At 46.8% G+C, this 144,179-nt stretch overlaps 1 protein-coding gene and 2 long non-coding RNA genes across 4 annotated transcripts; all 3 read right to left on the bottom strand.

The window, feature by feature from the left end:
- Positions 1-33,482: 33,482 nt before the first annotated feature.
- LOC142912124 (uncharacterized) lies at positions 33,483-56,694 on the bottom strand. The gene is made up of 10 exons (XM_076060442.1): positions 56,686-56,694; positions 55,468-55,699; positions 50,984-51,072; positions 50,091-50,433; positions 47,458-47,508; positions 39,847-39,997; positions 39,553-39,674; positions 36,455-38,988; positions 35,845-35,958; positions 33,483-34,979 (listed from the first exon to the last, which is right to left on the bottom strand). Exons 1-10 carry the CDS (start codon positions 56,692-56,694, stop codon positions 34,266-34,268), a joined length of 4,359 nt encoding a protein of 1,452 aa, XP_075916557.1. The 3' UTR covers positions 33,483-34,265.
- Positions 56,695-60,490: 3,796 nt separating this feature from the next.
- LOC142912150 (uncharacterized) lies at positions 60,491-74,433 on the bottom strand. Its single transcript, XR_012933931.1, has 3 exons — positions 74,033-74,433; positions 65,824-65,998; positions 60,491-60,992 (listed from the first exon to the last, which is right to left on the bottom strand). It is a non-coding gene; the product is annotated as an uncharacterized LOC142912150 (long non-coding RNA).
- Positions 74,434-81,946: 7,513 nt separating this feature from the next.
- On the bottom strand, positions 81,947-87,696 carry LOC142912095 (uncharacterized). Of its 2 annotated transcripts, none has more exons than XR_012933917.1 (6): positions 87,473-87,696; positions 87,052-87,098; positions 85,120-85,259; positions 84,899-84,976; positions 84,421-84,513; positions 81,947-83,393 (listed from the first exon to the last, which is right to left on the bottom strand). It is a non-coding gene; the product is annotated as an uncharacterized LOC142912095 (long non-coding RNA). The 2 variants fall into 2 exon arrangements; XR_012933918.1 differs by lacking the exon at positions 81,947-83,393 and adding an exon at positions 83,712-83,742.
- Between the last annotated feature and the right edge of the window lie 56,483 nt (positions 87,697-144,179).

The following is a 144,179-nucleotide window of genomic DNA, read 5'->3' as shown; positions in this document are numbered from 1 at the left end:
CTTCATATGTCACCTCGATACCTTTAAAAGTGTCCAAGCTGGGATTTTCCTCCGGTTTGTGTTTCATGAGGGATGGGCTCATTGCGGCACTTTGACTTTCACAAGCTGATTTCAGACTGCACTCCTTGTGGATCTTCTGATGCTTCTGTGTTCTCTGGTGTACGTGAAGATTTGATGAATTTGCAAATGCCTTCCCACACACACTGCACTTGAAGGGTTTCTCTCCCATGTGTGTTCTCTGGTGTTTTTTAAGAGCAGATGACCGTGAAAATGCCTTCCCACACACACTGCACTTGAAGGGTTTCTCTCCCGTGTGTGTTCTCTGGTGTCTTTGAAGATGAGATGAATCTGAAAATGCCTTCCCACAGACACTGCACTTGAAGGGTTTCTCTCCCGTGTGTGTTCTCTGGTGTGTTTTAAGAGCAGATGAATCTGAAAATGTATTCCCACACACACTGCACTTGAAGGGTTTCTCTCCCGTGTGTGTTCTCTGGTGTCTTTGAAGATGAGATGAATCTGAAAATGCCTTCCCACACACACTGCACTTGAAGGGTTTCTCTCCCGTGTGTGTTCTCTGGTGTGTTTTAAGAGCAAATGAACCTGAAAATGTCTTCCGACACGCACTGCACCTGAAGGGTTTCTCTCCCGTGTGTGTTCTCTGGTGTTTTTTAAGAGCAGATGGCTGTGTAAATGCCTTCCCACACACAGTGCACTTGAAGGGTTTCTCTCCCGTGTGTGTTCTCTGGTGTTTTTTAAGAGTAGATGAATCTGAAAATGTCCTCCCACACACACTGCACTTGAAGGGTTTCTCTCCCGTGTGTGTTCTCTGGTGTTTTTTAAGAGCAGATGACTGTGTAAATGCCTTCCCACACACAGTGCACTTGAAGGGTTTCTCTCCCGTGTGTGTTCTCTGGTGTGTTTTAAGAGTAGATGAATCTGAAAAAGTCTTCCCACACACAGTGCACTTGAAGGGTTTCTCTCCCGTGCGTGTTCTCTGGTGTCTTTGAAGATGAGATGAATCTGAAAATGCCTTTCCACACACACTGCACTTGAAGGGTTTCTCTCCTGTGTGTGTTCTCCGGTGTGTTTTAAGAGTAGATGAATCTGAAAATGTCTTCCCACACACACTGCACCTCAAGGGTTTCTCTCCCGTGTGTGTTCTCTGGTGTGTTTTAAGAGTAGATGAATCTGAAAATGTCTTCCCACACACAGTGCACTTGAAGGGTTTCTCTCCCGTGTGTGTTCTCTGGTGTATTTTAAGAGCAGATGACTGTGCAAATGCCGTCCCACACACAGTGCACTTGAAGGGTTTCTCTCCCGTGTGTGTTCTCTGGTGTGTTTTAAGAGCAGATGAATCTGAAAATGTCTTCCCACACACAGTGCACTTGAAGGGTTTCTCTCCCGTGTGTGTTCTCTGGTGTATTTTAAGAGCAGATGACTGTGCAAATGCCTTCCCACACACAGTGCACTTGAAGGGTTTCTCTCCCGTGTGTGTTCTCTGGTGTTTTAAGAGCAGATGAATCTGAAAATGTCTTCCCACACACAGTGCACTTGAAGGGTTTCTCTCCCGTGTGTGTTCTCTGGTGTTTTTTTAAGAGCAGATGAATCTGAAAATGCCTTCCCACACACAGTGCACTTGAAGGGTTTCTCTCCTGTGTGTGTTCTCTGGTGGGTCTCAAGAACTGATGGCCATGCAAATGCCTTGTCACACACAGTGCACTTGAAGGGTTTCTCTCCTGTGCGAGTTCTCTGGTGCTGTGTCAAATTTCCAGTCCGATCCGTGCTGTATGCACGCTGGTCGCATTGTTGGCTTGTTGTACCAAGCTGCTGTGCTGAGGGCCTTTGCTCCATCAGACCAGCATCAGCTGCAGACAGAAAAAAAGAATATCCACACCATCTACACGTCAGTATCGAGCCATGGAGCAATTAATATATACAGTCACACGTGACTTAGACGTCTATATTCATTCATGTATTCACGACTAGCTGTACTACCCGGCTTCGCCCGGGACTTTCATCCACCACGTCCGGCCGCCTTTGTTTCCCCAGTGGCGATGTTCACACCTCAACAGTTACTCGTTTTAGGCTGAGTCGACCTAGGGGAGGCCCAGAAGCGGTTTAAATAATCGTCGCCGGTGGTGGCCGTGAGCGGGAATCGAACTCGGGTCGCCGGGTTCGTAGCGTAGCGCTAACCACTACACTACAATGCGTTACGCTTCCACACACACACAGACACAAAAACACAAACACACACACAGACACACACACAGACACACAGACACAAAAACACAGACACACACACAGACAACGCTAACGGCTACACTACAATGCGTGACGCTTCCACATGCGAGGGTCACGTGACAGATTTGACGTCACAGCTCACTTGCTGTGCAAAAAATCTATACATTATTGAGCTCCCCCCCCCTAAAAAAACCAAAAGTGTATTTGTATAATGTTTGTACGGTGTACAGTCTGGAAAGTACCCACATGGCAAACTTCCAGTTTGTTGCATGTCGGGAAGTACGCTAAACATTTTGAACAGACGCACACAATCACAACTTTGCCTTTTATATATATTTGGAGATGCAGTGAAAAACTTTCCCAAAATTCATCACGCAGTTTCAGTTTTTTTTTTATTTTCAGTTTGATTTATTTTGGTTATAGTCCCGTGAGCCATTCGGCTCTTGAATTGGGTGCAACCACAACAAGCAACAAAACAAAACCACGACCAAGAAAAACATCTTACAGTGACTATGTGTGACTGTGCAAACAGCACTGTCATGGCACGCAATGAGAGGGCAAATGTCAAATATTCCTGTAAGCCCTCGCATCTTCAACATTAATGTTGCCATAGAAACGTTGTGGGGTGTTTTGCTTCATTGTAAAAAAATATATATCTGTTATTTTTATTTTATTTTCTATCTACGTGACTTTACCGAAAGAACCAAGAATATTAATTCCTGCAGTCACCAACGTTTTAAGTCAAAACATTCACACACGTTGACAAAGCCCCACCTTGTGTTGTTGTGGGCAGGTCGCTTCTGATAACAAGAGCGGTAGAGCAGCTCAAGCGGGCTTGGCCTTGTGAAAAAAATCAAAACTGCGTGAATATTGACAATAAAACAAAGTTACAAAGTGGCGAGCCGGGTGAAGACAAATTAAACTTAAGCGAGATAATTAAAGTGAATGCAATCAGGCGAGGGCAGGAGGCAAGGCCCCGCGTGGCTAGGCCCCGCGTTGTAAAGTTCCAACCTGGACATCGATTCCCATGCTCGCTGCTACTCAACTGACATCCCTGAGAGAGAGAGCGAGGCTCTACCTTGGTAAACAACAACAACCACCACCACAACAACCACCACAACGACCACCACCACCACTACCACCATGAGAATTTCTCACCTCGGATTTCAGTGCAAGGGCGGATCGGCAGCCTCCTGTTACCTCGCGACGTCACGCGTGTAAGGAGGTAACATGACGTCACTTCCGGGGTAAGAGACACGCCCCTCCCACAAAGAGCGGCTCTGTAACTGAATTATGTTAATGAGCCCAGGCTATACGTCGAGGGATGGGGCGTGGCTGCTGAACCCGTCGCAATAAACTCTCGACGGCTTCAACAAATACATTATGTTAATGAACCGCCAGTCACTGGGCGTAGCTTTGCCCAAATAAGGATTTCCACTGGAACGATATCGGCAGTGACCCAAGCGGAGGTGACGTCATGCTCAAGAGCGCTGTGGACGGGGTTGGGGGAGTGTGAATACCTTGGTGACCTGACGTCACTAGCGAGGTACACCTCCCGCTGGCACTTCATGCCGATGAAGTCATGGGGATGGAGTTTAAGTTGATTTAGATTCATTTTCCATTGCCCCCTCCCTTGAGTGCGTGAACTCAGCAACAACAACGTGGACATTATTGTGTATACGTACACACTGTGTACACTTTGAGGCCACGTGAAGCGTCAAAGGCTCGCTGGAAGGAGGAAGTCGCGTGACAGACTCAGCAGTTGCGATGGGTTAACTGACAGATGGCTATCGATTAGAAATCACATATCCCCGAGTCTCACCTGTGAGTGGCACCGCCTCACGCTGTTGTGGATCCCCACGTGGCTCGGAGCCTCAAAAGCTCCGTGACTCCTGGGTGGTGATACAAAGACAAAGATCCCCCGTGTAGCCTTAACAGACTGTTGGGGAAAGTGTTGATAGCAAGTAGCAGCACCACCTATGAAGGCCGGAACGGAACACGAGGGGGTGGGTGGCCAGCACCGCGCCTGACCGCCTTTGTCTCCCCAGTAATGATGTTTGCACATCACACCGGGTACTCACTTGAGGCTGAGTCGACCTAGGGGAGGCCCAGAACCGGTTCAAATAATCGTCACTGGGTGTTGGCTGTGAGTGGGAATCAAACTCGGGTCGTTATGTCCGTAGAGCAGCGCACTAACCGCTAGACTACCGCCACACACGTTACACACACACACGGTACACACACACACAGTACACACACACACAGTACACACACACAGCACGCACACACACAGTACACACACACGGTGCACACACACGCACGACACACACGCACAGTACACGCACAGTACACACGCACAGCACGCACACACACACGCACAGTACACACACACGCACGGTACACACACACACATGCACAGTACAAACACACATGCACAGTACAAACACACACGCACAGTACACACACACGCACAGTACACACACACGCACACACACTCACAGTACACACACATTTACGGTACACACACACGCACGGTACACAAACACGCACGGTACACACACACGCACGGTACACACGGTACACACACACACGCACGGTACACACACGCACAGTACGCGCTCACACGGTACACACACGCACGGTACACACACACGCACAGTACACACACACGCACAGTACACACACACGGTACACACACACACAGTACACACACACGTACGCACGGCACGCCCACACTCCTTCAGTCACGTGACTAAGGTTGACGCGCCGCCCCGTCTCCCGAGGTGACCTCTTGGCTCTCTCGTCTCTCCTCGACACGTAGATTCATTTCTTACTCTAACCTAGAAACCTCATTGTCTGTCTGTGTGGACGCAACTTGCGAGGAATTGTACTCACAAACTGTGGGGTTTACGTTTCAAATAAAGTGCCCAGATACCACGCGATAAGCCCCGTGGTGAGCCAGTGCTATTCCTATTTCCAATCCGTCAACATGAAAGTAGTTAAATTAACAATTTATTACTAATCTCCATATATATCAAAGGCAAAGTTGTGAATGTGTGTGTCTGTTCAAAATGTTTAGCGTACTTCCTGAACTTGAAATTTGCCATGTGGGTAATTTACAGACTGTACACCGTGCAAACATTATACAAATACACTTTTGTATATTTTTGGGGGGGGGGCGCGCAATAATGTATAAGCATGAAAACACCACGATACATAGGACTTACTTTGATTAGAATCTTGGAATTGATTGTGTACATGTTGAAATTGTTAAATGAGCATTTTGAGCACACTGCTGTTTTAATAAATGTTCATGATTCTGAGAATATAAGTGTAATTCTGAGCATCATAATGACCATATTGGAATTGTCATCATGAATGGGGGTACAATGATTTTCATAACAATAGGAATGCGGTTGTGAGCATGACTATTGATATTTCGGACTCATTTATGACAATAGATTCACGATTAAATTGCGATACTGTTAATGATGCGCATGCCCATAAATTGTTGAAATTACTAGAACTGCAAGTTGTGTATACTCTCCAACCCCATTCCTCTACCTACCCATTCCCTTGACGGGCTCCGTGCCCACTTAAACCCATGACGATGGCGGTGATGATTCCACCTCTCGCTGTAACAATCAAAGCACCTCCAACTTCTGAATGCAAAGGTGCTGCTTGGTGTAACGCCAAAACACATCGTCAACGCCGCTCCCAAGCCCGCCCTATGTTAGTTCAATCGTTAGGATCAACAAAATAAAAAGTTCCACAGAGGAAACTAAAATGGCATTACGCAATCCCCAAAGCTGCACGCGGTAGGCTACACGACTCGGAGAACAGCGTCAGACTTCAAGACTTGCATCGCCATCATCATCATCATTCTTCCTCTCCACAAGTCATCGCACGTCAATATTCAACAAGCTGCACACACGTGCAAGTCACCTCTCGACCCGCCACCTGCACAGTTAACGCGATCAGACCCGGGGGTCAAATTAAAATTGTGTCGTCTTTGGTGACGTATTGCAATCTTTTAATGATGTACGTACAGCAACTGCTGTACAGCAACTGCTGTACAGCAACTGCTGTACGTACATCGAATTATATCATTGACAACGGGGTCCGCTTTTGCGACATCTGCGTGCGGCCTTTTAATTATATAAATACGTATTCAGTTCATTAGTATGGGGTTCCTCTATGAGGAATTGTAATTGTAAAATGTATTATTTAATAATACGATTCCAGGGCGCACTTAGCTTGTAGCAGTCAGAGCAGTTAAAATGACTGTACATGTGTAGGTATGAAATAAAATAAATTTAATTTAAATAAAATAAATGTAATTTATTAAAAAATTAAATTAAACGTAGGTATAAAATAAATTAAATTTATTTAAAAAAATCAATTTAATTTAACGTATGTATGAAATAAAATTTAATTCATTACAAATTTAAATTAAATTTAACGTAGGTATAAAATAAAATTAATTTAAATATAAAAAAATATTCATTTATAAAAAATTACGTATGTATAAAATGAATTTTAATTAAATTAATGAAAATGTTAAATTTAATTTAACGTAGGTATAAAATAAATTTTAATTAAATTAATTAAAAATTTTAATTAAATTTAACGTAGGTATAAAATGTAATTAAATTAAATAATAAATAACATTTATTTTCTACCTCCGTGACTTTTACCGAAAGACACAAAGAGTGTGGACCCACGTGACATCAAGGCTGTCCTAGTCTAGGCAAGGCGTCAGGGTGTACCGGGCCTTTGAACAACAACAGCAGCAGCAACAACAACGGTTCTCTTGAGAAAATGATTTTTTTAAAAAGTCAACGTAGCTTACCTTGAGACTCGCGAACTTTAATGATTAAAATAATTAAAACAAAACTAAACACTCATACGCACATGGGCGCGCGGCGTTCAGCGTGTAGGGCATTAAAAATGGTAGCGTCCTCCCGCGATCTGATTGGTCGCCGCGTGCCAAAGTGGGGGGGCGGGGGGGGGGGGGAGGGCCAGCGATCCGATTGGTCGAGAGGCAAACCTGGGCGCGTCTCCGGCGATGGTGCGCAGCGATTGGTCAACGGTTGTCCTATGCTAATTTTGGTATGCTAATTAGTTTTAATCTATATGCTAATGCAGTATATTTATCCATACTCATTAAGTTTAATGCTTATCCTAAATTAGTTAAAAATGTATTCTCGTTTAGTTAACATTCTATGATAGTATCGTTATATTTTTTATGCTATGATTACAGCAGTGCATACTGGCTGTGGTGGTACCTGCTATGATTACAGCAGTGCATACTGACTGTGGTGGTACCTGCTATGATTACAGCAGGTATACTGTGGTGGTACCTGCTATGATTACAGCAGTGCATACTGTGGTGGTACCTGCTTTCACTACATCAGTGCATACTAATGTGGTGGTACCTGCTATGATTACAGCAGGTATACTGACTAGTGGTACCTGCTATGATTACATCAGGTATACTGACTAGTGGTACCTGCTATAATTATATAAGGACATACTGTGGTGGTACCTGCTATAATTACATCAGGGCATACTGTGGTGGTACCTGCTTTCACTACAGCAGTGCATACTGACTGTGGTGGTACCTGCTAAGGTTACAGCAGTGCATACTGCTTATATGCTTTATCACGTGTCGTGAATGTGATAGTTTCATCCCAGAAATGGTGTCCTTGACTGGCCCAGAGCAGACATTTCACTTTGCCTTAGAACCTGAGGTGGCACAGCATTAGCAATTCCAAGATCTTTATGTGACCAATAGCAACGAATAATGTGGCAAGCATTTGAAATGAGTTGGTTATGACGTACTGTACTTCACTCTTATCGACCATTAACATGAGTCTGTGTTACTGGCGTTGTGCTGCCTTGGCTGGTACCAACTTCTTCTTTGACCACGTGGACCACGCAGATGAACGGTCTACGCGAGTCGAGCGACCGATGGAGAAGATCTATGGGGGCACGCGGCGGGAGACTTTCAGGCGAAATCATGGAAGTCGCGTGACAGAAGCCACGCGTGGAGGATAGATGCATGCTGGCGAGACGTCGTCTTCAGTTTAATTTAAGTTTCATGTGTCAGGTGTAGAGCCCTGTGAGCCGTGCGGCCCTTGACTCGGGTGCAACCGCAACAAACAAAAACGTGAACATATTCATGTTGTGGGTCACTGTTGACGATGTGGGTCCCTGATGACGATTTGGGTCCGTGTTAACGATGTTAGCACTGAATTGGTCCTCGTCTAATAGCCTATATGTTCTACCATATGTAAACCCATAAGACAATGCATGTTACAATACATAGCATGTATAAGAATTCAAATTCATGTCAACCACCACTCACCCTCCCCTCGACTCACTCCCACGCTCAGCCCTCCACCAGGGTACCCCCCCACCCCCGCCCACACCGGTGGCAGAGGGCCTTGTTTGACCCAAGACACCTCTCCATCTTTCCACAGAGCTACAAGACAATCAGAGTCTAGTCGTCCTACACATCGTCAGCAAGACGGATGAGGTGAGCTACGTCTGGCTGTGTGTGGCGCCGAGCGTGAAGATTTTCTTCTCTTCCGCAGCGTGCGTCCACGTCAACTTTCACCATCAAGCGCGCCCAGACTCCTCCACGGCTCCGCTGCCTCTCCTGCCCTCGTCCTCCTGCTTCCGCTCTGTCCGATCGCCCCCCTCTCCTCCCGCCCCTTGCCGTCTCTCTTCACACGCGCACTCCGACCTCCCTCGCCTTCCACGTCAGGAGGTACGCCCGAGATCATTCGTCCTGCCCGCACCAACGGCTAACCCATCGTCTGACCGCGTCTCCGTTCATGCAGGTAAGGGCACCATCACGGCGTAGCGGTTAGCGGCGCTGCGCCATTCTCGCTCACGGCCAATACCAGCGACAATTAGGGGCCGTCCGTGAATGACGTCACGCACCTAGAGGGGGGGGGGGGCGGGGTCAGAGGTTTGTGACGATGTGACGAGGGGGGGGGTTTGAGAAAAGTGACGTCACATCAAATTGCGCAACTATAAATAAATATAAACACGTTCTACTTAATTAGACTTTGTAATAAATGTTTTTTACCTACATCAGAGTGCAGCGCCACATTAACTACGCACTACAATGACAACAATAGTTTAAAGCAATTTGAAGCATGTTTTATTTTTTGGGGGGGGGGGGCGGAGGGGGGCAGAGCTTTGTGACGTCATATTTGAGGCGAGGGGTCTGACTTTGTGACGTCGTGTGACGATGGGGGCGGGGGGGGTCAAAAAATCCTCTAAAATCACGTGACGTCATTTAAGGTCGGCCCCTTACCTGAAGCAGTCCTGAGCGTCACTTAGGTGGACTCAGCCATAATTAAGGAGGTGGTGAGGTGGGTGGGGGTGCTAACATCAGAATTTGAGAGACGAGCGGCCAGCCGTGGTTCTGTCCACACCAGCCCCTGGTGTTGTTCCATCGCGACCCTCACCGGTGCTCGCTAACAGCGCACGCCCAGTGGGAGTCGATGAGCCCGTGGGTTTCTGTGCGAGTCCGTGGGTCCACGTGTGGGTCTGTGGATGCGTCAGTCTACATTGGGGAGCCTTTGTCTTTGCAGTTTGGGGACTAGTGCAGCACTAGTGTATGTAGTGTATAGTAGTGTATAGTAGTGTAGTGTATAGTGTAGTGTATAGTAGTGTAGTGTATAGTAGTGTATAGTAGTGTAGTGTATAGTGTAGTGTATAGTGTAGTGTATAGTAGTGTAGTATATAGTGTAGTGTCTAGTGTAGTGTAAAGTGTAGTGTATAGTGTAGTGTATAGTAGTGTAGTGTATAGTGTATAGTAGTGTAGTGTATAGTAGTGTAGTGTATAGTGTAGTGTATAGTAGTGTAGTGTATAGTAGTGTAGTGTATAGTAGTGTATAGTGTAGTGTATAATAGTGTATTGTATAGTGTATAGTAGTGTATATTGTAGTGTATAGTGTAGTGTATAGTAGTGTAGTGTATAGTAGTGTTTAGTGTAGTGTATAATAGTGTATTGTATAGTGTATAGTAGTGTATATTGTAGTGTATAGTGTAGTGTATAGTAGCGTAGTATATAGTGCAGTGTATAGTGTTGTGTATAGTAGTGTATAGTGTAGTGTATATTGTAGTGTATAGTAGTGTATATTGTAGTGTATAAGTGTATAGTGTAGTGTAAAGTAGTGCATATTGTAGTGTATAGTGTAGTGTATAATAGTGTATTGTATAGTAGTGTTTAGTGTAGTGCATAGTGTATAATAGTGTTTAGTATAGTGTAGTGTATTGTAGTGTATAGTTTAGTATACTAGTTATCACGTGACTAGTGTAGCTAGCCAGGTGGTGACCACACCCGTGCGTGCATCTCCACTCGTCCGTGTCTGCAAGTAAGCGCTCGTGTGTGTATGTGCACCCGCGTGTTTGTTCGTGTTTGTATGTACGCACACTGTTGCACATGGTTCGCTCATGTGGGTGTGTAGTGGAACGCATTGCTCATGAAAACGTTGCCTCGTTATGCGGTAAATGCTGCGGGAGAACAGGAGGGAACTGCAGGGATGAGGCTCTCCGCTCTTGGTGCTGTGAATTAAAACAGCGTCAGGGTGGAGCGTCCCGTCCCTACAGCTCGTAGCTGTGACGGAGCGGGAGTGATCAGCGGACAGCCACCATGGTTGCCAGGTAAGGGGAGACTTGAACATTGTTGCAATAAACGTACGATCAGTAATCTTTAAAATATCCGACCTTTGTTGTTCCGCAAGAATATTAACGCTCAAACTCGTATCGAACTCTTCGTGAATTCACTTGGTCAAACAGTTCAGGTACTCGGCAAAGCATTTCACCACCCGGTATGCAACAGTTAAACAATCTACTCCAAATCAATACCGAAATGTCAAATTATCATCCACCATTGACTTCCACATCGATGGAAGCCATTTGCCATGACGTCCAAGCCATTAAACACCGGAACAACGAACGTGCCATTCAAGTACATCTTGAAACCCATTATCTGAAGTAGTTTGTATTAAACAATAACTAAATAATAGAAACACGTTGAGCGAAGTTATAGTCACGGACTTTTTCCAACTTTAGCTCAACAGGACCACAAAAGCTCAGATATGTGGTTCATAATAAATGAATCAATATGATTGAAATCATCAACTGGCCAAACACTTTCCAATTTCAACATCACCTTATAAAAGAATAACATTTAAAATATAAGCGCACAACTTTATCTATCTGTGATGAGCGCTGCACTTTCCGTTGTTTTCATGCAGGGGGCGCTGCAAACCTACGCACCCCCTGCATGGACGACGGAGGCGCAGGGACAGACGTTCGATTACGTTGGAATCGATCTGCAGACGGTGGTCTTCTCGCACGGCCAGCTCCGTGTCGCCTTATCTCGATCCCGCAATCCCAACCAGGTGAAGGGCCGCATCGAACCGAACCCCCGGCAAGACCGTCTACTTAACGACGAGAGAAAATTCACATGAAATGTCCTTTTCAATGAAGTCTTCCAGATGTAAATTGAGACAAGCTTTTAATGAAGAAATAAAATTATCTAATTCAAAACACAACACAATTCAAAGATGCTTCATTTTAAAACTTCAAAACGGGGCATGGGGTACTTGCGTGAATGCGTCCTTCGTGTGCCGTAAATGTTGTGACTTTCCTGGCCTGAAGGCCGTCAACGTGTTGGACCATTATTGGTGCACAGCGTTTCAACAACAGCAGTGGGGTTTGCTTCAAACAATAGGTACGAACATCCAGACGTGAATCAGCAAGGTGCATTTCTAGTCCTAGTTAGACAAAATCTACGTCAACACGTAAGACAAAACTACAATTCGTGTTGTAGAGAATGTACCTCCTCCTATACGTGTAACTTTTAAGTGGTATGCCTTGTAACTGATGAATGATCCGAGCGTGCTACCTATTTCAAAGACAATGAGTTGCTCCAGATGCTTCGTGGAACACAAAAGTACCCTTTGACCTGTATCACAAGAACAACGGGTCTCACCTGAGTAATCTGTACAGGTTACTTTCAAACACACACACACACACTTTGTCCTAACATCACTTAATCAATGTTTGACCCTTATAGATCAAATGTTACAAGTATGCACAAAACCAGACAAGTATACATTCTAAATTATTGACAGGCATATTAACAAAATTGGATTACTGCAGTGAAATATACTGCATCACGTTACATCGTATTGACAAGAAGCTTTTTAAAAAAGTTGCACAGTCTGCTTCACCGTGTATGTAAAACATACTATTGTGTCATTCAAAACGAGTAGGCCATTGCATGCTGGCAGCTGAGTGAAAATGTAGCAAATTCTAAACATTACCTACAAACCACACAACTGAGATAACACATCAATCATCGCCCCCTACTGACAGGCTCTTGTCCACATGCAGGCCGGTGCAGGGCCACCACATTGTGCCACACAGGGGCAGCTGCTACTTGGGGATGCTCTTTGAGTGTTTCAGGCGAGGTACGACACAAAACTCCGAGTTGCTGAGGCGATTAAGCAAGCACCGTGTAAAAGCAATTATTATAACATAGTGAATGCTTGGGAGCTTAATGGCTCTTGCTCCTGGTTAGAGATCTACCCAACCCACGGGCCCACAAAGTGTTCAACTTCACATTGTCATTAAAGGCTTGTGACAAAGGTGCATCTATTGTAGCGACATCGTCTCTGGCTTACACATCTACCGGGTCTCCACTTGACTTTGGATTGTCTCGGAGGAAGTCCACCCACACCTCCACTTCCACAAACTGCTGGGAGTTGCCTCGCTCTGCCTCACAGTCAGAATTCTCCTCCTGCTTTACGTTGCCTCCATCGATGTGAAGGTCCCATTTTGGAGTTGAATCTTCATCTTCACATTTCACCTTCACTTCTTCCCTCTTCACCATCACTTCTTCCCTCTTCACCATCACCTCTTCATATTTCACCTCGATACCTTTAAAAGTGTCCAAGCTGCGATTTTCGTCCGGTTCTTGTTTCATGAGGGATGGGCTTATTGTGGCACTTTGACTTTCACAAGCTGATTTCAGATTCCACTCCTTGCAGATCTTCTGATGCTTCCGTGTTCTCTGGTGTACTTGAAGATTTTATGACTGTGCAAACGCCTTCCCGCAGAGTGCACCTGAAGGGTCTCTCTCCCGTGTGTGTTCTCTGGTGTACTTTAAGATGTGATGACTGTGCAAACATCATCCCACACAGAATGTACCTCAAGGGTTTCTCTCCTGTCTGTGTTCTCTGGTGTACCTGAAGATTTGATGAATGTGCAAATGCCTTTCCGCACACACTGCACTTGAAGGGTTTCTCTCCCGTGTGTACTCTGGTGTTTTTTAAGAGCAGATGACTGTGAAAATGCCTTCCCACACACAGTGCACTTGAAGGGTTTCTCTCCCGTGTTTTCTGGTGTGATTTAAGACCAGATGACTGTGAAAATGCCTTCCCACACACACTGTACTTGAAGGGTTTCTCTCCCGTGTGTGTTTTCTGGTGTGTTTTAAGAGCAGATGACTGTGAAAATGCCTTCACACACACAGTGCACTTGAAGGGTTTCTCTCCCGTGTGTGTTCTCTGGTGTTTTTTAAGAGCAGATGACCGTGAAAATGTCTTCGTACAAACACTGCACTTGAAGGGTTTCTCTCCCGTGTGTGTTCTCTGGTGTTTTTTAAGAGCAGATGACTCAGAAAATGTCTTCCCACACACACTGCACAAGAAGGGTTTCTCTCCCGTGTGTGTTCTCTGGTGTGTTTTAAGAGCAGATGACCGTGAAAATGCCTTCACACACACACTGCACTTGAAGGGTTTCTCTCCCGTGTGTGTTCTCTGGTGTGTTATAAGAGTAGATGAATCTGAAAATGTCCTCCCACACACACTGCACTTGAAGGGTTTCTCTCCCGTGTGTGTTCTCTGGTGTGTTTTAAGAGTAGATGAATCTGAAAAAGTCTTCCCACACACACTGCACTTGAAGGGTTTCTCTCCCGTGTGTGTTCTCTGGTGTCTTTGAAGATGAGATGAATCTGAAAATGCCTTCCCACACACACTGCACTTGAAGGGTTTCTCTCCCGTGTGTGTTCTCTGGTGTGTTTTAAGATTAAATGAATCTGAAAATGCCTTCCCCCACATACTGTACTCGAAGGGTTTCTCTCCCGTGTGTGTTCTCTGGTGTTTTTTAAGAGTCGATGAATCTGAAAATGCCTTGTCACACACAGTGCACTTGAAGGGTTTCTCTCCTGTGCGAGTTCTCTGGTGCTGTGTCAAATTTCCAGTCGGATCCGTGCTGTATGCACGCTGGTCGCATTGTTGACTTGTCGTACTGAGCTGCTGTGCTGACTGCATTTGCTCCATCAGACCAGCGTCAGCTGCAGACAGAAAATAAGAATATCCACACCATTGACACGTCAGTATCGAGCCATGGAGGAATTAATATATACAGTCACACGTGACTTACACGTCTATATTCATTCATGTATTCATGACTAGCTGTACTACCCGGCTTCGCCCGGGACTTGGATCCACCACGTCCGGCCGCCTTTGTCTCCCCAGTGGCGATGTTTACACCACAACAGTTACTCGTTTAAGGCTGAGTCGACCTAGGGGAGGCCCAGAAGCGGTTCAAATAATCGTCGCCGGTGGTGGCCGTGAGCGGGAATTGAACTCGGGTCGCCGGGTTCGTAGCGCGGCGTAGCGCTAACCGCTACACTGCAATGCGTTACGCTTACACACACACACAGACACACACACAACGCTAACCGCTACACTACAATGCGTTACTCTTCCACACACACAGACACACACAGACATACACACACAGACACACACACACAGACACACACACACAGACAAGGCTAACCGCTACACTACAATGCGTGACGCTTCCACGTGCGCGGGTCACGTGACAGATTTGACGTCACAGCTCACTTGCCGTGCAAACAATTCAATACATTATTGAGCTCCCCCCCCCCAACAAAAACACAAAAGTGTATTGGTATAATGTTCGCACGGTGTACAGTCTGGAAAGTACCCACATGGCAAATTTCCAGTTTGTTGCATGTCGGGAAGTACGCTAAACATTTTGAACAGACAACACACACAATCACAACTTTGCCTTTTATATATATTTGGAGATGCAGTGAAAAACTTTCCCAAATTCATCACGCGGTTTCAGTTTTTTTATTTTCAGTTAGATTTATTTTGGTTATAGTCCCGTGAGCCATTCGGCTTTTGAATCGGGTGCAACCACAACAAGCAACAAAACAAAAACACGACCGAGAAAAACATCTTACAGTGACTATGTGACTGCAAACAGCACTGTCATGGCACGCAATGAGAGGGCAAATGTCAAATATTCCTGTAAGCCCTCGCATCTTCAACATTAATGTTGCCATAGAAACGTCGTGGGGTGTTTTGCTTCATTGTAAAAAAGAAAATTTTGTATCTGTTATTTTTATTTTATTTTCTATCTACGTGACTTTACCGAAAGAACCAAGAATATTAATTCCTGCAGTCACCAAAGTTTTAAGTCAAAACATTCACACACGTTGACAAAGCCTCACCTTGTGTTGTTGTGGGCAGGTCGCTTCTGATAACAAGAGCGGTATAGCAGCTCAAGCGGGCTTGGCCTGGTAACAAAAGAAAATAAAAACTGCGTGAATATTGACAATAAAACAAAGTTACAAAGTGGCGAGCCGGGTGAAGACAAATTAAACTTAAGCGAGATAATTAAAGTGAATGCAATCAGGCGAGGGCAGGAGGCAAGGCCCCGCGTGGCTAGGCCCCGCGCTGTAAAGTTCCAACCTGGACATCGATTCCCATGCTTGCTGCTACTCAACTGACATCCCTGAGAGAGAGAGGCTCTACCTTGGTAAACAACAACAACAACAACCACCACCACCACAACGACGAGAATTTCTCACCTCGGATTTCAGTGCAAGCGCGCACACGGCAGCTTCCTGTTGTGTCGCGACAGCAGGAAGTAGTATGACGTCACTTCCCTCCCACGAGCGGCTCTGTGACTGAATAAATTATGTTAATGAGGCCGGCCCATATGTCGAGCGATGGGGGCGTGGGCGCTGAACCCGTCGCAATAAACTTGCCACGGCTTTAACAGAAACATTATGTTAATGAGCTACCAGTCACTGGGCGTAGCTTTGCCCAAATAAGGATTGCCACTGGAACGATATCGGCAGTGACACAAACGGAGGTGACGTCACGCTCAACAGCGCGGTGGACGGAGGGGTGAATACCGTGGTGACATGACGTCACTAGCGAGGTACACCTCCCCCTGTGGTTTCACGCCGATGAAGTAATGCAGAGTGGTGATGTCACAGAGTTGGAGTTTAAGTTGATTTAGATTCATTTTACATTGCTCCCTCCCTTGGGTGTGTGAGCTCAGCAACAACGTGGACATTATTGTGTATACACTGTGTGTGTGTACACTGTGTGTGTGTCACTATGTCACTGTGTGTGTCACTGTGTGTGTGTACACTGCGTGTGCACACTGTGTCACTGTGTGTGTGTACAGTGTGTGTGTATATATACACTGTGTGTACCCTGTGTGTGTACACTGGGTGTATACACTGTATGTACACCGTGTGTACACTGTGTGTGTGTGTACACTGTGTATATCCTGTGTGTGTACACTGCGTGTGTGTACACTGTGTGTATAAACTGTGTGTGTACACTGTGTGTGTACACTGTGTGTGTGTGTGTACATTGTGTGTGTACACTATGTGTGTGTGTACATTGTGTGTGTGTACACTGTGTGTGTACATTGTGTGTACACTGTGTGTGTGTACACTGTGTGTGTGTGTACATTGTGTGTGTACACTGTGTGTGTGTGTCACTGTGTGCGTCACTGTGTCACTGTGTGTACACTGTGTGTGTACACTGTGTGTGTCACTGTGTCACTGTGTGTGTGTACACTGTGTGTGTACACTATGTGTATACACTGTGTGTGTGTACACTGTGTGTGTACATTGTGTGTACACTGCGTGTGTGTACATTGTGTGTGTGTACACTGTGTGTGTACACTGTGTGTATACACTGTGTGTGTACACTGTGTGTGTACACTATGTGTGTGTGTACATTGTGTGTGTGTACACTGCGTGTGTGTACATTGTGTGTGTGTACACTGTGTGTGTACACTGTGTGTATACACTGTGTGTGTACACTGTGTGTGTACACTATGTGTGTGTGTACATTGTGTGTGTGTACACTGTGTGTGTGTACATTGTGTGTGTACACTGTGTGTGTGTACACTGTGTGTGTGTGTGTCACTGTGTGCGTCACTGTGTCACTGTGTGTACACTGTGTGTGTACACTGTGTGTGTCACTGTGTCACTGTGTGTGTGTACACTGTGTGTGTGTGTACACTATGTGTATACACTGTGTGTGTACACTGTGTGTGTGTACACTGTGTGTGTACATTGTGTGTGTGTGTACTGTGTGTGTACATTGTGTGTACACTGCGTGTGTGTGTACATTGTGTGTGTGTGTGTACACTGTGTGTATACACTGTGTGTGTGTACACTATACTCTTTGGTTCTATTGGGTAAAGTCACGTAGGTGAAAATAAAATAAAAATCACGACGTTTCGGCCACAACACAAGCGGCCTTCATCAGGTGAAGGGACGAGACTGCCTGGAGGACAGCGCTGGAGTGAGAAGCCACGCTTAGATCACGACCTTTAAGCTTGTGATCGCGGCATCTTTTGAGGAAGGTCAGCGTCTCGATGAGTTGCGACTTATTGTCCCGTTGTCTGTTAATAGAATAGAACCAAAGAGTATGGATCCTAGCAGTCACGAAAGCTTTAAATCTAGAATTGTGTGTACACTGTTTGTACACAGTGTGTGTGTACACCGTTTGTATACACTGTGTGTGTACACTGTGTGTATACACTGTGTCACTGTGTGTCGCTGTGTGTGTCACTGTGTGTGTCACTGTGTCACTGTGTGTCACTATGTGTGCGTCACTGTGTCAGTGTGTATATACTGCGTGTGTATATATACTGCGTGTGCACACAGTGTGTGTACACTATGTATATACACTGTGTGTACACTGTGTCACTGTGTGTGTGTACACTGTGTGTGTGTACACTGTGTACCTTGTGTGTACACTGTGTGTACACTGTATGTGTGTACAGTGTGTACAGTATGTGTACACTGTGTGTACACTGTGTACACTGTGTGTGTGTACACTGTGTGTGTGTACACTGTGTATACAGTGTGTGTGTACACTGTGTGTGTACCCTGTGTGTGTACACTGTGTGCACTGTGTGTGTGTACACTGTGTGTACACTGTGTATACAGTGTGTGTACACTACGTGTGTTTACACTGTGTACATACACTGTGTGTGTGTACACTGTATGTGTTCACTGTGTGTACACTGTGTATACACTGTGTGTGTAAACTGTGTGTGTACACTGTGTGTGTACACTGTGTGTGTGTGTGTACACTGTGTGTACACTGTGTGTGTGTGTACACTATGTGTGTGTACACTGTGTGTATACACTGTGTGTGTACACTATGTGTGTGTACACTGAGTGTGTGTACACTGTTTGTGTCCGCATTGAACCGAACCCCCGGAAAGGCCATCTACTTAATGACGAGAGAAAATTCACACGAAATCTCCTTTTCAATGAAGTCTTCCATATGTAAATTGATACAAGCTTTTAATGAAAAAATAAAATCATCTAATTCAAAACACAACACAATTCAAAGATGTTTCATTTTAAAACTTCAAAACGGAGCATGGGGTACTTGCGTGAATGCGTCCTTCGTGTTCAAATGTTGTGACTTTCCTGGCCTGAAGGCCGTCAATGTGTTGGACCATTATTGGTGCACAGCGTCTCAACAACAGCAGTGGGGTTTGCTTCAACCGATGGTTGCGAACATCCAGACGTCAATCAGCAAGGACCATTTCTAGTCCCAGTTAGACAAAATCTACGTCAACACGTAAGACAAAACTACAATTCGTGTTGTAGAGAATGTACCTCCTCCTATACGTGTAACTTTCAAGTGGTATGCCTTGTAACTGATGAATGATCCGAGCGTGCTTCCTACTTCAAAGACAATGAGTTGCTCCAGAGGCAGACGCTTCGTGAAACACAAAAGTACCCTTTGACCTGTATCACAAGAACAACGGATCTCACCTGAGTTCTCTGTACAGGTTACTTCCAAAACACACACACTTTGTCCTAACATCACTTATTCAATGTTTGTTCCTCATACAAAATGTTACACGTACGCACACAATCAGACAAGTATTCATTCTAAATCATTGACGGGCATATTAACATTGAATTACTGCAGCGAAATTGACTGCATCACGTTACATCGGATTAACAAGAAGTTATTTAACAAACACGCACCGTCTGCTTAACAGTGTATGTACAACGTACTATTGTTGCGTCATTCCAAACGAGTAGGCCGTTGCATGCTGGCGTCTGGGTCAAAATGTAGCAAATTTAAAACATTACGCTACAAATAATAGATCACGGCGTTTCGATGGCAACACAAGCAATCGTCATCAGGTGGGACAAGCACAGCAGCTAGAAGAAGAAACTACTGGAGTAGGCGCCTACTACTTCAGCAGTTTCTCTTGCTGTGGTTGTCCCACCTGATGACGATTGTTCCTGCTGTGATCTAAACGCCGTGATCTGTTATGTTTCTACCCACGTGGTGACTTTACCGAAAGAACTCAAGAGTGTGGATTCCTGCAGTCACGAAAGCTTCGAATCAAGATTGCCTACAAACTACACAACTGAGATGACGCATCAATCATCGCCCCCTACTGACAGGCTCTTGTCCACATGCAAGCTGGTGCAGGGCCACCACCTGGTGCCACACAGGGGCAGCTGCTACTTAGGGATGCTCTTTGAGTGTTTCAGACGAGGTACGACACAAAACTCCGAGTTGCTGAGGCGGTTAAGCAAGCACCGTGTAAATGCAATTATTATAACATAGTGAATGCTTGGGGGCTTATTGTCTCTCGCTCCTGGTTAAAGATCTACCCAACCCACAGGTCCACAAAGACTGGCCGCTCTTACCCTGCAGGTTGAACCAAGGAACTGAGTGTCCAACTTCACGTTCTTGTCATTAAATGCCTGTGACAAAGATGCATCTATTGTAGCGACATCATCTCTGGCTTACACATCTACCGGGTCTCCACTTGACTTTGTATTATCTAGGAGCAAGTCCACCCACACCTCCACTTCCACAAACTGCTGGGAGTTGCCTCGCTCTGCCTCAGTCAGAATTCACCTTCTGCTTCACGTTGCCTCCATCGATATGAAGGTCCCATTTTGGAGTTGAATCTTCATTTTCACATTTTACCTTCACTTCTTCGCTATTCACCATCACTTCTTCACATTTCACCATCACCTCTTCATATTTAACCTCGGTTCCTTTACAGTGTCAAAGCTGGGATTTTCTTCTGGTTCGTGTTTCATGAGGGATGGGCTCATTGCGGCACTTTGACTTTCACAAGCTGATTTCAGACTCCGACTCCTTGAGGATCTTCTGATGCTTCTGTGTTCTCTGGTGTACTTGAAGATTTTATGAATGTGCAAATGTCTTCCCGCACACACTGCACTTGAAGGGTTTCTCTCCCGTGTGTGTTCTCTGGTGTGTTTTAAGAGCAGACGACCATGAAAATGCCGTCCCACACACACTGCACTTGAAGGGTTTCTCTCCCGTGTGTGTTCTCTGGTGTGTTTTAATATTAGATGAATCTGGAAATGCCTTCCCACACACACTGCACATGAAGGGTTTCTCTCCCGTGTGTGTTCTCTGGTGTTTTTTAATATTAGATGAATCTGGAAATGCCTTCCCACACACACTGCACATGAAGGGTTTCTCTCCTGTGTGTGTTATCTGGTGGGTCTCAAGAACTGATGGCCATGCAAATGCCTTGTCACACACAGTGCACTTGAAGGGTTTCTCTCCTGTGCGAGTTCTCTGGTGCTGTGTCAAATTTCCAGTCCGATCCGTGCTGTATGCACGCCGGTCGCATTGTTGAATTGTCGTACCGCGCTGGTGTGCTGAGGGCCTTTGCTCCATCAGACCAGCGTCAGCTGCAGACAGAAAATAAGAATATCCACACCATCTACACGTCAGTATCGAGCCATGGAGGAATGAATATATACAGTCACACGTGACTTACATGTCTATATTCATTCATATATTCACGACTAGCTGTACTACCCGGCTTCGCCTGGGACTTGGATTCACCACGTTCGGCCGCCTTTGTCTCCCCAGTGGCGATGTTCACACCACAACAGTTACTCGTTTGAGGCTGAGTCGACCAGGGGAGGCCCAGAAGCGGTTGAAATAATCGTCACCGGTGGTGGCCGTGAGCGGGAATCCAACTCGGGTCGCCGGGTTCGTAGCGTAGCGCTAACCACTACACTACAATGCGTTACGCTTCCACACACACACAGACACACACAGATACACACACAGACACACAGACGCAAACACAGACACACACAGACACACACACACAGACACACACACACAGACAACGCTAACCGCTACACTACAATGAGTGACGCTTCCACATGCGAGGGTCACGTGACAGATTTGACGTCACAGCTCACTTGCCGTGTAAAAAATAAATGCATTATTGAGCTTCCCTCCCCCCCCCCTTAACAAAACACAAAAGTGTATTTGTATGTTTGCACGGTGTACAGTCTGGAAAGTACCCACATTGCAAATTTCCAGTTTGTTGCATGTCGGGAAGTACGCTAAACATTTTGAACAGACACACACAATCACAACTTTGCCTTTTATATATATTTGGAGATGCAGTGAAAAACTTTCCCAAAATTCATCACGCGGTTTTGATTTTCAGTTTGATTTATTTTGGTTATAGTCCCGTGAGCCATTCGGCTCTTGAATCGGGTGCAACCACAACAAGCAACAAAACAAAAACACGACCAAGAAAAACATCTTACAGTGACTATGTGTGACTGTGCAAACAGCACTTTCATGGCACGCAATGAGAGGGCAAATGTCAAACATTCCTGTAAGCCCTCGCATCTTCAACATTAATGTTGCCGTAGAAACGTTGTGGGGTGTTTTGCTTCATTTAAAAAAAAGATAAATTATTATCTGTTATTTTAATTTTATTTTCTATCTACGTGACTTTACCGAAAGAACCAAGAATATTAATTCCTGCAGTCACCAAAGTTTTAAGTCAAAACATTCACACACGTTGACAAAGCCTCACCTTGTGTTGTTGTGGGCAGGTCGCTTCTGATAACAAGAGCGGTATAGCAGCTCAAGCGGGCTTGGCCTGGTGAAAAAAATGAAAATGAAAACTGCGTGAATATTTACAATAAAACAAAGTTACAAAGTGGCGAGCCGGGTGAAGACAAATTAAACTTAAGCGAGATAATTAAAGTAAACGCAATCAGGCGAGGGCAGGAGGCAAGGCCCCGCTTGGCTAGGCCCCGCGTTGTAAAGTTCCAACCTGGACATCGATTCCCATGCTCGCTGCTACTCAACTGACATCCCTACAAGAGAGAGAGGCTCTACCTTGGTAAACAACAACAACAACCACCACCACAACGATGAGAATTTCTCACCTCGGATTTCAGTGCGAGCGCGCCACGGCAGCTTCCTGTTGCCTCGCGACAGCAGGAAGTAGTATGACGTCACTTCCCTCCCACGAGCGGCTCTGTAACTAAATAAATTATATTTTTGATTTAAAGCTTTCGTGACTGCAGTAATTCATATTCTTAGTTTTTTCGGTAAAGTCACGTTGAAGAGAAACAACCGAAAAACTAAGAATATAAATAAATTATGTTAATGAGGCCGGCCCATATGTCGAGCGATGGGGGCGTGGGCGCTGAACCCGTCGCAATAAACTCGCGACGGCTTTAACGAACACATTATGTTAATGAGCCACCAGTCACTGGGCGTAGCTTTGCCCAAATAAGGATTGCCACTGGAACGATATCGGCAGTGACCCGAGCGGAGGTGACGTCACGCTCAAGAGCGCGGTGGACGGGGGAGGGGTGAATACCTTGGTGACATGACGTCACTAGCGAGGTAGACCTCCCCCTGGCGTTTCACGCCGATGAGGTAATGCAAAGTGGTGACGTCACAGAGTTGAAGTTTATTTAGATTCATTTTCCATTGCTCCCTTGGGTGTGTGAGCTCAGCAACAACATGGACATTATTGTGTATACACTGTGTGTGTGTACACTGTGTGTATACACAGTGTGTACCCTATATGTACACTGTATGTGTGCACTCTATGTACACTGTATGTGTGTACACTGTGTGTACACTGTGTTTGTGTATACTGTTTGTACACTGTGTATACACTGGGTGTGTACACTGTTTGTACACCATGTGTATACAGTGTGTACACTGTGTGTGTACACTCTGTGTACATTGTGTGTGTACACTGTCTGTGTACACTGTGTGTACATTGTGTGTACACTGTGTGTGTGTGTGTACACTGTGTATACACTGTGTGTGTACACTGTGTGTGTACACTCTGTGTATACACTTTGTGTGTACACTGTGTGTGTGTACACTGTGTGTGTGTGTACACCGTGTGTGTGTACACTGTGTATGTACACTGTGTGTGTACACCGTGTGTGTGTACACTGTGTATGTGTAGTGATGGTAGCATCACTACTGTGTACACACGCACAAGCGTGACGTCACTATGCGGGGAAGCGTCATGACCACGCGGGTCTACACACATGCATGACGTCATCCCGGCTGGAGGCGGGAATGACGTCAGGGCCGGTTCTGGGCTCGGGAGGCCACGAGGGTGGTGTGAGGCCGTGGCATGCTCTGTGACCCCGGCTGGACACATGACTGGACCCCAGTGGGGGCCGGGGGGGCCTAGGGGGCACCTCGGAGGGCACGTGGACAGCAGGGGGGCTTCGAGAGGGTTCTCGAAGGGAGGCGTGGCCGGGGCGGGGCCCGGGCACGCCGAGGCCCATATAAGCAGCCTCCTCACGAGGTTCGAGGCTGCCCGTATCAAGAGCGAAGATGCATCGTGAAGACCCCAAGAAGAGTCAAGTCTCCAGTCAGCGGACCTGGCAGTAGCCCACCTGGCTGGGTCACGCTAGAGTATTTGAGAAGTATGTGTTAAATTTCGATTTAAATCTTTCGTGACTGCAATGATTCATCTTCTTTGGTTCTTTCGGTAAAGTCACGTAGAATGAGAATAAAATAATAAATTGATAAAATAAAATAACATAACACAATAATATTCTCACGACGTTTCGGCCACAACACAAGCGGCCTTCATCAGGTGAAGGGACGAGACTGTCTGGTAGGACAGCGCTGGAGTGAAAGAGCCACGTTCAGATCACGACCTTTAAGCTGTGTGAGAGGAAACAAAGCGCCTTGACAAAGGAATTAGCATAGAATTTAGCATTGAAATTGCTGAATGATTAGCTTGTGACTGGTCACAGAAATAGCTATGTTAAAAGTTAAAGCATACACATCCGCAGAGGCACCCCTTGATAAAGGAATTAGCATAGAATTTAGCATTGAAATAGCTAAGTTAAAGCATACACATCCGCAGAGATACCCCTTGACAAAGGAATTAGCATAGAATTTAGCATTGAAATAGCTGAGTGATTAGCTTGTAACTGGTCACAGAAATAGCTACATTAAAGTAAGAGCATACACATTCACCGAGGCACTTAGTACAAATCAAACAGGAGAATTGAGCATTGAAATAACTAGGCGAATTTAGCATTGAAATAACTGCGTGATTAGCTAGTGACTGGTCACAGAAATGACTATGTTGAAGTCAAGGCCTACACATCTGAGCTATTCACAGTACTATATAGTGAACCAATAAAAAACTAAAATATAAATTACCTTAATGTTATTAATAAACTCTATATTCTCCAATCAGCTAAGCTACCAACAATAAGTCGTTATATATCACAATGCTATATGGCGAAAAAATGGGTGGATTCTTACCCTCAACTTTAGCACCACGGATAGCTACGGGCCCCGTTCAGACGGACGAGTTCATCCATGGTCGGAACAGAGGAGGGGGAGAGAGACAGCTGCGAGGCGCTATTATACTTATGTTGTAAACCATACCATTAACCGTGGTGTGAGAAGTATTAAGAGTCAATGCTGGCGAAAGAGCTGCGGTCTGAAGGTCATCGTAAAAATACAATTAATTAAGAACAGAAATGATTTAAAACATCTTTCCTGTGGTTACTAAGCCAGAATCCATCTTCTCGGTTGAAATTGTCTCTGTGCTTGTATATGTGAATGGCCTCATGAACGAATCTCTCATGGTAGCCGGTTGGTTTGCAAAGAACCTCCGTCTTGGAGAAGTCAATGTCATGTGAGCCCACTGAATTATAACAGTGGTCTGCCACGGCAGAGGAGTTCGTCCTACCTTGTTTCAAGTCTGCTTTATGTTCGCGGATGCGGTCCGAGATATGTCGTTTGGTTTCTCCAATGTAGCTACTACCACAGAGGCACTTTAGTTTGTAAACGCCCGGGTACTGTATGTCTGGAACAGCATCTTTTACAGATGGAACTAAATCACGGATTTTATGTACTGTGTTGAATCGGACCTGGATCTTGTGTTTATTCAGGATTTTGGAGATCTTTTTAGTGACCCCTGCAATGTAGGGTAAGGTGATGGTTTTGAGTGGCTCCACAAGAGGATCCTTCTTCATGACTGGAGTGATGGCTTTGCGGATTGTGTAGTCGGAGTAACCATTAGCCCTGAGAGCCTGGTGTACGTGCTTGAGTTCACTGGTAATGTGTTCCTGGTCGTAAATGCATTGGGCTCTATGGTATAGAGCAGGGGTCGGGAACCTATGGCTCGCGAGCCAGATGTGGCTCTTTTGATGATTGCATATGGCTCGCAGATAAAACAAAATATTCTCACTTGTTTTAATCCATCCATCGATTTTTCACTGCGCATGTCCTGTTCAGGGCTGCAGGAGCAATTGTCCATTATTTTAATTGGATGATACTGGCCTACGTTTGCCGTTGCTGGGTAAAACAGGTAAACGCCCCCTTTTGAATCAGTCTGAGACTGCGTCTGCTCGGTCATTAGCTCAAAGCTAACCCTTCGACGAAGAAGATGGCGAAAAGAAAAAAAGACGACGAGTATCGTACATTTCAGGACGAATGGACCGAAGAATTCGCCTTTGTGGAGAGAGCGGGTTCTGCGGTGTGTCTAATTTGCAATGACAAAATTACATCGTTGAAACGGTCGTATGTAATGCGGCACTTCGACACGCGCCACGCTACCTTTGCATCAAAATACCCTGCGGGAGACAGCAGAAAGAAAGCGTGCCAAGAGCTTCTGAGCAGGGTGCAAGCTAGCCAGCAGCAACTCCGCGTATGGACCCGGCAAGGTGACTATAATTCGGCTAGCTTTGCTGGTTCTTTAGCAATAGTGAGGAACGGAAAACCATTCACAGATGGCGAGTATGCTAAAACGTTCATGCTGGATGTAGCCAATGAACTTTTTGATGATCTTCCGAACAAAGACAAGATAATCAAACGGATACAAGACATGCCTCTGTCGGCAAGAACTGTTCATGATCGTACCATCGTGATGGCAAACAAAGTGGAGGAAACGCAAGTGAAGGACATAAATGCAGCGCCGTTCTTTTCTCTGGCTTTGGATGAGTCAACAGACGTGAGCCATTTGTCGCAGTTCAGCGTGATTGCAAGATATGCTGTTGGTGACACACTGCGCGAAGAAAGTCTTGCTGTTCTGCCATTAAAAGGGTCCACAAGAGGTGAGGATTTATTCAAGTCTTTCATGGAGTTTGCTCAATAAAAAAGTCTACCTATGGATAAACTTCTCTCAGTGTGTACTGATGGTGCTCCGTGTATGGTGGGGAAAAACAAAGGATTTGTGGCGCTTCTCCGTGAACATGAAAATAGACCCATCCTAAGTTTCCATTGCATTATACACCAGGAGGCACTTTGTGCTCAGATGTGTGACAGGCAGTTTGGCGAAGTGATGTCGCTGGTCATTCGTGTGATCAACTTTATTGTTGCCCGAGCCTTAAATGATCGCCAGTTTAAAACACTGCTGGATGAAGTTGTAAATAACTATCCTGGTCTGCTTTTGCACAGCAATGTGCGTTGGTTGTCAAGAGGGAAGGTGCTTAGCCATTTTGCGGCTTGCCTGAACGAAATCCGGACTTTCCTTGAAATGAAAGGCGTCGAGCATCCTGAGCTAGCCGACACCGAGTGGCTCCTCAAGTTTTACTATCTCGTAGATCTGACTGAACATCTGAACCAGCTCAACGTGAAAATGCAAGGCATTGGAAATACAGTGTTATCCCTTCAACAAGCTGTATTTGCTTTTGAAAACAAGCTAGAGCTTTTCATCACGGATCTTGAAACAGGTCGTTTACTACATTTTGAAAAACTGAGCCAATTTAAAGATGCATGCACAGCAAGTGAGCCCATTCAAAACCTTGATCTCCACCAGCTAGCTGGCTGCACATCCAGTCTCCTACAGTCCTTCAACGCACGCTTTGGAGAATTTCGTGAGCACACTCGTCTTTTTAAGTTCATCACCCATCCAAACGAGTGTTCACTGAACACAGCCGACCTGAATTACATCCCTGGTGTCTCCGTCAGAGATTTTGAAGCAGAAGTGGCTGACCTGAAGGCCTCAGACATGTGGGTGAATAAGTTCAAGTCACTGAATGAAGATTTGGAAAGAATCACACGACAGAAAGCGGAGTTGGCGAGCAAGCACATGTGGACAGAAATGAAAAAACTCCAACCCGAAGACCAGCTGATTCTCAAAACTTGGAACGCGCTTCCTGTCACATACCACACACTGCAGCGTGTGAGTATTGCTGTATTGACCATGTTTGGATCTACGTATGCATGTGAGCAGTCATTCTCACATCTTAAAAACATCAAGTCCAACCTACGATCACGTTTAACGGATGAAAGCCTCAACGCTTGCATGAAGCTTAACCTCACCAAGTACCAACCCGACTACAAAGACATCAGCAAATCCATGCAGCACCAGAAGTCGCATTAATGGTGAGTGTTATAACAACATTATTTAAAAGAATAAATTCAGAGGCTTATTATACTGACATTTAGTTGAATTCACTTTTAAAATATATTATATGGCTCTCACTGAAATAAATTTCCAAATTTTTTGCTTTCATGGCTCTCTTAGTCAAAAAGTTCCCGACCCCTGGTATAGAGTCTTGATGAGGGAGTTCTTCTGGGATGGATGGTGGTGGGAATCCGGTTTCAAGTAAGCATCTGTATGGGTAGGTTTCCTGTAGACAGAGTGGCTCATTGAACCATCATGTATCCTTTTAATTAAGACATCCAAAAAGGGTAGTTTGCCATCTTTTTCGACCTCCATGGTAAATCTGATGGCTGGGTGTATGGAATTGATGTGGTCGCGGAATTGGTCTAGAGCAGGCTGGCCATGTGGCCAGATGACAAAGGTGTCATCAACGTACCTCTTCCATAAGGTCGGGCGTAGAGTGGCAGTCTGGATGGCGTCAGTTTCAAATTTTTCCATGAATACGTTGGCTACAACCGGAGATAGGGGGGAGCCCATTGCGGTGCCCTCAGTTTGTTTGTAGAAAGTTCCATTCCAGGTGAAGTATGTGTTGGTTAAGCAGTGTCTCACCAGGGGGGGTACATCAGTATGCAGTCCTTGATGAACCAGGTCTTCAATGATAGCGATGGTGTCAGGTACCGGGACTTTGGTGAACAAGGACACCACATCAAAACTGACAAGCAGGTCGTCTGGGGACAGGGAAATGCCTTTGATTGTCCCGGTACCTGACACCATCGCTATCATTGAAGATCTGGTTCATCAAGGACTGCATACTGATGTACCCCCCCTGGTGAGACACTGCTTAACCAACACATACTTCACCTGGAATGGAACTTTCTACAAACAAACTGAGGGCACCCCAATGGGCTCCCCCCTATCTCCGGTTGTAGCCAACGTATTCATGGAAAAATTTGAAACTGACGCCATCCAGACTGCCACTCTACGCCCGACCTTATGGAAGAGGTACGTTGATGACACCTTTGTCATCTGGCCACATGGCCAGCCTGCTCTAGACCAATTCCGCGACCACATCAATTCCATACACCCAGCCATCAGATTTACCATGGAGGTCGAAAAAGATGGCAAACTACCCTTTTTGGATGTCTTAATTAAAAGGAGACATGATGGTTCAATGAGCCACTCTGTCTACAGGAAAGCTACCCATACACATGCTTACTTGAAACCGGATTCCCACCACCATCCATCCCAGAAGAACTCCCTCATCAAGACTCTATACCATAGAGCCCAATGCATTTCCGACCAGGAACACATTACCAGTGAACTCAAGCACGTACACCAGGCTCTCAGGGCTAATGGTTACTCCGACTACACAATCCGCAAAGCCATCACTCCAGTCATGAAGAAGGATCCTCTTGTGGAGCCACTCAAAACCATCACCTTACCCTACATTGCAGGGGTCACTAAAAAGATCTCCAAAATCCTGAATAAACACAAGATCCAGGTCCGATTCAACATAGTACATAAAATCCGTGATTTAGTTCCATCTGTAAAAGATGCTGTTCCAGACATACAGTACCCGGGCGTTTACAAACTAAAGTGCCTCTGTGGTAGTAGCTACATTGGAGAAACCAAACGACATATCTCGGACCGCATCCGCGAACATAAAGCAGACTTGAAACACGGTAGGACGAACTTCTCTGCCGTGGCAGATCACTGTTATAATTCAGTGGGCTCACATGACATTGACTTCTCCAAGACGGAGGTTCTTTGCAAACCAACCGGCTACCATGAGAGATTCGTTCATGAGGCCATTCACATATACAAGCACAGAGACAATTTCAACCGAGAAGATGGATTCTGGCTTAGTAACCACTGGAAAGATGTTTTAAATCATTTCTGGTCTTAATTAATTGTATTTTTACGATGACCTTCAGACCGCAGCTCTTTCACCAGCATTGACTCTTAATACTTCTCACACCACGGTTAATGGTATGGTTTACAACATGGAGTATAATAGCACCTCGCAGCTGTCTCTCACCCCTCCTCTGTTCCGACCATGGATGAACTCGTCCGTCTGAACGGGGCCCGTAGCTATCCGTGGTGCTAAAGTTGAGGGTAAGAATCCACCCATTTTTTCGCCATATAGCATTGTGATATATAACGACTTATTGTTGGTAGCTTAGCTGATTGGAGAATATAGAGTTTATTGATAACATTAAGGTAATTTATATTTTAGTTTTTTATTGGTTCACTATATAGTACTGTGAATAGCTCGGATGTGTAGGCCTTGACTTCAACATAGTCATTTCTGTGACCAGTCACTAGCTAATCACTCAGTTATTTCAATGCTAAATTCGCCTAGTTATTTCAATGCTAAATTCTCCTGTTTGATTTGTACTAAGTGCCTCGGTGAATGTGTATGCTCTGACTTTAACGTAGCTATTTCTGTGACCAGTTACAAGCTAATCACTCAGCTATTTCAATGCTAAATTCTATGCTAATTCCTTTGTCAAGGGGTGCCTCTGCGGATGTGTATGCTTTAACTTTTAACATAGCTATTTCTGTGACCAGTCACAAGCTAATCATTCAGCCATTTCAATGCTAAATTCTATGCTAATTCCTTTGTCAAGGCGCTTTGTTTCCTCTCACACAGCTTAAAGGTCGTGATCTGAACGTGGCTCTTTCACTCCAGCGCTGTCCTACCAGACAGTCTCGTCCCTTCACCTGATGAAGGCCGCTTGTGTTGTGGCCGAAACGTCGTGAGAATATTATTATTTTATTTTATCAATTTATTATTTTATTCTCATTCTACGTGACTTTACCGAAAGAACCAAAGAAGAAGTATGTGTTAGCTAGAGTAGGTCGGTGGTCACCACCTTATGTGCAGTGTTATATTACTTACCGTTCTAATAAATCAGCGTTGCCTCCCAAGGAGTCGTGTGTGCACCTAATTCGAACCCACTACAAATGCAATACTACTGTAGAATTCAGTGGTAAATGCAATACTACTGTAGAATTCAGTGGTAAATGCAATACTACTGTAGAATTCAGTGGTAAATGCAATACTACTGTAGAATTCAGTGGTAAATGCAATGCAACTGTAGAATTCAGTGGTAAATGCAATAATACTGTAGAATTCAGTGGTAAATGCAATACTATTGTAGAATTAAGTGGTAAATGCAATAATACTGTAGAATTCAGTGGTAAATGCAATAAAACTGTAGAATTCAGTGGTAAATGCAATACTACTGTAGAATTCAGTGGTAAATGCAATACTACTGTAGAATTCAGTGGTAAATGCGATACTACTGTAGAATTCAGTGGTAAATGCAATACTACTGTAGAATTCAGTGGTAAATGCAATACTAATGTAGATTTCAGTGGTAAATGCAATACAACTGTAGAATTCAGTGGTAAATACAATAAAACTGTAGAATTCAGTGGTAAATACAATACTACTGTAGAATTCAGTGGTAAATACAATAAAACTGTAGAATTCAGCGGTAAATGTAATAAAACTGTAGAATTCAGTGGTAAATGTAATACTACTGTAGAATTCAGTGGTAAATACAATAAAACTGTAGAATTCAGTGGTAAATACAATACTACTGTAGAATTCAGTGGTAAATACAATAAAACTGTAGAATTCAGTGGTAAATGCAATAAAACTGTAGAATTCAGTGGTAAATGTAATACTACTGTAGAATTCAGTGGTAAATGCAATACCACTGTAGAATTCAGTGGTAAATGTAATACTACTGTAGAATTCAGTGGTAAATACAATAAAACTGTAGAATTCAGTGGTAAATACAATACTACTGTAGAATTCAGTGGTAAATACAATAAAACTGTAGAATTCAGTGGTAAATGCAATACTACTGTAGAATTCAGTGGTAAATACAATAAAACTGTAGAATTCAGTGGTAAATGCAATAAAACTGTAGAATTCAGTGGTAAATGTAATACTACTGTAGAATTCAGTGGTAAATGCAATACCACTGTAGAATTCAGTGGTAAATGTAATACTACTGTAGAATTCAGTGGTAAATGCAATAAAACTGTAGAATTCAGTGGTAAATGCAATACTATTGTAGATTTCAGTGGTAAATGCAATACCACTGTAGAATTCAGTGGTAAATGCAATACTATTGTAGAATTCAGTGGTAAATGCAATAATACTGTAGAATTCAGTGGTAAATGCAATACTACTGTAGAATTCAGTGGTAAATGCAATACTACTGTAGAATTCAGTGGTAAATACAATAATACTGTAGAATTCAGTGGTAAATGCAATACTACTGTAGAATTCAGTGGTAAATGCAATACTACTGTACAATTCAGTGGTAAATGCAATACTACTGTAGAATTCAGTGGTAAATGCAATACAACTGTAGAATTCAGTGGTAAATGCAATAAAACTGTAGAATTCAGTGGTGAATGTAATACCACTTTAGAATTCAGTGGTAAATGTAATACTACTGTAGAATTCAGTGGTAAATGCAATACAACTGTAGAATTCAGTGGTAAATACAATAAAACTGTAGAATTCAGTGGTAAATGCAATACTACTGTAGAATTCAGTGGTAAATGCAATACTACTGTAGAATTCAGTGGTAAATGCAATAATACTGTATAATTCAGTGGTAAATGCAATAATACTGTATAATTCAGTGGTAAATGCAATAATACTGTAGAATTCAGTGGTAAATGCAATACTACTGTAGAATTCAGTGGTAAATGCAATAATACTGTATAATTCAGTGGTAAATGCAATAATACTGTATAATTCAGTGGTAAATGCAATAATACTGTATAATTCAGTGGTAAATGCAATAATACTGTAGAATTCAGTGGTAAATGCAATACTACTGTAGAATTCAGTGGTAAATGCAATAAAACTGTATAATTCAGTGGTAAATACAATACTACTGTAGAATTCAGTGGTAAATACAATAAACCTGTAGAACTGCACACGCTCTTGTGTGCCGGTTACCTAACATTTACAAACGGATGCACAGAAAAATAAACATCCCCAATATCTGCATTACCGTATATGTTCAACAGTATGAACATGCAACTCTTTGTCGCTTAATGCAGATACTCTGCAATGGGTATACGGCACAGCGCTCGTACGTGCTGGTTTCTGTATGCACCGACACACAGGGCATAAAACGAAACAGGCTGCATCAAGTGTTTATTCGTATATCAACACGAAACGCATCATTAAACCTCCAAAATGTAAAAAGGGACAAACGCTCCCAACATTTTCTATTGAACACATGAGTACAGTATAACGTAATGGACACATCTTCCATTTTCTTTGGTTCTTTCGGTAAAGTCACCACCACGTAGAATGAGAATAATAAAATAATAAAATAACACGATAAAATTCTCACGACGTTTCGGCCACAACGCAAGCGGCCGTCTTCAGGTGAAAGGAACAGACCCGTCGGGACGACAGAGCTTCAATGAACGTTGTTAAGATTCGTAGCGACTTTTTAGCTGGTTGGGAGAAGTGAGGCACCTTGACAAAGGGGTTTACATATCAAACAGGAGAATTTAGCATTGATATGTAAACCCCTTTGTCAAGGTGCCTCTCTTCTCTAAACCAGCTTAAAAGACGCCTCGAATCTTAACAACGTTCGTTGAAGCTCTGTCGTCCCGACAGGTCTGTTCCTTTCACCTGAAGGCCACTTGTGTTGTGGCCGAAACGTCGTGAGAATTTGTTATTTTATTTTGTTAATTTATTATTTTATTCTCATTCTACGTGGTGGTGACTTTACCGAAATAACCAAAGAAGATGAATCCTTGCAGTCACGAAAGCTTTAAATAGAAACATCTTCCATTCTTTCTTAGCTTTCTTCTTTTATATACGCGAGGGATTTGCCTCTCGAACGGTGGGGTTCACGTCGAAAAATATTTGACGCCTGGCACGCCCTAAGCCCCGCGGTGGGAATAGGCTATTCCTTTTTCACGTCCGTCACATTAAACTTTGGTTTTTGCACCACAGGTTTTGACTTCAGCATCGGTCCAAACGGACCGCTGTCTTCACCTGATGGTTTCCTCTGCTCGTGAATGAGACTGGGACTTCCCGGTGCAGTTCCAGTGGTATTTGAAACTGTGGGAGGCTGATGGAAAGGACTTGCGACCGCGGATTTTGGAGAACTGAGAACGGACTGAATTTGAGACGAGTTAGACGCTGATTTTACATTAAAAGGGTTTCCACTACTTGGTTTAGGACTCACCGGAGGTGGTGACTTGACAGGAAAAACGGCGTTCTTAGTCTCTGAATGACTCGACGCCACACTCACGCTAGATGGCTCGTCATCTTTGAACAAGACGCTTGGGAAACTGACTGGTCTGAATGGTTTCGGCTTCCACTGGTGAACTCGTGGTGGCTCAGTTACAATCACCTTCTTAGGCATGCCAGCACAACTGCCGGATCGGATGGCATCAAGCATGGCCAGACGTGCATCCTCGGGCCTACGCTCTGTACCTGTGGCCCCGTTACCCACAAGGATGACAGGAGGTGGTGGGGCTATGGGGACTGGAGGAGAATGCACAGGTGCAAGCCGTGGCCGCACTGTGGCTGAGTCGCCCGAGTCGGCTTCTCTCAACTGCTGAGACACCAGTTCTTCGTCTTCTGCTGCTGCCGCTGCTGCTGCAGATGGGGTCTATGGAAACCAGAAGACAGTAGAACACAGCAGTCAACGAGACACCAAGACTTGTGCTACCTGGGGTAACAACACTTCAAGTTCAGACAAATCACGCCATTGTTCGATGCCGTGCAAACGTACATCCTCAAGCTCAAAGAAAATTATGTTGAAGGACGTTTTTGTTAATGTATTAATGGGAGCAAGACAAATAGGCCCTAATATGCGTGATTCGTGTAATTTGCAACAGCTGTCAGGTTCACAAAAGTTCCATTATCCACGGCCCTATTCTTCCTATTATCCTCGATTATCCCCGACTTTCTCATTAGTCATTGCGGAATGGCTTCCTATGATCTGAGATTTTTGAAGGTAAGTGTCCCACGCGGGCACATACATCCCTATCGTACAGAAACTTTTAATTAAAAAAATCACTTTGGCCAAAGCAAATGAACGGATGGCACTTGCTTTGTTTATACACTGCATGGGAAATCAAAGACACAAAGACGAGACACACACACACGAGACACAAATATCCCCACCCTCCCCCACCCTGTACAGCTGTCACTGACTCTTGGAGCAAGTGATGTTAGCACGTGCTAATGTTTACACACCGCACCGGGTACTCATTTGAGGCCGAGTCACGTAGAAGGGAAACAATAAAATAATAAAAAACAAAACAATAAAATTCTCACGACGTGAAAACCACACCTGATGATGATTGCTTGTGTTGCAGTCGAAACGTCGTGAGAATTTTATTGTTATTATTCATTGTTTCCCTTCTACGTGGTGGTGACTTTACCGAAAGAACCACGAATGTGAATCCCTGCAGTCACGAAAGCTTTAAATCAAAATTAAATACACAGCTGTCACTTGCATTCCCACTTACTTTTCTCAGTCGTTTCCCTCCTGCGCCTGATGGAACAGCGGCAGAAATGCGAGCATCTCTCTCTGCCTCACTGTCTACAGCTGCCAGCATTGCCTGCAGATGTTCACCCGAAACCTAGAATATAACGGAACAGCGACCAGAACATTTACGGAAATGTTGTACAACGTTTCACGTTAGCAAGGTAAATGTTTAATATAATATTGTTAGCTCTTTCGGTAAAGTCACGTTGAAGGGAAACAATAAAATAATAAAAAAATATATAAAACAATAAAAATTCTCACGACGTTTCGACCATAACACGACCGTTTGTGTTATGGTCGAAACGTCGTGAGAATTTTTATTGTTTTATATATATTTTATTATTTTATTGTTTCCCTTCAACGTGACTTTACCGAAAGAGCTAAGAATATGAATTACTGCAGTCACGAAAGCTTTAAATCAAAATGTTTAAGATAACTTTAATTATACATGTGCAATCATGGTTAACAATGCAGGTTCTACAAATACTTTTTTTTAAATAAACGAATCACATTTAATTTAGGCTAAACACAACATTTTCCATATTTATTACAATATTTTAAATGTGACGATGTAGACAAAGCAGGCTGACCTTTCTCAATGTGCCCACGTTGTCTGTAGACTGAAGCGCTTCCATTAGGGAACCATGTGCATTGTTATCCTTCACAATTGGTGTTTGCACCACAGGTTTTAACTTCAGCATCGGTCCAAACGGACCGCTGTCTTCACCTGATGGTTTCCTCTGCCCGTGAATAAGACTGAGACTTTCCAGTGCAGTTCCAGTGGTATTTAAAACTGTGGGAGGCTGATGGAAAGGACTTGCGTCGGTGGATTTTGGAGAACTGAGAACGGACTGAATTTGAGATGAGTTAGTGGCTGATTTTACATTAAAAGGGTTTCCACTACTTGGTTTAGGACTCACCGGAGGTGGTGACTTGACAGGAAAAACGGCGTTCTTAGACTCTGAATGACTCGACGCTACACTCACGCTAGATGGTTTGTCATTTTTGAACATGACGCTTGGGAAACTGACTGGTCTGAATAGTTTTGGCTTCCATTGATGAACTCGTGGTGCCTCGGTTATAATAATCACCTTCCCCGGGTCACCTGGAGCATTTGGAATGTTGGCATTTTCTTCCATAGAAAACTGTGGTGGTGGTGGAATCGTGAGCTCATCCTGTTCCCAATTTACCTGAATTGGTGGCAAAGCATGTACAGGTGTTGTATTTGTTGTGGTTGTGCCACTGTAAGTTTCATTCGGAGCATCAATGGCCTTGTAGGCTGTTCTCTTGGCAATGGCAGATGCCACGTAGATGCTGGAGGCCCTCCTGCCGGGACGGAAAAATGCATCTTGCTTTGAGCTCGATGGTGGTGGTGGTAGTGGTGGTGGAGATGTGGCAGTGCTGGCAAGTGGCTCGGTGGCAGAGTGTTGCTGAGATATTGCCTCCGTAGTACACTGGAGGGAATGGGACCTCTGGAATGGGCGAGCCACAATTGAGAGCCCTGATAAATGAGGAATCATTGGTGGAGGAATCACTGGTGGGGGAATTAATGGTGGAGGAATCACTGGTGGAGGACTTAATTGTGGAGGAATCACTGGTGGGGGAATCAATGGTGGAGGAATCACTGGTGGGGGAATTAATGGTGGAGGAATCACTGGTGGGGCAATTAATGGTGGAGGAATCACTGGTGGGGGAATCAATGGTGGAGGAATCACTGGTGGGGGAATTAATGGTAGAGGAATCACCGGTGACTGATGTGCTGTATGCTGTTGTGGATTGGTTGTAATGTCACCGATCTTCGCTGTTGAGTAGTATTTCAACGTTTCTTTGATTTCTTTTGTAGCATTGGTTGCAGTAGCATTTTCAGTCTTGCCGGGTTCTGTTTTATAAGCTGGTAGAAGGAATGGGACATCAGCTGTTCCAGGTTTTGGTCTTATGACTGGCTTGGAAGGAACAATTCTGTAAGTGGTCAATCCCACTTTAGGAAGGTAATCTCTGGTGATTTCATTTGTGGACCTCCAACGATCTGAAGGCTGCTTACAGACAGGAAAAACTGGAGAAGATGTTTCAGCAGAATGATTTTGACATTCAACTTCAGGTGCACGTCGCTCTTTTGAAATTGATCGAGTCTTGTGAAAAATTCTGTTTTGCATCGAAGCCCCAGGCTCATTTGACTGGTCCATTACTGGCTGTGAAGTTTCATTTATTTCGGATACTTTTTCACTTTTAGTTAGCCTTGCTTCTGCAATAACCTTGCAAACTTTGTCTGGCTCAACTATTTCTTCTCTAGCGCCGGCAATTTCTTGACGGATTTCCACTGGCTGGATCAATACAGACTCTTCCACGTGCGTCTTGTGTTGGCGTGTTACCAGTTGTTCCGTATGCTGTTCGGATGATGCATCCTGTCGCTCCACAGGTATACTCTTTACTTGCTTGTCCACAGATTTGGCATGCACTACGGGGATTTTCTCCACGTGCGCATTTAGAAAGGTTTCGTTTTTAACGGGCATTTTATCCAGGCACTTTAGACTTCCTCCACCACGCCTTCCTGCCCTGCTTAACTCACTATTGGGTTTGGTGGACGTGTCAGGGAAAGCCACGGGTAACCTTTTACGTCCGGGGTCTTGTTCACCCACGACACAACCAGACGCTTCTGCGGTGGCCCCAGTAAAAGACCCACAAAGGGCAGGTTTGGATTTACGGTCAAGTTGCTGGGCCAAGGCAGATTCCCGAACCTTGGCAAGGAAATCGACTTTCGCTTCATTACCATTCTTTGTCTGAGTAACGGGTGGCTCGGCAGAAACCTGCGGCGCGTTTCCAGCCTCGTTTCCATCGGCTGCTTCCATTCTTTGCACATCATCGCGAGCTTTGAGAAACTGCAAAGGTTTTTCTGAAGGTCCTCTGTTGACATCTGTTGCCACATTGGCATTTGTCTCATCGTTCACGTCGACTTTATCAGTTTTATCGGAGCTGCTGTCCGCAGTGGCTTTCATCACTGTTGAATCTGGAAGGGCTGGTTCTGGCTTTTTAACCGGCTCTACAGTAGAATCAACGTCAGCCTCTGTTTTATTTATTTTTACAGTTTCCACGTTGCGGGGACCACTCTTAGACCTCGAGTCATCATCTGCAAACAAGACAAAAGCATATTTTTTACATAATGTTTAAATCACAAATGCCACACCCCAATTATTCCACGTATTTTTTTTTTAATGGTAATATTATCACTCATTTGCTTTTCGCTCATTGCACGCTTTATGAAACAACACTGAATTTTATCACACGTTAAGTAGTCTTCTTTGGCTCTTTCGGTAAAGTCACCATGTAGAATGAGAATAAAATAATAAAATAAAATAACACAAAAAATTCTCACGACGTTTCGGCCACAACACAAGTGGCCTTCTTCAGGTGAAAGGAACAGGTTTGTTTTGTTCCTTTCACCTGAACAGGTCTGTTCCTTTCACTTGAAGAAGGCCACTTGTGTTGTGGCCGAAACGTCGTGAGATATTTTATTGTGTTATTTTATTTTATCATTTTATTATTTCATTCTCATTCTACGTGGTGACTTTACCGAAAGACCCAAAGAAGATGAATCCTTGCAGTCACGAAAGCTTTAAATCGAAATTGTTAAGTATTGTGCTTCGTTATTCTTATTTCCGCGACTAACCGTTTTGTGTGTGAAAGCGCTCACCCGTCGTCAGCCCTATTTCAAGTTCAGCAATTAACTCGTCCAATTCAGCCGTTGCTGCGGCACCGGCGTCAGCCTGCGCCAGGTCTGACGGGCCTCCTTGCACCGCGTTATCAGCTACGGCCCTGCGCCGACATTAACAGACGGCACAGACCGACGTGGGGAACGTGTTCTAGTGCGTGACAGGACGCGTGACGTGGCAGCGTTTTCAACGCATCTAAATTAAAATGAAAGGAGTGTGTCGCGTGTAAAAAAAGAGCAAATCTGCCCGAAGAGGAATGGGTTGCGACGCCTTACCCAGCTTGTTGAGATGTGACGCAGAAAGTCTTCTGCGTCTCAGACTTGGCGGTGGGTCCTTGTTCGAGCGTACGGGGCGACGACGCTTCGGGCTGTTGCCTTGTGACATCGGGATCGCCGCCCATTCCAGCACCCTCGTTCAAAGATGTTTCTGCGGCGGTAATCAACGTCCAACGACGTAGATGAACGAGGTCCGTTAAACATTGCGGATATGAACACCGTGACGTACTTCAGAACGTTGAGCAATGTTTTTTATATTCTTGGTTCTTTCGGTAAAGTCACGTTGAAGGGAAACAATAAAATAATAATATATATAAAAAATAAAAAAATGTTTTTATAAATATGTAGTGATTGTAGAATCACTACTGTGTACACACGCACAAGCGTGACGTCACTATGCGGGGGAGCGTCATGACCACGCGGGTCTACACACACGCATGACGTCATCCCGGCTGGAGGCGGGAATGACGTCAGGGCCGGTTCTGGGCTCCGGGAGGCCACGAGGGTGGTGTGAGGCCGTGGCACTCTCTGTGACCCCGGCTGGACAGGTGACTGGGGGCCTAGGAGGCACCTCGGAGGGCACGTGGACAGCAGGGGGGCTTCGAGAGGGTTCTCGAAGGGAGGCGTGGCCGGGGTGGGGCCCGGGCACGCCGAGGCCCATATAAGCAGCCTCCTCACGAGGTTCGAGGCTGCCCGTATCAAGAACGAAGATGCATCGTGAAGACGCCAAGAAGAGTCAAGCCTCCAGTCAGCGGACCTGGCAGTACCCACCTGGCTGGGTCACGCTAGAGTATTTGATAAGTATGTGTTAGCTAGAGTAGGTTGGTGGTCACCACCTTATGTGCAGTGTTATATTACTTACCGTTCTAATAAATCAGCGTTGCCTCCCAAGGAGTCGTGTGTGCACCTAATTCGAACTCACTACATTTGGTGTCAGAAGTTGCGGAAAAATAAATAACGTTAGGTGTTATCCTAGTCAGTGTAATATGTGCACGATTACTACAACTTACCTGCTCACTTTCACACGACGAGGAGGCGAGACGATCATCTTCGGGGCAGCCCCGGGGTTCTGCAGCCTCGGTGAAGGAGGGAGATGGCGCTGCAGGCGGGGCAGCAGCACGCACATCACGTCGCTGCTTCGCCGCCATCGAGACAGAGAGCGACGGAGCTGGAGGAGAGAGGACGCCGCCGCCGCTGCTGCTGCTGCGGGTGCCTGGGCGGGAAATTCGCGCGCGCAGGGTGCACGCGCGGCCGCCATCTTGGCGGGCGGTCGGGACGCGGTTCCCGCCAAAACGCCGCTCCCGCCATTCTCAACGCCTGTGGAGGGAGATCTTGGGCCGTCTTGGTGGCATCCTGTGCTCACCATCCAAGAGTCTTCAAGTTCCACAGTGCAGCCTCCGTTCCTCACGGCCTCTCAGGCGAGTCGTGACACAATGCACCCGGCCCTAAAAACACACTTCACCCATCTTGCGTGCGCCGGGTTGCGATTAGGTGTTTTTTTTTTTACTCGCTGGGTTGCGAAGCGTGTTAGTTGGGTTGGGTGCGTGGTAGATTGACGCGGCGCCCGTGCGTGTGTCTGCTTTGTAACAGTGTTAAGTACGGCGTCAGGATTGTTATCTTAAGGAGCCAGTTAATTATTAATTCGGCTATGTGGGGGGTCTCGGGCTCCGTTAAGATCCAGTGAATTGCCGGGTTAATGATTTGTTGACACTTTGTTTGATTGCCGTTGCGGAGTCGCGATTGTTTTTGCGTATACAGTATGGCGCTTCGCTCGTGAATGTTGTCAATGTGTGACTGCGAAACTTTGCTTGTGAGTGTTAACAATGTATGCTTTGTATGGAGCTTTGTTCGTGATTGTTAATATATAGCTTGTGCCACATTTGTTAACGAAGTGTTGATTGTATGGGATTTTTCTCGAGATCGCGATGTGTGGACTGTGTGTACTGCATAGACTGTCTCTCTGCACTGATACGGGTTGTGACGTACATTGTTGTGATCCTTGTTGCGGATCGTTAAATTGTGATGGTGACATGGTGCCAGTGATTTGGATTGTGCTGCTGGCTGTGGCTAATCTGGGCCAAAGATCCTGACCAGAATGCCCCCCTGTCATTGTTGCGTGTTGACACGAGTGTGGTCCCGTCATGGTGTGGCTGACGGCTTGACCTGACAGCCCGGAGATTGAGACACTCCGTGGCGTGTCTATCCTAGTGGGCAGTTCGCTCACATGACTCGGAGAGTGAGGTCCCGTCATGCTGTGGCTGATGGCTTGACCTGGCGGCCCGGAGATCGAGACACTCTGAGGCGCGTCTGAGACAGTGAGCCAGAGGCTCAGGGAGCTTGTGGTGAGTTGCTCGCTCAGCTCGGTTGGTACAGCTAAATGCTGCAATGCGAGGCTTGGAGAGAGGGGTTGGTGTGTCCTCTCAACCCGGTTGGGACAGCTGATTGCTGCAATGCGAGTCCTGGAGAGAGGTGTTCTTGTGTCTTCTCAGCTCGGTCGGAACAGCTACATGCTGCGATGCGAGTCTTGGAGAGAGACTGGGTTATAATTCCCCCAATACGGCCGACACGTGCGCGTCGGAAAGGCGGGGGGTGCTACCGAGTGGCATGAGATGTCTGGGTTGGCCTTCAAGGGAGGGCTTCTGAGTTGTGCGAGCGCGGAAAACGCGCGTGGGGCCGCCATTTTGTGCGAGCGCGGTAAACCGCAGGGGATGCGGCTCGTGCATGCGGCCGCCATTTTGTGCGTGCATGGGTATTTGTGTGAACCATTTCTGGGCAAGAGCAGGCATTTTTTTTGTCACGTCGATTTAACATTTTTTTTTACAAAAAATGTAGATACTGAGGCAACGCTGAAGTGCGACTTCTTTGCCCAGTACATGGGTCAACCTGGAAGCATGACTTCCTTGACCCGGGATGTTGTACAACATCCAACGGTTGTACCTTTGGTTGCAGCATACTGGCTCGACCTTGAAGAGTGACTTCCTTGAGCCAGTACATGGGTCGACCCTGAAGTGCGACTTCTTGACCTGGGACGTAGGGAGACGTCCGGAATGTTAAGTGGTGTTTGTAGGTGGGTGTTAGACTTTCGGTCTTCGCCCTATTGCCACCTGTGGGGTGGAACGGTAACAGGGCGGTGTGAGACCCTGCCATCTATGGGGTGGTTGTGTGGTTTTTGTTTGATTTACCGGTGTTGGTTGTGCATCCAACGCATCGGAATCTATGTATTTTTGTTTTTATTTCTTCCGCCGGGCGGAATACGATCATCTCCACTTCCCTGGGCCGGGTGGCTGTCGTGTCCGACGAGCTGAGGCGTGGGCTTGTGGTGCTGTGCCTCAGGAGGTGGTTTCTCCTTGTCACAGGATTCCTGCACCTGCCGCCCTTGGAGTCGCCGGTTATGCTGACCGGATGTGGACTTGAAGGGGAGAGTGGAGCGCCCGTACGTCACTCCTGCTCATCCTGTTGCCCAACTTCTGGGGAGGGGCCGTGCCCTTTTTGGGCCTTTTTCAAGTTCCCCCAGGACCTCCAGGGAGAGCGTGCTCGCCTCCCCTGGAGGCTCGGCCACGCGAATTCGTTTGAAGACTGGCCGCTGTCCATGACTCTCACACCTTGTTGATTGCCTACACCGTTGTCAAGCAGCCACATTCATATGTTGGTGCATGCGTACAAATTCACACGGATGGGCTGTGCTAAGGGATAAGTGGGTTGACCAGTTCTTTTGGTGTACATGTTGTTGTTGGTTCCCCTCATTCCATACATTCTTCCCTTCCCCTCCTCTCGGTGTGTGTACATATGTTTCTCGGGGTGATTATTGTCGGTCGCCGGTTGTTTGTTGACGTTGTTGTTGGAGGCACACTGTTTTTTTTCTGTATTGTCACAGCCGAGACGGCTGGTTTTTTTACATGGGGGAGGGTGATGTAGTGATTGTAGAATCACTACTGTGTACACACGCACAAGCGTGACGTCACTATGCGGGGGAGCGTCATGACCACGCGGGTCTACACACACGCATGACGTCATCCCGGCTGGAGGCGGGAATGACGTCAGGGCCGGTTCTGGGCTCCGGGAGGCCACGAGGGTGGTGTGAGGCCGTGGCACTCTCTGTGACCCCGGCTGGACACGTGACTGGGGGCCTAGGAGGCACCTCGGAGGGCACGTGGACAGCAGGGGGGCTTCGAGAGGGTTCTCGAAGGGAGGCGTGGCCGGGGTGGGGCCCGGGCACGCCGAGGCCCATATAAGCAGCCTCCTCACGAGGTTCGAGGCTGCCCGTATCAAGAACGAAGATGCATCGTGAAGACGCCAAGAAGAGTCAAGCCTCCAGTCAGCGGACCTGGCAGTAGCCCACCTCGCTGGGTCACGCTAGAGTATTTGAGAAGTATGTGTTAGCTAGAGTAGGTTGGTGGTCACCACCTTATGTGCAGTGTTATATTACTTACCGTTCTAATAAATCAGCGCTGCCTCCCAAGGAGTCGTGTGTGCACCTAATTCGAACTCACTACAAATACACTGTTTAAAAATAAATAAATTTATGCAAACCGACACACCTGATGACGACCGTTTGTGTTATGGTCGAAACGTCGTGAGAATTGTTTTTATTGTGTTATATATATTTTATTATTTTATTGTTTCACTTCAACGTGACTTTACCAAAAGAACTAAGAATATGAATTACTGCAGTCACGAAAGCTTTAAATCTAAATTTAATGTTTTTTATTTTTTTCAACGAGTGACGTGAATCCATTTTCTCGGACAAAATCGTTAAAGTTCGCGCAAACTATCACGCTGTGTAAGAGCACTTGGGGGGTGAAAAAAAAATCGGGTTCTTTTCATTTACGTCTTCAACACCACAAAGATGTCTTATTAAAATCCACAAAACGCAAAGCGTAGAGTAATTTTTGAACGCGGACGAATGGCACTCTTTCGCCGTGCTGTTCGGCATTTCCACGAGCAAGCAATTTGCAAACCAACGGATTTTCTCCGACGTGAACGTGTCATCAGTGCGCGGGTTGCTTCGAATAAAGGCAAACAGCGGGGCAGCGTTTACACTATGAGACCTCCTTTGCCAGGAACAAGATATAGCAATAGGTTTTACCCTTTTAACTGGCACAAAAAACTGACACCTGTATTCAAGGCATCGTGTCTGCAATAACCACAACACAAGCAGTCAAAATGCAAACAAAAAAGACAACTCTGAAAATAATATTGGCACTGTCCTTGAAGTTGATTGGTCCACACCCGAGACGGCTTTCTTTAGAGCCTAGTCTCCACTAGTATTGTACGCCTTTTGGCGTCTTCTGGTCCAACACCAGTGGAGACTAGGCTCTAAGAAAAGCCGTCTCAGGTGTGGACCAATCAAATTCAAGGACAGTGCCAATATTATTATCAGAGTTGTCTTTTTGTTTGCATTTTGACTGCTTGTGTTGTGGTTATTGTAAACATGATGCCTTGAATAAAGGTGTCAGTTTTTTGTGCCCGTTAAAAGGGTAAAACCTATTTCTATAGCGAGGCAGTATTTATACTGCGAGGCCGTGGGGCTCCATGAATGAGGAGGCATAAAAGGCGTTCCCATTGTGATCTCAGGGCATCTGCTCTGGGGGTTTCGTGTGAAGTTTTTGTTCAACAAAAAGAGCTTTTGGCCAAGTGTGCTGTACAACAACCAGAATAAACACCGTGGCCAATGATGACATCTGGTCACCGTTACATTGCATTTATGGCTTTTATTTTGGTGATTTCGAAAAGTTTTTTTTGGTTTTGGCCATGTTTTTGTTTATTGTAGTACGGAGTTAGACTGATGGCCTTAATCTAAGTTGTCTTGTGGTTGTTGTTGTTTGACTTGCATCCCACTGGGATTTTTGCACACAGCGTTGGTGGTGTACGGTGCTATTTCAGGAATATTTTGATGTTTTTTTCCTGGATTTTCTGTTTGCAAAGTCACACACAAAGTCACTTTAAGATGTTTTCTTGTTCATGTTTTTGTTTGTTGCGGTTGCACCCGATTCAAGAGCCGGATGGCTCACAGGGCTATACCACATAAATGAAACTATGGAACTAAATGAACTATGGAGAACAGACTTGCTGAAATGTACAAATTGTGCATGAAAAGAGTCAACTTACACGAACGGTAAGCAAAAGTACGAGTCCAACATTGGCAGAAGAAATTGCTTGTGAGTTTTTTTGACGTAATAAACATCAACTTGTATGCGCATTTGAAATTTAAATTTGTGCAAGCTTTCAGAATTTACGTGTATTTTAAATCAATAATGCTTCCATCAAAAGCGCAATTGATTAGCACCTCACATTATCACGTCTGGCTACGTACGGTGCGAAATAATTGCAACATACATACATTAAATATTGTTTGGATTCAAACAGAACGTCACGTTAATGTCAATCACGTATGGCTACGTACGGTGTGAAATAATTTCAACATACATAGATTAAATATTGTTTGGATTCAAACAGAACGTCACGTTAATGTCAATCACGTCTGGCTACGTACGGTGTGAAATAATTGCAACATACATACATTAAATATTGTTTGGATTCAAACAGAACGTCACGTTAATGTCAATCACGTCTGGCTACGTACGGTGTGAAATAATTTCTACATACATACGTTAAATATTGTTTGGATTCAAACAGAACGTCACGTTAATGTCAAACATACAATGCTTGACCTGTTTGTCCATTGGAAATCCAAATTCCAGTTTTACAAAACATCATCAACAACCAAACAATAAGGTAATGGTGTCGTTTAGAACATAGGTAGCCAATGAAATAAAAAATAGAGCACTTGGTGGAGTATCCAAGAGCTTTCATTCCGAAATCTATAACGTACACTCACACTACCACTTTAAACGAGTTGAATATGTTACGTTACAAGCACCACAACTGCCCTTTAAACAAAGATTCACAGCTCAAACACAGGTTGAAAACATAACATACGTACGTGTTCAACATATGTATGAGCAGTTGTGTAAGATGATATACCTTATGAGATTCCACAAGAGATGTTTGACAGCCAGTTATATGTGCCAGCCAAATAAAAGATTTTAAAAAAATCCAATTGGTTGTCCTTGTTAAAGAGCCGCTGAGCTCAATTGGCTTTGCCAGCTGGAATAAAGTTAGTCTGAAATTGCATGGAACATATGTAAATTAATAATAATATGTAAATCACTAATTCGAATGTTTTTTTTGTTGGTATTTTGGCAGGCTGTTTGCTCCACAGCCTGTCAACATTTTCGTGGAAAAATGAGGACCGGGAAGGTTAAAGGACTTTCAAAAGATCCTTCAATTAATCCACACACTTTCAAAGGAAATGGTGCCCCTGCTGCAAGGTTATGCAGTTGTTTTACCTTGTAAGCATTATTCTGCAGTATGAAAGTCAATTTTATATCTGAATTATGCCCTAAAAAAACTCTTAATAAATAACATATTTTATCAAAGTAGCGTAATAATTAGCCAATTGTCGGAACACGATTACAATTTTGATCACAAGATATCTAAATGAACAACCATTTAAAGAAACAGTTTATTGGATTAAAATTACTTCTGGCCTCCATACTGCTTATACAGAGCCATCTATTCCAATGAAGCTGTGCATTTTACAATATTTACCTTCTTCATTTTCATCCTTTAACGGTAAGCGCCCAGAACTTTGAGCGGAGGCTGAGAAACACAAAACAACATTTCCATACATGTGAATGCCATTCATTAGCATCAGCACATTTGACTTACCCATAACCGGTCAAGTGAATTCTTTAAGGTTCAAACAGCAGCTGGCTGTTAATATAAAACATGTTCGTCACATGCATGCACGCACACACACATACACATAAGTACTCACATACACTCACTCACAATCACATATATACATATACACACTATGTACATGCTCACTGGACCAACTTGCTCACTGATTGGATGACTGTTGGATTGTGATGCCACCTGACTAACAAGAACACAACTGACAGCATGCAACTCCCATCACAACACATTGCACGGTACGATGCCATAGTGCGGCACATTTCTGTGTAATCTATCACAACAAGACAAGATTTCATCCATATAGTAATAGGTTTTACCCTTTTAACTGGCACAAAAAACTGACACCTTTATTCAAGGCATCATGTTTGCAATAACCACAACACAAGCAGTCAAAATGCAAACAAAAAGACAACTCTGATAATAATATCAGAGTTGTCTTTTTGTTTGTTGTGGTTATTGCAAACACGATGCCTTGAATAAAGGTTTCAGTTTTTTGTGCCAGTTAAAAGGGTAAAACCTATTTCTTGTTACTGGCAAAGGAGGTCTCATAATGTAAAATATTTCATCCCTTTTACTGGCCATCTGTGAAAATGAGCTTCACAGTTCATCAGATTTCTCCAGTCTAAATAAAGATTCTGATGGCACCCCAAAATTGCAAAATGTCTCTCTTCACAATAATAAAAAAAATAATTTCGTTTGGTCGATGAACAATTCATCCCGGCCAAATCTCTTAAACATAATTCACTATTGCTTCGCGAGGACATTAAACCCCGGAAACATTACTGGGTTAGGCACTTTAACATTCCACGACTTCAACCCTTCATTAAGCGTAACAATGATGATACATTCTGTGTTGATGTCCTCAAAAATAAGTCGCCAATTAAATATTTCACCTTGTCATCATATTACAAACGGTGCTTTGACTGACGACAGACATCGTGGGGCTCATAGACTCTTTGTGTTTCTTCGGTAAAGTCACGACGTAGGTAAAATAAAATAAATAAAACAACTACATTAAATCACGACGTTTCGGGGGCAACACCAAGCTTCCGTCTTCATGGGGAAACCGTCACGGCAAAATTGCTGCATCAACTCGATACATAAATTCAGGTGGAAACCGTCACGGCAACATTGCCGCATCAACTTGATACAGAAATTCAGGTGGAAACTATCACGGTAATATTGCTGCATCAACTTGATACAGAAATTCAGGTGGAAATCGTCACGGCAACATTGCTGCATCAACTTGATACAGAAATTCAGGTGGACACAGGTCACGGCAAAATTGCTGCATCAACTCGATACAGAAATTCAGGTGGAAACCGTCACGGTAAAATTGCTGCATCAACTTGATACAGAAATTCAGGTGGAAACCATCACGGTAAAATTTCTGCCTCAACTTCATACAGAAATTCAGGTGGAAATCGTCACGGTAAAATTGCTTGATACAGCTGTGACGGTTTCCACCTGAAGAAGGGAGCTTGGTGTTGCCTCCGAAACGTCGTGATTTAATTTAGTTGTTTTATCATTTATTTGTTTTTTAACTACGTCGTTACTTTGCTGAAAAAAACACAGAGTGTGGTGAATCCTTGCAGTCACGAAAGCTTCAAATCTGGAAATAGTGGGGCTCACAAGGTAAATGTGTAGCAGCAGAGGTCTTGTTGAAAGAAGACAGTTGAAGCCAAACAAAACCGCATGCACGATTGGAACGTGTTCGCTTACCGTCTCCCCTGTGTAAACATGATGTTGACAAATCGGCTAGGTGATGATACTGTGTAGGAACCTCCTGGTTACTACACCACCAGCCCACAGGAGATTATTATTGTGTCAGTCTGTCGCGCATCCAAACATGGGAGGGGTGGGGCTGGGTGGGGAGGGGAGGGTGGGGAGGGGCTGGTGGGGAGGGGCTGGGTGGGGAGGGGAGGGTGGGGAGGGGCTGGGTGGGGAGGGGCTGCGTGGGGGGTGGGGCTGGCTGGGGAGGGGCTGGTCACCCCGTGGTGCCCTTATAAAACTCAACGTTTAACCTACTCACGCCGGCTTGTGCCTGCCCTCAAAGTCGGGCATATTTACGGAACACACCACGTGGTGGTGCCGCCGTTGACCCTGGCCATTGACCGAGCAACCCAACAACGTTCCTACCAGCTCCTCCCTCCGCAGGAGAATGTGTTTAAGTTTAGGTATTGTGCCTAAGCAGTTCACTGCACTAAAAGCAATGGAATTTCACTTTTTGCTCCCCGAGATGCTTGCAGGTTGTTACCAAGACGAAACGAACAGAAGCTTTTTTTAGACATACTTTTTCGCTTAAATCAAAACGTTTGCCCGATGGCACAGCTTAAATTCCCGCATTTTGAACAGGGCCAAAAAGAGCCGCTCCGTCGTAAAAAAAAAAAATCGGCCTTGAATCGATAGAACTATAAAGGGCACTTGATAAAAATAAAAAAAATGGAAAATGTGAGCACGTGAGAGCCCTCTCTCTCTCTCACGTGCGGAGCTGCTCCGCCTTCGACGCTCGTTCTCCACGCCAGGCTGCACAGGAGGAGTGGATCCAGGCTGCGACAACAACAACAACGCCGCCGGCCGCGCCTGTTCTGGGGCAGATCTCGGAAGCGGAGGCGGCGGCTCGGGGCCGGCAGCCTGCGTACCCCGGGCGGTGGTGGATGGGGGGGGAGGAGGAGGAGGAGGCGCACGGGGCTTGGTGCGACGCCGCAGCGTGCCGAGCGGCGACGTGGCTCCAGCGGCCCGGGTCGAAGGCGAGGCCAACGGTGCGGGAGGGGGTGACCGGCTTCTTCCGGTCTCCTGTGCGAGGCGCGGCTGGCCTGGAGGGCTCTGAGCAGGAAACACAAGGTTTACATCGTTAGACCTCCTTTGCCAGTAGCCAAAATGTAATAATAATAGGGGGTTTTTCAACCTTTTTTCTGGCAACAAAACTGAAACCTTTTACATTATGAGACCTCCTTTGCAGAAACAAGATATAGGAATAGGTTTTACCCTTTTAGTACGCCTTTTGGCGTCTTCTGGTCCAACACCAGTGGAGACTAGGCTCTAAGAAAAGCCGTCTCGGGTGTGGACCAATCAAATTCAAGGACAGTGCCAATATTATTTTCAGAGTTGTCTTTTTTGTTTGCATTTTGACTGCTTGTGTTGTGGTTATTGCAAACATGATGCCTTGAATAAAGGTGTCAGTTTTTGTGCCAGTCAAAAGGGTAAAACCTATTACTATATCTTGTTACAAACATGTCTCCGTGTATCTACACATGACACTCCTCTCGACAAGAGAATAACACACCGTTTAATGAAGTCACAAGAGAACACCACGGCAAGAAAAACCACTGCTCAATTTCAAATACGCAGGGGTGCAAGTGTGTCACGTACTGACCTTCTTTATCTTTGGCCGCAAAAAGCTCCAAAGCCCTTTGTGTTTTTTCTCCGGGAGGTCTGCGTTGTCGTTCAGGTCATGGCCCAGCTCTGTAACGCAAAGAGAGCCACTCAATATATCCACAGGGTACTCTTTGGTTCTATTCGCTAAAGTCACGTAACAAGCAAAAAAATTAAAAATTCTCACAACGTTTCGGCCACAACGCAAGCGGCCTTCATCAGGTGAAGGGACCGAGCTGTCACGAGGACAGCGTTGGAGTGAAAACAGCCAAGCCCAGGTCGCGTACTTTAAGCTGTGTGGGAGGCTGTTTTCACTCCAATGCTGGCCTCATGACAGCAGGGTCCCTTCACCTGATGAAGGCCACTTGTGTTGTGGCCGAAACGTCGTGAGAATTTTTCAATTTTTATTTTGTTGTTGTTTGTGACGTGACTTTACCGAATAGAACCAAAGAGTATGGATCATTGCAGTCGCGAAAGCTTCAAATCTAGAACATCCACAGGTGAAGGTTTCCATTACCTGAGCGTTAATGTGCATATAGCAACAGGGATGACACGCAGCGAATTCGCTTCACAGTGAACGGTCCGTAGTTTTTGCAGATGCAACACAAAGTTAAATTATCATTAGACCTCCTTTGCCAGTTCCAAAATGTAATAATAATAGGGTTTTTCCCCTTTTTGATGGCAACAAAACTGAAACCTTTTTACAAGGATTCATGTCTACTGCATTAACCACAATACCTGTGCACCAATCAGTTTCAAGCACAATGCACCATATATTATCATAGTATGTTTTTTGTTTGCATTTTGACTGCAGGTATTGTGGTTAATGCAGTAGGCATGAATCCTTGTTAAAAAGGTTTCAGTTTTGTTGCCAGAAAAAAGGGGAAAACCCAACTATTATTAAAGTTAAATTAATTAAGCCTTTCAATACGTGGTCTATTTTTTATTAATTGTACGACGCTTGAAACCCAAGAAACTTCAAATTGCAAAAGGTGTACTATTTTCACGCACGTACCAAAATTATCAAGGTGTTTATTAAATGTTGATATAAACATGCATATTACACCATACTTGTGTATATATATTTTTTTAGGTACACCTCTACGGAGCGTTCACATTGTTCATTGTAACAATACTTCTCCACTAGATGGCAGGATTGTAAAAAAATTAAAATATTTTACACTTAAATTTCGATTTAAAGCTTTCGTGACTGCAGTGATTCATATTCTTGGCTCTTTCGGTAAAGTCACGTTGAAGGGAAACAATAAAGTAATAAAAAAGATATATCAAACAATAAAAATTCTCACGTTTTCACAACTGATGATGACCGTTTGTGTTATGGTCGAAACGTTGTGAGAATTTTTATTGTTTTATATATTTTATTATTTTATTGTTTCCCTTCAACGTGACTTTACCGAAAGAGCTAAGCTTATATATTTTACACTTCTTCAATTTCCCACCGGGTGGCGCTGGTGGCACACAAAATGCAGCAAAGCGCGCAGCAGAGAACGGCGCTGGTTGTGCCAAGGGGTTGAAACTTGCAGCCCGTCACGGTAACCATGGAGCTGTCCAAGCACGGACATTCTAAGCCTCCCAAGCCATTATTAATGCGGCCAAGAAGTCAGTTCACCCACATGGTGGCCGCACACGGGACGTGTGAACATTCCGTGCTCGATTCCAGCAGCCAGCAAGCCCAAACATGCAGCTCATAAACTCGCACGCACGCACGCACAAACAAATAACACGAACAATCCTCTGCATTAGTAATAGGTTTTACCCTTTTGACTGGCACAAAAACTGACACCTTTATTCAAGGCATCGTGTTTGCAATAACCACAACACAAGCAGTCAAAATGCAAACAAAAAAGACAACTCTGATAATAATATTGGCACTGTCCTTGAATTTGATTGGTCCACACCCGAGACGGCTTTTCTTAGAGCCTAATCTCCACTGGCGTTGGACCAGAAGACGCCAAAAGGCGTACAACTCAAAAACAGCGCACCATCAGAGTATTGAGGGCTCGGGGTGAGCATTTACATTATGAGACCTCCTTTGCCAGTAACAAGATATAGTAATAGGTTTTACCTTTTTAACTGGCACAAAAACTGACACCTTTATTCAAGGCATCGTGTTTGCAATAACCACAACACAAGCAGTCAAAATGCAAACAAAAAGACAACTCTGATAATAATATTGGCACTGTCCTTGAATTTGATTGGTCCACACGCGAGACGGCTTTTCTTAGAGCCTAGTCTCCATTGGTGTTGGACCAGAAGACGCCAAAAGGCGTGCAACTCAAAAACAGCGCACCATCAGAGTATCGAGGGCTCGGGGTGAGCATTTACATTATGAGACCTCCTTTGCTATGCATGGGTAGCCAAAGGAACGACAGAGAAATCCAATCACGGCGGCTTTAGGTTCGAAGCCAATGCATGCGCTTTGCCTACTGACACAAATTAGCACGAGGCAGAGGCGACTAAATTTCGATTTGAAGCCTTCGTGACTGCAAGGATTCATCTTCTTTGGTTCTTTCGGTAAAGTCACCATCAATAAAATTCTCACGACGTTTCGGCCATTCTACGTGGTGGTGGTGACTTTACCGAAGGAACCAAAGAAGATGAATCCTTGCAGTCACGAAAGCTTTAAATCGAAATTTAACCTCTACGGGGAGGGATTTCACACAACCTTAAGCACCTGAAGACGGCCTCTTGCGTTGTGGCCGAAACGTCGTGAGAATTTTATCGTGTTATTTTATTATCTTATTATTCTCATTCTACATGGTGGTGACTTTACCGAAAGAACCAGAGGCAACTAGACCGAGAGTGAGCAGACTGAGAGAGTTTGCCGGGCGGACTGATTTCAAGCAATGCTCACATCAGCATCTAACTAGAGATATTTGAGCAGGTGCCACGTGCACTATTTACTTTAAAAATGCTAGCAGTTATGAACACTGTCACAAAAGTAGGCACAGCAACTAGAATATACTTGTAAGAGACCTCTACGTGGACAGCAAGGCTATTTATTATAGTGGAGGGGGGGGTATCAAAACTGAAAGTCAGATGACCAGGGCATATTTCCAGGACGCTGACAAGTAAAATACCTTGAAACCCAAAAGATATACCGATGTCTGAAAACTTTAGAGGTGAAAAAATGAGTAGAATATCAAAAAATTAAAACTTCAGAAGGTGCACACGGTTTGAACCATCACCACATGGGGGTCCGCGATTCCAAATGAACTGTAATAATGATAAAAGTACGTGAAAGGAAGACAAGTGTCATTGCATTTGGAATCTCAGAAAAAAACCATAAACAGACCATAGACTATTCTTAGCTCTTTCGGTAAAGTCACGTTGAAGGGAAACAATAAGATAATAAAATATATTTTGTTTAAAATATATTTTATTGTTTCCCTTCAACGTGACTTTACCGAAAGAGCTAAGAATATGAATTACTGCAGTCACGAAAGCTTTAAATCAAAATTTAGACAATAGACTGTACATCAGAACGATTGAAATGAGAACAGAATTATTTCCAAGTATATCAGGGTAGTGTGGAAGGCATCAAAATGAAATGTAAAAAAAAATGTATTGCATGATGATATAAGAAACATTTTTACGCGTTATATATAGGCCTGTAATGTACAAAATATAGTCGCACATGAACACATACACACATATATACAGACGTCTAAAACAAATTGTTATCTTAAAAGTCATACCGATAAAATAAACAATTCTAGGTCAAATTTCGATTTAAAGCTTTCGTGACTGCAAGGATGCCTCTTCTTTGGTTCTTTCGGTAAAGTCACCACGTAGAATGAGAATAAAATAATCAATTAATAAAACACAATTAAATTCTTACGACGTTTCGGCCACAACACAAGTGGCCCTCTTCAGGTGAAAGGAACAGACCTGTCATCTGACCTTTATTGTGTTATTTTATTGTATTAATTTATTATTTTATTCTCATTCTACGTGGTGACTTTACCGAAAGAACCAAAGAAGATGAATTCTAGGTCAATAACCAGGAGGTTCTATTGACAAGTCTAAAAGAAACTGCAGGGAAGGTAGGCTTTAAGCCAGCCTTATAAAGGACCGCCATGATAAAACGAATTTTTTATTCTTTGGTTCTTTCGGTAAAGTCACCACCACGTAGAATGAGAATAAAATAATAAATTGATCAAATAAAATAACAAAATAAAATTCTCACGACGTTTCGGCCACAACACAAGCGGCTCCAGCGCTGTCCTCCAGACAGTCTCGTCCCTTCACCTGATGAAGGCCGCTTGTGTTGTGGCCGAAACGTCGTGAGAATTTTATTGTGTTATTTAATTTTATTAATTTATTATTTTATTCTCATTCTCCGTGGCGGTGACTTTACCAAAAGAACCAAAGAAGGATGAATCCTTGCAGTCACGAAAGCTTCAAATCGAAACGAATTTTTTGTTCTTTTCCATCAGCTCAAAAGTAACGTTAAAACAAAACCTCTGCTCCTGTCGACGGCGTACACCTCCTTGACGCCGAGCTCGGACAGCGAGCACGACGTATCGAGCAGCTCCGTCTCGCTGGCGTCCCCGAACAGCGCCGTGTGGTGGACGTCAAGCTCGCACTCGTTGCAGATGTCGGGCAGCAGCGCTTGCAGGGCCACGCGCGGGCTCGCCAGAACTACGGTCTTCTTACGCGCTCGCGAGTAGTTCACCTTCAGCCGCACCGTTTGCTGAAAAACAAATTAAGTGATGTAATACTCTTTGCTTCTATTCTGTAAAGTCACGTAGGTAAAAAAAATCACGACGTTTCGGCCACAACAACACAAGTGGCCTTCATCAGGTGAAGGGACCGTGCTGTCACGAGGACAGCGTTGGAGTGAAAACAGCCAAGCCCAGGTCGCGTCCTTTAAGCTGTGTGGGAGGAAGCAAAACGCTTTGACAAAGGAATTAGTATAAACATGAGCACGATGTACGTAGGAGGTGCATGGGCCATGACCTGAGCTTGGCTGTTTTCACTCCAACGCTGTCCTCATGACAGCACGGTCCCTTCACCTGATGAAGGCCGCTTGTGTTGTGGCCGAAACGTCGTGATTTTTGTTATTTTATTTTTTACCTACGTGACTTTACCCAATAGAACCAAAGAGTATGGATCCTTGCAGTCACGAAAGCTTCAAATCTAGAATTAAGAGATTTAAGTAGAGGATCGACGAATTGAACGCTGTCGTTAACAAATCCCCTCTTCGTTTACCCTCTTAGGATCCAGCTGTCAACGTTCATCAAATTTCTCCATTTAAAAATGAAATACTGGGCTAGGCTGTGGATTAAGGGGGACTAAAACTGGGTTACACTTGGTCTGAATTACAGTATAAAACCTCACGATGTGCTGTAGTGGAGGTTCAATGGGACAGGAAGCCCACCTCTTCACACAAATACCAATGTTATTGTATTTGTCTCTCAGCCAATGGGGCCTCTGCCTTTGCAGGAAAACTCTGCACCAGTTTCGACCTTGTGGATTGCCCTTTTAAACAAATGCTGTTTCCAGCTGTTGAGAACAGCAGCACCATTAAAGCTATGGTGGATTTAGCAGCAGAAAACAGAAAAACTATACACAAACTCAAGTTTGTGGTGGAGGATCATGGGTAATGAATACATAATACACAGACTGTAAAATTATGTTTTGTCTTTCTGTTCCCCCCCTTGTACTGTGACTCTGTACTGGGCTCATGCTCAGTCCCAACAAAAACCTTTTTGTAATGATGTTTCATCCATTCTGCCTATGGACCTTCCAGACCAATATTTTCCAGCAGTGCAGACAAAGCATGATTTCAGAAAGTAAGCTGGTTTCGAATTTCTGGATCACATCACCAGTATATAACCTGCTTAACAAATGATGCTGTGTAATATTCCATATATCCTGGATGACAGGATGCATGCATTTGTACCCCTGGGGAGAGCCTCTAACTAAGCAAATTCATCGTGTAACTTGTATGATTCACGATAAAGGTTTTTGGGTGAGATCGCGTTATTTATAAATGTGTCGTAAAACCCTCCACCACCCAACATGGCCAAAGCAGTAAACATGTGTCACGTTCACAAAAGACAAAATATTCTAGATTTGAAGCTTTCGTGACTGCAAGGATCCATACTCTTTGGTTCTATTCGGTAAAGTCACGTAGTAGGTAAAAAAATAAAACAACAAAAATCACGACGTTTCGGCCACAACACAAGCAGCCTTCATCAGGTGAAGGGACCAGCCTGTCTAGAGGACAGCGCTGGAGTGAAACACAGCCAAACTTAAAGGTCGTAGTCTGAGCGTGGCTGTGTTTCACTCCAGCGCTGTCCTCTAGACAGGCTGGTCCCTTCACCTGATGAAGGCCGCTTGTGTTGTGGCCGAAACGTCGTGAGAATTTTATTGTTTTATTTTTTTACCTACGTGGTGACTTTACCGAATAGAACCAAAGAGTAAAAGACAATTAGTTCACTACTTTAGCCCATTTGCGCGTAGAAGAGTGAATCCACAACATAATTTACAACATTGTGAATACGACGTTTCGCTGGTGATTAGATCCAGCATCATCGGGCAATTCGCCAGAATGGTGAAGCCCTCTCCGCTTGCTCCCGGTCTTAAATAGAGCAGCAGTAGGGTGACGTCATCATTTAACTCATATCAGGCGCAGCGATTAGAGGTGGATAGGGGGAGGGTATTGTAATTATATAATAGATTGGTAATTATTCAATTGTTATTAATTACTAGTAGTTTCCCCTATAAGGAATTGTAGTTGCAATATATTTAATTTAACAATAAGGGTTACGACACGTTTATAAATAACGCGATCCAACCCAAAAGCCTTTATTATGAATGATATTGGTCGCGAAAGCCTACGTGTTAAACTTGTAAGATGAAAATAAATGCACCAAAGGTTATCGGTCTGTATCCAGCTATATGCCTCTGTGTCTAGTATACAATAAACAACCATCACAAGATAAAATCTAAGACGTTTTGTCATTTGGTAGAATATCAACTAATGTACCATGGCCTCTGGTACAATTGGGCTTTCACAACATTTACATACTCGCTAAACATTCTAAACTAGCCCCTGATCCTGGTGTACAATGCAAAGCCACCACAGGAGAGAAGATCAAGGCCTTGTTCACTGATCCCCAGGATTAAAGCACCTGCAGTTGCTAAGCATGCTTAAATTACATTTCAGACTAAACAATGCAGAGTAGAATTGGAAATACGTAATAGATTTGGATATCATGGAAAACACATGTCTCTAATTACCAATATCTATCCATATCTCTGTTTAAGAGCATTTCATTATTGTAATTTAATTGTACTTGTGTTGGTGTCAATAAAGTAGGAAATATGGAAACAGTTGCATAAAACTATGACAGTATAGGCTGACCTGGCTATAAATCAAAAGTAAACGCATCTATGCCTCTATGTAAGGAACGAGACAGGAAGACTTCTCCACAAATCTGGATGTCGCCTGATGAAGCTGGTTGTAATTACTGGCAAAACGTCGTACTCAGATTGTAAATGTTGTGGCTTGGCTCCCCAACACACCGGTGTGCTGTACTAGTACACTACACTATACACTACACTATACACTACACTACTATACACTACACTATACACTACTAGACACTACACTATACACTACTATACACTACACTATACACTACACTACACTATACACTACACTATACACTGCTATACACTACACTATACACTACTATACACTACACTATACACTACTATACACTACACTATACACTACACACGAGTGCTGTACTAGTGACGAATCGTCCACGTTCTGTTTACGCGACAGCCCTTACTAGTTGGCTGTGTCGGGTGGTGGCGGGTTTTCACGACACAACATTTATATATTTATATGCGGTCTAACCCAAAAACCTCTATGATGGATATTGGTCGCGAAAGCCTGCTACGTGTTAAACTGACCAACTCCAACTCTGCCTGACCACCACAGTCCTACTCAAATAGTCACACAAAGTGGCTGCATCTTAGCCCTTCGTATTATTCATAAGACTGCCGGTCTCCTTTTACCAATTGAAATCTTACTCCAACCATTCACATATTTCCAAGAGGAAATTTGACTTCCTCATTACTACCAAGTAACGAGGCAGTCAAATTTAAAAGATTTAACAACAAAAAGCATCGTACGCTTTTCGAAGCAGACTTCAACTTTGCACAGAAGAACGGAACGGTCCAACTCTATCTTCTCAATAAAGCCAAGTATGGCGCGTAAATACTTTGATCTAAAAGCAATCCATCCTTTTCACTGAATGCAAGTGATAAATATAATCACAGCCGGTGAAGTGACGAGAGGGAAATATTTTCCTTTAAAATTAATTAGGTTGCAATGTTTATACAAGTTGCTTAAAAGTAAAACATTTTTAAAATAAGAATGTTTGCATAGCATATTCCACCCATGGATAAGTATTATCATCATCATCCACATCATCATTCAGTATAAATTTTCTACTGGATGAATGCTAAGTATAGCCTGGTAAAAACATGATCTGCAGGCGAACTGAGCCAAAGCAAAATGTAGTTACTCTTTGTTTTTTTATCAGTAAAGTCACGTATAAATAATAAATAATAAAATAACATAATAGCGTACGACGTTTCGGTTGCAACACAAGCAGCCATCATCAGGTACAGAAGAGCTAAGTTTACGAGAGAGAGGGGAGACACAACCTCAGATGTATACACAGACACCCAAGTAGGGGGGAACTAACACAGATACAACAGGGGACACAGAGAGAGAAGCATACCAGACAAACAGGGTTTAGCAACATTTGGAAACCATATAAAGCAACACAGTCGGTCGGTCAAAACACAATCAACGCGTAGTCCGGTTGATCATGCTATTTCAAAGATTGATAAATTGCAAGTTGTAAACTGGCGGGTAACACCAACCGGTGCATCCAGTGAGGCATGATGTGATAATGGCATTTCATCATGTTTCATTAGTCAAGATACCAAAATCCAACCAAATCCAGTCTCACAAATATTTCCATTCATAAGTAGATTTGACCCAAAGGGGTCAAGGTTTCCCGATGATAACTCATCGCGTGACGGTGTAGTCGGCAGCATGCGTGCAAGGTTCAGAAATGAATCCGGCACATTATCACAAAGGTCAAATCGGAGAGCCATGTATATAACATGGTAATCCACAGATGGACCCTAATACAAAACTGTACAAAATCCTTTTACCTGTAACAACACGTGAGACTTTCTACAAAGTGTCAACAAGCACGACACGGCCGAGGAAATGTGTGAAAGACGCCTAATGCAGAAGCTAACCAATTGAGGCAATGACGTCTAAAATGTACTTAAGGAGAATTTAACTAAAATTGTGTACTGACAATGTACACACATGCTGTGTTAACACACACCCATAGCCACACCTAGCTCAAAGTGTAGTTTCAAACTCTTATAATTCATCTAATAATAGTTATTTGCATGTACGCATGAACCGGGCCACTTTGCTTACACGTCCATTTTTCTAATCAGCTTTGTCACTCCGAGATCTCTACGCAGGTTTCAGCGTGTTTCGACTGTACAAAGTCTTGTCTACGACGAGGCCGCGTCAGCGAATCAACGCTTTACCTCCGGGACAACGGGCTGCATCGGCTTCCTGAGTCGGTCATCAGTGGCGGGCCGAGGCTTTTTAGGAGGAAGGCCGTCACTCCAAGATCTCTACGCAGGTTCCAGCGTGTTTCGACTGTCAAAGTCTTACCTACGACGAGGCCGCGTCAGCGAATCAACGCTTTACCTCCGGGACAACGGGCTGCATCGGCTTCTCCAGTCGGTCATCGCCGGCGGGCCGAGGTTTGAGGAGGGCTGTCCCAGCACCGAGGGCCCCCAGCGGTGTGCTGGGCCCGTACTGTAGAGGCGATGCATCGTCCCTCGATAGCAGCTCCAGGGTGTGGCCATCAGGGCTCAACCGGTAGGGACCGCAGAGTTCAACCAGGAGGTCCGTCACCGTCCTGCTGCTCACACAGCAACATGTGGGCAGCAGCAGCAGCTCCAAGTCAACGTCAAAGTGTGAGTCGTGCGTAAGGACATTTGTTGTTCCCGACTGAGGCCCGACTCGTAATTTAGAAACCAGAAAATTGTTCAAAAGATGCAGCGTGATATTCTTACAGCATGGCTATGAACGCTCGCGGATGCGTTTGTGTCATGTTTACATTCGATGTGTGGAGTGTAATTTAAATTACTGTTTACGGGGCCGTAGCAATGAGTATGGAATGTAAGTAAAAAATTGTACACAATGCATCTTCAAAACACTCACCATCCTAACGTATTACAAGGAGGGGGATCAATCATACGTCTTGTTCACACTCATGGATTTCAAACACGGCTTAACAAGTTAAAACGTGTTGCATGGATACAAAATATACTTTTAATGTTGTATTCAAAATGACCGTAAATGTTTTCCAAGAAATAAAATGGCGTGTTTATTATATCCATAGCGATTATTTGCGCATTTAACAAATCCCAAAAAAAATAACACACCGGCAGATGCAATCACCCAAAAGATGACCACATTACAGACAACTGGAAATAGCTCATTATAAAATTGCTTGCAAAGAGGGCAATTTGACCTCGCGGCCATGAAGATTTATGCTTCGTGAAAATAACACATTTATTTTAATGCATTTAAAACCCGCTGTGTGAGCACAGAAACATTCCACGTGGAGCCAGTTTTACCTGGGATCATTCGCCCACCCACGCAGCACGTCCACCACTCTCATTAAACTCCACTCACCACTCTTATTAAACTCCACTCACCACTCTTATTAAACTCCACTCACCACTCTTATTAAGCTCCACTCACCACTCTTATTAAACTCCACTCACCACTCTCATTAAACTCCACTCACCACTCTCATTAAACTCCACTCACCACTCTTATTAAACTCCACTCACCACTCTTATTAAACTACACTCACCACTCTTATTAAACTCCACTCACCACTCTTATTAAACTCCACTCACCACTCTTATTAAACTCCACTCACCACTCTTATTAAACTCCACTCACCACTCTCATTAAACTCCACTCACCACTCTTATTAAACTCCACTCACCACTCTTATTAAACTCCACTCACCACTCTTATTAAACTCCACTCACCACTCTTATTAAACTCCACTCACCACTCTCATTAAACTCCACTCACCACTCTCATTAAACTCCACTCACCACTCTTATTAAACTCCACTCACCACTCTTATTAAACTACACTCACCACTCTTATTAAACTCCACTCACCACTCTTATTAAACTCCACTCACCACTCTTATTAAACTCCACTCACCACTCTTATTAAACTCCACTCACCACTCTCATTAAACTCCACACACCACTCTCATTAAACTCCACTCACCACTCTTATTAAACTCCACTCACCACTCTTATTAAACTCCACTCACCACTCTTATTAAACTCCACTCACCACTCTTATTAAACTCCACTCACCACTCTTATTAAACTCCACTCACCACTCTTATTAAACTCCACTCACCACTCTTATTAAACTCCACTCACCACTCTCATTAAACTCCACTCACCACTCTTATTAAACTCCACTCACCACTCTTATTAAACTCCACTCACCACTCTTATTAAACTCCACTCACCACTCTCATTAAACTCCACTCACCACTCTTATTAAACTCCACTCACCACTCTTATTAAACTCCACTCACCACTCTTATTAAACTCCACTCACCACTCTTATTAAACTCCACTCACTACTCTTATTAAACTCCACTCACCACTCTTATTAAACTCCACTCACCACTCTTATTAAACTCCACTCACCACTCTTATTAAACTCCACTCACCACTCTTATTAAACTCCACTCACCACTCTTATTAAACTCCACTCACTACTCTTATTAAACTCCACTCACCACTCTTATTAAACTCCACTCACCACTCTCATTAAACTCCACTCACCACTCTCATTAAACTCCACTCACCACTCTCATTAAACTCCACTCACCACTCTCATTAAACTCCACTCTCACGCCTTTCCAAATTGACATTTCAATGCTTGTGTAGCACCACAGATGGTACTACGGTACCACGTAGTGTAACACCACAGATGGTACTACGTAGTGTAACACCACATATGGTACTACGTAGTGTAACACCACAGATGGTACTATGTAGTGTAACACCACAGATGGTACTACTAGTGTAACACCACAGATAGTACTACTAGTGTAACACCACAGATGGTACTACGTAGTGTAACACCACAGATGGTACTACGTAGTGTAACACCACAGGTGGTACTACTAGTGTAACACCACAGATGGTACTACGTAGTGTAACACCACAGATAGTACTACTAGTGTAACACCACAGATAGTACTACTAGTGTAACACCACAGATAGTACTACTAGTGTAACACCACAGATAGTACTACTAGTGTAACACCACAGATGGTACTACGTAGTGTAACACCACAGATGGTACTACGTAGTGTAACACCACAGATGGTACTACGTGGTGTAACACCACAGATGGTAATACGGTACCACGTAGTGTAACACCACAGATGGTACCTCGTAGTGTAACACCACAGATGGTACTACGGTACCTCGTAGTGTAACACCACAGATGGTACTACGGTACCACATAGTGTAACACCACAGATGGTACTAGGGTACCTCGTAGTGTAACATCACAGATGGTACTACGTAGTGTAACACCACAGATGGTACCTCGTAGTGTAACACCACAGATAGTACTACGGTACCACGTAGTGTAACACCACAGATGGTACTACGGTACCAAGTAGTGTAACACCACAGATGGTACTACGGTCCCACGCAGTGTAACACCACAGATGGTACTACGGTACCACGTAGTGTAACACCACAGATGGTACTACGGTACCACGTAGTGTAACACCACAGATGGTACTACGGTACCTCGTACCGTCGGGGTGAAGGGCTACGGGGCTTCTAGGATCCCAGACAGCTGAGCCCCTCACTGGGCAAGGGGCATCAAAGGGGACCTCCCCAAGCCGATCTGGGACCAGTTGAAGACCGAAGCCGAAGACCGGTAGCAGCCAGACAGGACCCTGGGGCCCCTTGCAAGGGCCCCGGGGACGCCGTGCGGGCCGGTGGTGAGACTCTGGGCCGGTGGTGGGACTCTGGGCCGGTGGTGGACTCTGGGCCGGTGGTGGGACTCTGGGCCGGTGGTGGGACTCTGGGCCGCTGGTGGGACTCTGGGGCCAGTGGTGGGACTCTGGGCCGGTGGTGGGACTCTGGGGCCAGTGGTGGGACTCTGGGCCAGTGGTGGGACTCTGGGCCAGTGGTGGGACTCTGGGCCAGTGGTGGGACTCTGGGCCGGTGGTGGGACTCTGGGGCCGGTGGTGGGACTTTTGGCCGGTGGTGGGACTCTGGGCCAGTGGTGGGACTTTGGGCCGGTGGTGGGACTCTGGGGCCGGTGGTGGGACTCTGGGCCAGTGGTGGTGGGACTCTGGGCCAGTGGTGGGACTCTGGGCCGGTGGTGGTGGGACTCTGGGGCACTGGTAGTGGGACTCTGGGCCAGTGGTGGGACTCTGGGGCCAGTGGTGGGACTCTGGGCCAGTGGTGGGACTCTGGGCCGGTGGTGGGACTCTGGGGCTAGTGGTGGGACTCTGGGCCAGTGGTGGACTCTGAGGCCAGTGGTGGGACTCTGGGCCAGTGGTGGGACTCTGGGGCCGCTGGTGGGACTCTGGGGCCAGTGGTTGGACTCTGGGGCCAGTGGTGGGACTCTGGGCCAGTGGTGGGACTCTGAGGTCAGTGGTGGGACTCTGGGGCCGCTGGTGGGACTCTGGGCCTGTGGTAGGACTCTGGGGCCAGTGGTGGGACTCTGGGACTCCCCGGCCCTACGCCCTTATAAGGGCGAGGTCAGAGGAAGCCAGAGTGTAGACCCTGGGTCGGGGTCAGGGGTCAGCCCCCCCTTAGGGTGATCACAGCGGAGTAGCCGAGAGCGTTGCCAGCGTCACGGCACGCCGGGAGTAGGCCGTGTCCCTAGGGCTGTAGCAGCCCATCAGGACTTTCGGGGAGCGCTGTGTTGTAATAAAGGAGTTGTCTATACGAAGGTGTGTCTACGGAACCCATTACGCCTGTGCCAAACTTGGGCGGCCATAAAATGCTTACCCATCCATCGCTTGATCCCCGCAGGAATGGAATGAGTGTGCGTGTGTGTGTGTAGCGGTTAGCGCTACGCTGCGCTATGAACCTGGCGACCCGGGTTTGATTCCCGCTCACGGCCAACACCGGTGACAATTATCTGAACGGGTCCCGGGCCTCCCCTAGGTCGACTCAGCCTCAAATGAGTACCTGGTGCGGTGGATAAAAACATTGCCACTGGGGAGACAAAGGCGGTCGGGCGTGGTGCTGGCCACCCACCCCCTCGTGTACCGTTCCGGCCTTCATAAGTGCTCACTAACAGCACTTGCCCAACAGTCTGTTAAGGCTACACGGGGGATCTTTGTCTTTGTGTGCTGCTCGCTAACAGCACTTGCCCCTACAGTCTGTTACAGGCTACACGGGGGATCTTTGTCTTTGTGTGCTGCTCGCTAACAGCACTTGCCCCTAAAGCCTGTCACAGGCTACACGGGGGATCTTTGTCTTTGTGTGTGCTCGCTAACAGCACTTGCCCCTACAGTCTGTTACAGGCTACACGGTGGGGGATCTTTGTCTTTGTGTGTGCTCGCTAACAGCACTTGCCCCTACAACTCTGTTACAGGCTACACGGGGGATCTTTGTCTGTTTATCTTTGTGTAAATAATCCAAGTGCACGACAGGCACCTCCCGTCGACTCGGGCCACGTGGTGCACCCCGCCCGGCAGGATGACGTTGAGCTCCACATTGTCCACTGGGGGGCCGTCGCCACCGTCCGGTGGGTCTAAGCTGGGGGTCCCAGTCTGGGACTGGGACCGCATCAGCGGTGGTACCGGCGCACGGGGCTTCATCTTCCTGGCTGCTGCGGAACGACAACAAAATAAAGAGCAGTGGGACGTTGCGCTGCTAGGCCGTTTTAAGGATTTATATTGTTACATCAACAAGGGGGGTTGGGTGTGCAGTCAGGGTTGATGCAGGTACATTCGTTAGGTCAAGGCGAAGCCACTCATTCTCCAACGTCGGTGGACTGGCGTTTTGTTAGGAACAACGAATGATCGGCCACTTAAGAGATCACAAGGCAATGGGGATCAATGCGTCAACATTCAACCCTGACTTAAAACTGCAATTAATCAAGTGATAGGCGTGTGACCGCCCTTACACACATCACTTTCAGATCTCGCATGGCCACGTGCACCTATATTCACAAATTGAAAGGAAATTAATGTATTCATTTAGTGGTTAGCAGCAGTAATGGATGATCATGATGCTTTAAATAAATAAAACATTTCATAAAAACGAAGCAGATGGAACCATTATATTACAAACACAGTAGCTCCATGTGATGCTTATGTAAAACGCAATATCTACGTAAATGCAATTGCCAGTTCAACGTAACACGTTTGCTACTTTGTTGCATGCAATTTCACGTTCACTTAAAATTGGGCAGTGCTCTTTGAATACATCTTGCACTGACTGTGCAAGCCCTGTACCGCCATGAAATTACTACACAGAGAAGTGATATTAAATCACTCTTGACAACAGGATGTTGATGAGTGATTAGCACGTGATGAGTCATTCATTGATCCGTTCATTTTTTTTTAAATCATCTATCAGTATGGTGGGGGGGGGGGGTGTGGTCACTCCGTCAAGTAACCAGTTAACATTATCAAGACACACCTTAGTACATGACTTAAGTGAGTTTAGGGGTGTGATCAGTACGTACGATATAATTTTTGTTTGGGTGAATAATTATCCCGAATGTTTACGATCTGACCACTTACTGCATTCTTGGCGTAATGCAGTAAGAGTGTGAGTGTGTGTATGTGTGTGTATGTATGTGTGTGTCCGGCAAAACAACCCCCTACCTCCTCGCGGTGCCGGACGGGCAACTCTGTCGTGGACAGCGCTGTGGGGGGAGATCCAATTTTGATTGGCTCCTCCCCTCATGGCATATGTGTCCACCACAGGGGCTAAACGGGGGCTCTGGACGGGTGCGAGGGGCTGGTAACCCCTCCACCTTCAATTAATTACCACGAAACCACGAATTAAACTGAAATATGTAACAACTAAGCTTGTGCCGGAGGCCCCGGGGGGCCAGGCGTCTATGACGTCTCCTGGCCAAACCCCAATTGGCGGAGCCAGGAGATTGAATACCTACCCTCGGGGCTACTCCAGAAACAACGAAAAGCCACTACGGGTGGCCACGTGGAATGTTCGAACGCTCACTGCAGAGGAGAGGCTGCCACTCCTCTGTCGGGAGCTGGACCGGTACCGCCTGGATCTATGCGGCATTCAGGAGGTCCGGTGGACCGGCTCTGGCTCCTGCCACCATGAGGGGTGGACAGTCCTCTACTCGGGGCAGCAGACTGCCAAACAACAGGGTGTGGGTCTTCTTTTGAACAAAAGAATGAAGGGGGCGTGGGAGCGTGGCGGTGAGGTGTGGGAAGCTGTAAGCCCCAGGCTACTTTGCGCTCGCCTTCCCATCAACCGGAGGCGAGGAATGGTGGTCGTGGTTACTTATGCCCCCACCGAAGATGAACATCCGTGGAGGGATGCAGGCAAAGCCGATGAGTCAGATGCCTTCTATGACCTCCTGTCACAGGTGCTGGCTAAAGTGGCCCCTCGGGATAGAGTCATCATGTTGGGTGACTTCAATGCCCGAGTTGGTCATGATACTGGCACCTGGTCTGGAGTGATTGGAGGGCATGGGCCAGATCAGCTCAATAACAACGGTAGGAGGCTGCTAGATTTTTGTGCAGCCCATGGGCTTGTAATTACCAACACGCTGTTCCGGCATCGGCGCATCCACACAACATCATGGATGCATGCCGGGTCCAAGCAAGAACATCTGCTGGACTACATAGTGACGGACCAGCGAATGCGAGCCCATGTCCTTGACACCAGGACCTACCGTGGAGCTGATCTGCCCTCTGACCATCGACTAGTCATCTGTAAGATGCGCCTGCCATTCCTCCACTCCGGTGGTGGGTGTACACCCAGGACCCCATTCCAACCTAAAGTGGCCTGGTCTCAGTTATCTGATGAAAGTTGCAAGCGAGAATTTCATCATCGCTTGCGGCTGGGATTGGCATCGTCCCCGACTCCTCCTGATGTCGAGGGTAAATGGGCGAGGTTTAGGACTGTGACTCATGCAGCTGCAATGGCTGCTCTGGGTACGTGGTCCAGACCTCCCCAGACACCCTGGATGACAGAGGAGTTGTTCAGGATGGTTGAGAAAAAGCGACAGGCCCACTGTCATCGGCTACCGAATCCCACGTCAGAGAATGAGGAGGCTTACCGCAGCCTTCGCTCAGAGGTTCGGAGAGCCGTGAGGCGCTGCAAGGATGGGTGGTGGTCGCGGGTTGCTGAGGAGATGGAGTCTGCCTCAGTGGCCCGTGATCACAAATCTCTATTTAACTCCATCAAAAAAGTAACCTGCAGCGCCACACCTATTACCATCATTAGGGGAAAAAACGGTGATCCAATTTCCGACCCCCAGGAACAGGTTCGCAGATTTGCTGAGCATTTCTGTGAGGTCCTGGGGGAGGGAAAATCCCTCAGCCAGGAAAACATTGTGGCACAAAGTGAGGATGACCCTGCTGAGGCTGCGGTGCCTCAAATATTGGATGAAGTCACCCCCTGTGAGTGGCTGGCTGAGGTGCCATCTGCTGAGGAAGTATTGAAGGCGATCCGGAGTCTGAGACCAGGAAAGGCAGCGGGCAGAGATGATCTCCCAAGCGAAATGCTGAGGGAGGGTGGCGTTTGTGCACAGACTGCCCTATATGACATCATAACAACAGTCTGGACCACTGGACGGGTTCCGCAGGATTGGAAGGATGCCCTGGTGGTCCCCCTTTTTAAGAAGGGGGACCGCACAGACTGTAACAACTACAGGGGCATCTCACTCCTCAGTGTGCCGGGAAAGGTCCTGGCAAGGATTATTCAGCATCGCCTTGCCAGGCACGCTGAGGAGAGGCTTGCGGAGCCCCAATGCGGTTTCAGGAAAGGGCGGTCCTGCACAGATGCCATATTTTCTGTCCATCTGCTACAGCAGAGGTGTAGGGAATTCCAACAAGACCTACATCTCTGCTTTATTGACCTGGTCAAGGCCTATGATACCATCAGTAGGCCTGGGCTCTGGGTCGTTCTTCGTGCTTTTGGAGTACCTGACCCTCTGCTCACGATCATTAAGGACCTTCATGATGGTGAGCGGGCCCGGGTAAAACTACGTGGCCGGGAGTCAGAGCCATTCCCTGTACATCTTGGGGTGCGACAGGGATGTCCTCTGGCTCCCACATTATTTAACATCTATTTTGACCACGTAGTTCGTGAAGCCTTCAATAGCTGTACCGGGGGAATCTCCATATGGTACAGATATAATGGGAGGCTAATCGATGCCCGGGTGCGGTCAAGGGATGGCTCCCTATTGCTCAACCACGTTATGTATGCTGATGATTTGGTAATAGCTGCTCAGTCAGAGGAGGAGTTGGAGACGCTGCTGCTGAGACTGGAGCGTGCCACTAAGAGGTGGGGCCTTACCATCAGCCCCACCAAAACTAAGCACCTGCCTGGGTATTTTGTACCATCGGACACTCCACCCCCACAACTCCCAATCGGTGATGGGGCAGTTGTGGAGAGAGTGGAGAGTTTCCCATACCTGGGCAGTGTGCTTATGACTGGCTCCAGTTTAACAGCAGAGGTCTCACTCCGAATCAGTCGAGCGGCAATATCTTTTCATCGGTTGCGTAACGCTGTGTGGAAGCTACCTGGTCTGTCGCTCCGCACTAAGCTTCAGGTCTTCTCGGCCACGGTCATTCCCTCCCTTCTCTACGCTTGCGAGACGTGGACCCCCCTGGTGGAACATCTTCGCCGGTTAGAAACATTTAGGCTGGCCTGCCTACGATCCATCCTGGGTTTAACCAGACTGGATTGTGTGAGGAGCTCACAAATCCTTGAAAGATCTGGGCAGGGTCCCATCGGTGAGCTCCTCCGGCAGGCAAGGCTGCGATGGCTGGGTCATGTAGCCCGCATGCCCAGCCACCGCATGCCGAAACAGCTTTTGTTTGGCCGGATTGAGGGGGCTGGGCGGGCGCGGCACGGGCTAGAGAAGAGATGGAGTGATGTGGTACAGGAGGACGTGGAGCTGAGTGGACTTGCCGATGACTGGTACCAGCGGTGTCAAGATCGGCCTCTGTGGAGGAGGCTCGTGAAGGATGCTACTGGGCAGTTGGAGGCAGTCGCCCTCCAACAACAACGGAGGGCGGAGGAGCGACGCTCACAACAGCGAGCGGAGCGCCGGGTGGCTAAAGCACAGCAGGTTGGCACAGTAGGGGGCACAGGTGGTGCATCAGCCAATCATCTCAGTCAGTCGACCCGTGGCACCTGGGTCTGCCCCGTGACCTCCTGCCAGCGGGCGTTCGACACTTCACGTGGCCTCAGGGTGCACATAGCCTGGCACAAGCGTCGTGGTGACGTCACCGCCACTTAGTGGCGAATGGCGGTTGTTGTTGTATGTGTGTATGTGAGTGTGTATGTGTGTATGTGAGTGTGTATATGAGTGTGTATGTGAGTGTGTATGTGAGCGTGTATGTGTATATGAGTGTGTATATGAGTGTGTATGTGAGTGTGTATGTGAGTGTGTATGTGAGTGTGTATGTGAGTGTGTGTATGTGTGTGAGTATGTATATGAGTGTGTATGTGAGTGTGTGTGTATGTGAGTGTGTATGTGAGTGTGTATGTGTGTATACAGTCTGTTAAGGTAATATGGGGGATCTTTGTCGTTGTTGTGTATATGAGTGTGTATGTGTATGTATGTGAGTGTGTATGTGAGTGTGTGTGTATGTATATGAGTGTGTATATGAGTGTGTATGTGAGTGTGTATGTGTGTATGTATGTGAGTGTGTATGTGAGCGTGTATGTGTATATGAGTGTGTATATGAGTGTGTATGTGAGTGTGTATGTGAGTGTGTATGTGAGTGTGTATGTGAGTGTGTATATGAGTGTGTATATTAGTGTGTATATGAGTGTGTATGTGTGTATGTATGTGAGTGTGTATGTGTGTATGTATATGTGTGTATGTGAGTGTGTATGTGAGTGTGTATGTGAGTGTGTATATGAGTGTGTATATGAGTGTGAATGTGAGTGTGTATGTGAGTGTGTATGTGAGTGTGTGTGTATATGAGTGTGAATGTGAGTGTGTATGTAAGTGTGTATGTGAGTGTGTATGTGTGTGTGTATATGAGTGTGAATGTGTATATGAGTGTGTATATGAGTGTGAATGTGAGTGTGTATGTGAGTGTGTATGTGAGTGTGTATGTGTGTGTATGAGTGTGAATGTGAGTGTGTATGTGAGTGTGTATGTGTGTGTGTATGTGAGTATGTATGTGAGTGTGTATGTGAGTGTGTACATGAGTGTGTATGTGTGTGTGTATGTCAGTGTGTATGTGAGTGTGTATATGAGTGTATATGAGTGTGTATATGAGTGTGTATGAGTGTATGTGAGTGTGTATATAAGTGTGTGAGTGTGTGTGTGTTTGTACAAGGATGTTGCAACCTGCTGTGTACGGTGTACACTGAAGTTATTCTATGTGTAAGCACCTTGGCAGGAGTTTCAAAGGGGGAGGAACAACAACAACAACCTGCTTGCACACACACGGACACACACGGATACACACACAGACATACACACACAGACACACACACACGGACACACACACACGGACACACACACGGACACACACACACAGACACAATACAACAATGAGTACACACGTGTCAGCCAGAGTGAGCGGACACTGCTCAGATGGATCAACGTTTTCCATCATTAGACCTCCTTTGCCAGTACCAAAATATAATAGTGTTTTTTCCCCTTTTTTCTGGCAACAAAACTGAAACCTTTTAACAAGGATTCATGTTACTGCATTAACCACAATACCTGCAGTCAAAATGCAAACAAAACACATACTATGATCATATATGATGCATTGTCCTTGAAACTGATTGGTCCACACCAAGAAAGCCATCCCTTGGTGTGGACCAATCAGTTTCAAGGACAATGCATCATATATTATCATAGTATGTTTTTTTTATTATCATAGTATGTGGTTAATGCAGTAACATGAATCCTTGTTAAAAGGTTTCAGTTTTGTTTTGCCGAATCGATTGTTAAAAAGCCACTCGCCATAACAATTACGTCATCCATTGTGATTCACAGCATCTCAATACTACATTGTTCAAGCGTTATGTAACATGCCCGTATTTGTATTCAGCAAGTTATTTAAACATGCGCTTGAGTGTCATAGATTTTACACGTATGTAGAAAATGCAAAGAAATGTGTCAGGCATATTATCACACGTCCTATTAAACCGCTCCCACCGTCTGTACACACACACGGTGGTGGTGGTACTTTATACTGTAAAACACAGCACTTATAATACACCTTTATAAATGACCGCAGTCGTAAATCGGCCACGTGTATTAACCACGTGGAGCTCATTAACACAGCCACGTTAGCCACGAAAAATCAGACACAGTCGTTCACTCGTAACTTAGAACTTGTAAAATCTATACACGTTACTTTTAAACTACGAATAAGAGTACTGTAATTACGGCAAAAATACATTAGAGGTGCTGTATATCAGAACAATAAATCAAACAATAACACAGCCACGTAAACCACAAACGCCAAAGGCCCCGTTCACCACCACAACTTGTGCTAAAATATTCTTGGTTCGTTCGGTAAAGTCACCACGTAGAAGGGAAACAATAAAACAATAAAAATATAAAACAATAAAATAATAAAAATATAAAACAATAAAATTATTATTCTTGGTTCTTTCGGTAAAGTCACATAGAAGGGAAACAATAAAATAATACAAATATAAAATAATACAATTCTCACGACATATCGACTGCAACACAAGCAATCATCATCAGGTGTGAAAACCACAACAAAATATTCTTGCTGTGGTTTTCACACCTGATGATGATTGCTTGTGTTGCAGTCGAAACGTCGTGAGAATTTTGTGTTATATTTTTATTATTTTATAGTTTCCCTTCTACGTGGTGACTTTACCAAAAAGAACCAAGAATAAGAATCCCTGCAGTCACGAAAGCATAAAAATCAAAATGTAACTTGTGCCAAGTTATCAGAGTTACTCATCAATCCGACTTGTTCAACGTATAGCTGCTACGGCTTCAAAGATTATCACAAACAACAATCATTAAACATAAATAAGGGAGCCCAGAACACCCCACCACCAACAACCACAACAACCACGCCATCATCAACGTATAGCTGCTACGGCTTCAAAGATTATCACAAACAACAATCATTAAACATAAATAAGGGAGCCCAGAACACCCCACCACCACCAACAACCACACCACCATCAACGTATAGCTGCTACGGCTTCAAAGATCGTCACAAACAACAATCATTAAACATAAATAAGGGAGCCCAGAACACCCCACCACCAACAACAACCACACCATCATCAACGTATAGCTGCTACGGCTTCAAAGATTGTCACAAACAACAATCATTAAACATAAATAAGGGAGCCCAGAACACCCCACCACCAACAACCACAACAACCACACCATCATCACGGACGACATAAACTTGTTTACTTCACACCACGCAACAACTTTACAAACTGTTGTTGTTGTTTACGAATGCGACCTCGCAGAACCGCAAGAGTTTGTGACGCTGTGCAAGCAAGCAGCAGCATCACCATCTATTTATAATTAATATCGTGAACAAAACAAGTACAAACTTCTCCGTCTCTCTCCACTTCCACACTTGCAACCAACCCCACTTCCTCCACGTGCTGCTGCTGCTGCTCACACAGACAGCGACAACAGCAGCAGCGTGCGACAAAAGGTAGCCATTACCACGTGCTGGTGATCACGTGCTGGTGGTGGTGGTGCTGGTCACGTGGTTGTTTGTAGTCGTGAATTTTGTCTTAACGGGGTCTCCAGACAAAACCTTGTAACTCCACAGGCTGCTGGCTGCTGCTGCTGGCTGCTTGCCGTCTCTCACTCCTCCCTGGAAGCCGGGAGGCGGGCGGGCGGGGCGGGCGGGAGCGTGAACAGAACTCGACGGCAGTGTGGCCGGGACCTCGGTTACGGTCGGTCTCAGACGGGCCCCGTCACCGCTGCGTAGTCCCGTCGTCGTGTGCGCGAAGGGGCCCACGGAGCGGATGAGCGAGAGAAGGGGAGAGAGAGAGAAGGAGAGAGAGATTATGGGAGCTGTGAGAGAGAGAGCGAAGTGGAGTTGATGAGAGCGGCAGGAGGAGGGGGAGGGGAGGGACGAGGAGGGGGCGGTGCCGTAGTGGGCGGGGTCACACTACGGCACCGCCACCTCCTCGTCCCTAGTGTGACCCCGCCCACTACGGCACCGCCCCCTCCTCGTCCCTAGTGTGACCCCGCCTACTACAGCACCGCCCCCTCCTCGTCCCTAGTGTGACCCCGCCCACTACGGCTGAGACTTGAAGCCAACTCGGTGTGTGGGGGTGGGTGGTTACTAAAACAAACATTCAGATTTATTAGTGCAGCAAAGCGCTTCATAAACTCAAGCCGTGTTTAATTTTACCAGGGTAAGGCTCACTGGGCTCTGTTAGATCTGCTTTAATTTATTTGTCTTTCCAGAAGAGATCTGCATATCGTCGCAAATGATGGGTCAACCAAATTGGCTTATCGTGGGTAAATTTGTAAGACGCTAATGCAGGGTGGTTTAAAAAAATGTGGACCCAATTTCAAAGCGGTATATTTCACGATGGCAACAACACGTTACAATTACACAACAAGTTACAAACGTAACAGTAGGGGTCTTCCCCCTTTTTTCTGACAACAAAACTGAAACCTTTTTAACAAGGATTCATGTCTACTGCATTAACCACAATACCTGCGGTCAAAATGCAAACAAAAAACATACTATGATCATATATGATGCATTGTCATTGGTGTGGACCAATCAGTTTCAAGGACAATGCCACATATATTATCATAGTATGTTTTTGTTTGCATTTTGACTGTAGGTATTGTGGTTATGCAGTAGACATGAATCCTTGTTAAAAAGGTTTCAGTTTTGTTGCCAGAAAAAAGGGGGAAAACCCCTATTGTTACATTTTTGTACTGGCAAAGGAGGTCTAATGAAGTTACAAACGCTTTAATGAGTTATCAAGATTTACTAACCATTTTATAAATTCTCTATGTGCCCTCCACCAACATCGAGACGATAGTTGAATTCGTCCCAAACGCCTCTCAAAGCGAAGTCTTCTCTTCCACTGAAGTCACCGCTTGCCGTGATTCTGTTTTTGAGGTCATCCAGATGAGTCGCTGATGGTAGCACCAAAATCACTCTACGGGTCTTTGACGTATCACCACAAGGACAAGTCGCAGGGTGTGGCCGGTGAATGACTGAGGCTAGGGGATGTTTGTGCGCTGGCAGAAGCATCTAGCGGTTATCATTTTAAACTCTATGCCCCGCCGTTTCAAGTGGTATTGCCCGATGACGTTGGATGTAATTACCAGCGTAACGTCACAGTACTAATCAAACTGTAAATGTTGTGGATTCACTCTTCAACCACCACCGGTGTGGGGCTAAAGTAGTGAACTAATTGTCTTTTTTCAACGTGACGCTTTTTTTTGCTGATTGGCCGTGTCGGGTGGTGGAGGGTTACGACACAGTTATAAATAACACCATCTAACCCAGAAAACCTTTATTGTGGATTATTATGAAGAGTTCGTGGTTTGCAGAGATGTAGCGATTTCAAATCGGGTCAATGTATTTGAAACACCCTGCTCTAAAATCCTGACCCGAACCTTAATAACAATACGATTATATTAAAACATTATAGCAATGCATTGATAAAAATTACATATTTACAGTGGTGGTAAATATTCAACATGCAAAAATAATGTGCGGTGCTTCTAAAAGTATTACATTTGCATCTTCCGGCATAATTATGAAGACAACCTAGACTGGATCAGCCCATCATCTGTCGGGGGTAGATACTGTGGAGGAGAAGTCAACAGTGGTTGCCTTTATGTGTTTACTTGCCCCCGCCATAGTAACGTCGAATTTCCACCACGTGGCTCAGAGCTCTTAAACGGGAGATGAGCACCGCCTAAATGCTCACTTTGTAAAAAAAATATTTTTGAGATCAGAACGCATCAGTACAAATACAATATTACAGTAGAGTTCACATTGCAGCAGTACACAGACAAGTCACAATCATTCATTGTTATTATTTTATCCAGGCGAGATTGCAGGATTCAATCCATGCAACCTATCTTGGCCACGGATCAGTAACAAAGGGATGGGGAACCTTACGACTTCGGCTGATTGTTGATCCTTCAACAACAGCCTTGTGCCATTGTAATGTTTTTTATTTAACGTAAAGGCATTTATGTTTTTTAACTTTATATTTTGAAAAGTAATGTCCGTTTGTGTTGACCCTGCAACCACAGCCTTCCGATTAATTATTAGACGGTTGGCTATTTTATCATTCGTTATTTTACAATAATTAACTTTACTTCTGAACAATCACTTCGCTGTCTCCTGTAAATCGTTCATTGAATGTTTTTGATCTTTTTATTCTGAATCTGCTCGTGTAAAATCGATGTTTTCATTTTATTAAAAAATTTGAGCGATGCATCAATGCGTTTGTTTTTGTCAATTTCCCCGTGTCTAATCGGCACCAGTGATTCTGTCAAATTCGCTTCAGAACGATGGACCCACAAATCAACTTTGGTTACAGCCTGCTTTGTCGAGTCTTAGAAGATGTGCAGTTTGTGGATTAACGCTCCACGATTAATTGGTGATGTGCAGTGGGATGATGTATGAAGAAATATTTCATACTGTGGGAATTGCAGGTTAAACTTCACAGACTGTACCCAGTCTTTGGGGGGTAGGGGAGGGAAAATGTCCTTCCTTGTTATAGTAATAGGTTTTACCCTTTTAATTGGCACAAAAACTGACACCTTTATTCAAGGCATCATGTTTGCAATAACCACAACACAAGCAGTCAAAATGCAAACAAAAGCGACAACTCTGATAATAATATGCACTGTCCTTGAATTTGATTGGGTAAAACCTATTACTATATCTTGTTACTGGCAAAGGAGGTCTCATAATGTAAATCTTTCCATGTTGTTAAACTCCAACCCTCGCTGTGACCCTGTTGAAGCAACGCTGGATGGCGCCCTATTCCCATTGTAGATCCTGAACTCGCGCTGTGCAGAGTGGTCCTGATGTCTTGTGACTCCCAAAATTAATTGACCCCTAACATATTTGTCATTTGCATGTTAAATGTTGGGTTTTAAATAAAGCCTCCCATTACAATATTAAGCTTTAGAGAATTCAATTAAGAACGCGAGACATTTGGACCACCCTGTATCTGTAGCCTGGAATTCCACGTTGCTGATGGTGGCCAGTTTACATTGGTTGGCTTCTCACAAAGTGATGCTCAATATACACAATAAATATGAAAATAATGGAAGATAAAAACATCTCGCATTCTGAAGGATTCAGCTCAAAGTTCAGCTTTAAATGTGACCTGTTTTGTTGCCAGAAAAAAATGGGAAAACCTATTCTCATATAAATCAGCTAATGAACTGTCATTCCACTGAATTTGTATCTGAGATATAGACAGGGTTTTCATAATAAATTGATGGTGGATAAAACCAGCAAGTGGCAAATTCCGCAACAGGTTACTTTATAAATTTCTATAAATCTCGGAATGAAATGTGCGTGTGTGTTGCGGTTTTTCTGTTTAATTTTTGTTAAAAAAAAGTTACTTATTAACTTTGTACCCAGTGGTGTTGACAAGAATCAATGATCAAAGTTAATGACACACCCACAAATGAAAAGACGGCTGATAAGTTAAAGAGCCAAGCTCCATACTCTTTGGTTCTATTGGGTAAAGTCACGTAGGTAAAAAAATAAAATAACAAGCCAAGCTCCATTGGAAGTCGACAGTGACCAGTCATTTTATTGTCGAGATACGTTACACAAGTGCGCTACTTGGCGGGCTGCAGGCCAACAGTGGCCGTTGAAGATGAGATCAGATTGCTTCATTGATGTTTTGTTTCATCATTAGACCTCCTTTGCCAGTACCAAAATATAATAACAGGGGTTTTCCTCCTTTTTTTCTGGCAACAAAACTGAAACGTTTTTAACAAGGATTCATGTTACTGCATTAACCACACACAATACCTGCAGTCAAAATGCAAACAAAAAAACATACTCTGATAATATATATGTGGCATTGAAGCCTCGACCCAATTGGTGCTCGACCAGATGACGCCAAAAGGCTCAAAAGAAAGCCGTCCCTTGGTGTGGACCAATCAGTTTCAAGGACAATGCATCATCATATATTATCATAGTATGTTTTATTTTTGCATTGAGACTGCAGGTATTGTGGTTAATGCAGTAACATGAATCCTTGCAAAAAGGTTTCAGTTTTGTTGCCAGAAAAAAGGGGGAAAACCCCAATTATTATTATAGTTGTTTTGTTATTACTGGATTGGAGTCTCTCTCGGAGCCATGCCAGCATCACCACAGTTTAAACACTCGCACACAGATCATACATTCGAGATTTTGCCTCTACGGTGCAGTGTTCTTTAGATGGAAGCTTTCAATTTACGTGTGTACAGAATGTGAAAATTCCAGTAGCTAAATATATATTTGTGTGTGTGTGTAAAGAAGGATGACCATTGTGTGGGTGGAAGGCACCTAGCCCTGAAAGACACTGGTAACTGTCAGTCGATAAGGTATGTTACAATATACAGGAGTACTATCTGTATACTTGATGTATACTGCACGTACAAAACCCCTTTTGGCAATGTGCTGTTTGGATGAGGGCCCTCTCCACGCTGTCTGGGTCATGGACACGATTTTGCAGGATGGTAAAGGCAGGGAGTCATAGACGTGGCAGTTTTAGAAGTGCAGCACAATTTATTTTACTTCGCTGTCATCTGCTGCCCACAAAACTCGTCTTTAATAAGTGTCGTTTGTTTTTTATTAACATAAAATAGTCACGTTCCACAAGGTGCTCCAGATGTCTTGTGACCCCCCCCCCACACACTTAATTATCTTCATACGGTATATATTTTATGTAAGGTTTATTTAGAAACAGAAATTAATACGCAAATGAAACACATTTTCCGGGGTCAGTTAATTGGGGGTTATAAGACATCTGGACCGTCCTGTATAGTACACAACAGAGAGTCTGCTGTATTGTCACGTGGCTAAACTCTTAGTACTGGTCCTGATTTAAGATGGTATATACAGCATGGGGCAGTAAAGACACATTTGAGAAAAGCATACTGTATACAGTAGTGTATTGTTAAAGTTAATTAAAATAACATACAGTATATCTCCATATATATAAAAGGCAAAGTTGTGATTGTGTCAGTTTAACACGTAGCAAGCTTTCGCGACCAATATTATTCATAATAAAGGTTTTTTTTAGTTAGATCGCGTTATTTATGAATGTGTCGTAACCCTCCACCACCCGACACGGCCAATCAGCAAATAAATTAGTGAACTAATTGTCTTTTGTCAACGTGACACTTATTTTTTGCTGATTGGCCGTGTCGGGTGGTGGAGGGTTACGACACAGTTATAAATAACGCGATCTAACCCAGAAAACCTTTATTGTGGATTATTATGAAGAGTTCGTGGTTTGCAGAGATGTAGCGATTTCAAATCTGGTCGACCTATTTGAAACACACTGCTCTAAAATCCTGACCCGAACCTTAATAACAATACGATTGATTAAAACATTATAGCAATGCATTGATTAAAATTACATATTTACAGTGGCGGTAAATATTCAACATGCAAAAATAATGTGCGGTGCTTCGAAAAGTATTGTATTTGCATCTTCTGGCATAATTATGAAGACAACCTAGACTGGATCAGCCCATCATCTGTCAGGGGTAGATACAATGAGTAACACACTGTGGAGAAGTCAACAGTGGGGTTACTTGCCCCCGCCATAGTAACGTCGAATTTCCACCACGTGGCTCAGAGCTCTTAAACTGGAGATGAGCACCGTCTAAATGCTCACTTTGGAAAATTTTTATTTTCGAGATCAGAACGCATCAGTACAAATACAATATTACAGTAGAGCTCACATTACAGCAGTACACAGACAAGTTACAATCATTCATTATTATTATTTTATCCAGGCGAGATTACAGGATTTAATCCATGCAACCTATCTTGGCCACGGATCAGTAACTAAGGGATGGGGAACCTTACGATTTCGGCTGATTGTTGATCCTTCTACAACAGCCTTGTGCCATTGTGATGTTTTTTTTTAATGTAAAGGCATTTATAATGTTTTTTAACTATATATTTTTAAAAGTAATGTCCGTTTGTATTGACCCTGCAACCACATCCTTCCGATTAATTATTAGACGGTTGGCTATTTTATCATTCGTTATTTACGATAATTAACTTTACTTCTGAACAATCACTTTGCTGTCTCCTGTAAATCGTTCATTGAATGTTTTTGATCTTTTAATTCTGAATCTGTTCGTGTAAAATCGATGTTTTCATTTCATTAAAAAATTTGAGCGATGCATCAATGCGTTTGTTCTTGTCAATGTCCCCGTGTCTAATCGGCACCAGTGATTCTGTCAAATTCGCTTCAGTACGATGGACCCACAAATCAATTTTGGTTACAGCCTGCTTTGTCGAGTCTTAGAAGATGTGCAGTTTGTGGATTAACGCTCCACGATTAATTGACGATGTACAGTGGAATGATGTATGAAGAAATATTTCATACTGTAGGAATTGCAGGTTTAACTTCACAGACTGTACCCAGTCTTTGGGGGGTAGGGGAGGGCAAATGTCTTTCCTTGTTATAGTAATAGGTTTTACCCTTTTAACTGGCACAAAAACTGACACCTTTATTCAAGGCATCATGTTTGCAATAACCACAACATAAGCAGTCAAAATGCAAACAAAAGTGACAACTCTCATAAAAATATGCACTGTCCTTGAATTTGATTGGGTAAAACCTATTACTATATCTTGTTACTGACAAAGGAGGTCTCATAATGTAAATCTTTCCTTCTTGTTAAACTCCAACCCTCGCTGCGACCCTATTAAAGCAACGCTGGGTGGCACCCTATTCCCATTGTAGATCCTGAACTCGTGCTGTGCAGAGTGGTCCTGATGTCTTGTGACTCCCAAAATTAATTGACCCCGAACATATTTGCATATTAAATGTTGCGTTTTAAATAAAGCCTCCTATTACAATATTAAGCTTTAGAGGAGACATGAGACATTTGGACCACCCTGTATCTGTAGCCTGGAATTCCACGTTGCTGATGGTGGCCAGTTTACATTTTTTGGCTTCTCACAAAGTGATGCTCAATATACACAATAAGTATGAAAATAATGGAAGATAAAAACATCTCACATTCTGAAGGATTTCAGCTCAAAGTTCAGCTTTAAATGTGACCTGTTTTGTTGCCAGAAAAAAAATGGGAAAACCTATTTTCATATCAATCAGCCAATGAACTGTCATTACACTGAATTTGTATCTGAGATATAGACAGGGTTCTCATAATAAATTGATGGTGGATAAAACCAGCAAGTGGCAAATTCTGCAACAGGTTACTTTATACATTTCTATAGATCTCGTAATGAAATGTGCGTGTGTGTTGCGGTTTTTTCTGTTTAATTTTTGTTTAAAAAAATTGTTACTTATTAACTTTGTACCCAGTGGTGTTGACAAGAATCAATTATCAAAGTTAATGACACACCCACAAATGAAAAGACGGCTGATAAGTTAAAGAGCCAAGCTCCATTGGAAGTGGACAGTGACCAGTCATTTTATTGTCGAGATACGTTACACAAGTGCGTTACTTGGCGGGCTGCAGGCCAACAGTAGCCGTTCAAGATGAGATCAGATTGCTTCATTGATGTTTTGTTCATCATTAGACCTCCTTTGCCAGTACCAAAATATAATAATAGGGTTTTTCCTCTTTTTTTCTGGCAACAAAACTGAAGCCTTTTTAGCAAGGATTCATGTCTGCATTAACCACAATACCTGCAGTCAAAATGCAAACGAAAAAACATACTATGATAATAAATATGTGGCATTGAAGCCTCGACCCAATTGGTGCTCGACCAGATGACGCCAAAAGGCTCAAAAGAAAGCCGTCCCTTGGTGTGGACCAATCAGTTTCAAGGACAATGCATCATCATATATTATCATAGTATGTTTTATTTTTGCATTTTGACTGCAGGTATTGTGGTTAATGCAGTAGACATAAATCCTTGTTCTATGGGAGCCTTTAACATTGAAGTCTATGGGAGCCTTTAGCATTGAAGTCTATGGGAGCCTTTAACATTGAAGTCTATGGGAGCCTTTAATATTGAGGTCTATGGGAGCCTTTAACATTGAAGTCTATGGGAGCCTTTAACAGTGAAGTCTATGGGAGCCTTTAACATTGAAGTCTATGGGTGCCTTTAACATTGAAGTCTGTGGGAGCCTTTAACATTGAAGTCTGTGGGAGCCTTTAACATTGAAGTCTATGGGAGCCTTTAACATTGAAGTCTATGGAAGCCTGTAACATTGACGTCTATGGGAACTTTTAACATTGAAGTCTATGGGAGCCTTTAATATTGAAGTCTATTTGAGCCTGTAACATTGAAGTCTGTGGGAGCCTTTAACATTGAAGTCTATGGGAGCCTTTAACATTGAAGTCTATGGGAGCCTTTAACATTGAAGTCTATGGGAGTGTTCTATGTTGAACTTCTTTCGCTCCGTACGTGGCCAGCCATGCAAACCCACTGGCGGCATTCACAAAACAGACCCAGCACCCGTACCTCTGATTAGCACGGTTGGCCACGTAGGGTGCGAAAGAAGTTCAGGGCACGTACAGCCCTCGCGACAGGGAGCTTCGAGGCGCGTCGTCAGGGCCGTCGTTTGCGACATGGCCGGATAGCTTCTGAAAAACAGCTGCACGGCTCGGTGGGCATCAGGCGGTGAAATAAACAAAAAGAGTCTCCAGCGAGCGGAGAGCGAGAGGAGAGGCGGAGAGGGACGGACGCTCAGGCGCGGCGTTCGGTCTCACCACAGGATGGTGGCGGGCGGCCACACCAACACCGAGCACTCCATGTACACCGCCTCTCCCTCTCTCGCTCTGTACATCCTGTCTGGCTCCGACAGCATCTGCGGGGCGCTGGCTGTGTGAGGCTGTCGTCGGGGGGCTGCCGCGTCCCCCCCTACGAGTCGTGGAGTGGGGGGGGGTCATAGAAGGCGATTCGCACAAAGTGGGTTTTTTAAAAATATAAAAAAATCGATTTTCAGAACCCTCTCTCTCTCCCTCTCGCCTGCAAGGTTCTGCGGCTCGGAGTGGTTGTTTCTCGCGTTGGCCTCTCGTCACCGTGGCGGTCGCGTGGATTTCTCCCTCCGGGTCCTTCCGGGCGTCTCTCCCCCCGCGCCGCACTCAGAATCGACGTCGCGCGTTTCAAAGCGTTTGGGCCGCAAAACAAAAAAATGTCCGCGCCCGCTGACGACGGCGACGGCCCGGTCGCCGGTGAAAAGCGCCACGTAGCTCGGTGGGGCCCTTACCTGCCGGTCAAACACAAAAACAAAGTTTTTCGCAGTTTTAGTTTTCCTAACGAGGGGACGCCGGCCCGGCCCCCGGGGGTCGACGTGGGGGGGGTCACGCTGGGGTCGCGGGTCGTGAGCGACAACTCCGTTGTTGTCCGCCCGGCGGTGGGAGTGAGCTCACCGCGGTGCTTCCCGTCTAGGCGGGTGGCACGTGGTGGGGTGAAGTGTGGGACACTTCAAGAGGTTTGGCTGGCGTGGTGGAGGAGTGGGGTCCAACGTGCCCTGCCTAGAGGGGAGCTCCCTACAGCGCTCTGTGCAGTGAAGGACCTCCTCCTTATCCTCCTCCCCCTCCTCCTCCTCGTCCTCCTCATCCTCCTCCTCATCCTCCCCCTCATCCTCCTCCCCCTCCTCCTCCTCCTCCCCCTCCTCCCCCTCCTCCTCATCCTCCTCCCCCTCCTCCCCCTCCTCCTCATCCTCCTCCTCCTCATCCTCCTCCCCCTCCTCCTCCTCATCCTCCTCCCCCTCCTCCTCCTCCCCTTCCTCCTCCCCCTCCTCATCCTCCTCCCTCCTCCTCCTATTCCTCCTTCCGCCAACAGGGGCACGAGCAAGTACTTGCAGTGCTGCACCTTAACAAACTGCGTACTCAACTGGGCCCTGTACATGTGTATGTGTGTGTGTGATGTCGCAACCGTGCACCTTTCCGTCGTGTGTCCGGAGGTTGCTGCTTTGCTGCATACACCTGATGTGAGCTTCTTTGGTACCGTACGTGGCCAGAGATGATAACCGCAGCTGTGGGCGAAAATACAGCAGAGTGTTAGTAGGGTCTCTGTGTGAGTAGTGTGTGGGTCTCTGTGTGAGTAGTGTGTGGGTCTCTGTGTGAGTAGTGTGTGTGTCTCTCTGTGAGTAGTGTGTGGGTCTCTGTGTGAGTAGTGTGTGGGTCTCTGTGTGAGTAGTGTGTGTGTCTCTCTGTGAGTAGTGTGTGGGTCTCTGTGTGAGTAGTCTGTGGGTCTCTGTGTGAGTAGTGTGTGGGTCTCTGTGTGAGTAGTCTGTGGGTCTCTGTGTGTGAGTAGTGTGTGGGTCTCTGAGTGAGTAGTGTGTGGGTCTCTGTGTGAGAAGTCTGTGGGTCTCTGTGTGTGAGTAGTGTGTGTAGTGTGTGTGTCACACAGATACCTACAAGTGTTTCGAGTACTCGGCCCCGCTTGAACGTCGAAGTGCTTCGTTGAAGCCATCATTTGCAAGAGCCGGAGCGCTTCTGAAAAAAAAAAGCGCCACGAAGCTCAGTGGGCATTGCCTGGTGAAGTCAAAAGAGTCGAGTTTAGTCGATGGCCTTTAGTGGGAGTAGCGTTGAGAGGGGGCATCGTCTCAAGTGTGGTAGCGGCGCTGTTTGCTACTCACGGTCAAGGGGCAGGGCGAAGGGGTTGTGACGACGGTCGCCCAGCACAACGACCAGCAAGGCCACTAAACGGGTGGTGGTGGAGAAAGTCTCCATTGGGGGGAGGTGGCAGATGGTCGGCCTGGCGGCTTCCTTCACTTGGCTAGGAGGGGTGAAGGGGAGGGAGTAGGAGGAGCAGTGGGAATGATATTTATTTAGACTGCAAGAGGAGGAATCCAAAGCGCTACGAAGCTCTTTTTGTCACAGATGTCCAGCTGTGGCACTGGGTCAGAACATGACAACAAACACAAAACAAAAACACGGCGTGAGTGCAGAGTTACAGGAAGAGTAAAACAAATCACTTTAAAAATATATATACTAATAAAACTAACCAATGTTTAATGTTGCCACGGGAAGCACACCACCATGCTACATAGCTCTTTTTTAAGAAGAGACCTTGGCCCATAAATGGTGGGCTGATATCAAGTGGACATTCAGGGCAAAATACTCTAAACGCGTGGCGTTTCGGAATGCGGAGGGGGAAAAACCGGAGGACTCTGGGAGAAAAATCCACGCGGCCGCGGGGAGCGAGAAACGTCAACCCCAAAGAAAGAGCAGGGAGTGTCAGGGTCGGTATCAAACCCCACGACCTCCTGTACACCAGGTGACAACCATGCCGGGTTAAAGACCTCCTCCTTCACAAGGGACAATTGGATGCATGCCTAAGGCTCCCTCACTGATGGACACGTTCCTCCTGTGTTGAGCAAAATGTTTAGGTTCTCATCGTTTCGCAGAGGCTGCATTTTTTGCCACCGCAGAAAACGAACGTTGGGGGAAACGCCTCCTCGCATCGGACTCTTTCTTTTTTTTTTGCTAAAGTCACGTAGGTAAAAAAAATATCTATAAAATAAATAAATGAAAAAAACAACTCAATTAAAATCACGTTTCGGAGGCAGCAGCACAAGCTTCCGTCTTGAGGTGGAAACCGTCACGGCAAAATTGCTGCATCAGGTGAAGAGAACTCTAAGACACCCGAGATTGTATACAGGTTAAGGGGGGGGGGGGGGGGGGAGAGACAAGAAGGGCCGTGGGGGGGGGCTAAGTTAAGCCACCTTCTGTTATGCTGCAGGGGGTTGGGGACGGAGAGATGGCCGTGTGCAGGTTGAAGAGCGTTACACACGTGAACCAGAGGCAGAAGGCAGTAGTTAAGCTGACAAACTGGTTGCCTTGCGGAGCATACTGCTGTAAACTATAAGGCTGCTAAAGTTTAACTTGGGTTTAACTTTATTTTTTTTACCAGCGCGACTTTACCGAAAAAAAGCTAAAGACTATGAATCCTTGCACATCACGAAAGCTTCAAATCTAGCGCCTCACATCGTGTTAGTTTGGCACCGATGTTCGTGCTGATGTTTTAAACTAGATCAATAAAACAACATTGATTACAGCCCCAGCTCAGGTTATTTTCCCATCAATGAAACAGCCCCTGGAGTGAGAGCACCTTCCAGGATATAAACCAACACTGCCGCACGTCTGTCCAAGAGCTGTGTAAAAAAACAATTGAGTTGAAAAAAATGTCAAGCCGACAGGGAAAGGGGCTCCTGGCAAGTGTGACCACCAGCCAGGTCGATGTATTGGTAATGAGAATGTGCAATTGTTTTTGTCCTTGGAAACACGAACTATGAATAAAACGAGATATTCTTAGCTCTTTCGGTAAAGTCACGTTGAAGGGAAACAATAAAATAAAAAAATATATATAACAATAAAATTTCTCACGACGTTTCGACCATAACACAAACGGTTGTCATCAGGTCGAAACGTCGTGAGAATTTTAATTATTTTATATATATTTTATTATTTTATTGTTTCCCTTCAACGTGACTTTACCGAAAGAGCTAAGAATATGAATTACTGCAGTCACGAAAGCTTCAAATCAAAATTTAAAACGAGATACTCACAGAGTTTACGCTTCTGAATGTGCCCTTGTTCAAGCGGTTCACTCGGCCTAAGAGGCAGACGCACGGTAAATTATTGGGCGGCACTTTGTAAGCTGCTAAGGTAGACAAAGTGAGCTTGAACACGACGCGCTCGAGTGAAGTCTTTGAGCGACGCATCACCACGTTGACACGCGTGCATCGCAAACAATTAAAGTTTAAAACACGCAGCAAAGATTCGTTACAAAAAGCCGAGCGGCAGCCTTCACGCATCCTTTGGAAGCTTGCTAACCCACAACATAACCTAGAGACCATCTTCCAGGTCTCCATGGAGACCATCGCATGACAGCGGCATCTGTAGCCGGCCAAAGTGCCGCCTCGGCCGGCTGGGCAATCTAGCCGAGACCGGTGACACTCCCGGAATAGGCCTCAACGCGGCACTCACCAGCGCAACGCTGCGTAGGTGCTGGGGAGGGGGTCTTGAGCTATATCCTCCTTCGTGGTGAGGTTACAAACAAAACAATGTCCTCGTGTGGTCGTGGTGGAGGAGGAGATTCGACGTTCCGTGCCTCGAATCACGGGCAGGCGACTCGGCGGGGCTGTTATCACGTGAGGCCTTAGCAGGGCGCTTTTATAAATCGTAGTGTGGATAGGCGAACACGCAGTGCGAGCGAGGCTCAGATTCTGTAGAATTGATAAACACTGCCCATAGACTCAGCACTGCCCATAGACTCAACACTGCCCATAGACTCAGCACTGCCCATAGACTCAACACTGCCCATAGACTCAACACTGCCCATATACTCAACACTGCACCATAGACTCAACACTGCCCATAGACTCAACACTGCCCATAGACTCAGCACTGCCCATAGACTCAACACTCCCCATAGACTCAACACTGCACCATAGACTCAGCACTGCCCGTAGAGTCAACACTGCCCGTAGACTCAACACTGCCCGTAGACTCAACACTGCCCATATACTCAACACTGCCCATAGACTCAACACTGCCCCATAGACTCACCACTGTGATCTCTACATTGGGTCAAACTTAACATATCTTAATGTTCGACGGCTTGTGCACCAGATCTTATTTATTCACGATGTACTTACAAAAAATTCCGCAGACTACCTACTGGATCTCCTCTCTGTTTCAAAGAACAAATTTGACCTCAGGTCTTCGCTCATTTACCAGCTTCACATTCCCTATTGCCGTACAAAAACAGGAGGAAGGGCCTTTGCTATTGATGCCCCCAGGGTCTGGAATGCTATTGCCAATAAACTGCAACTTGAATCACTACCTATGAGATCTTCACTCAAAACTGCTCTAGAGGAGTTGTACACCCCTAGCTGCCACTGCTATTCAGTGGCCTAAAATATGGCTCTAGATTTTGGTGTTATAATTTATTTATGTAGTTTATTGTTAAAAATTCGGTCACAGTCCCTATGATCACTGTTACATTGCATTTATGGCTTTTATTTTGGTGATTTCGAAAAGTTTTTATTTTATTTTTGGCCATGTTTTTGTTTATTGTAGTACGGAGTTAGACTGATGGCCTTAATCTTAGTTGTCTTGTGGTTGTTGTTGTTGTTTGACTTGCATCCCACTGGGATTTTTTGCACACAGCGTTGGTGTACGGTGCTATTTCAGGAATATTTTTGATGTTTTTTTTTTCCTGTATTTTCTGTTTGCACAGTCACACATAATCACTTTAAGATGTTTTCATGTTCATGTTTTTTTGTTTGTTGAGGTTGCACCCGATTCAAGAGCCGAATGGCTCACAGGGCTATACCAAATAAATTAAACTATGAACTACGACCTCCTGTACACCAGGCGAGGTTTTAAAAATTTCCCGCGCTTTTTGTGACTCCGGGTCACGTGGCCCCGGCTGCCTCCACCCCCCCTCGCGCCCTCGGCAGCGCCTCTCAGTCCCTGAAGGCCACCGCGAGGTTGTTTTGTTAACAAAGTAAATAATCTCCTCATCGTGTACATGTACACACGTGTGTGTGTGTATAGAGAGAGAGTGAGTCACGAGTGATAGATAATTAATAATTAAGCTGAAGTTAGCCGTCCAAGTGGGAACGTGAAGAGTTTGCGGCGTTGGTTTTGGTGACGGTTTGTTTTTGGCGGGAAAAGTGAAAACGGCTGCGCTGGGGGCTCGCGTGAGGTAAACTTTTAATTAAACACAACTCTTAAATTACTCGCCTAATGTTTATTTTATCATCGTAATATACACGGCGTTTAATATTTGCGCAGGTTGACCAGCGTGGTGAAGTATGGTCAGGTCACATTGACCAGGGTGGTGAAGTATGGTCAGGTCACATTGACCAGGGTGATGAAGTATGGTCAAGTCACATTGACCAGAGTGGTGAAGTATGGTCAGTACACATTGACCAGCGTGGTGAAGTATGGTCAGTACACATTGACCAGGGTGGTGAAGTGTGGTCAGTACACATTGACCAGGGTGGTGAAGTATGGTCAGTACACATTGACCAGCGTGGTGAAGTATGGTCAGTACACATTGACCAGGGTGGTGAAGTATGGTCAGTACACATTGACCAGAGTGGTGAAGTATGGTCAGGTCACATTGACCAGGGTGGTGAAGTATGGTCAGTACACATTGACCAGGGTGGTGAAGTATGGTCAGTACACATTGACCAGGGTGGTGAAGTATGGTCAGGTCACATTGACCAGCGTGGTGAAGTATGGTCAGTCCACATTGACCAGCGTGGTGAAGTATGGTCAGTACACATTGACCAGGGTGGTGAAGTATGGTCAGGTCACATTGACCAGCGTGGTGAAGTATGGTCAGTACACATTGACCAGCGTGGTGAAGTATGGTCAGTACACATTGACCAGGGTGGTGAAGTATGGTCAGTACACATTGACCAGGGTGGTGAAGTATGGTCAGGTCACATTGACCAGCGTGGTGAAGTATGGTCAGTCCACATTGACCAGCGTGGTGAAGTATGGTCAGTACACATTGACCAGGGTGGTGAAGTATGGTCAGGTCACATTGACCAGCGTGGTGAAGTATTGTCAGTACACATTGACCAGGGTGGTGAAGTATGGTCAGTACACATTGACCAGCGTGGTGAAGTATGGTCAGTACACATTGACCAGGGTGGTGAAGTATGGTCAGTACACATTGACCAGAGTGGTGAAGTATGGTCAGGTCACATTGACCAGGGTGGTGAAGTATGGTCAGTACACATTGACCAGCGTGGTGAAGTATGGTCAGTACACATTGACCAGGGTGGTGAAGTATGGTCAGTACACATTGACCAGGGTGGTGAAGTATGGTCAGTACACATTGACCAGAGTGGTGAAGTATGGTCAGGTCACATTGACCAGGGTGGTGAAGTATGGTCAGTACACATTGACCAGCGTGGTGAAGTATGGTCAGTACACATTGACCAGGGTGGTGAAGTATGGTCAGTACACATTGACCAGGGTGGTGAAGTATGGTCAGTACACATTGACCAGGGTGGTGAAGTATGGTCAGTACACATTGACCAGCGTGGTGAAGTATGGTCAGTACACATTGACAAGCGTGGTGAAGTATGGTCAGTACACATTGACCAGTGGTGAAGTATGGTCAGTACACATTGACCAGCGTGGTGAAGTATGGTCAGTACACATTGACCAGCGTGGTGAAGTATGGTCAGGTCACATTGACCAGAGTGGTGAAGTATGGTCAGTACACATTGACCAGCGTGGTGAAGTATGGTCAGTACACATTGACCAGCGTGGTGAAGTATGGTCAGTACACATTGACCAGCGTGGTGAAGTATGGTCAGGTCACATTGACCAGCGTGGTGAAGTATGGTCAGTACACATTGACCAGCGTGGTGAAGTATGGTCAGTACACATTGACCAGCGTGGTGAAGTATGGTCAGGTCACATTGACCAGCGTGGTGAAGTATGGTCAGGTCACATTGACCAGAGTGGTGAAGTATGGTCAGTACACATTGACCAGCGTGGTGAAGTATGGTCAGTACACATTGACCAGCGTGGTGAAGTATGGTCAGGTCACATTGACCATCGTGGTGAAGTATGGTCAGTACACATTGACCAGCGTGGTGAAGTATGGTCAGTCCACATTGACCAGCGTGAAGTATGGTCAGTACACATTAACCAGAGTGGTGAAGTATGGTCAGTCCACATTAACCAGAGTGGTGAAGTATGGTCAGGTCACATTGACCAGCGTGGTGAAGTATGGTCAGGTCACATTGACCAGGGTGGTGAAGTATGGTCAGTACACATTGACCAGGGTGGTGAAGTATGGTCAGGTCACATTGACCAGGGTGGTGAAGTATGGTCAGTACACATTGACCAGGGTGGTGAAGTATGATCAGGTCACATTGACCAGGGTGATGAAGTATGGTCAGGTCACATTGACCAGAGTGGTGAAGTATGGTCAGGTCACATTGACCAGAGTGGTGAAGTATGGTCAGGTCACATTGACCAGCGTGGTGAAGTATGGTCAGTCCACATTGACCAGCGTGGTGAAGTATGGTCAGTACACATTGACCAGGGTGGTGAAGTATGGTCAGGTCACATTGAGCAGCGTTGTGAAGTATGGTCAGTACACATTGACCAGGGTGGTGAAGTATGGTCAGGTCACATTGACCAGCGTGGTGAAGTATGGTCAGTACACATTGACCAGGGTGGTGAAGTATGGTCAGTACACATTGACCAGCGTGGTGAAGTATGGTCAGTACACATTGACCAGGGTGGTGAAGTATGGTCAGTACACATTGACCAGAGTGGTGAAGTATGGTCAGGTCACATTGACCAGCGTGGTGAAGTATGGTCAGTACACATTGACCAGGGTGGTGAAGTATGGTCAGTACACATTGACCAGGGTGGTGAAGTATGGTCAGTACACATTGACCAGAGTGGTGAAGTATGGTCAGGTCACATTGACCAGGGTGGTGAAGTATGGTCAGTACACATTGACCAGCGTGGTGAAGTATGGTCAGTACACATTGACCAGGGTGGTGAAGTATGATCAGGTCACATTGACCAGGGTGATGAAGTATGGTCAGGTCACATTGACCAGAGTGGTGAAGTATGGTCAGGTCACATTGACCAGAGTGGTGAAGTATGGTCAGTTCACATTGACCAGCGTGGTGAAGTATGGTCAGTCCACATTGACCAGCGTGGTGAAGTATGGTCAGTACACATTGACCAGGGTGGTGAAGTATGGTCAGGTCACATTGACCAGCGTGGTGAAGTATGGTCAGTACACATTGACCAGGGGGGTGAAGTATGGTCAGTACACATTGACCAGCGTGGTGAAGTATGGTCAGTACACATTGACCAGGGTGGTGAAGTATGGTCAGTACACATTGACCAGAGTGGTGAAGTATGGTCAGGTCACATTGACCAGGGTGGTGAAGTATGGTCAGTACACATTGACCAGCGTGGTGAAGTATGGTCAGTACACATTGACCAGGGTGGTGAAGTATGGTCAGTACACATTGACCAGGGTGGTGAAGTATGGTCAGGTCACATTGACCAGCGTGGTGAAGTATGGTCAGTCCACATTGACCAGCGTGGTGAAGTATGGTCAGTACACATTGACCAGGGTGGTGAAGTATGGTCAGGTCACATTGACCAGCGTGGTGAAGTATGGTCAGTACACATTGACCAGGGTGGTGAAGTATGGTCAGTACACATTGACCAGCGTGGTGAAGTATGGTCAGTACACATTGACCAGGGTGGTGAAGTATGGTCAGTACACATTGACCAGAGTGGTGAAGTATGGTCAGTACACATTGACCAGGGTGGTGAAGTATGGTCAGTACACATTGACCAGGGTGGTGAAGTATGGTCAGTACACATTGACCAGCGTGGTGAAGTATGGTCAGTACACATTGACCAGGGTGGTGAAGTATGGTCAGTACACATTGACCAGGGTGGTGAAGTATGGTCAGTACACATTGACCAGGGTGGTGAAGTATGGTCAGTACACATTGACCAGGGTGGTGAAGTATGGTCAGTACACATTGACCAGCGTGGTGAAGTATGGTCAGTACACATTGACAAGCGTGGTGAAGTATGGTCAGTACACATTGACCAGTGGTGAAGTATGGTCAGTACACATTGACCAGCGTGGTGAAGTATGGTCAGTACACATTGACCAGCGTGGTGAAGTATGGTCAGGTCACATTGACCAGAGTGGTGAAGTATGGTCAGTACACATTGACCAGCGTGGTGAAGTATGGTCAGTACACATTGACCAGCGTGGTGAAGTATGGTCAGTACACATTGACCAGCGTGGTGAAGTATGGTCAGGTCACATTGACCAGCGTGGTGAAGTATGGTCAGGTCACATTGACCAGCGTGGTGAAGTATGGTCAGGTCACATTGACCAGTGTGGTGAAGTATGGTCAGTACACATTGACCAGCGTGGTGAAGTATGGTCAGTACACATTGACCAGCGTGGTGAAGTATGGTCAGTACACATTGACCAGCGTGGTGAAGTATGGTCAGGTCACATTGACCATCGTGGTGAAGTATGGTCAGTACACATTGACCAGCGTGGTGAAGTATGGTCAGTCCACATTGACCAGCGTGAAGTATGGTTAGTACACATTAACCAGAGTGGTGAAGTATGGTCAGTCCACATTAACCAGAGTGGTGAAGTATGGTCAGGTCACATTGACCAGCGTGGTGAAGTATGGTCAGTCCACATTGACCAGCGTGGTGAAGTATGGTCAGTACACATTGACCAGCGTGGTGAAGTATGGTCAGTCCACATTGACCAGAGTGGTGAAGTATGGTCAGGTCACATTGACCAGCGTGGTGAAGTATGGTCAGGTCACATTGACCAGGGTGGTGAAGTATGGTCAGTACACATTGACCAGAGTGGTGAAGTATGGTCAGGTCACATTGACCAGGGTGGTGAAGTATGGTCAGTACACATTGACCAGCGTGGTGAAGTATGGTCAGTACACATTGACCAGGGTGGTGAAGTATGGTCAGTACACATTGACCAGGGTGGTGAAGTATGGTCAGTACACATTGACCAGGGTGGTGAAGTATGGTCAGTACACATTGACCAGGGTGGTGAAGTATGGTCAGTACACATTGACCAGGGTGGTAAAGTATGGTCAGTACACATTGACCAGCGTGGTGAAGTATGGTCAGTCCACATTGACCAGAGTGGTGAAGTATGGTCAGGTCACATTGACCAGCGTGGTGAAGTATGGTCAGGTGACATTGACCAGGGTGGTGAAGTATGGTCAGTACACATTGACCAGAGTGGTGAAGTATGGTCAGGTCACATTGACCAGGGTGGTGAAGTATGGTCAGTACACATTGACCAGCGTGGTGAAGTATGGTCAGTACACATTGACCAGCGTGGTGAAGTATGGTCAGTACACATTGACCAGCGTGGTGAAGTATGGTCAGGTCACATTGACCAGCGTGGTGAAGTATGGTCAGTACACATTGACCAGCGTGGTGAAGTATGGTCAGTACACATTGACCAGCGTGGTGAAGTATTGTCAGGTCACATTGACCAGCGTGGTGAAGTATGGTCAGGTCACATTGACCAGAGTGGTGAAGTATGGTCAGGTCACATTGACCAGAGTGGTGAAGTATGGTCAGTTCACATTGACCAGCGTGGTGAAGTATGGTCAGTCCACATTGACCAGCGTGGTGAAGTATGGTCAGTACACATTGACCAGGGTGGTGAAGTATGGTCAGGTCACATTGACCAGCGTGGTGAAGTATGGTCAGTACACATTGACCAGGGTGGTGAAGTATGGTCAGTACACATTGACCAGCGTGGTGAAGTATGGTCAGTACACATTGACCAGGGTGGTGAAGTATGGTCAGTACACATTGACCAGAGTGGTGAAGTATGGTCAGGTCACATTGACCAGGGTGGTGAAGTATGGTCAGTACACATTGACCAGCGTGGTGAAGTATGGTCAGTACACATTGACCAGGGTGGTGAAGTATGGTCAGTACACATTGACCAGGGTGGTGAAGTATGGTCAGGTCACATTGACCAGCGTGGTGAAGTATGGTCAGTCCACATTGACCAGCGTGGTGAAGTATGGTCAGTACACATTGACCAGGGTGGTGAAGTATGGTCAGTACACATTGACCAGCGTGGTGAAGTATGGTCAGTACACATTGACCAGGGTGGTGAAGTATGGTCAGTACACATTGACCAGCGTGGTGAAGTATGGTCAGTACACATTGACCAGGGTGGTGAAGTATGGTCAGTACACATTGACCAGAGTGGTGAAGTATGGTCAGGTCACATTGACCAGGGTGGTGAAGTATGGTCAGTACACATTGACCAGCGTGGTGAAGTATGGTCAGTACACATTGACCAGGGTGGTGAAGTATGGTCAGTACACATTGACCAGGGTGGTGAAGTATGGTCAGGTCACATTGACCAGCGTGGTGAAGTATGGTCAGGTCACATTGACCAGCGTGGTGAAGTATGGTCAGTACACATTGACCAGGGTGGTGAAGTATGGTCAGTACACATTGACCAGCGTGGTGAAGTATGGTCAGTACACATTGACCAGGGTGGTGAAGTATGGTCAGTACACATTGACCAGAGTGGTGAAGTATGGTCAGTACACATTGACCAGGGTGGTGAAGTATGGTCAGTACACATTGACCAGGGTGGTGAAGTATGGTCAGTACACATTGACCAGCGTGGTGAAGTATGGTCAGTACACATTGACCAGGGTGGTGAAGTATGGTCAGTACACATTGACCAGGGTGGTGAAGTATGGTCAGTACACATTGACCAGGGTGGTGAAGTATGGTCAGTACACATTGACCAGGGTGGTGAAGTATGGTCAGTACACATTGACCAGCGTGGTGAAGTATGGTCAGTACACATTGACAAGCGTGGTGAAGTATGGTCAGTACACATTGACCAGTGGTGAAGTATGGTCAGTACACATTGACCAGCGTGGTGAAGTATGGTCAGTACACATTGACCAGCGTGGTGAAGTATGGTCAGGTCACATTGACCAGAGTGGTGAAGTATGGTCAGTACACATTGACCAGCGTGGTGAAGTATGGTCAGTACACATTGACCAGCGTGGTGAAGTATGGTCAGTACACATTGACCAGCGTGGTGAAGTATGGTCAGGTCACATTGACCAGCGTGGTGAAGTATGGTCAGTACACATTGACCAGCGTGGTGAAGTATGGTCAGTACACATTGACCAGCGTGGTGAAGTATGGTCAGGTCACATTGACCAGCGTGGTGAAGTATGGTCAGGTCACATTGACCAGTGTGGTGAAGTATGGTCAGTACACATTGACCAGCGTGGTGAAGTATGGTCAGTACACATTGACCAGCGTGGTGAAGTATGGTCAGTACACATTGACCAGCGTGGTGAAGTATGGTCAGGTCACATTGACCATCGTGGTGAAGTATGGTCAGTACACATTGACCAGCGTGGTGAAGTATGGTCAGTCCACATTGACCAGCGTGAAGTATGGTCAGTACACATTAACCAGAGTGGTGAAGTATGGTCAGTCCACATTAACCAGAGTGGTGAAGTATGGTCAGGTCACATTGACCAGCGTGGTGAAGTATGGTCAGTACACATTGACCAGCGTGGTGAAGTATGGTCAGTACACATTGACCAGGGTGGTGAAGTATGGTCAGTCCACATTGACCAGAGTGGTGAAGTATGGTCAGGTCACATTGACCAGCGTGGTGAAGTATGGTCAGGTCACATTGACCAGCGTGGTGAAGTATGGTCAGTACACATTGACCAGAGTGGTGAAGTATGGTCAGGTCACATTGACCAGCGTGGTGAAGTATGGTCAGTACACATTGACCAGGGTGGTGAAGTATGGTCAGTACACATTGACCAGAGTGGTGAAGTATGGTCAGTACACATTGACCAGGGTGGTGAAGTATGGTCAGTACACATTGACCAGGGTGGTGAAGTATGGTCAGTACACATTGACCAGCGTGGTGAAGTATGGTCAGTACACATTGACCAGGGTGGTGAAGTATGGTCAGTACACATTGACCAGGGTGGTGAAGTATGGTCAGTACACATTGACCAGGGTGGTGAAGTATGGTCAGTACACATTGACCAGGGTGGTGAAGTATGGTCAGTACACATTGACCAGCGTGGTGAAGTATGGTCAGTACACATTGACAAGCGTGGTGAAGTATGGTCAGTACACATTGACCAGTGGTGAAGTATGGTCAGTACACATTGACCAGCGTGGTGAAGTATGGTCAGTACACATTGACCAGCGTGGTGAAGTATGGTCAGGTCACATTGACCAGAGTGGTGAAGTATGGTCAGTACACATTGACCAGCGTGGTGAAGTATGGTCAGTACACATTGACCAGCGTGGTGAAGTATGGTCAGTACACATTGACCAGCGTGGTGAAGTATGGTCAGGTCACATTGACCAGCGTGGTGAAGTATGGTCAGTACACATTGACCAGCGTGGTGAAGTATGGTCAGTACACATTGACCAGCGTGGTGAAGTATGGTCAGGTCACATTGACCAGCGTGGTGAAGTATGGTCAGGTCACATTGACCAGTGTGGTGAAGTATGGTCAGTACACATTGACCAGCGTGGTGAAGTATGGTCAGTACACATTGACCAGCGTGGTGAAGTATGGTCAGTACACATTGACCAGCGTGGTGAAGTATGGTCAGGTCACATTGACCATCGTGGTGAAGTATGGTCAGTACACATTGACCAGCGTGGTGAAGTATGGTCAGTCCACATTGACCAGCGTGAAGTATGGTCAGTACACATTAACCAGAGTGGTGAAGTATGGTCAGTCCACATTAACCAGAGTGGTGAAGTATGGTCAGGTCACATTGACCAGCGTGGTGAAGTATGGTCAGTCCACATTGACCAGCGTGGTGAAGTATGGTCAGTACACATTGACCAGCGTGGTGAAGTATGGTCAGTCCACATTGACCAGAGTGGTGAAGTATGGTCAGGTCACATTGACCAGCGTGGTGAAGTATGGTCAGGTCACATTGACCAGGGTGGTGAAGTATGGTCAGTACACATTGACCAGAGTGGTGAAGTATGGTCAGGTCACATTAACCAGGGTGGTGAAGTATGGTCAGTACACATTGACCAGCGTGGTGAAGTATGGTCAGTACACATTGACCAGGGTGGTGAAGTATGGTCAGTACACATTGACCAGGGTGGTGAAGTATGGTCAGTACACATTGACCAGGGTGGTGAAGTATGGTCAGTACACATTGACCAGGGTGGTGAAGTATGGTCAGTACACATTGACCAGGGTGGTGAAGTATGGTCAGTACACATTGACCAGGGTGGTAAAGTATGGTCAGTACACATTGACCAGCGTGGTGAAGTATGGTCAGTCCACATTGACCAGAGTGGTGAAGTATGGTCAGGTCACATTGACCAGCGTGGTGAAGTATGGTCAGGTGACATTGACCAGGGTGGTGAAGTATGGTCAGTACACATTGACCAGAGTGGTGAAGTATGGTCAGGTCACATTGACCAGGGTGGTGAAGTATGGTCAGTACACATTGACCAGCGTGGTGAAGTATGGTCAGTACACATTGACCAGTGTGGTGAAGTATGGTCAGTACACATTGACCAGCGTGGTGAAGTATGGTCAGGTCACATTGACCAGCGTGGTGAAGTATGGTCAGTACACATTGACCAGCGTGGTGAAGTATGGTCAGTACACATTGACCAGCGTGGTGAAGTATTGTCAGGTCACATTGACCAGCGTGGTGAAGTATGGTCAGGTCACATTGACCAGAGTGGTGAAGTATGGTCAGTACACATTGACCAGCGTGGTGAAGTATGGTCAGTACACATTGACCAGCGTGGTGAAGTATGGTCAGTACACATTGACCAGCGTGGTGAAGTATGGTCAGGTCACATTGACCATCGTGGTGAAGTATGGTCAGTACACATTGACCAGGGTGGTGAAGTATGGTCAGTCCACATTGACCAGCGTGAGGTATGGTCAGTACACATTAACCAGAGTGGTGAAGTATGGTCAGTCCACATTAACCAGAGTGGTGAAGTATGGTCAGGTCACATTGACCAGCGTGGTGAAGTATGGTCAGTCCACATTGACCAGCGTGGTGAAGTATGGTCAGTACACATTGACCAGCGTGGTGAAGTATGGTCAGTCCACATTGACCAGAGTGGTGAAGTATGGTCAGTACACATTGACCAGGGTGGTGAAGTATGGTCAGTACACATTGACCAGGGTGGTGAAGTATGGTCAGTACACATTGACCAGGGTGGTGAAGTATGGTCAGTACACATTGACCAGGGTGGTAAAGTATGGTCAGTACACATTGACCAGCGTGGTGAAGTATGGTCAGTCCACATTGACCAGAGTGGTGAAGTATGGTCAGGTCACATTGACCAGCGTGGTGAAGTATGGTCAGGTGACATTGACCAGGGTGGTGAAGTATGGTCAGTACACATTGACCAGAGTGGTGAAGTATGGTCAGGTCACATTGACCAGGGTGGTGAAGTATGGTCAGTACACATTGACCAGCGTGGTGAAGTATGGTCAGTACACATTGACCAGCGTGGTGAAGTATGGTCAGTACACATTGACCAGCGTGGTGAAGTATGGTCAGGTCACATTGACCAGCGTGGTGAAGTATGGTCAGTACACATTGACCAGCGTGGTGAAGTATGGTCAGTACACATTGACCAGCGTGGTGAAGTATTGTCAGGTCACATTGACCAGCGTGGTGAAGTATGGTCAGGTCACATTGACCAGAGTGGTGAAGTATGGTCAGTACACATTGACCAGCGTGGTGAAGTATGGTCAGTACACATTGACCAGCGTGGTGAAGTATGGTCAGTACACATTGACCAGCGTGGTGAAGTATGGTCAGGTCACATTGACCATCGTGGTGAAGTATGATCAGTACACATTGACCAGGGTGGTGAAGTATGGTCAGTCCACATTGACCAGCGTGAGGTATGGTCAGTACACATTAACCAGAGTGGTGAAGTATGGTCAGTCCACATTAACCAGAGTGGTGAAGTATGGTCAGGTCACATTGACCAGCGTGGTGAAGTATGGTCAGTCCACATTGACCAGCGTGGTGAAGTATGGTCAGTACACATTGACCAGCGTGGTGAAGTATGGTCAGTCCACATTGACCAGAGTGGTGAAGTATGGTCAGGTCACATTGACCAGCGTGGTGAAGTATGGTCAGGTCACATTGACCAGGGTGGTGAAGTATGGTCAGTACACATTGACCAGAGTGGTCAAGTATGGTCAGGTCACATTGACCAGGGTGGTGAAGTATGGTCAGTACACATTGACCAGCGTGGTGAAGTATGGTCAGTACACATTGACCAGGGTGGTGAAGTATGGTCAGTACACATTGACCAGGGTGGTGAAGTATGGTCAGTACACATTGACCAGGGTGGTGAAGTATGGTCAGTACACATTGACCAAGGTGGTAAAGTATGGTCAGTACACATTGACCAGCGTGGTGAAGTATGGTCAGTCCACATTGACCAGAGTGGTGAAGTATGGTCAGGTCACATTGACCAGCGTGGTGAAGTATGGTCAGGTCACATTGACCAGGGTGGTGAAGTATGGTCAGTACACATTGACCAGAGTGGTGAAGTATGGTCAGGTCACATTGACCAGGGTGGTGAAGTATGGTCAGTACACATTGACCAGCGTGGTGAAGTATGGTCAGTACACATTGACCAGGGTGGTGAAGTATGGTCAGTACACATTGACCAGGGTGGTGAAGTATGGTCAGTACACATTGACCAGGGTGGTGAAGAATGGTCAGTACACATTGACCAGCGTGGTGAAGTATGGTCAGTCCACATTGACCAGCGTGGTGAATTATGGTCAGTACACATTGACCAGAGTGGTGAAGTATGGTCAGTACACATTGACCAGCGTGGTGAAGTATGGTCAGTACACATTGACCAGCGTGGTGAAGTATGGTCAGGTCACATTGACCAGAGTGGTGAAGTATGGTCAGTACACATTGACCAGCGTGGTGAAGTATGGTCAGTACACATTGACCAGCGTGGTGAAGTATGGTCAGTACACATTGACCAGCGTGGTGAAGTATGGTCAGGTCACATTGACCAGCGTGGTGAAGTATGGTCAGGTCACATTGACCAGAGTGGTGAAGTATGGTCAGTACACATTGACCAGCGTGGTGAAGTATGGTCAGTACACATTGACCAGCGTGGTGAATTATGGTCAGTACACATTGACCAGCGTGGTGAAGTATGGTCAGGTCACATTGACCAGCGTGGTGAAGTATGGTCAGTACACATTGACCAGCGTGGTGAAGTATGGTCAGTACACATTGACCAGCGTGGTGAAGTATGGTCAGTACACATTGACCAGCGTGGTGAAGTATGGTCAGTACACATTGACCAGCGTGGTGAAGTATGGTCAGTACACATTGACCAGGGTGGTGAAGTATGGTCAGTTCACATTGACCAGGGTGGTGAAGTATGGTCAGTACACATTGACCAAGGTGGTAAAGTATGGTCAGTACACATTGACCAGCGTGGTGAAGTATGGTCAGTCCACATTGACCAGAGTGGTGAAGTATGGTCAGGTCACATTGACCAGCGTGGTGAAGTATGGTCAGGTCACATTGACCAGGGTGGTGAAGTATGGTCAGTACACATTGACCAGAGTGGTGAAGTATGGTCAGGTCACATTGACCAGGGTGGTGAAGTATGGTCAGTACACATTGACCAGCGTGGTGAAGTATGGTCAGTACACATTGACCAGGGTGGTGAAGTATGGTCAGTACACATTGACCAGGGTGGTGAAGTATGGTCAGTACACATTGACCAGGGTGGTGAAGAATGGTCAGTACACGTTGACCAGCGTGGTGAAGTATGGTCAGTCCACATTGACCAGCGTGGTGAATTATGGTCAGTACACATTGACCAGAGTGGTGAAGTATGGTCAGTACACATTGACCAGCGTGGTGAAGTATGGTCAGTACACATTGACCAGCGTGGTGAAGTATGGTCAGGTCACATTGACCAGAGTGGTGAAGTATGGTCAGTACACATTGACCAGCGTGGTGAAGTATGGTCAGTACACATTGACCAGCGTGGTGAAGTATGGTCAGTACACATTGACCAGCGTGGTGAAGTATGGTCAGGTCACATTGACCAGCGTGGTGAAGTATGGTCAGGTCACATTGACCAGAGTGGTGAAGTATGGTCAGTACACATTGACCAGCGTGGTGAAGTATGGTCAGTACACATTGACCAGCGTGGTGAATTATGGTCAGTACACATTGACCAGCGTGGTGAAGTATGGTCAGGTCACATTGACCAGCGTGGTGAAGTATGGTCAGTACACATTGACCAGCGTGGTGAAGTATGGTCAGTACACATTGACCAGCGTGGTAAAGTATGGTCAGTACACATTGACCAGCGTGGTGAAGTATGGTCAGTACACATTGACCAGCGTGGTGAAGTATGGTCAGTACACATTGACCAGCGTGGTGAAGTATGGTCAGTACACATTGACCAGCGTGGTGAAGTATGGTCAGTACACATTGACCAGGGTGGTGAAGTATGGTCAGTACACATTGACCAGGGTGGTGAAGTATGGTCAGTACACATTGACCAGGGTGGTGAAGTATGGTCAGTACACATTGACCAGGGTGGTGAAGTATGGTCAGTACACATTGACCAGCGTGGTGAAGTATGGTCAGTCCACATTGACCAGAGTGGTGAAGTATGGTCAGTACACATTGACCAGCGTGGTGAAGTATGGTCAGGTCACATTGACCAGGGTGGTGAAGTATGGTCAGTACACATTGACCAGAGTGGTGAAGTATGGTCAGGTCACATTGACCAGGGTGGTGAAGTATGGTCAGTACACATTGACCAGCGTGGTGAAGTATGGTCAGTACACATTGACCAGGGTGGTGAAGTATGGTCAGTACACATTGACCAGGGTGGTGAAGTATGGTCAGTCCACATTGACCAGCGTGGTGAAGTATGGTCAGTACACATTGACCAGAGTGGTGAAGTATGGTCAGTACACATTGACCAGCGTGGTGAAGTATGGTCAGTACACATTGACCAGCGTGGTGAAGTATGGTCAGTACACATTGACCAGCGTGGTGAAGTATGGTCAGGTCACATTGACCAGCGTGGTGAAGTATGGTCAGTACACATTGACCAGCTTGGTGAAGTATGGTCAGTACACATTGACCAGCGTGGTGAAGTATGGTCAGGTCACATTGACCAGGGTGGTGAAGTATGGTCAGTACACATTGACCAGAGTGGTGAAGTATGGTCAGGTCACATTGACCAGGGTGGTGAAGTATGGTCAGTACACATTGACCAGCGTGGTGAAGTATGGTCAGTACACATTGACCAGGGTGGTGAAGTATGGTCAGTACACATTGACCAGGGTGGTGAAGTATGGTCAGGTCACATTGACCAGGGTGGTGAAGTATGGTCAGTACACATTGACCAGGGTGGTGAAGTATGGTCAGGTCACATTGACCAGGGTGGTGAAGTATGGTCAGTACACATTGACCAGCGTGGTGAAGTATGGTCAGGTCACATTGACCAGGGTGGTGAAGTATGGTCAGTACACATTGACCAGCGTGGTGAAGTATGGTCAGTACACATTGACCAGGGTGGTGAAGTATGGTCAGTACACATTGACCAGGGTGGTGAAGTATGGTCAGTACACATTGACCAGGGTGGTGAAGTATGGTCAGGTCACATTGACCAGCGTGGTGAAGTATGGTCAGTACACATTGACCAGCGTGGTGAAGTATGGTCAGTACACATTGACCAGCGTGGTGAAGTATGGTCAGGTCACATTGACCAGAGTGGTGAAGTATGGTCAGTACACATTGACCAGCGTGGTGAAGTATGGTCAGTACACATTGACCAGCGTGGTGAAGTATGGTCAGTACACATTGACCAGCGTGGTGAAGTATGGTCAGGTCACATTGACCAGCGTGGTGAAGTATGGTCAGTACACATTGACCAGCTTGGTGAAGTATGGTCAGTACACATTGACCAGCGTGGTGAAGTATGGTCAGTACACATTGACCAGCGTGGTGAAGTATGGTCAGGTCACATTGACCAGCGTGGTGAAGTATGGTCAGGTCACATTGACCAGAGTGGTGAAGTATGGTCAGTACACATTGACCAGCGTGGTGAATTATGGTCAGTACACATTGACCAGCGTGGTGAAGTATGGTCAGGTCACATTGACCAGCGTGGTGAAGTATGGTCAGTACACATTGACCAGCGTGGTGAAGTATGGTCAGTACACATTGACCAGCGTGGTGAAGTATGGTCAGTACACATTGACCAGCGTGGTGAAGTATGGTCAGTACACATTGACCAGCGTGGTGAAGTATGGTCAGTACACATTGACCAGCGTGGTGAAGTATGGTCAGGTCACATTGACCAGCGTGGTGAAGTATGGTCAGTACACATTGACCAGCTTGGTGAAGTATGGTCAGTACACATTGACCAGCGTGGTGAAGTATGGTCAGGTCACATTGACCAGGGTGGTGAAGTATGGTCAGTACACATTGACCAGAGTGGTGAAGTATGGTCAGGTCACATTGACCAGGGTGGTGAAGTATGGTCAGTACACATTGACCAGCGTGGTGAAGTATGGTCAGTACACATTGACCAGGGTGGTGAAGTATGGTCAGTACACATTGACCAGGGTGGTGAAGTATGGTCAGGTCACATTGACCAGGGTGGTGAAGTATGGTCAGTACACATTGACCAGGGTGGTGAAGTATGGTCAGGTCACATTGACCAGGGTGGTGAAGTATGGTCAGTACACATTGACCAGCGTGGTGAAGTATGGTCAGGTCACATTGACCAGGGTGGTGAAGTATGGTCAGTACACATTGACCAGCGTGGTGAAGTATGGTCAGTACACATTGACCAGAGTGGTGAAGTATGGTCAGTACACATTGACCAGGGTGGTGAAGTATGGTCAGTACACATTGACCAGGGTGGTGAAGTATGGTCAGGTCACATTGACCAGCGTGGTGAAGTATGGTCAGTACACATTGACCAGCGTGGTGAAGTATGGTCAGTACACATTGACCAGCGTGGTGAAGTATGGTCAGGTCACATTGACCAGAGTGGTGAAGTATGGTCAGTACACATTGACCAGCGTGGTGAAGTATGGTCAGTACACATTGACCAGCGTGGTGAAGTATGGTCAGTACACATTGACCAGCGTGGTGAAGTATGGTCAGGTCACATTGACCAGCGTGGTGAAGTATGGTCAGTACACATTGACCAGCTTGGTGAAGTATGGTCAGTACACATTGACCAGCGTGGTGAAGTATGGTCAGTACACATTGACCAGCGTGGTGAAGTATGGTCAGGTCACATTGACCAGCGTGGTGAAGTATGGTCAGGTCACATTGACCAGAGTGGTGAAGTATGGTCAGTACACATTGACCAGCGTGGTGAATTATGGTCAGTACACATTGACCAGCGTGGTGAAGTATGGTCAGGTCACATTGACCAGCGTGGTGAAGTATGGTCAGTACACATTGACCAGCGTGGTGAAGTATGGTCAGTACACATTGACCAGCGTGGTGAAGTATGGTCAGTACACATTGACCAGCGTGGTGAAGTATGGTCAGTACACATTGACCAGCGTGGTGAAGTATGGTCAGTACACATTGACCAGCGTGGTGAAGTATGGTCAGTACACATTGACCAGCGTGGTGAAGTATGGTCAGTACACATTGACCAGCGTGGTGAAGTATGGTCAGTACACATTGACCAGCGTGGTGAAGTATGGTCAGTACACATTGACCAGCGTGGTGAAGTATGGTCAGTACACATTGACCAGGGTGGTGAAGTATGGTCAGTACACATTGACCAGGGTGGTGAAGTATGGTCAGTACACATTGACCAGGGTGGTGAAGTATGGTCAGTACACATTGACCAAGGTGGTAAAGTATGGTCAGTACACATTGACCAGCGTGGTGAAGTATGGTCAGTCCACATTGACCAGAGTGGTGAAGTATGGTCAGGTCACATTGACCAGCGTGGTGAAGTATGGTCAGGTCACATTGACCAGGGTGGTGAAGTATGGTCAGTACACATTGACCAGAGTGGTGAAGTATGGTCAGGTCACATTGACCAGGGTGGTGAAGTATGGTCAGTACACATTGACCAGCGTGGTGAAGTATGGTCAGTACACATTGACCAGGGTGGTGAAGTATGGTCAGTACACATTGACCAGGGTGGTGAAGTATGGTCAGTACACATTGACCAGGGTGGTGAAGAATGGTCAGTACACATTGACCAGCGTGGTGAAGTATGGTCAGTCCACATTGACCAGCGTGGTGAATTATGGTCAGTACACATTGACCAGAGTGGTGAAGTATGGTCAGTACACATTGACCAGCGTGGTGAAGTATGGTCAGTACACATTGACCAGCGTGGTGAAGTATGGTCAGGTCACATTGACCAGAGTGGTGAAGTATGGTCAGTACACATTGACCAGCGTGGTGAAGTATGGTCAGTACACATTGACCAGCGTGGTGAAGTATGGTCAGTACACATTGACCAGCGTGGTGAAGTATGGTCAGGTCACATTGACCAGCGTGGTGAAGTATGGTCAGGTCACATTGACCAGAGTGGTGAAGTATGGTCAGTACACATTGACCAGCGTGGTGAAGTATGGTCAGTACACATTGACCAGCGTGGTGAATTATGGTCAGTACACATTGACCAGCGTGGTGAAGTATGGTCAGGTCACATTGACCAGCGTGGTGAAGTATGGTCAGTACACATTGACCAGCGTGGTGAAGTATGGTCAGTACACATTGACCAGCGTGGTGAAGTATGGTCAGTACACATTGACCAGCGTGGTGAAGTATGGTCAGTACACATTGACCAGCGTGGTGAAGTATGGTCAGTACACATTGACCAGCGTGGTGAAGTATGGTCAGTACACATTGACCAGCGTGGTGAAGTATGGTCAGTACACATTGACCAGGGTGGTGAAGTATGGTCAGTACACATTGACCAGGGTGGTGAAGTATGGTCAGTACACATTGACCAGGGTGGTGAAGTATGGTCAGTACACATTGACCAGGGTGGTGAAGTATGGTCAGTACACATTGGCCAGCGTGGTGAAGTATGGTCAGTCCACATTGACCAGAGTGGTGAAGTATGGTCAGTACACATTGACCAGCGTGGTGAAGTATGGTCAGGTCACATTGACCAGGGTGGTGAAGTATGGTCAGTACACATTGACCAGAGTGGTGAAGTATGGTCAGGTCACATTGACCAGGGTGGTGAAGTATGGTCAGTACACATTGACCAGCGTGGTGAAGTATGGTCAGTACACATTGACCAGGGTGGTGAAGTATGGTCAGTACACATTGACCAGGGTGGTGAAGTATGGTCAGTCCACATTGACCAGCGTGGTGAAGTATGGTCAGTACACATTGACCAGAGTGGTGAAGTATGGTCAGTACACATTGACCAGCGTGGTGAAGTATGGTCAGTACACATTGACCAGCGTGGTGAAGTATGGTCAGTACACATTGACCAGCGTGGTGAAGTATGGTCAGGTCACATTGACCAGCGTGGTGAAGTATGGTCAGTACACATTGACCAGCTTGGTGAAGTATGGTCAGTACACATTGACCAGCGTGGTGAAGTATGGTCAGGTCACATTGACCAGGGTGGTGAAGTATGGTCAGTACACATTGACCAGAGTGGTGAAGTATGGTCAGGTCACATTGACCAGGGTGGTGAAGTATGGTCAGTACACATTGACCAGCGTGGTGAAGTATGGTCAGTACACATTGACCAGGGTGGTGAAGTATGGTCAGTACACATTGACCAGGGTGGTGAAGTATGGTCAGGTCACATTGACCAGGGTGGTGAAGTATGGTCAGTACACATTGACCAGGGTGGTGAAGTATGGTCAGGTCACATTGACCAGGGTGGTGAAGTATGGTCAGTACACATTGACCAGCGTGGTGAAGTATGGTCAGGTCACATTGACCAGGGTGGTGAAGTATGGTCAGTACACATTGACCAGCGTGGTGAAGTATGGTCAGTACACATTGACCAGGGTGGTGAAGTATGGTCAGTACACATTGACCAGGGTGGTGAAGTATGGTCAGTACACATTGACCAGGGTGGTGAAGTATGGTCAGGTCACATTGACCAGCGTGGTGAAGTATGGTCAGTACACATTGACCAGCGTGGTGAAGTATGGTCAGTACACATTGACCAGCGTGGTGAAGTATGGTCAGGTCACATTGACCAGAGTGGTGAAGTATGGTCAGTACACATTGACCAGCGTGGTGAAGTATGGTCAGTACACATTGACCAGCGTGGTGAAGTATGGTCAGTACACATTGACCAGCGTGGTGAAGTATGGTCAGGTCACATTGACCAGCGTGGTGAAGTATGGTCAGTACACATTGACCAGCTTGGTGAAGTATGGTCAGTACACATTGACCAGCGTGGTGAAGTATGGTCAGTACACATTGACCAGCGTGGTGAAGTATGGTCAGGTCACATTGACCAGCGTGGTGAAGAATGGTCAGGTCACATTGACCAGAGTGGTGAAGTATGGTCAGTACACATTGACCAGCGTGGTGAATTATGGTCAGTACACATTGACCAGCGTGGTGAAGTATGGTCAGGTCACATTGACCAGCGTGGTGAAGTATGGTCAGTACACATTGACCAGCGTGGTGAAGTATGGTCAGTACACATTGACCAGCGTGGTGAAGTATGGTCAGTACACATTGACCAGCGTGGTGAAGTATGGTCAGTACACATTGACCAGCGTGGTGAAGTATGGTCAGTACACATTGACCAGCGTGGTGAAGTATGGTCAGTACACATTGACCAGCGTGGTGAAGTATGGTCAGTACACATTGACCAGGGTGGTGAAGTATGGTCAGTACACATTGACCAGGGTGGTGAAGTATGGTCAGTACACATTGACCAGGGTGGTGAAGTATGGTCAGTACACATTGACCAGGGTGGTGAAGTATGGTCAGTACACATTGACCAGGGTGGTGAAGTATGGTCAGTACACATTGACCAGCGTGGTGAAGTATGGTCAGTCCACATTGACCAGAGTGGTGAAGTATGGTCAGGTCACATTGACCAGCGTGGTGAAGTATGGTCAGGTCACATTGACCAGGGTGGTGAAGTATGGTCAGTACACATTGACCAGAGTGGTGAAGTATGGTCAGGTCACATTGACCAGGTTGGTGAAGTATGGTCAGTACACATTGACCAGCGTGGTGAAGTATGGTCAGTACACATTGACCAGGGTGGTGAAGTATGGTCAGTACACATTGACCAGGGTGGTGAAATATGGTCAGTACACATTGACCAGGGTGGTGAAGTATGGTCAGTACACATTGACCAGGGTGGTGAAGTATGGTCAGTACACATTGACCAGCGTGGTGAAGTATGGTCAGTCCACATTGACCAGCGTGGTGAAGTATGGTCAGTACACATTGACCAGAGTGGTGAAGTATGGTCAGTACACATTGACCAGCGTGGTGAAGTATGGTCAGTACACATTGACCAGCGTGGTGAAGTATGGTCAGTACACATTGACCAGCGTGGTGAAGTATGGTCAGGTCACATTGACCAGCGTGGTGAAGTATGGTCAGTACACATTGACCAGCTTGGTGAAGTATGGTCAGTACACATTGACCAGCGTGGTGAAGTATGGTCAGTACACATTGACCAGCGTGGTGAAGTATGGTCAGGTCACATTGACCAGCGTGGTGAAGTATGGTCAGGCCACATTGACCAGAGTGGTGAAGTATGGTCAGTACACATTGACCAGCGTGGTGAAGTATGGTCAGTACACATTGACCAGCGTGTTGAATAATGGTCAGTACACATTGACCAGCGTGGTGAAGTATGGTCAGGTCACATTGACCAGCGTGGTGAAGTATGGTCAGTACACATTGACCAGAGTGGTGAAGTATGGTCAGGTCACATTGACCAGCGTGGTGAAGTATGGTCAGGTCACATTGACCAGGGTGGTGAAGTATGGTCAGTACACATTGACCAGAGTGGTGAAGTATGGTCAGGTCACATTGACCAGGGTGGTGAAGTATGGTCAGTACACATTGACCAGCGTGGTGAAGTATGGTCAGTACACATTGACCAGGGTGGTGAAGTATGGTCAGTACACATTGACCAGGGTGGTGAAGTATGGTCAGTACACATTGACCAGGGTGGTGAAGTATGGTCAGTACTCATTGACCAGCGTGGTGAAGTATGGTCAGTCCACATTGACCAGCGTGGTGAAGTATGGTCAGTACACATTGACCAGAGTGGTGAAGTATGGTCAGTACACATTGACCAGCGTGGTGAAGTATGGTCAGTACACATTGACCAGCGTGGTGAAGTATTGTCAGTACACATTGACCAGCGTGGTGAAGTATGGTCAGGTCACAATGACCAGCGTGGTGAAGTATGGTCAGTACACATTGACCAGCTTGGTGAAGTATGGTCAGTACACATTGACCAGCGTGGTGAAGTATGGTCAGTACACATTGACCAGCGTGGTGAAGTATGGTCAGTACACATTGACCAGCGTGGTGAAGTATGGTCAGTACACATTGACCAGCGTGGTGAAGTATGGTCAGGTCACATTGACCAGAGTGGTGAAGTATGGTCAGTACACATTGACCAGCGTGGTGAAGTATGGTCAGTACACATTGTCCAGCGTGGTGAATAATGGTCAGTACACATTGACCAGCGTGGTGAAGTATGGTCAGGTCACATTGACCAGCGTGGTGAAGTATAGTCAGTACACATTGACCAGCGTGGTGAAGTATGGTCAGTACACATTGACCAGCGTGGTGAAGTATGGTCAGTACACATTGACCAGAGTGGTGAAGTATGGTCAGTACACATTGACCAGGGTGGTGAAGTATGGTCAGTACACATTGACCAGGGTGGTGAAGTATGGTCAGTACACATTGACCAGGGTGGTGAAGTATGGTCAGTACACATTGACCAGGGTGGTGAAGTATAGTCAGTACACATTGACCAGCGTGGTGAAGTATGGTCAGTCCACATTGACCAGAGTGGTGAAGTATGGTCAGGTCACATTGACCAGCGTGGTGAAGTATGGTCAGGTCACATTGACCAGGGTGGTGAAGTATGGTCAGTACACATTGACCAGAGTGGTGAAGTATGGTCAGGTCACATTGACCAGGTTGGTGAAGTATGGTCAGTACACATTGACCAGCGTGGTGAAGTATGGTCAGTACACATTGACCAGGGTGGTGAAGTATGGTCAGTACACATTGACCAGGGTGGTGAAATATGGTCAGTACACATTGACCAGGGTGGTGAAGTATGGTCAGTACACATTGACCAGGGTGGTGAAGTATGGTCAGTACACATTGACCAGCGTGGTGAAGTATGGTCAGTCCACATTGACCAGCGTGGTGAAGTATGGTCAGTACACATTGACCAGAGTGGTGAAGTATGGTCAGTACACATTGACCAGCGTGGTGAAGTATGGTCAGTACACATTGACCAGCGTGGTGAAGTATGGTCAGTACACATTGACCAGCGTGGTGAAGTATGGTCAGGACACATTGACCAGCGTGGTGAAGTATGGTCAGTACACATTGACCAGCTTGGTGAAGTATGGTCAGTACACATTGACCAGCGTGGTGAAGTATGGTCAGTACACATTGACCAGCGTGGTGAAGTATGGTCAGGTCACATTGACCAGCGTGGTGAAGTATGGTCAGGTCACATTGACCAGAGTGGTGAAGTATGGTCAGTACACATTGACCAGCGTGGTGAAGTATGGTCAGTACACATTGACCAGCGTGTTGAATAATGGTCAGTACACATTGACCAGCGTGGTGAAGTATGGTCAGGTCACATTGACCAGCGTGGTGAAGTATGGTCAGTACACATTGACCAGAGTGGTGAAGTATGGTCAGGTCACATTGACCAGCGTGGTGAAGTATGGTCAGGTCACATTGACCAGGGTGGTGAAGTATGGTCAGTACACATTGACCAGAGTGGTGAAGTATGGTCAGGTCACATTGACCAGGGTGGTGAAGTATGGTCAGTACACATTGACCAGCGTGGTGAAGTATGGTCAGTACACATTGACCAGGGTGGTGAAGTATGGTCAGTACACATTGACCAGGGTGGTGAAGTATGGTCAGTACACATTGACCAGGGTGGTGAAGTATGGTCAGTACTCATTGACCAGCGTGGTGAAGTATGGTCAGTCCACATTGACCAGCGTGGTGAAGTATGGTCAGTACACATTGACCAGAGTGGTGAAGTATGGTCAGTACACATTGACCAGCGTGGTGAAGTATGGTCAGTACACATTGACCAGCGTGGTGAAGTATTGTCAGTACACATTGACCAGCGTGGTGAAGTATGGTCAGGTCACAATGACCAGCGTGGTGAAGTATGGTCAGTACACATTGACCAGCTTGGTGAAGTATGGTCAGTACACATTGACCAGCGTGGTGAAGTATGGTCAGTACACATTGATCAGCGTGGTGAAGTATGGTCAGTACACATTGACCAGCGTGGTGAAGTATGGTCAGGTCACATTGACCAGCGTGGTGAAGTATGGTCAGGTCACATTGACCAGAGTGGTGAAGTATGGTCAGTACACATTGACCAGCGTGGTGAAGTATGGTCAGTACACATTGTCCAGCGTGGTGAATAATGGTCAGTACACATTGACCAGCGTGGTGAAGTATGGTCAGGTCACATTGACCAGCGTGGTGAAGTATGGTCAGTACACATTGACCAGCGTGGTGAAGTATGGTCAGTACACATTGACCAGCGTGGTGAAGTATGGTCAGTACACATTGACCAGAGTGGTGAAGTATGGTCAGTACACATTGACCAGGGTGGTGAAGTATGGTCAGTACACATTGACCAGGGTGGTGAAGTATGGTCAATACACATTGACCAGGGTGGTGAAGTATGGTCAGTACACATTGACCAGGGTGGTGAAGTATGGTCAGTCCACATTGACCAGAGTGGTGAAGTATGGTCAGGTCACATTGACCAGCGTGGTGAAGTATGGTCAGGTCACATTGACCAGGGTGGTGAAGTATGGTCAGTACACATTGACCAGAGTGGTGAAGTATGGTCAGGTCACATTGACCAGGGTGGTGAAGTATGGTCAGTACACATTGACCAGCGTGGTGAAGTATGGTCAGTACACATTGACCAGGGTGGTGAAGTATGGTCAGTACACATTGACCAGGGTGGTGAAGTATGGTCAGGTCACATTGACCAGGGTGGTGAAGTATGGTCAGTACACATTGACCAGAGTGGTGAAGTATGGTCAGGTCACATTGACCAGGGTGGTGAAGTATGGTCAGTACACATTGACCAGCGTGGTGAAGTATGGTCAGTACACATTGACCAGGGTGGTGAAGTATGGTCAGTACACATTGACCAGGGTGGTGAAGTATGGTCAGTACACATTGACCAGGGTGGTGAAGTATGGTCAGGTCACATTGACCAGCGTGGTGAAGTATGGTCAGTACACATTGACCAGCGTGGTGAAGTATGGTCAGTACACATTGACCAGCGTGGTGAAGTATGGTCAGGTCACATTGACCAGAGTGGTGAAGTATGGTCAGTACACATTGACCAGCGTGGTGAAGTATGGTCAGTACACATTGACCAGCGTGGTGAAGTATGGTCAGTACACATTGACCAGCGTGAAGTATGGTCAGTACACATTGACCAGCGTGGTGAAGTATGGTCAGGTCACATTGACCAGCGTGGTGAAGTATGGTCAGTACACATTGACCAGCTTGGTGAAGTATGGTCAGTACACATTGACCAGCGTGGTGAAGTATGGTCAGTACACATTGACCAGCGTGGTGAAGTATGGTCAGGTCACATTGACCAGCGTGGTGAAGTATGGTCAGGTCACATTGACCAGAGTGGTGAAGTATGGTCAGTACACATTTGTTAGGGTCGCCGGCCCCCGGGACCTCCCCTGCCTGCGACCCTGTCCGCGAAGTCCCGACGCTCCCAGACTCTCCACTAGTGTGGGAGCTGCCGCCGCCGCACTCCTCCCCGGGCGGGGAAAGGTCGTCGCGCTCCTGTTCCCCCCCCTGTGCCGTCCCCCCCCGAGTCCGGGTTTCCTGCCGGTGGGGCATCACCCTCGACCTCCCTGGGACCCGCTAGCGCTTCGCCGGCACCCAAACGCGACGCTCCCCGCCCGCGCAGTCCCACGCACCAATCACACGCGGGTAACCGGGGGGTTAAAGGTCGGAGGGTAAGCGACGTCGTTCGTGCTCACTCCGACGATTGGGGGGATTGGATTAAACGGGTTTAAAGGGCTATGCGATGGGCATGCGTGCGAGACGGGTATCCGCTCGCAACGTGGGAGTCCGCAGCCGACGGTTGGTAGCGCACACAATCCACGCGGCGCCGCTCCACACACGCGGCGACCACCGAGAACAGCAAGCGAACCCACGCTTCCACTCTCTTTCCACACCCTCGCAAAAACCACCACACCAGTCTGTTATGTAACGACCACCGCGACAGCAAGCGCACCCACGCTTCCGCAATAACCACACCAGTCTGTTATGTAACGACCACCGCGACAGCACGCGCACCCACGCTTCCGCAAAAACCACACCAGTCCGTTATGTAACCGCCGGCGATTTATTCCACCGCGTCGGCGAGCCCTTATTTAACCGAGTCAGTCGGGATCAGCGGGGCAGGACCGATCTATCTCTCGATAGTCGGCACTACACTCTACCTGTCCTTCTCCCCTTTACCCTCTCCGGTTTTGCTCTTAAGCTAAGTCCCAACTCCCTCTCTCTTTCTTACTCACGGTTCGTCGTCACTGCCGTCTGGTCCTCGCGGCGCGTCGATACGTCCCACGGACGTTCGCGCGGCTGGACTCGGGAGTTGACGGGCCTGAGGTTGACTCGAGTAGCCAGAGAACCTTTTTCCTTCGCCCTGACCCGCTTTATTCTTTCTACATCAAAGGGGCTACCTGGTGCCGACTCGCGGGCCAATCAGCTCGCTGGGATCACCCACCAATCGGTAGGCCCATCTGTATCCCAGCATCCCCCGGGCCGTTGCTTTCAGCGACGTCCGCATCTAAATTTACCTGCTCAGCGACCCTCCAGCCAGAGGGCGACCCTGCTTTCCCGCCGCTCGTGGCTCTGCCCTCCTACCTGCCTGCTGACCCGTGTGTGTTGTGTGTGCTGTCTACCCGCGGTGGCTCGGCAGCCCCGTCGTGACCATGTAATTACAACCAAAGTCACGGCGCCGCGGTGGGTGTTAGCGTCGGGGGAGACCGTCCAATTCCCTGGCTGCAGGAAACCGTGAAGATTATCCCTTTACGAGGGCTTCTGGGTGAAAACCTGTCGGCCAGGGTGTCTCCCCACGCGCTCTAATGGTGGGGGGGAGTGCATGCGTGTGTGTTCCGGTGGGGGGGGGGGTGGGGAGGTGGTGGGGTGGAGCAATGTCGGCCTCGCCGCTCGGAGCGGCGAGATCGCAGGTGGGCCGCCCGCCGATCGGCTCCGTGGCGGCGGCATCACATAGCCCCCCGAGGTGCCAGTCCCCGTCCCGGGTTGACTGGAGCACCTCGCCTGGGCCGCGCCCACGAGGTAGCGCTGCGGGGTCCGGGGGATCCGCCCGGATCTCGTGGCTGGCCTCGGGGGAGGTGGCTCCGTCCTCGGGGTTTCCTGCAGCGGTCTCCTTCTCCACTCCAGTGGCTCCTCCGATCCCTCGGCACCTGGGGGCTGGGGGACAAACTCCGCGGCAGCGGGGTTTAAGGGGCGGCGTCCCCGCCGTCCTCTGGCGGGGCCGGGACGCCTCGGGGCTGGGGGCACGGCGGGGCCCATGTAGTGCGCGAGGCCCCCGAGCACGGGTGGCGCAGGGGCACCGGGATTTCGCGGTACTCGGGCAGCGAGGTTCTCCCCCGCCGGGGCTGCCCTCCATGGTTTTAAGCGGCGGACGTTAACCACCGTTTCTCGGCCCCTCTCTCCACCCTGGATTAGTACCGTCCAGGGAGAGATCTGCCGTACCACGGTCCAGGGGCCCCGCCAGTAGGTGGTCAGCTTCCCTACCTGTCCGGCCCCGACGCGAGGGGTGTGTAGCCACACCTTGGTACCTGTCAAGAAAAGGGGGGGCTCCACGCGGGGTCGGGTGCTCTGTTCCTGTCGCCGATGCGCGGCCTCCCCTTGCGGGTAGGCCCGGTCCCGGACCCCTCGTAGGGTCTCCATCAGATGTTCCACGGGGCGACTCCCTTCCTCCGTTTGGGGTGGAGGAATGCCGAACAGCAAGTCTGCGGGTAGACGAGACTCACGACCAAACATCATTAGGAACGGGGTTTGTCCCGTCGATGTGTGCACCGTGGTGGCGTAGGCGAACAGGGCGTAGGGGAGGTGTTCGTCCCAATCCCGTTGGTTTGCGGCCGCCATACGCTTGAGCTTTCCGGCCAGAGTCTGATTCATACGTTCAACCATACCGTTCGCCTGGGGGTGGTACGCCGTGGTTCGGTCTTTCTGGATCCCGAACTCCCGGCACAGCGCCTGAAATAACTCGGCCTCGAACTCGCTACCCTGGTCGGTAAGGACTCGCTCCGGGATCCCGTGCTTAAGTACATAGTGCTCCACGAACGCCCGGGCTACTTCCAGGGCCGTTTTATCGGGGATGGCCACCGCCACGGGGTAGCGGGTGAAGTATTCCACCGCTACGAGGATATAGCGGTTGCCCCGGTGGGATCGTGGGAATGGCCCCTGGAGATCGATGCCGACCAGCTGGTTAGTCCGACTGACGCGGAACGGCCTTAGGGGTACTTGGTATCGTGCCGGTTTCGGCCCGCACTGCTGACAAGCGCGGCAGCCCTGTACCCAGGCGGCCACATCTTGCGTCAATTTGGGCCAGAGATACTGGCGACGCAGAGTCTCCCGAGTGCGCCGTTCCCCGTCATGGCCCCCGAGCGGGTGGTCGTGTACCAGCCGTAGCAGCTGGGGTCGCACCTGGGCGGGAACACAGATGCACCCCGGCTGGCCGGCCTCGGTTAACTCCCGTACCACCCCGTTCTGCACACACAACCGGGCATACAAACCGCTCCAGGGCCCTGGTAGGGTGCTTTTCCCCTCCCGCAGGGCCGCTTCCACCGCCGCCAGATCCGGATCCCGCTGCTGGGTCTGCCTCAGCTGCTCGTCGCTCAGGCCCGGGAAGGCACAGCCGACGTCCTCCTGGATCCGTCCGATCGGGGCGGGGTGGTCCGCGGGGTCCCGAGTCGTGGGCCCTGCGCTCGCCGGGCGGCCGACTGGGTCCGCGCCTCCACCTGTGGGGGTCTCTGTGGCGCATACCGCACTCTCTCTCGCCGGGGGGGGGTTAGGTTCAGCGGGTTCCCGGGGGTCCGTTGCCTGTCGGCAACGTCCCCCCGTGAAGCACGGGCAGGCCTCCTCCGCCCTCGTCTCGGCACACACCGCGGGTCGCCGTGATAATGCGTCCGCGTTTGCATGCGTCCGCCCCGCCCGGTATTCGATCTGCAGGTTGTACTCCTGCAGCTGCGCCAGCCATCGGGCCATCTGCCCCCGCGGTTCCTTGAAGGTGAGGAGGAACTGCAGAGCATAATGGTCCGTGCGCACTCGACATTTCCTGCCGTATAAATACGGCCGAAACTGTTTACACGCGAAGATCACAGCGTACAATTCCTGACGGGTCACACAGTAGTTCAGCTCGGCCCCGCTCAGGGTCCGGCTGGCGTACGCAATCACCCGTTCCACCCCTTCCTGCACCTGCGACAACACCGCACCCAGCCCGCTGCTGCAGGCGTCGGTGTCCAAAATAAAGTCGGTGGTAAAATCTGGGAAAGCCAGTGTGGGGGTGTGTGTGAGGTGGTCTTTGAGGGTGGTGAAGGCCGTCTGGCAGGCCTCCGTCCACTGATAGGGGTTCTTGGGGGAAGTGAGTTGGGTGAGGGGGCGTGCAATCTCGCTGAATCCCTTTACAAATCGACGGTAATAGGTGGCGAGCCCCAAGAATGACCTTATCTCCGACAGGTTTCTTGGCTGTGGCCAATCCACTACGACGCGTACCTTGTCCGGATCGGTGCGCACCCCCGCCTCGCTGACGTGATGTCCGAGGTACCCCACCTCGCGCTGTGCGATGTAACACTTACGCGGCTTGAGCTTGAGATGAGCCGCTCGCAGTCGCTGGAACACCTCCCGTAACCTGGACCAGTGCTCAGACAGAGATCTACTGAACACGATCACATCATCCAGGTAAATCAGGCATTGCTCCCACTGCAAGCCCCGCATTACCAACTCCATCAGCCGCTGGAACGTCGCGGGCGCGTTGGTGAGCCCGAACGGGAGTACTCGAAACTCGAATAGTCCCATCGGGGTGGTGAATGCGGTTTTTGGCCGATCCTCCTCCGTCATCTCCACCTGCCAGTACCCGGACGCGAGATCGAGGGTGGAAGAATACCGCGCTCCGGCGAGGCTGTCAAAGGTGTCGTCGATGCGCGGTATGGGAAAGGCGTCGCCGAGGGTGACTGCGTTTAGTTTGCGGTAATCGACGCAAAACCGGGTTGACCCGTCCTTTTTTGTTACTAGCACCACCGGGGCAGACCAGGGGCTCGCCGAGGGCTGAATTATGTTATCGCGGAGCATGTCCCTGACCGCCTCTTTGATCTGGGCGCGTTCGGGTGCGCCCACGCGGTACGCGGGGAGTTTTATGGGTCGGGCGGCCCCGGTGTCGATTTGGTGCTTAACGAGATCTGTGCGACCCACGTCTGAATCGTGTTCGCTGAACACGTCGGCGTACTCCCGCAGTAACCCGCGTAGCTGATCGGCCTCTCCCTTGGGTAAATCTGCCCAAGGTACGTGTACCGCGTCAAGAAGGGGGACGACCTCGGCGTGGGGAGTCGGGCCGACTCGCCAGGCCAGGTCTTGTTGGTCCTCGGGGCGACCGGGGTCCTCCGCCCAGAGTGCGAATACCGAGTCGCTGGAGTGGCGCGCGTGTAGGGGGTGCACGGTGGCTACTGTGGTGCGCCGTCGTAGTATTGCTGGGGTGCCGTGGGGGTTAAACACACGCATGAACAATCGGCCCCCATCGGCGTTTACCAACGTGGCTGACCCCACAACCCCGTATCGTTTTGCCAACTCCGGGTGAGGAGTTAGCATTACCTCCCCCGGTGGTCGGTGCGCGGGGTCGGTGGAGGGTGTCGCCACAGGTACCAGCATCTCGGCGAGCGGCCCGATGTTGACGGCCGTCGTCAGGGTAGCGGCCACAGGTGTGAAGCGGGGGCGATTCGGCTCCCGTCCCAGGAATGGAATCCGTTCCCCGCTGCCTTCCACAGTGGCGCACCGCTGCCGGGGCTGCACGTTGAGCCCCAGCTTTTCCAGGAGGTCGGTACCTGCGATACACTCGTGGCACAGCACACTCGAGACGTAGAACTCCTGAGTGCACACCTGGTTTCCGAGACGGACCTCGAGGGAGATCCTTCCCAGCAACCCCATCCCGGCTCCGCTCGCTGTGTGCAGCGCGCAATCCGGGGCCGGCAGGCGGCTCACGTCAACCCCGAGCACGCTGCAGTGCGCGGCGCTCACGAGTGAGGCCACGGCCCCCGTGTCCAGTAGGATCCGGGTGCGCTGCCCGTTCACCTGTCCTTCCACCAGTGACGTGGCCCCCGTGATTCCTGCCACCAGCTCCCGTAGCCAGTCGCCCGTCCTCACCGCGTCCTTGGGTGTTGTGGCCGTGACCTGTGTGGGTGTCACTTGCTTACCATTATTATTATCGTCGTTTTGTTTCGGGACCTCGGTGATTGCACCCCTAGGTGGTCCACTCTCTAGGGGGCGTTGGCGTTTAACCCTTCGGTATATCTAGCGCGGGCGATCTGTGGGCAGTCTCTCATGAGATGCCCCTGACGGCCGCACATATAACACGCCCGGGGGGGGGTGGCGGCTCCATAGTGGGCACCCTGCCCGCTCCCTCTCCCCCCCGTGCGCCGCTGCCCAGACTCTGCTTCTAGTCGGGCTACCCTCCCAGCTAGCCCTCCCAACTCGGTCTGAATCGTCTCTACCGTAGTCTGCAGCGTAGTCACATGTGCCCGTACTTGGGTTACGTTGTTGTCCACTTGGGTTACTTTGTTGTCGATCCCCCCGATGCCCGCCTGTATCCCCGCTACCCATCCCGGGGTGGTCTCGCGGGATACCGGAGGCCCCCTTTCCCGACCCCCTACCATCCTGGCGAGCTCCTGTTCCTCCTCTTCCTCCTCGGTGGACAGACTTGCGATGGTGCGCTCCCGTCCCAGTCCTCGGAGCTGTGCGCGTTCGCTAGAAATTCTTTCACATTTGCGCGCGCGCTCGACAAGGGCATCAAAGGAGAGGCGCGTACAGTTCACGTCTGGCTGCCACCACGCCGTGCGCGTTAAGTATCGCTGGATTTTCTCTGCGGCCAGCTCCTCAATCGCTTCCGTGGTGTACCTCGGGCGTGCGATCTTTGTTAGCTCACGCACATCCTCGGCATAATCGCGCAGGTCCTCGCCGGGTTGGCGACGGCGTGCCTCTAAGGCCGCTTTTGCCTCCTCCTCATCGCGCGTACCGAAGCGCAGATCAAGTCGGCGCATCAGCTCCTCTAGCTGTGTCTGCGCGCTTGCGGGTAGGGCTTCCACAAAATCGGCTGCCCGCCCATCCAGATTCATATTAAGTTGACGTAGCGTCTGCGCGTCCGTCCACCCATTAATTTCCTTAGCCCCTAGGACGTTGCGGGCAAATGCTCTCCACGAAGGTGTACCCCGGCCAGTGAATATATGCCTTATTTTCGCGTGGGGTAACGCGGGGGTTCGTACCGCTTCTGACACCATAATGTTAGGGTCGCCGGCCCCCGGGACCTCCCCTGCCTGCGACCCTGTCCGCGAAGTCCCGACGCTCCCAGACTCTCCACTAGTGTGGGAGCTGCCGCCGCCGCACTCCTCCCCGGGCGGGGAAAGGTCGTCGCGCTCCTGTTCCCCCCCCTGTGCCGTCCCCCCCCGAGTCCGGGTCTCCTGCCGGTGGGGCATCACCCTCGACCTCCCTGGGACCCGCTAGCGCTTCGCCGGCACCCAAACGCGACGCTCCCCGCCCGCGCAGTCCCACGCACCAATCACACGCGGGTAACCGGGGGGTTAAAGGTCGGAGGGTAAGCGACGTCGTTCGTGCTCACTCCGACGATTGGGGGGATTGGATTAAACGGGTTTAAAGGGCTATGCGATGGGCATGCGTGCGAGATGGGTATCCGCTCGCAACGTGGGAGTCCGCAGCCGACGGTTGGTAGCGCACACACTCCACGCGGCGCCGCTCCACACACGCGGCGACCGCCGCAAACAGCAAGCTCACCCACGCTTCCACTCTCTTTCCACACCCGCGCAAAAACCACACCAGTCTGTTATGTAACGACCACCGCGACAGTAAGCGCACCCACGCTTCCGCAAAAACCACACCAGTCCGTTATGTAACCGCCGACGATTTATTCCACCGCGCCGGCGAGCCCTTATTTAACCGAGTCAGTCGGGATCAGCGGGGCAGGACCAATCTATCTCTCGATAGTCGGCACTACACTCTACCTGTCCTCCCCTTTACCCTCTCCTGTTTTGCTCTTAAGCTAAGTCCCAACTCCCTCTCTCTCTCTTACTCACGGTTCGTCGTCACTGCCGTCTGGTCCTCGCGGCGCGTCGATACGTCCCACGGACGTTCGCGCGGCTGGACTCGGGAGTTGACGGACCTGGGGTCGACTCGAGTAGCCAGAGGCCCTTTTTCCTTCGCCCTGACCCGCTTTATTCTTTCTACATCAAAGGGGCTACCTGGTGCCGACTCGCGGGCCAATCAGCTCGCTGGGATCACCCGCCAATCGGTAGGCCCATCTGTATCCCAGCATCCCCCGGGCCGTTGCTTTCAGCGACGTCCGCATCTAAATTTACCGGCTCAGCGACCCTCCAGCCAGAGGGCGACCCTGCTTTCCCGCCGCTCGTGGCTCTGCCCTCCTACCTGCCTGCTGACCCGTGTGTGTTGTGTGTGCTGTCTACCTGCGGTGGCTCGGCAGCCCCGTCGTGACCATGTAATTACAACCAAAGTCACGGCGCCGCGGTGGGTGTTAGCGTCGGGGGAGACCGTCCAATTCCCTGGCTGCAGGAAACCGTGAAGATTATCCCTTACGAGGGCTTCTGGGGAGTGCATGCGTGTGTGTTCCGGTGGGGGGGGGAGGGGGGTGGGGAGGTGGTGGGGTGGAGCAATGTCGGCCTCGCCGCTCGGGGCGGCGAGATCGCAGGTGGGCCACCCGCCGATCGGCTCCGTGGCGGCGGCATCACAACCTCGCTAGTGACGTAATGTCACCAAGGTATTCATCCGTCCAACGTGCTCTTGAGCGTGACGTCACCTCCGCTTGGGTCGCTGCCGATGTCGTTCCAGTGGCAATCCTTATTTGGGCAAAACTACGCCCAGTGACTGGTGGCTCATTAACATAGTGTGTCCGTTAAAGCCGTCGCGAGTTTATTGCGACGGGTTCAGCGCCCATGCCCCCATCCCTCGACATATGGGCCTGCCTCATTAACATAATTTATTCAGTTGGAGAGCCGCTCGTGGGGGAAGTGACGTCATACTACTTCCTGCTTCCGCCTGCGCTCTTGCACTGAAATCCGAGGTGAGAAATTCTCATCGTTGTGGTGGTGGTCGTTGTTGTGGTGGTGGTGGTTGTTGTTGTTTACCAAGGTAGAGCCTCTCTCTCTCGTAGGGATGTCAGTTGAGTAGCAGCGAGCATGGGAATCGATGTCCAGGTTGGAACTTTACAACGCGGGGCCTAGCCAAGCGGGGCCTTGCCTCCTGCCCTCGCCTGATTGCATTCACTTTAATTATCTCTCTTAAGTTTAATTTGTCTTCACCCGGCTCGCCACTTTGTAACTTTGTTTTATTGTAAATATTCACGCAGTTTTTATTTTCGTTCTTTTGTTAGCAGGCCAAGCCCGCTTGAGCTGCTATACCGCTCTTGTTATCAGAAGCGACCTGCCCACAACAACACAAGGTGAGGCTTTGTCAACGTGTGTGAATGTTTTGACTTAAAACTTTGGTGACTGCAGGAATTAATATTCTTGGTTCTTTCGGTAAAGTCACGTAGATAGAAAATTAAATAAAAATAACAATAAAATGAACAAATAATTGTAAGTAAAGCAAAAAACTCACGTCGTTTTGATCGCAACACAAGTGCTCTTTATTTAATGTAATTGCATTATCTGTTATTGTTATTTTCTATCTACGTAACTTTACCGAAATCAACAAGAATACGTGTCTCAATGTCTTATCGGTCAAAGACACTAAACGGAGTGACGCGCAAACTCCAAATATACAGCAGGCGTCAGGGTCGGGATCGAACCCACGACTTCCTGTATACCAAGTGAGGTAGTTAACATCTCACCACGGAGAGAGGCACGCAAACTCCAGTTAGCCTCGGATATGTTCGTTGATCCTCAATTAATTACTTGGTGGAGTGAGGAAGCATTCATGCCAAGCAGATGAAGGTGGCCAGGCATGATTCTAGACACGCCACCGCCTGTTTACCCAGTGACAGTGTCCAGTTTGTGTTTGCAGTAAAGTCTATTAACTCTGTTGAACACGGAGGTTATATCATAACAGTAGTTTACTTTTGTTTTCCTCTGGAACTCTTTATAAGAATGGAAACAGGAGGTGAACACAGCACACACATTCAGCTGAAGTCGGAACTGTTCATCCCAGCATTTAAGGACATCTGAGCCTGGATTCACACCTCTAAGTTGCGATTGAACGTTAATTTATGCATTTCTGCATAACACAAATAGTATTGTTTTCAACACCCTTTGCTATGTCAGCTGAATTTGGCTCTCATAAATATTCCTTTTGTAGCCAGACAGCCGAAATTGTGTGCTTGGAGTTTTGGATGAACATTCATTTTGAAAATACGAGGGCTTCCAGGCATGTTTATGACCATTTACCCTCTCATTGTGTGCCACAACAGCCCGTGTGATGAATTTGGGAAACGTTTTTACTACATCATGAATATATGAATAAGTATAGACGTGTAAGTCACGTGTTACTGTGTATATATGCATTCCTCTGTGTCTCGATACTGACGTGTCGATGGTGTGGATATTATTTTTTTCTGTCTGCAGCTGACGCTTCCTCTGATGCTTCCTCCGCAGAATTGGTCTGATGGCGCAAATGCACTCAGCGCAGCTCGGTATGACAAGTCAACAATGCGACTGGTGTGCATACAGCACGGATCGTACTGAAGATTTAACACGGCACGAGAGAACTCACACAGGAGAGAAACCCTTCAAGTGCACTGTGTGTGGGAAGGGGTTTGCACAGTCATCTACTCTTGTAATACACCAGAGAACACACACGGGAGAGAAACCCTTCAAGTGCAGTGTGTGTGGAAAGGCGTTTGCATGTTCATCTAATGTTGTAGAACACCAGAGAACACACACGGGAGAGAAACCCTTCAAGTGCAGTGTTTGTGGGAAAGCATTTGCATGTTCATCTAATCTTGTAGAACACCAGAGAACACACATGGGAGAGAAACCCTTCAAGTGCAGTGTTTGTGGGAAAGCATTTTCACGGTCACCTGCTCTTGTAATACACCAGAGAACACACACGGGAGAGAAACCCTTCAGGTGCACTCTGTGCAGGAAGGCGTTTGCGCAGTCACAACATCTTCAAGTACACCAGAAAACACAAAAACATCAGAAGATCCACAAGGAGTGGAGTCTGAAATCAGCTTGTGAAAGTCAAAGTGCCACCATGAGCCCATCCCTCATGAAACACGAACCGGAAGAAAATAACAGCTTGGACACTTTTAAAGGTATCGAGGTGAAATATGAAGAGGTGATGGTGAAGAGGGAAGAAGTGATGGTGAAGAGTGAAGAAGTGATGGTGAAGAGGGAAGAAGTGAAGGTGAAATGTGAAGATGAATTTTCAACTCCAAAATGGGACCTTCACATTGATGGGTGCAACGTGAAGCAGGAAGAGAATTCTGACTGTGAGGCAGAGCGAGGCAACTCCCAGCAGTTTGTGGAAGTGGAGGTGTTGGTGGACTTCCTAGACAATACAAAGTCAAGTGGAGACCCGGTAGATGTGTAAGCCAGAGACGATGTCGCTGCAATAGATGCACCTTTGTCACAGGCCTTTAATGACAAGAATGTGAAGTTGAACACTCAGTTGCTAGGTTCAACCTGCAGAGTAAGAGCAGCCAGTCTTTGTGGACCTGTAGGTTGGGTCAATCTCTCACCAGGAGCGAGAGCCAATAAGCTCCCAAGCATTCACTATGTTATAATAATTGCTTTTACACGGTGCTTGCTTAATCGCCTCGGCAACTCGGAGTTTCGTGTCGTACCTCGTCTGAGACGCTCGAAGAGCATCCCTAAGTAGCAGCTGCCCCTGTGTGGCACAAGGTGGTGGCCCTGCACCGGCCTGCATGTGGACAAGAGCCTGTCAGTAGGGGGCGATGATTGATGCGTCATCTCGGTTGTGTAGTTTGTAGGCAATCTTGATTCGAAGCTTTTGTGACTGCAGGAATCCACACTCTCTAGTTATTTCGGTAAAGTCACCACGTGGGTAGAAACATAACAGACCACGGCGTTTAGATCACAACACAAGCAATCGTCATCAGGTGGGACAACCACAGCAAGAAGAAGACGCTGAAGTAGGCGCCTACTTCAGCAGTTTTGTCTTCTTGCTGCTGTGCTTGTCCCACCTGATGACGATTGCTTGTGTTGCGATCTAAACTCCGTGACCTATTATTTGTAGCTAATGTTGAGAATTTGCTACATTTTGACCCAGACGCCAGCATACAATGGCCTACTCGTTTTGATTGACACTACAATAGTTTGTTGTACATACACTGTTAAGCAGGCGGTGCATATTTTTAAAATAGCTGCTTGTTAATACGATGTAACCTGATGCAGTATATTTTACTGAAGTAATTAAAAAATATATTTTTTTATTTAAAGCTTTGGTGACTGCAGTAATTCATATTCTTAGTTTTTTCGGTAAAGTCACGTTGAAGAGAAACAACAAAATAATAAAATATATATAATTTTTATTGTTTTATATATATTTTATTTTTTTGTTGTTTCTCTTCAACGTGACTTTACCGAAAAAACTAAGAATATAATTAAATTTTGTTCATATGCCTGTCAATAATTACGAATGAATACTTGTCTGTGCGTATTTTAAATGTTATTCTTTTATAAGGTGATGTTGATATCGAAAACTGACACATAACTGGCATGCCATAAATAGGAAATTAACTCTGCTTATTTGAATCAATTTATTCATATATGTTGATAAACTGTTTCAAGCAGATTGTCTCTAACGGCGACTACAGGGACCACGTGATTGTTTAAAAATGTCTTTGATTATAACTATAATTGCCTACAATTCGTCATGTGTAGCTTATTTAGACTATAATTTATTCACTACCCAAAATGTATTTACTTGAAAACATAGAGCTGATATTTGTAAGCAATGTCTTTTTTATTTCTACGTTTGGAAAAAAGATATTTGCACAAATTGAACTTGTTCAGATACAAGGTGAATTCACAAGGCTTTGTAAAAAAATCCAATATTTCAGAATTTTGCCTTAACGGAGAATATTTTTTTAAATGTTGGTAAAAATAAAGATTCAGAAATATATATTGTGCCGTGTCTACAATTTTACTGTAAAGTGGAATTGGTGAAAAAAAAATTGATGGTTCAATGAGCCACTCTGTCTACGGGAAAGCTACCCATACGGATGCTTAGCTGAAACCGGATTCCCACCACCATCCATCCCAGAAGAATTCCCTCATCAAGACTCTGCACCATAGAGCCCAATGCATATCCGACCAGGAACACATAGCCAGTGAACTCAAGCACGTACACCAAGCTCTTAAGGCTAATGGTTACTCCGACTACAATCCGCAAAGCTATCACTCCAACCATGAAGAAGGACCCTCTTGAGGAGCCTTTCAAAACCATCACTTTGCCCTACATTGCGGGGATCGCAAAAAAGATCTCCAAAATCTTGAATGAACACAAGATCCAGGTCCGATTCAACACATTACATAAAATCCGTGATCTGGTTCCATCTGTAAAAGATGTGATTCCGGACATACAGTACCCTGGTGTCTACAAACTAAGTTGCCTCTGTGGTAGTAGTTACATTGGAGAAACCAAACGACATGTCTCGGACCTCATTCGTGAACACAAAGCAGACCTGAAACACGGTAGGACCAACACCTCGGCCGTGGCAGATCACTGTTATAATTCAGTAGGCTCACATGACATTGACTTCTCCAAGACGGAGGTTCTTTGCAATCCATCGGGCTACCATGAGAGATTCGTTCATGAGGCTATCCACATATACAAACAGAAACAATTTCAACCGAGAAGATGGATTCTGGCTTAGCAATCATTGGAAAGATGTGATAAACCATTTCAGGTCTTAATTGATTGTTCACGCTTACAGTGGCTTTCAGACAGCATACATTAATTTTTCGTCTCCCCCCTCCTCTTTTCCGAACATAGATGGACTCGTCCTTCTAAATAAACTGCCAAATCGCTCTCCGTGGTGCTAACGTTTTATAAATAAGTAAATACGAACCGCCACTTCTTTCAAATGTTTCTTGCCGTTGGTTTTCACACCTGATGATGACTGCTTGTGTTACAGTCGATACGTCGTGAGACTTTATTGTTTTATATGTTTTTTGTTATTTTATTGTTTCCCTTCAACGTGACTTTACCGAAAGAACCAAGAATATAATTCATTGTTTGTTATGTTTGTGTTACATATTAAACAGAAAATGCTTATGTTTGCGGGACCTCTTTGGCCCAGAATTAAAATGGTGACAGAGAAAGCGACGTGGCGTGAACACCTACACACACTCAGTGTACACACACACAGAGTGTACACACACAGAGAAAGGGACGTGGCGTGAACACCTACACACACTCAGTGTACACACACACAGAGTGTACACACACAGAGAAAGGGACGTGGCGTGAACACCTACACACACTCAGTGTACACACACACAGAGTGTACACACAGAGAAAGGGACGTGGCGTGAACACCTTCTGCCTATAAACAAACAGCAGCAGCAGCAGTGGCTGTGAAGGTGTTGATCTGACTGGTGTCAGAACATCACAACAACCACCACCAGGGTGATGGGGGTGGTGGAGGGTAATGGGGGGCGTGGTGGGGGGGTATAGGGTGATGGGGGGTGGTGAAGGGTGGTGGGGGTGGTGGGGGTAGTGGTGGAGGGTGGTGGGGGGGAGGTGGGGGGGGGTGGTGAAGGGTGGTGGGGGTGGTGGGGGCAGTGGTGGGGGGTGGTGGGGGGTGGTGAAGGGTGGTGGGGTGGGTGGAGGACTCCCCGGGACTGCCAAGTGGTGGCCTGTGTCTGTATGTGTACACACACACAGTGTATACACACAGTGTACACACACACAGTGTACACACACAGTGTACACACACACATTGTGTACACACACACAGTGTACACACACGCACACAGTGTACACACAGTGTACACACACGCACACAGTGTACACACACACACAGTGTACACACAGTGTACACACACACAGTGTACACACACACATAGTGTACACACACACACAGTGTACACACACACAGTGTACACACACACAGTGTATACACAATAATGTCCACGTTGTTGTTGTAGCTGAGCCCACGCACCCAAGGGAGGGAGCAATGGGAAATGAATCTAAATCAACTTAAACTCCAATTCCGCTCTGTGACGTCACCTCTCAGCATTACTTCAACGGCATGTAACGCCAGGGGGAGGTGTACCTTGCTAGTGACGTCATGTCACCAAGGTATTCACTCCTCCCCCGCGCTCTTGAACATGACGTCACCTCCGGTTGGGTCACTGCCGATATCGTTCCAGTGCCAATCCTTATTTGGGCAAAGCTACGCCCAGTGACTGGCGGCTCATTAACATAATGTTTTCGTTAAAGCCGTCGCGAGTTTATTGCGACGGGTTCAGCACTCACGACATATGGGCGCAACATTAACATAATTTATTCACTCGATAATTTAGCTAGGGAGCCGCTCATTGTGGGAGGAGCGTGTCTCGTACCCCGAATGTGACGTCACGTCACCTGCTGCCGTGTGACGTCACGAGGTAAAAGGAAGCTATCGCTTCCTGCACTGAAATCCGAGGTGAGAAATTCTCATTGCGATTGTGGTTGTTGTGGTGGTGGTGGTTGTGGTGGTTGTTGTTGTTTACCAAGGTAGAGCCTCGCTCTCTCTCGTAGGGATGTCAGTTGAGTAGCAGCGAGCATGGGAATGGATGTCCAGGTTGGAACTTTACAGCGCGGGGCCTAGCCACGCGGGGCCTTGCCTCCTGCCCTCGCCTGATTGCGTTCACTTTAATTATCTCGCTTAAGTTTAATTTGCCTTCACCCGGCTCGCCACTTTGTGACTTTGTTTTATTGTAAATATTCACGCAGTTTTTATTTTTTTCACCAGGCCAAGCCCGCTTGAGCTGCTATACCGCTCTTGTTATCAGAAGCGACCTACCCACAACAACACAAGGTGAAGCTTTGTCAACGTGTGTGAATGTTTTGACTTAAAACTTTGGTGACTGCAGGAATTAATATTCTTGGTTCTTTCGGTAAAGTCACGTAGATAGAAAATAAAATAAAAATAACAGATTATAAATTAAATGAAAAATAAAAAATTGAAAATAAAGCAAAAAACCCACGACGTTTCGATCGCAACACAAGTGGTCTTTATCTTATTGAATTTAATCTGTTATTTTTATTTTCTATCTACATGACTTTACTGAAAGAACCAACAATACGTGCGTCAATGTATCTATCGGTCAAAGACGCTAAGCGCGTGCCGCTGTTGACTCTGAATGTGTGGAGGGGAACACCTTCACCACGGGGAGAGAGAGACAGAGACACGGATAGCCTCGGCTATGTTGATTGATCCTCGATTCATTACTTGGTGGAGTGAGGAAGAATTGATGCTGAGCAGATGAAGGTGGCCAGGCATGGTTATGGTCACACCACCACCTGTTTACTCATGGCAGTGTGTGACAGTGTCAAGTTTGTGTTTGAAGTAAAGTCTATTAACTCTGTTGCACACGGAGGTTGTATCAAAGCAATAGTTTATTTTTGTTTTCCTCTGGAACTCTTTATACGAATGGAAATAGGAGGTGAACACAGCACACACATTCAGCTGAAGTCAGAACTGTTCATCCCCAGCATTCAAGGACATAGCCTGGATTGACACTTCTAAGTTGTGATTGAACATTAATGCATTTCTGCATAACAGAAATAGTATTGTTTTCAACACCCTTTGCTATGTCAGCCAAATTTAGCTTTCGTAAATATTCCTTTTGTAGTCAGCCAAAATTGTGTGCTTAGAGTTTTCGGTTAACATTCATCTTAAAGATATGAAGGCTTCCAGGCAGATTAATAACATTTGCCCTCTCATTGTGTGCCATAACAGCCCGTGGAGAGAAACCCTTCAGGTGCACTCTGTGCGGGAAGGCGTTTGCACGTTCATCAAATCTGATGAATTTGGGAAACTTTTTCACTACATCATGAATATATTAATAAGTATAGACGTGTAAGTCACGTGTGCATTCCTCTGTGCCTGACGTGTAGATGGTGTGGATATTCTTTTTTTATGTCTGCAGCTGACGCTTTCTCTGCAGAATTGTTCTGATGGAGCAAAGGCACTCAGCGCAGCTCGGCACGACAAGTCAACCATGCGACCAGCGTGCATACAGCACGGACCGGACTGGAAATTTGACACGGCACCAGAGAACTCACACAGGAGAGAAACCCTTCAAATGTACTGTGTGTAACAAGGCATTTGCATGGCCATCAGTTTTTCAGAACCACCAGAGAACACACACGGGAGAGAAACCCTTCAAGTGCAGTGTGTGCGTGAAGGCGTTTGCACAGTCATCTGATCTTGTAAAACACCAGAGAACACACACGGGAGAGAAACCCTTCAAGTGCAGTGTGTGCGTGAAGGCGTTTGCACAGTCATGTAATCTTGTAACACACCAGAGAACACACACGGGAGAGAAACCCTTCAGGTGCACGATGTGCAGGATGGCATTTGCACAGTCATGTAATCTTGTAACACACCAGAGAACACACACGGGAGAGAAACCCTTCAAGTGCAGTGTGTGTGGGAAGACATTTTCAGATTTATCTACTCTTAAAAAACACCAGAGAACACACACAGGAGAGAAACCCTTCAAGTGCAGTGTGTGCGTAAAGGCATTTGCACAGTCATCTGATCTTGTAAAACACCAGAAAACACACACGGGAGAGAAACCCTTCAGGTGCACGATGTGCGGGATGGCGTTTACACAGTCATGTAATCTTGTAACACACCAGAGAACACACACGGGAGAGAAACCCTTCAAGTGCAGTGTGTGCGTGAAGGCATTTGCACACTCATCTGCTCTTGTAAAACACCAGAGAACACACACGGGAGAGAAACCCTTCAAGTGTACTCTGTGCGGGAAGCCGTTTGCAGATTCATCAAACCTTCAAGTACACCAGAGAACACAGAAGCATCAGAAGATCCACAAGGAGTGGAGTCTGAAATCAGCTCGTGAAAGTCAAAGTGCCGCAATGAGCCCATCCCTCATGAAACAAGAACCAGAAGAAAATCCCAGCTTGGACACTTTTAAAGGTATAAAGGTGAAATATGAAGAGGTGATGGTGAAATGTGAAGAAGTGATGAGCGAAGAAGTGAAGGTAAAATGTGAAGATGAAGATTCAACTCCAAAATGGGACCTTCACATCGTGAAGCAGGAGGAGAATTCTGACTGTGAGTCAGAGTGAGGCAACTCCCAGCAGTTTGTGGAAGTGGAGGTGTGGGTGGACTTGCTCCTAGACAATACAAAGTCAAGTGGAGACCCGGTAGATGTGTAAGCCAGAGACTATGTCGCTACAATAGATGCACCTTTGTCAAAGGCCTTTAATGACAAGAATGTGAAGTTGAACACTTTGTGGGCCCGTGGGTTGGGGAGATCTCTAACCAGGAGCAAGAGCCAATAAGCTCCCAAGCATTCACTATCTTATCATAATTGCTTTTACATGCTGCTTGCTTAATCGCCTCAGCAACTCGGAGTTTTGTGTCTCATCACAAACACTTGAAGAGCATCCCCAAGTAGCAGCTGCCCCTGTGTGGCACAAGGTGGTGGCCCTGCACTGGCCTGCATGTGGACAAGAGCCTGTCAGTAGGGGGCGATGATTGATGTGTCATCTCAGTTGTGTAGTTTGTAGGTAATGTTTAGAATTTGCTACATTTTCACTCAGACGCCAGCATGCAATGGCCTCGTTTGGAATGACACGATAGTATGTTTTACATACACTGTGAAGCAGAATGTGCAACTTTTTTTAAAAGCTTCTTGTTAATACGATGTAACGTGATGCAGTATATTTCACTGCAGTAATCCAATTTTGTTAATATGCCTGTCAAGAATTTAGAATGTATACTTGTCTGGTTTTGTGCATACTTGTAACATTTGATCTATAAGGGTCAAACATTGAATCAGTGATGTTAGAACAAAGTGTGTGTGTGTTTGAAAGTAACCTGTACAGAGAACTCAGGTGAGACCCGTTGTTCTTGTGATACAGGTCAAACGGTGTTTTTGTGTTCCACGAAGCATCTGGAGCAACTCATTGTCTTTGAAATAGGTAGCACGCTCGGATCATTCATCAGTTACAAGGTATACCACTTAAAGGTTACACGTATAGGAGGAGGTACATTCTCTACAACACGAATTGTAGTTTTGTCGTACGTGTTGATGTAGATTTTGTCTAACTGGGACTAGAAATGCACCTTGTGATTGACGTCTGGATGTTCGTTACCTATCGGTTGAAGCAAACCCCACTGCTGTTGTTGAGACGCTGTGCACCAATAAGGGTCCAACACATTGACGGCCTTCAGGCCAGGAAAGTCACAACATTTGCACACGAAGGACGAATTCACACAAGCACCCCTTGCTCCGTTTTGAAGTTTTAAAATGAAACATCTTTGAATTGTGTTGTGTTTTGAATTAGATGATTTTATTTCTTCATTAAAAGCTTGTATCAATTTTCATCTGGAAGACTTCATTGAAAAGGACATTTCGTGTGAATTTTCTCTCGTCATTAAGTAGATGGCCTTGCCGGGGGTTCGGTTCAATGCGGACACAAACTGTACACACACACAGTGTACACACAGTGTACACACACAGTGTACACAAGCACACAGTGTACACACAGTGTACACACACACAGTGTACACTGTGTGTGTGTACATACAGTGTACACACACAGTGTGCACACACAGTGTACACACACAGTGTACACACAGTGTATACACACTGTACACACAGTGTACATATAGTGTACACACACAATGTGCACATTGTACACACACAGTGTACACACACACTATACATACAGTATACACACAGTGTACACACACAGGGAACAGTGTATATATACACAGTGTACACACACACAGTGACACACACAGTGACACACAGCGACACACAGTGACACAGTGTATACACATAGTGTACATACACACAGTGTACACACACACAGTGTATACACAATAATGTCCACGTTGTTGTAGCTGAGCTCACACACCCAAGGGAAGGAGCAATGGAAAATGAATCTAAATCAACTTAAACTCCAACTCTGTGACGTCACTACTCTGCATTACCTCATCGGCGTGAAACGCCAGGGGAGGTGTACCTCGCTAGTGACGTCATGTCACCAAGGTATTCACCCCTCCCCCGTCCCCCGCGCTCTTGAGCGTGACGTCACCTCCGCTTGGGTCACTGCCGATATCGGTCCAGTGGCTATCCTTATTTGGGCAAAGCTACGCCCAGTGACTGGTGGATCATTAACATAATGTTTCCCTTAAAGCAGTCGCAAGTTTATTTCGACGGGTTCAGCGCCCACGCCCCCATCCCTCGACATATGGGCCGACGTCATTAACATAATTTATTCAGTTGGAGAGCCGCTTGTGGGAGGGAAGTGACGTCATACTACTTCCTGCTGTCGCGAGGTAACAGGAAGCTGCCGTGTGCGCGCTTGCACTGAAATCCGAGGTGAGAAATTCTCATCGTTGTGGTGGTGGTTGTTGTTGTTTACCAAGGTAGAGCCTCGCTCTCTCTCGTAGGGATGTCAGTTGAGTAGCAGCGAGCATGGGAATCGATGTCCAGGTTGGAACTTTACAGCGCGGGGCCTAGCCACGCGGGGCCTTGCCTCCTGCCCTCGCCTGATTGCATTTACTTTAATTATCTCGCTTAAGTTTAATTTGTCTTCACCCGGCTCGCCACTTTGTAACTTTGTTTTATTGTAAATATTCACGCAGTTTTTATTTTCGTTCTTTTGTTAGCAGGCCAAGCCCGCTTGAGCTGCTATACCGCTCTTGTTATCAGAAGCGACCTGCCCACAACAACACAAGGTGAGGCTTTGTCAACGTGTGTGAATGTTTTGACTTAAAACTTTGGTGACTGCAGGAATTAATATTCTTGGTTCTTTCGGTAAAGTCATGTAGATAGAAAATTAAATAACAAAATAACATAATATTTTTTCTTTTTTTAAATGAAGCAAAACACCCAACAACATTTCTATGGCAACATTAATGTTGAAGATGCGAGGGCTTACAGGAATATTTATGACATTTGCCCTCTCATTGCGTGCCATGACAGTGCTGTTTGCACAGTCACACATAGTCACTGTAAGATGTTTTTCTTGGTCGTGGTTTTGTTTTGTTGCTTGTTGTGGTTGCACCCGATTCAAGAGCCGAATGGCTCACGGGACTATAACCAAAATAAATCAAACTGAAAATCAAAAAACTGAAACCGCGTGATGAATTTTGGGAAAGTTTTTCACTGCATCTCCAAATATATATAAAAGGCAAAGTTGTGATTGTGTGTGTTGTCTGTTCAAAATGTTTAGCGTACTTCCCGACATGCAACAAACTGGAAATTTGCCATGTGGGTACTTTCCAGACTGTACACCGTGCAAACATTATACAAATACACTTTTGTGTTTTTTTGGGGGGGGGGGAGCTCAATAATGTATAGATTTTTTGCACGGCAAGTGAGCTGTGACGTCAAATCTGTCACGTGACCCTCGTATGTGGAAGCGTCACGCATTGTAGTGTAGCGGTTAGCGTTGTCTGTGTGTCTGTGTGTGTTTCTGTGTGTGTGTATCTGTGTATCTAGGTCGACTCAGCCTCAAATGAGTACCTGGTGTGGTGTGTAAACATCGTCACTAGGGAGACAAAGGCGGTCGGGCGTGGTGCTGGCCACCCACCCCCTCGTGTACCGTTCCGGCCTTCATAGGTGCCCGCTAACAGCACTTGTCCCTACAGTCTGTTAAGGCTATACGGGGGATCTTTGTATCTGTGTGTGTGTGTGTGGAAGCGTCACGCATTGTAGTGTAGCGGTTAGCGCTACGCCGCGCTATGAACCCGGCGACCCGAGTTCGATTCCCGCTCACGGCCACCACCGGTGATGATTATTTGAACCGCTTCTGGGCCTCCCCTAGGTCGACTCAGCCTCAAACGAGTAACTGCTGTGGTGGTGTGAACATCGCCACTGGGGAGACAAAGGCGGCCGGACGTGGTGGATCCAAGTCCCGGGCGAAGCCGGGTAGTACAGCTAGTCATGAATATATGAATGAATATAGACGTGTAAGTCACGTGTGACTGTATATATTAATTCCTCCATGGCTCGATACTGACGTGTAGATGGTGTGGATATTCTTATTTTCTGTCTGCAGCTGACGCTGGTCTGATGGAGCAAAGGCAGTCAGCACAGCAGCTCGGTACGACAAGTCAACAATGCGACCAGCGTGCATACAGCACGGATCGGACTGGAAATTTGACACAGCACCAGAGAACTCGCACAGGAGAGAAAGCCTTCAAGTGCACTGTGTGTGACAAGGCATTTGCATGGTCATCAGTTCTTGAGACCCACCAGCGAACACACACAGGAGAGAAACCCTTCAAGTGCACTGTGTGTGTAAAGGCATTTTCACAGTCATTTGCTCTTAAAAAACACCAGAGAACACACACGGGAAAGAAACCCTTCAAATGCACTGTGTGTGGGAAGACATTTTCAGATTCATCTACTCTTAAAACACACCAGAGAACACACACGGGAGAGAAACCCTTCAGGTGCAGTGTGTGTGGGAAGACATTTTCATGGTCATCTGCTCTTAAAACACACCAGAGAACACACACGGGAGAGAAACCCTTCAAGTGCAGTGTGTGTGGGAAGACGTTTTCAGATTCATCTACTCTTAAAAAACACCAGAGAACACACACGGGAGAGAAACCCTTCAGGTGCAGTGTGTGTCGGAAGACATTTTCAGGTTCATTTGCTCTTAAAACACACCATAGAAGACACACGGGAGAGAAACCCTTCAAGTGCAGTGTGTGTGGGAAGGCATTTTCAGATTCATCTGATCTTCAAAGACACCAGACAACACACACGGGAGAGAAACCCTTCAAGTGCAGTGTGTGTGACAAGGCATTTGCATGGCCATCAGTTCTTAAGACCCACCAGAGAACTCACACAGGAGAGAAACCCTTCAGGTGCAGTGTGTGTGGGATGATGTTTGCACAGTCATCAAATCTTCAAGTACACGAGAGAACACACACGGGAGAGAAACCCTTCAAGTGCACTCTGTGCGGGAAGGCGTTTTCACAGTCACCACATCTTAAAGTACACCAGAGAACACACACGGGAGAGAACCCCTTCAAGTGCAGTGTCTGTGTGAAGGCATTTTCACGGTCATCTGCTCTTAAAACACACCAGCGAACACACACAGGAGAGAAACCCTTCAGGTGCAGTGTGTGTGGGAAGACATTTTCAGATTCATCTACTCTTAAAAAACACCAGAGAACACACACGGGAGAGAAACCCTTCAGGTGCAGTGTGTGTGGGAAGGCATTTTCAGATTCATTTGCTCTTAAAACACACCAGAGAACACACACGGGAGAGAAACCCTTCAAGTGCAGTGTGTGTGGGAAGACATTTTCAGGTTCATTTGCTCTTAAAAAACACCAGAGAATGCACACGGGAGAGAAACCCTTCAAGTGCAGTGTTTGTGGGAAGGCATTTTCAGATTCATCTAATCTTCAAAGACACCAGAAAATACACACGGGAGAGAAACCCTTCAAGTGCACTGTTTGTGGGAAGGCATTTTCACGGTCATCTGCTCTTAAAAAACACCAGAGAACACACATGGGAGAGAAACCCTTCAAGTGCAGTGTGTGTGGGAAGGCATTTGCAAATTCATCAAATCTTCAAGTACACCAGAGAACGCACAAGCATCAGAAGATCCACAAGGAGTGCAGTCTGAAATCAGCTTGTGAAAGTCAAAGTGCCGCAATGAGCCCATCCCTCATGAAACACGAACCGGAGGAAAATCCCAGCTTCGACACTTTTAAAGGTATCGAGGTGAAATATGAAGAGGTGATGGTGAAATGTGAAGAAGTGAAGGTGAAATGTGAAGAAGTGATGGTGAAGAGTGAAGAAGTGAAGGTGAAATGTGAAGATGATTCAAATCCAAAATGGGACCTTCACATCGATGGAGGCAACGTGAAGCAGGAGGAGAATTCTGACTGTGAGGCAGAGCGAGGCAACTCCCAGCAGTTTGTGGAAGTGGAGGTGTGGGTGGACTTCCTCCGAGACAATACAAAGTCAAGTGGAGACCCGGTAGATGTGTAAGCTTGAGACAATGTCGCTCCAATAGATGCACCTTTGTCACAGGCCTTTAATGACAAGAACGTGAAGTTGGACACTCAGTTCCTTGGTTCAACCTGCAGGGTAAGAGCGGCCAGTCTTTGTGGACCTGTGGGTTGGGTAGATCTTTAACCAGGAGCGAGAGACAATAAGCCCCCAAGCATTCACTATGTTATAATAATTGCATTTACACGGTGCTTTCTTAACCGCCTCAGCAACTCAAGAGTTTTGTGTCGTACCTCGTCTGAAACATCCCCAAGTAGCAGCTGCCCCTGTGTGGCACAAGGTGGTGGCCCTGCACCGGCCTGCATGTGGACAAGAGCCTGTCAGTAGGGGGCGATGATTGATGCGTCATCTCAGTTGTGTAGTTTGTAGGCAATCTTGATTCGAAGCTTTCGTGACTGCAGGAATCCACACTCTTGAATTCTTTCAGTAAAGTCACCACGTAGTAGAAACATAACAGATTACGGCATTTAGATCACAACACAAGCAATCGTCATCAGGTGGGACAACCACAGCAAGAGAAACTGCTGAAGTAGTAGGCGCCTACTCCAGCAGTTTCTTGTTGCTGCTGTGCTTGTCCCACCTGATGACGATTGCTTGTGTTGCCATCGAAACGCCGTGATCTATTTGTAGCGTAATGTTTAAAATTTGATACATTTTGACCCAGACGCCAGCATGCAACGGCCTACTCGTTTTGAATGACGCAACAATAGTACGTTGTACATACACTGTTAAGCAGACGGTGCGTATTTGTAAAATAACTTCTTGTTAATACGATGTAACGTGATGCAGTCAATTTCGCTGCAGTAATTCAATGTTGTTAATATGGCCGTCAATGATTTAGAATGAATACTTGTCTGATTGTGCGCGTACATGTAACATTTTGTCTGAGGGTCAAACATTGAATAAGTGATGTTAGGACAAAGTGTGTGTGTGATTGGAAGTAACCTGTACAGAGAACTCAGGTGAGACCCGTTGTTCTTGTGATACAGGTCAAAGGGTACTTTTGTGTTTCACGAAGCATCTGCCTCTGAAGCAACTCATCGTCTTTGAAATAGGGAGCACGCTCGGATCATTCATCAGTTACAAGGCATACCACTTGAAAGTTACACGTATAGGAGGAGGTACATTCTCTACAACACGAATTATAGTTTTGTCTTACGTGTTGACGTAGATTTTGTCTAATTGGGACTAGAAATGCACCTTGCTGATTCTCGTCTGGATGTTCGTAACCATCGGTTGAAGCAAACCCCACTGCTGTTGTTGAGACGCTGTGCACCAATAAGGGTCCAACACATTGACGGCATTCAGGCCAGGAAAGTCACAACATTTGCACATGAAGGACGCATTCACGCAAGCACCCCATGCTCCCTTTTGAAGTTTTAAAATGAAACATCTTTGAATTGTGTTGTGTTTTGAATTAGATGATTTTATTTCTTCATTAAAAGCTTGTATCAATTTACATCTGGAAGACTTCATTGAAAAGGACATTTCGTGTGAATTTTCTCTCGTCATTAAGTAGATGGCCTTGCCGGGGGTTCGGTTCAATGCGGACACAAACAGTGTACACACACAGTGTACACACGCAGTTTATACACAGTGTACACACACACAGTGTATACACACAGTGTATACACAGTGTACACACACAGTGTAGACACAGTGTACACACACAGAGTACATACACAGTGTACACACAAACAGTGTACACACACACTGTACACACACAGTGTATACACAGTGTACACAGACACTATGCACACACAGTATACACACAGTATACACAAACTGTACACACAATGTACACACACAGTGTACACACACAGTGTACACACACACAGTGTATACACATAGTTTACACACACCCACTGTACACACACAGTGTACACACAGTGTATACACATAGTGTACACACACACAGTGTACACACACAGTGTACACACATAGTGTACACATACACACACAGTGTACACACACAGTGTACACACACTGACACACACACAGTGACAGACGCACAGTGACACAGTGACACAACAACAATCGCCATTCGCAACTAAGTGGTGGTGACGTCACCACGACGCTTGTGCCAGGCACAGTGACACACACACAGTGACACTGACACAGTGACACACACACAGTGACACACACAGTGACACAGTGACACACACACAGTGACACACACAGCGACACAGTGTACACACAGTGTACACACACACAGTGTACACACAGTGTACACACACACAGTGTACACACACAGTGTACACACACAATGTACACACACAGTGTATACACAGCGTACACACACAGTGGACACACAGTTTATACACACAGTGTACACACACACAGTGTACACACACAGTGTATACACATAGTGTACACACACACAGTGTACACACACAGTGTACACACAGTGTATACACATAGTGTACACACACACACAGTGTATACACAGTGTACACACACAGGGTATACACAGTGTACACACACAGTGTACATACAGTGTATACACACAGTGTACACACACAGGGTACACACACAGTGTATATATACACACAGTGTACACACACGCAGTGGCACAGAGTTTATACACACAGTGTACACACACAGTGTACACATACACTGTAAACACACAGTGTACACACACACAGTGTACACACACACAGTGTATACACAGTGTACACACACACAGTGTCCACACACAGGGTATACACAGTGTACACACACAGTGTACACACGGTGTACATACAGTGTATACACAGTGTACACACACAGGGTACACACAGTGTATACACACAGTGTACACACACAGTGACATAGTGACACACACACAGTGACACACAGTGACGCACCCAGTGACACACAGTGACACACAGCGACACACAGTGACACAGTGTATACACATAGTGTACACACACACAGTGTACACACACACAGTGTATACACAATAATGTCCACGTTGTTGCTGAGCTCACACACCCAAGGGAGGGAGCAAAGGAAAATGAATCTAAATCAACTTAAACTCCAACTCTGTGACGTCACAACTCTGCAATACCTCATCGGCGTGAAACGCCAGGGGGAGGTGTACCTCGCAAGTGACATCATGTCACCAACGTATTCACCCCTCCCCCGTCCACCGCGCTCTTGCACATGATGTCACCTCCGCTTGGGTCACTGCCGATATCGTTCCAGTGCCAATCCTTATTTGGGCAAAGCTACGCCCAGTGACTGGTGGCTCATTAACATAATATGTCCGTTAAAGCCGTTGCGAGTTTATTGCGACGGGTTCTGCGCCCACGCCCCCATCCCTCGACATAGGGGCCGGCCTCATTAACATAATTTATTCAGTTAAAGAGTCGCTCGTGGGAGGGAAGTGACGTCATACTACTTCCTGCTGTCGCGAGGCAACAGGAAGCTGCCGTGTGCGCGCTTGCACTGAAATCCGAGGTGAGAAATTCTCATCGTTGTGGTGGTGGTTGTTGTTGTTGTTTACCAAGGTAGAGCCTCTCTCTCTCAGGGATGTCAGTTGAGTAGCAGCGAGCATGGGAATCGATGTCCAGGTTGGAACTTTACAACGCGGGGCCTAGCCACGCGGGGCCTTGCCTCCTGCCCTCGCCTGATTGCATTCACTTTAATTATCTCGCTTAGGTTTAATTTGTCTTCACCCGGCTCGCCACTTTGTAACTTTGTTTTATTGTAAATATTCACGCAGTTTTTATTTTCGTTCTTTTGTTAGCAGGCCAAGCCCGCTTGAGCTGTTATACCGCTCTTGTTATCAGAAGCGACCTGCCCACAACAACACAAGGTGAGGCTTTGTCAACGTGTGTGAATGTTTTGACTTAAAACTTTGGTGACTGCAGGAATTAATATTCTTGGTTCTTTCGGTAAAGTCACGTAGATAGAAAATAAAATAAAAATAATAAAATTAAATGAAAAAGAAAACATTGAAAATAAAGTAATAAACCCACGACGTTTCGATCGCAACACAAGTGGTCTTTATCTTATTAAATTTAATCTGTTATTTTTATTTTCTATCTACGTGACTTCACTGTAAGAACCAACAATACGTGCGTCAATGTCTATCGGTCAAAGACGCTAAGCGCGTGCCGCTGTTGACTCTGAATGTGTGGAGGGGAACACCTTCACCACGGGGAGAGAGAGAGACAGAGACACGGATAGCCTCGGCTATGTTGATTGATCCTCGATTCATTACTTGGTGGAGTGAGGAAGAATTAATGCTGAGCAGATGAAGGTGGCCAGGCATGGTGCTGGTCACACCGCCACCTGTTTACTCATGGCAGTGTGACAGTGTCAAGTTTGTGTTTGCAGTAACGTCTATTAACTCTATTGAACACGGAGGTTATATCAAAACAATCGTTTATTTTTGTTTTCCTCTGGAACTCTTTATAAGAATGGAAACAGGAGGTGAACACAGCACACACATGCAGCTGAAGTCGGAACTGTTCATCCCCAGCATTCAAGGACATATGAGCCTGAATTCACACCTGAGTTGCAATTGAACGTTAATTATTGCATTTCTGCACAACAGAAATAGTATTGTTTTCAACACCCTTTGCTATGTCAGCCGAATTTAGCTTTCATAAATATTCCTTTGTAGTCAGACAGCCGAAATTGTGTGCTCGGAGTTTTGGGTTAACATTCATTTTGCAGATATGAGGGCTTCCAGGCATATTTATGACATTTCCCCGCTCATTGTGATGAATTTGGGAAACGTTTTCACTACATCATGAATATAGTAATAAGTATAGACGTGTAAGTCACTGTGTATATATGCATTCCTCTGTGCCTCGAAACTGACTTGTAAACGGCGTGGATATTCTTATTTTCTGTCTGCAGCTGACACTTCCTCTGACGCTTCCTAAGCAGAATTGTTTTCATGGAGCAAAGGCAGCAGCTCGGTACGACAAGTCAACAATGCGACCAGCGTGCATACAGCACGGACCGGACTGGAAACTTAACACGGCACCAGAGAACTCACACAGGAGAGAAACCCTTCAAATGTACTGTGTGTGGGAAGGCATTTGCATGGTCATCAGTTCTTGAGACCCACCAGAGAACACACACAGGAGAGAAACCCTTCAAGTGCACTGTGTGTGGGAAGGCATTTTCATGGTCATCTACTCTTAAAACACACCAGAGAACACACACAGGAGAGAAACCCTTCAGGTGCAGTGTGTGTGGGAAGACATTTTCAGATTCATCTCTTAAAACACACCAGAGATCGCACACGGGAGAGAAACCCTTCAAGTGCACTGTGTGCGGGAAGGCGTTTGCACAGTCACCACATCTTAAAGTACACCAGAGAACACACACGGGAGAGAAACCCTTCAAGTGCAGTGTATGTGGGAAGACATTTTCATATTCATGTAATCTTGTAACACACCAGAGAACACACACGGGAGAGAAACCCTTCAGGTGCACGATGTGCGGGATGGCGTTTACACAGTCATGTAATCTTGTAACACACCAGAGAACACACACGGGAGAGAAACCCTTCAAGTCAGTGTGTGCGTGAAGGCGTTTGCACATTCATCTGATCTTGTAAAACACCAGAGAACACACACAGGAGAGAAACCCTTCAGGTGCACTCTGTGCAGGAAGCCGTTTGCAGATTCATCAAATCTTCGAAAACACCAGAGAACACAAAAGCATCGGAAGATCCACAAGGAGCGGAGTCGGAGTCTGAAATCAGCTTGTGAAAGTCAAAGTGCCGCAATGAGCCCATCCCTCATGAAACAAGAACCGGAAGAAAATCCCAGCTTGGACACTTTTAAAGGTATCGAGGTGAAATATGAAGAGGTGAAGGTGAAATGTGAAGAAGTGATGAGCGATGAAGTGAAGGTAAAATGTGAAGATGAAGATTCAACTCCAAAATGGGACCTTCACATCGTGAAGCAGGAGGAGAATTCTGACTGAGTCAGAGTGAGGCAACTCCCAGCAGTTTGTGGAAGTGGAGGTGTGGGTGGACTTGCTCCTAGACAATGCAAAGTCAAGTGGAGACCCGGTAGATGTGTAGGAGAGAGACGATGTCGCTACAATAGATACACCTTTGTCACAGGCCTTTAATGACAAGAACGTGAAGTTGAACATCAGTTTCTAGGTTCATCCTGCAGAGTAAGAGCGGCCAGTCTTTGTGGGCCCGTGGATTGGGTAGATCTCTAACCAGGAGCAAGAGCGAATAAGCTCCCAAGCATTCACTGTTATAATAATTGCTTTTACATGGTGCTTGTTTAATCGCATCAGCAACTCGGTGTTTTGTATCTCATCTCAAACGCTCGAAGAGCATCCCCAAGTAGC

Source organism: Petromyzon marinus, unplaced genomic scaffold (assembly GCF_048934315.1).
Source record: "Petromyzon marinus isolate PM22_M1 ecotype Great Lakes invasive population unplaced genomic scaffold, UKy_Petmar_22M1.pri1.0 PM_G_Scaffold_19, whole genome shotgun sequence".
NCBI lineage: Eukaryota > Metazoa > Chordata > Hyperoartia > Petromyzontiformes > Petromyzontidae > Petromyzon > Petromyzon marinus.
Note: the sequence above shows the minus strand (reverse complement) of the source record. Positions and strands in the feature narration are given on the sequence as shown.

Excerpts from the sequence above, each read along its gene's own strand:
- LOC142912124 (XM_076060442.1), bottom strand. Across the intron at positions 47,509-50,090 it reads AAGGCGGAGCAGCTCCGCAC|CCTCCGCTCAAAGTTCTGGG; the intron begins GTGAGAGAGAGA and ends TGTGTTTCTCAG. Across the intron at positions 38,989-39,552 it reads TGAAATAGGGCTGACGACGG|ATGATGACTCGAGGTCTAAG; the intron begins GTGAGCGCTTTC and ends TCTTGTTTGCAG.